At 51.6% G+C, this 144,179-nt stretch overlaps 1 protein-coding gene across 1 annotated transcript; it reads right to left on the bottom strand.

Annotated features, from left to right (window-relative positions):
• Window positions 1-44,532: 44,532 nt before the first annotated feature.
• LOC140385544 (tyrosine-protein kinase Src42A-like) lies at window positions 44,533-117,782 on the bottom strand. Its single transcript, XM_072467796.1, has 8 exons — window positions 117,293-117,782; window positions 78,600-78,721; window positions 76,812-76,975; window positions 70,958-71,123; window positions 67,656-67,814; window positions 67,172-67,350; window positions 45,488-45,644; window positions 44,533-45,402 (listed from the first exon to the last, which is right to left on the bottom strand). Exons 1-8 carry the CDS (start codon window positions 117,766-117,768, stop codon window positions 45,209-45,211), a joined length of 1,617 nt encoding a protein of 538 aa, XP_072323897.1. The 5' UTR covers window positions 117,769-117,782; the 3' UTR covers window positions 44,533-45,208.
• Window positions 117,783-144,179: the final 26,397 nt, after the last annotated feature.

Raw genomic sequence — 144,179 nt, 5'->3', positions numbered from 1 at the left:
CGTGACTGGCACACAGCCGCGAAATGGCCCTTTTTCCCGCAGCTCTTACAAGTCGCTGCGCGGGCCGGGCAGCGCTGCCGGGGGTGTTTCGCCTGGCCGCAGAAATAGCAGCGGGCTCCCCCGGGACGACTTGGCGTCTGAACCGCGCAAGCCTGTGGGGTGGGGGGGGGGTTTGTCGCGACGGGGGTCCACGGAGCCCAGGAGGCTGCCAGACGGTCGGGGCCGTAGGCGCGGGCGTTTCGCGCGGCCACATCTAGTGAGGCTGCAAGGGCTCGTGCCTCTGAGAGTCCTAGCGACTCTTTTTCTAAAAGTCTTTGGCGGATTTGGGAAGAGTTCATACCAGCCACAAAAGCATCACGCATCAACATGTCCGTGTGTTCCATCGCGTTTACCGGCGGGCAGCTGCAGGCCCGTCCCAAAATTAGTAGCGCGGCGTAGAAATCATCTATTGATTCTCCGGGACTTTGCCGTCTCGTTGCGAGTTGGTAGCGTGCGTAGATCTGGTTCACTGGGCGAACATAGATGCTTTTTAGTGCTGCGAACGCCGTCTGGTAATCCTCTGCGTCTTCGATGAGAGGGAAAATTTCCGGGCTTACCCTCGAGTGCAGGACCTGTAGTTTCTGGTCTTCTGTGACCCGGCCGGGGGCCGTTCTGAGGTAGGCCTCGAAACAAGTCTGCCAGTGTTTGAAAACTGCTGCTGAGTTCACTGCGTTGGGGCTGATCCTCAGGCATTCCGGGATGATCCTGAGCTCCATAGTTCTTTTAAGCACGCTTAATAAATTGTAGCGCGCAAAGACTCACGAGAGACGAATAGAGATGAAGTCGATGAGGCTTTATTAAGCGTGACTTGTTCCCCGCAGTTCAGTAACAGACTGGCCTGCGGGGGAGAACTCCAGGTTCTTATACTCCGCCTTCAGGGCGGAGCTAGAGGTCAACAGCCAACCAGGACCTGGGATCTGTCAGCCAATGACATCACGGCTTCACAGTCCCACATGGCCCCTAATGCATACTACCGCACTCCCTAGATTGGTATGTAGACAGGGTCCCTGTCAAATTAAGGGCAATGGATGAGGGGCAATGTGGAAGAGGCCCAATCAGAGGTCTTCCAGATTACGGAAACAGCCGGTTCTATTCGATGATGAAGATGCCTTCTCACCAACTTTTCTAAACTTAACAAATGGTTCTTGCAGCCAGGCCACCACTGTGGTAGGAGAAGGGGCACTTGGCAGTGCCCTTTACAGAGCTTCAGAGCAATTTTCAGGTAGTTATGCAAGCAAGGGAGGCCTAGACAGGGATTCCTGGAGTGAAGTTCCTCCAGATACTGCTAGATGCCCACCTCCTGGCACCAGAACTGCCTCCAGTGGCAGGGTGAGCAACTCTTATGAAATACAATAAGAGACGCTGACAATGGGACTGGTGGGCTTGATTGGGGTGTTGGTGACCATGGGAGTGGGAGTGGATGATCACCATCCTCATAGCTGACAGCCCCAGTACATGTGCTCACAAAAAAACAAGCAGAGGCAAGAGGACTCCTATGCTGAGGACAGTTTGTATCCTTCCCATTGCTGGTGAAGAAAACTTTAATTGCTGATAAGAAGGCATCTTAATGAAGCAAATAGCTTCCTGCCACTGGAGGTGAGGAGCACTGCAGGTCCCGATACTGCCTCTTCCTGATGTTGGGAATGGTGTCGAGAATCGAGCACATGGTCCATCGCATGTTGTGCAACATACTTGGTCCTATACTTGGCTCACTGTTTGTGTGGAGTTTGCACGTTCTCCCCGTGTCTGCGTGGGTTTCCTCCGGGTACTCCGGTTTCCTCCCACAGTCCAAAGATGTGCAGGTTAGGTGGATTGGACATGCTAAATTGCCCTTAGTGTCCAAAAACGTTAGATGGGGTTATTGGGATAGGGTGGAGGTGAGGGCTTAAATAGGGTGCTCTTTCCAAGGGCTGGTGTAGCCACGTAAAATGGCTGCGTTCCGATTAATCTGGCCAAAACCCAGTTTAAAATGGCTAACCCGAAAGACTGCTGGGAAAAGCAGCTAAGAAGACACAAGCAGGCAGCTGCAGACAGTATCGCATATTTGGCTCTGGGAAGTTAGCCCAGATCGATACTCAGGGCTATCAACAGCCCATCAACCCAAGTATTTGCAGTTGCATTCAGAACTGTTTGCAGCCCATCTATTCAGACATCCACAGTTAAATCGGCTATCCCCGGGAACAATTGCAACATATTAGCAATTGAATACCGGGCCAGACCTGTCGGCGCCTGCAGTGGCCGAAACAAAGACAGGTGAGCGACCACCCCCCGATCGAGGAATCGCCTCACCATTTGACACATCGACCCCAGAGATTGGGAGCAAATCCAATCACTTGGGACTCAGGGTCAAGGGCCGCCCCGGGAGGCGGGAAGCCCCTGGGCCCTATAAAAGTGAGGGTCCAAGTTCAGATCTCTCTCTCTCTCCTCTTCGCCTGCTCGAGACCTTCGCAAGACCAGCCACCGGCAATAGTAAGTTTGAATCCAGCGATCGCTATCCGGTAGAGACATCTAGCCACCGACCTGTAGCAGCCTTTTGAATCCCGCGGGCCAGATTTGATTGGACAAGCCATTTGTTTCCCTGACCTGGTGGGCTCTTCCTAAGTTAAGTATTGGCCAGTAGTGATAGGTTTATTATTTAGAAAGTAGTATTAGGGTATTAATATTGCTTGTTGTATATAATAAATGACCGTTGTTTTAATCCTTACTAAGCGGTGTGCTGTATTATTAATCATAACCTGAACTTGAACCACGTGGCTGTATCATAAAGTTACCTGGCGACTCATGAGCAAAGGTGACGTAAACAGAGCAAATAGATTAAGGTTAAAAAGAGCAACACTGGTGCAGACTCATGGGCCAAATGGCCTCTTTCTGCACTGTAAATTCTATGTCTATGGTTATGTCTACACCACAAATTTATTGCTCCTTGCTCTGAATTCTGTCCACAGTATTGATTGAGTAAATTTCAGCGCATCAGAAGTCGATGGATATTACACATCTGTAGTCTCAAAATCATATTCTGGTCTGCAAGTATGTCACAGCTGCAAATTTGTTCATCCGTATGATTTGCAGATTAATTTTCTGGAAGGAAAGTGGCCTATTTGAAAGAACACACACATTAAGACACTGCAGCAAATTTACAACTCCCCACATGAATCGTGCAGTCTCTTTGTACAATAAATGATATGAGCACCCACTTCAAGCAAGTCAATGCTTTGGTTCCAGAGACTTGGGTCAGTTGCACACAATTACTGCCATTTGGATGTGGAGAAAATTCAAAGGGCAGGATTCTCCATCCAGCGACAGCGGAATCACGAAATGCAATTGGGCAGAGAATTGCGGATGATCCGAAAACCATGGCTGGTGCCAGGCGCGAGACAAAATGCTCCAGTGCCTTCTACTCCGCATGTACAGTAAACGCCTTTGGCATATCATTAACGGGGCCATCCCGGTATTCTCCGGGGTTCCCGCGATGCTCCACCTCTGCAAGAGGAATTATTGATGGCGAGGCTCACTTATGGTTTTAAAAATCAGGAGCAGGCGCCATGGCTGCTGAGGGAGATAGGAGGTAGGTCACGTCACATTCACAGAGGCACGACTTTGGGCTGCCGGTCCCAGGCCTGGCTGAGGGGGAGGGGGGCATCGACCAGGGCCCTGTTGGGGGTGGGGAGAAGGAGTGGGGCAACCAGGGTGTGGGCCGTGGGGTTGGGGTGACCACCCCCTGTCCCTGGGGCATTTGGTGGGCAGCGGGCAGAACAAGGTGGCACCACGTGACCGGGCCCATCCTGGCTGGGTTGCCCAAGGAGGCGCACGCCAAAGGGGACCCTTGTCGCAGGGCAGGAGTCACAGCAAGCTGCCTCCACTCCTGCTCTACCGTCTGGGGAATCACCTAGGCTTAGTGTTCGGGCCTGTAAGGCCAGAAAGGTAGACACCAGTAAAGTTGGCACGGGTGTAGAGCACAGCTTAGTTACAGGGGCTAGGGCACAGACTGTATGTATTCGTTCAAAATAAACACCTGCCACCATCGTTACAACCTTCATCAGTGCTCTGTAGGGCTGGGCTGGGCTGGATTGGCTGGGGGGGGTGACTGGTGCAGACCATGTGGGTGGACCATGCTCACCATCCTCCTTCTTCCCTGCTGCACCCCGACCATCCTCAGCACCCCCACCCCAGGGATTTGGTGCGACCTTGAGATGCAATGGTGCTACCATGGGTATGAATCAGACATTGTCATACGACGCACCAGAGCTCATCGCAGAGGGGGTTGTCATCATCCTCCATCCCATTGACCAGGCCCACTGTTACTGCCAACCCAGGGCCCCCACCTCGTAGAGCTGCAGGTATGTATAATGGGTGTGCAAGCGTGTGGTTTGGCGGGGTGGGAAGTGAGGGTCTGTGGGTTTGAGATGTGTTGTCGTGCCCCTGACCAGCGCCCCGCCCCCCCCCCCTTCTACCCCCCCCCCCTCCCCCCCCCTCCATGTCGGTGAACCTGGTGGCGATCAGAGCGTCCCATGCATGTTGGCCCTGACGCACATGTCATGCGGCCTCCCATCCTTCCCGGGCCTCATGTCATGCCCATGCTCGCCCTCCCCCGCATCCTCCTCATCGGACGAGGCCTGCCCTTCCTCCTCATCCTCCTCCACCAGCACATCGCCCCTCTGCTGCGCGATGTTGTGAAGAATGCAGAAGGCCACGACGGTGCGGGCGACCCTCTCAGCCTCGTAGTGGAGGGCCCCTCCAGAACGGTCCAGGCACCTGAACCGCTCAAACGTGTCAGGGATCGGTGAATGTGCCAGGAATCGTGCACATTGCCCAGAGAATACCGGGACGAACGTTCATTGAGTGGTACCCCTTTCGGTTTGTGCCCGTAAGGCGACATGTTTCCCGTCTATCTTCCTCTGGACCCGGTGGCATCCTGGCAATGGCAACGAACATCCTGGTGGGCTCGGTCCACATCGAAATGGATGTATTGATCCGTCTGGGTATATAGGACCTCCGTGACGGCACAAGTGCACCTGTGCACCGAAGTCTGTGAGATCCCGGACAGGTCCCCAATCGGTGACTGGAAGGACCCCGTCGCATAGATGTTCAGGGCGACTGTCACCTTGACGGTCAACGGGAGCGGGTGTCCTCCCCATACCCCCGTGATGCCAGGTGTGCCCCCTGATGCCAGGTGTGCCCCGTGATGCCAGGTGTGCCATCATATGGCAGATATGTCACACTGTCTCCCTGCTCAGCTGGGATCTCGGACGGCATGCACGAGGCATCATGCGGCGCCTCCTTGGTACCTCCTCGGCCTGTTGGGCGGCTGGTCCTCCAGCCTGTGCGGCTGCCATCTGCCCCCCTGCAGACTGTACCACTGCTGGCCGCTCTGCTGCTGCCCGCTCCACTTCTGCAGGGCATCTCGCAGAGCTGGGACGACCACCATGGCAGCCACCATTGTTGGTCGAACTCCAAACTCCATTGTCTGAAGGGCGTGAAAGGCCAACATGTTAGCATGGTGCATACTCCCGTGCCCAACCAGATTCCATAGGCTACACGGTGGCCGCGGTTGGTACATAAGAACTAGGAGCAGGAGTAGGCCATCTGGCCCCTCGAGCCTGCTCCGCCATTCAATGAGATCATGGCTGATCTTTTGTGGACTCAGCTCCACTTTCCGGCCCGAACACCATAACCCTTAATCCCTTTATTCTTCAAAAAACTATCTATCTTTATCTTAAAAACATTTTATGAAGGAGCCTCAACTGCTTCACTGGGCAAGGAATTCCATAGATTCACAACCCTTTGGGTGAAGAAGTTCCTCCTAAACGCAGCCCTAAATCTACTTCCCCTTATTTTGAGGCTATGCCCCCTAATTCTGATTTCACCTGTCAGTGGAAACAACCTGCCCGCATCTATCCTATCTATTCCCTTCATAATTTTATATGTTTCTACAAGATCCCCCCTCATCCTTCTAAATTCCAACGAGTACAGTCCCAGTCTACTCAACCTGTCCTTGTAATCCAACCCCTTCAGCTCTGGGATTAACCTAGTGAATCTCCTCTGCACACCCTCCAATGCCAGTACGTCCTTTCTCAGGTAAGGAAACCAAAACTGAACACAATACTCCAGGTGTGGCCTCACTAACACCTTATACAGTTGCAGCAATACCACCCTAGTCTTAAACTCCATCCCTCTAGCAATGAAGGACAAAATGCCATTCGCCTTCTTAATCACCTGTTGCACCTGTAAACCACCTTTTTGAAACTCGTGCACTAGCACACCCAGGTCTCTCTGCACAGCAGCATGTTTTAATATTTTATCATTTAAATAATAATCCCTTTTGCTGTTATTCCTACCAAAATGGATAACCTCACATTTGTCAACATTGTATTCCATCTGCCAGACCCTAGCCCATTCACTTAACCTATCCAAATCCCTTTGCAGACTTCCAGTATCCTCTGCACTTTTTGCTTTACCACTCATCTTAGTGTCGTCTGCAAACTTGGACACATTGCCCTTGGTCCCCAACTCCAAATCACCTATGTAAATTGTGAACAATTGTGGGCCCAACACTGATCCCTGAGGGACACCACTAGCTACTGATTGCCAACCAGAGAAACACCCATTAATCCCCACTCTTTGCTTTATATTAATTAACCAATCCTCTATCCTTGCTACTACTTTACCCTTAATGCCATGCATCTTTATCTTATGCAGCAACCTTTTGTGTGGCACCTTGTCAAAGGCTTTCTGGAAATCCAGGTATACCACATCCATTGGCTCCCCGTTATCTACCGCACTGGTAATGCCCTCAAATAATTCCACTAAATTAGTTCGGCACGACCTGCCCTTTATTAACCCATGCTGCGTCTGCCCAATGGGACAATTTCCATCCAGATGCCTCGCTATTTCTTCCTTGATGATAGATTCCAGCACCTTCCCTGCTACCGAAGTTAAGCTCACTGGCCTATAATTACCCGCTTTCTGCCTACCTCCTTTTTTAAACAGTGGTGTCACGTTTGCTAATTTCCAATCCGCCGAGACCACCCCAGAGTCTAGTGAATTTTGGTAAATTATCACTAGTGCATTTGCAATTTCCCTAGCCATCTCTTTCGCACTCTGGGATGCATTCCATCAGGGCCAGGAGACTTGTCTACCTTTAGCCCCATTAGCTTGCCCATCACTACCTCCTTAGTGATAACAATCATCTCAAGGTCCTCACCTGTCATAGCCTCATATCTATCAGTCACTGGCATGTTATTTGTGTCTTCCATTGTGAAGACCGACCCAAAAAACCTGTTCATTTCCTCAGCCATTTCCTCATCTCCCATTATTAAATCTCCCTTCTCATCCTCTAAACGACCAATATTTACCTTAGCCACTCTTTTTTGTTTTAGATATTTGTAGAAACTTTTACTATCTGTTTTTATATTCTGAGCAGGTTTACTCTCATAATCTATCTTACTCTTTTTTATAGCTTTTTTAGTAGCTTTCTGTTGCCCCCTAAAGATTTCCCAGTCCTCTAGTCTCCCACTAATCTTTGCCACTTTGTATGCTTTTTCCTTCAATTTGATACTCTCCCTTATTTCCTTAGATATCCACGGTCGATTTTCCCTCTTTCTACCGCCCTTCCTTTTTGTTGGTATAAACTTTTGCTGGGCACTGTGAAAAATCGCTTGGAAGGTTCTCCACTGTTCCTCAACTGTTTCACCATAAAGTCTTTGCTCCCAGTCTACCTTAGCTAGCTCTTCTCTCATCCCATTGTAATCTCCTTTGTTTAAGCACAAAACACTGGTGTTTGATTTTATCTTCTCACCCTCCATCTGTATTTTAAATTCCACCATATTGTGATCGCTCCTTCCGAGAGGATCCCTAACTATGAGATCATTAATCAATCCTGTCTCATTACACACGACCAGATCTAGTGCCGCTTGTTCCCTCGTAGGTTCCATTACATACTGTTCTAGGAAACCTTCGCGGATACATTCTATAAACTCCTCCTCAAGGCTGCCTTGACTGACCTGGTTAAACCAATCGACATGTAGATTAAAATCCCCCATGATAACTGCTGTACCATTTCTACATGCAGCAGTTATTTCTTTGTTTATTGCCTGCCCCACCATAATGTTACTATTTGGTGGCCTATAGACTACTCCTATCAGTGACTTTTTTGCCTTACTATTCCTGATTTCGACCCAAATGGATTCAACCTTATCCTCCACAGCACCGATGTCATCCCTTACTATTGCCCGGATGTCATCCTTAAATAACAGAGCTACACCACCTCCTTTACCATCCACTCTGTCCTTCCGAATAGTTTGATACCCTCGGATATTTAACTCCCAGTTGTGACCATCCTTTAACCATGTTTCAGTAATGGCCACTAAATCATAGTCATTCACGATGATTTGCGCCATCAACTCATTTACCTTATTCCGAATACTACGAGCATTCAGGTAAAGTACACTTATGTTGGCTTTTATACCTCTATTTTGAATCTTAACACCTCGATCAGTAACCTCTCCTAAGTTGTATTTCCTCTTAACTTTTCAACTAATTTTTCTTGTCGTTGAACCCATATCTTCATGTAACAACCTGCCACATCGCTTACCATTTACCATGTACTGAGGACTCTGGCCCCAAAATCCCCCCCCCCCCCCCCCTCCATCCCCTCACCCCTGCCCTGTCGTTTGCCAGCACCATGGGGGCCCCTGATCCTAGCGCCCGTCCCTGATGCCAGGGGTACTGTTGGCTGGCACGGTCCTCACTGGGGGCTGCTGTGGGTGTGGCCTTGGGTGGTCTGCCGGTGGGTGGCGGGCGGTTGGGCGGGGTGTTTGGGGCCGGGGGGACGACAGAGAATCAGCCCTGTGATTTCATGCTGGCATGAAACCAATTTCTGGGCCTCCGTTCGGATCACGCGGGGAGAAGATTCCAATCAGGCCTTCACCTGCATCTCATTAGTGGCTTGCAAAGTGGTTTCATGTCAGCCTCCAGTGGGATCCCCGATCTGTCCCCCCGCCCAAAGTCTTTCAGGCAAAGAAAAGAGGTGAGTAGGTGTTACATATGTTGGAAGAGTTTGATAAAGGACTAAAAATCTCCTAATAAGTAATAATGTTGTGGCGGATTTGGTTAAACTGTTATATTATTAAACAGAAATGTGTTTTCAGTTAAATCAGAATCTATAGTGTTTCCAGAAGTTTTAGCCCATTGAAAAAGAAAGCCCACACAAATTTACTCCGCAGGCTATTTTTAACACTATCTTCAGTAGATGAACACTTTTGGATATGAACTTTGCCCACAATATGATCAGTTAACAACAAGCTCTTGGCTTCAAAAGAGGATTCATTATTTGAACTCACTTTAAACATAGCAAGATACACAAAACAAGTGTATGTTAGGGTGAGTAAATAGTCCAAAAATAGTGGCTTTGTGGATCTAGTGCAAACTTAGAGAAGTTCACAAAACCCAAGCCTGACCTCATCTGATTATTGTTGCTTTGTATTCAATGCAGGCTGGCAGTTAGTTTCTTACTTAGTTTCTAGCAGTAACCACATTTAACATTTTGATTTGCAATTAGCACTGGGAAGCTGAAACAGTTGGAAAGTAAAGGAACAGTTATCAAAGACTGCAGCGCCAACGACCCAGGACAGCACATGGGGACAAAAAAGGCACAAACCAGACAAAGCAGCAGCTCGTAAAAGATTGCTATCATGCAGGAGTCCAAAGGCGCAATAGGTGAATGCAGTCTGGACAGTGTTTTGAAAATGTGCGCAATCATAGCTGTGATAAGGTACTTGTTAAATACAAAGGGCAGAATTCTTCCATGCCCCAGGGGTGGGAGCAATGGCAGGTGGAGGTGGGGAGGGGGTGGGGTGGGTGCAGAAATCAGTGGGAGGCCCATACGTTGGTTTCATGCCAGCATGAAATCACAGGGCAGATCGGGGATCCCACTGGAGGCTGACGGGAAACCACTTTGCAAGCCACTAATGAGATGCAGATGAAGGCCTGAATGGAATCTTCTTCCCACGTCTGATTTTCTGTGACATGTCTGGACCAACACGGTGTGCAGAGGTTGGGACTTACCTGAAGGCAGCCTCGGGCTGCCTTCGAAGTTTAGGATAGAAACCACTGGCGACCCTGGAAAACCGCAGCTGTGTGAGGGGCAGCAACTATCAGGTGGATCTTCCAGCTTCACTGTCATTGAGAAGGTCCGTTTTCCAGCCTTAGAGTGTGCCTAGAGGTCCATCGTCTTTCTTCAGGAGGTCCAACTTCTTTCTTTAATGGTGGGTCAGTGATGTCGGGTGCCTTTGAAATATGGCACCCATAGTGGGACGGCACCACTAATCGGGCTCCATGCCTGGTGCGAAACCTTGCTCAAGTCATCAGACTCATTCCGTCAACGCGATCTGGATCTCACCCTCACTGGGTAAGATCCAGATCTGAATATTTTAATGTTTCTTGTGGTTCATTATTATTATTGAAATATCCGGACTCCGGATTCACCTGGCATCCGTCACTCACCGGCCATGCCTGGGAGACCTCGCCAAAGTGCCATTTCGTACTGATCCACACAAACGTGACCAGTCGTAATGGTACCCGGGGGGGGGGCTCCCCGGCCATTGGAGACCCCCTGGCACCTGGGTAGCGGACTGTTTCTTGGGGCCATGGCTGTTGAGAAACTCCCTGCTAAACGTGCCGTTCAGCAGACACTGAATCACGCCCATGCATTGGCTTCTGCGGTGGGAAATTCTCCCTGTCCTCATCCCCACCACAGGTAGTAGTCAGATGAGAGAATTCCCCCCAGTGTAGCAAAGTAGGGTTTTGCTCCTTGAGCCTATCAGCCTCAGAGGTCGTGGCTGCAGGGCGGAGGTCATAAAGGAATCAGGTTGTACATTGACAGAAAACCGGATTACCTTTGCTGGTATCAGCAGAAGTGTCAAGTGACATGTGTACATGTACTCTTTCTCCATGGATGATGTAGCATCTATGTTAATATCTCTTCTCTGGAAGACAACAAGTAGAGATTATTTAACATTTGTTTCAACACAATAGCAGTCTGGCACAATAATACATAAGTGCATAAAAGTTAGAACAAGATCTGCTTTGATAAATGCAACAATTTTTCAAGAAGTGACCAATAAAAGAGGGTAAAATGAGTGCAGTAGATGTCATATTATATTGATTTTGGAAGGTGTTTGGTTAAGTAATTGATGTGGGCTTTGTTGGAAATAAAAGGTGCTTCACACAAGAGGAAATGTAGTAGCATGAATTAAAGGTTGGCTAGTAGACAGGAAGTAGATTTAGAGTGAATGGGTGTTGTTTAGACTGGAAAAGTGTTTTGGAATTTGAACCATGATGCACCGTTAACGCCGGGGGAAGTGGGCACCACTTCTGCTCTCTTATTTTTTTGCCAGTTCCCATGTGATTCCAATCAAAATTTAAAGTGCCAGCAGCAAGCACAGGGGTCACATGTGGCTACCAGGTGGGAGAAAGTTTTCATTGGTGAAATCCACCATCGGTGGACAATGTAGCTGGTACAGTCAGGCTGTCAAAGAGCCTGGATGAACAGGGAGGCTTCTCATCATGGCCACAACTTTGCTGCCAACTCTAATGCCGTTAAAATAAGACTTATCGACAACACAAAGGTGGCACAAGTGCTTTTCAAACTTATATTTCACTTGTAAACTTCACGTTACATTTGTTTCACTTTATTCATTATTTAACTTAGTCAGAGAGCTAAGTGTGCTGGTACACTTCATGGTTGGCACACATTGATAGTTACAAGGGAGGTAGGGGTCAATAACGACGCTTGAAGAGTAAAACGGTAAAGAAGGCTTTAATAAGCTAAGAACTAGCCTGGTGCCGAGACGGGTGCTTATTGGGTGCCGCCCACAAGGCGGCCCCTTATATACGGCTACCAGGTGGGCGGTGCCGGAGGCAGAGTCCCCCAGGGTTCCAAGCCCGGTCTTGAAAGGGACATCATTTTACATGATGATAAGGGTACAGTAATACAGTAACCGTTCATCACATTCATCCCCTGTTTTAAAAAAAAGTCCGGCGGGGGGTGAAGTGCCATCATAAGTCCATTCGTTTCGGCGGCCTGATTGTCCTCATCGACCTCCTCAGTTCGGGCAGTGGTGCGGCGGACACAGACGTCTTAGTTGAGGGTACGTCCAGGAGCAAGATGGTCGGAGCCTTGGTCCGGGTCGGGGTAGGGGATTGGGGTGCAGGGGAAATAGCTGGGGCTGGGGATAGCGGTGCCGGCGCCGGCGGGGTGTGTAGAGAGGGGGGGCGCTAGGGGGCGCGCGTGGTCTGTGTCCACCGACGGGGAGTGGGACCGGAGGGGGAGGAGGGGGGTGTTGTGGGTGCCGGGTCCTGCAGGGGAGCTGTGAGGGAAGAGGTGACTGTAGTGGGTGAACCAGCGGGTGCCAGATCCCGGAGGGAAACCGTATCTTGACCACCGTCGGGGTACTTGACGTAGGCGTAACGGGTTCGCGGGTAGTAACCAGACCCTCTCGACCAGGGGGTCCGTTTTATGGCTCCTCACGTGCCTCCGGAGAAGAACAGGTCCCGGAGCCGTCAGCCAAGGTGGAAGCGAGACCCCGGAGGTGGACTTCCTGGGGAAGACAAACAATCGGTTGTGAGGGGTCTCATTCGTGGCCGTGCAGAGGAGCAACCTAATGGAGTGTAGGGCGTCGTGTAGGACCTCCTGCCAGCGGGTGGTTGGGAGACTTCTCGACCGCAGGGCCAGAAGGACAGTATTCCAAACTGTTGCGTTCTCCCTCTCCACCTGCCCGTTTCCCCGCGGGTTATAACTGGTCGTTCTGCTCGAGGCGATGCCTTTGCTGAGCAGATACTGACGCAGTTCATCGCTCATGAACGATTTACCCCGGTTGCTGTGGATATAAGCGGGGAAACCAAACAGGGTGAAGATGCTGTGCAGTGCCTTAATCACAGTGGCTGAGGTCAAGTCGGGGCAGGGGATGGCGTATGGGAAGCGGGAGAACTCGTCGATAACGGTGAGGAAATAGGCATTGCGGTTGGTGGACGGGAGGGGGCCCTTGAAGTCCACACTTAGTCGCTCAAAGGGCCCCGAGGCCTTCACGAGCCGAACCTTGTCTGGCCGGTAGGAGTGCTGTTTGCACTCCGCGCAGATCTGGCAGGCCCTGCTCATGGCCTTGATCTCCTTGGTTGAGTAAGGTAGGTTACGGGACTTGATAAAGTGGATGAGCCGGGTAACCCCCGGGTGACAGAGGTCATTGTGGATGGCTTGCAGGCGGTCCTCCTGCGCATTGGCGCACGTACAGCGGGACAGGGCATCTGGGGGCTCGTTGAGCTCCCCTGGACGATACTTGATATCGTACGTGTCGGTGGAGAGTTCAATCCTCCACCTCAAAATTTTATCGTTTTTTATTTTGCCCCTGGTGCGCAATCAATTACACTCAAGACAAAGTGATTTCATAACTGAAGGCTTTAATCGACTAGAACTTGTTCCCTAGCAGCTTCGGTACAGAAAGTGAAGGCTGCTGGGACGGCACCGTTTCTGGGACGGCTACATACAACAGCCAATGGTAGACTCCTTGGTCTAACCAATGGTCATCAGCCTCTTAGGTACCGCAATACCTGGTACTACCACATTCACCCCCTGTTAAAAAAGAGTCCGGCAGGGGTGGTGGCCAGTAGTAACAGTCGCCTTTAGCATGGTATGATCAGGTATGGAGGTACCGTGGTGTTGAGGATATTTACAAGGTGTTCACAGTGAAGCAATCAGTCGATCGGGTGGCCTGGTCGTCCTTCTGGAGTGTCTGGGCTTCGGTGGTGATTCTGGTGGGGGTCCCGGTGGTTACGACTCCGGGAGCGTGGTTTCGGCCTCCATGGCAGCTTCGTCACCCCTAGGCGGTGCTGTTGGGGCAAACGGTTGACAAGGGGGGGGGCGCCTGTAGGGGGCGCGGTGGGTGGGCGGGCCTAGACAGGAGCGGTGGGAGTACTGACCCCTCCCACTGCTGTGGGGGGGGGGGGGGGTGGGGGTAATGGTTCGGGTGCGCGTGGGGTTCCGGCGGGCGCCAGGTCCCGAAGGGGGACTGTATCTTGCCGGCCGTCAGGGAACGCCACATAGGCGTACTGGGGGTTAGCGTGCAGCAGGTGGACCCTCTCGACCAATGGGTCCAACTTGTGCGCCCGCACATGCTTCCGAAGCAGGATGGGTCCGGGTGTCGCTAGCCAGGTTGGGAGCGAGGTCCCGGAGGAGGACTTCCTGGGGAAGACAAGGAGACGTTCATGAGGTGTCTGATTTGTGGTTGTACAGAGCAGTGACCGGATGGCGTGGAGGGCAATCGGGAGGACTTCTTGCCAGCGGGAGACTGGCAGATTTCTGGACCGTAGGGCCAGTAGGACAGTCTTCCAGACCGTTCTGTTCGCCCTCTCTACCTGTCCGTTTCCCCGGGGGTTGTAACTGGTCGTCCTGCTCGAGGCGATGTCGTTGTTGAGCTGGAATTGACGCAGTTCATCACTCATAAAGGAGGACCCCCTATCGCTGTGTATGTACGCGGGGAAACCGAACAGAGTAAAAATACCCTGGAGGGCCTTGATGATGGTGGTTGTGGTCATGTCTGGGCAGGGGATGGCGAAGGGAACCGGGAGTACTCGTCAATCACGTTCAGGAAATACGTGTTGCGGTCGGTGGAGGGGAGGGGGCCTTTGAAATCCATGGTTCAAAGGGACGGGAAGCCTTTATCAGGTGCACCCTCTCTGGCCGGTAGAAGTGCGGCTTGCACTCTGCACAGATTTGGCAGTCCCTGGTGATGGACCTGACCTCCTCGATGTAGTAGGGCAGGTTGCGGGTCTTGAGAAAATGGAAAACGCGAGTGACACCCGGGTGGCAGAGGTCCTTCTGGAGGGCTCGGAGGCGGTCCACTTGTGCGGTGGCACAAGTGCCGCGGGACAGGGCATCAGGAGGCTCATTTAGCTTCCCCGGACGGTACAAGATCTCATAGTTGAAGGTGGAGAGTTCTATCCTCCACCGCAAGATCTTGTCGTTTTTAATCTTGCCCTGCTGTGCATTATCGAACTTGAAGGCAACCGACCGTTGGTCCGTGAGGTGAGTGAATCTCCTGCCGGCCAGGTAATGCCTCCAATGTCTCACAGCTTCTACTATGGCTTGTGCCTCTTTTTCGACCGAGGAATGGCGAATTTCGGAAGCATGGAGGGTACGGGAGACGAAGGCCACGGGCCTGCCCGCTTGGTTGCGGGTGGCCGCCAGAGCTACGTCGGACATATCGCTCTCGACCTGGAAGGGGAGGGACCCGTCGATGGCGCGCAACGTGGCCTTTGCAATGTCTGCTTTGAAGCGGCAGAAGGCCTGGCGGGCCTCCGTCAACAGGGGGAAGGCTGTGGACTGGATTAGGGATTGGGCTTTGTCTGCGTAGTTGGGGACCCACTGTGCATAATAGCTGAAAAACCCGAGGCAGCCCTTCAGGGCCTTGGGGCAGTGAGGGAGGGGGAACTCCATAAGGGGGCGCATGCGTTCAGGGTCGGGGCCTATAACTCCATTTCGCACTACGTAGCCTAGAATAGCTAGACGGTCGGTGCTAAGCACGCATTTATCCTTATTATATGTCAGGTTAAGGATTTTCGCGGTCTGGAGAAATTTGCGGAGGTTGGTGTCGTGGTCCTGCTGGTCATGGCCTCAGATGGTGACGTTATCTAGATACAGGAACGTTTCGCGTAAGCCATACCGGTCAACCATTCGGTCCATCTCTTGCTGGAAGACCGCGACCCCATTAGTGACACCAAAGGGAACTCTTAAAAATTGATAGAGCCGCCCATCTGCTTCGAAGGCAGTGTACTTGCGGTCACTATTACAGAGGGGTAGCTGGTGGTAGGCGGACTTGAGATCCACTGTGGAGAAAATCTTGTATTGTGCGATCCTGTTTACCAGGTCGGCTATACGGGGGAGAGGGTACGCGTCCAGCTGCGTAAACCTGTTGATGGTCTGGCTGTAGTCAATGACCATCCTATGCTTCTCCCCGGTTTTTACCACCACTACTTGAGCTCTCCAGGGACTGTTGCTCGCTTCGCTGACCCTTTCCCCCAGCAGCCTTTGGACATCTGACCTGATGAAGGTCCGGTCCTGGGCACTGTACCGCCTGCTTCTGGTGGCGACAGATTTGCAAACCGGGGTGAGATTCGCAAACAGGGAAGGCGGGTCAACCTTAAGGGTCGCGAGGCCGCAGACAGTAAGGGGAGGTATAGGGCCGCCGAATTTAAAGGTCAGGCTTTGCAAATGGCATTGGAAGTCCAGCCCCAGGAGGGTAGCCGCACAGAGGTGCGGCAGGACATACAGGCGGGAATGGTCGAATTTCCAGCCTTGGACAGTGAGGTTCGCTAATCAGATCCCCTTTATCTCCATTGAGTGTGACCCAGAGGCCAGGGAGATCATTTAGTTTACCGGGTGGGTTACAAGTGAACAGCGCCTTACCGTGTCGGGGTGAACAAAGCTTTCCGTGCTCCCAGAGTCAATCAGGCAGGACGTCTCGTGGCCGTTGATGAAGACCGTTGTTGTAGCTGTTGCGAGTGTCCGGGGTCGACTTTGGTCCAGTATCACCGAGGCCAGATGAAGCAGTTGCGAGTTCTGATTGGGCAGCGTGTAGTCGGCCGTGCATCGCGGCGGTCTTTCGGTCAGGATGAATAAAGCTCTCCGTGCTCCCGGAGTTGAAAAGGCATGGAGTGTCGCGCCCGTTGACCTGGACCTTCATCATCGTGTTCTGCAGATGTTTTGGCCGCGTTTGATCGAGGGTAATCGCTCCCAGTTGTGGGTAGTCTGAGTCCTCAGCCGAGTCGGATTCGTAAAATGGCTGCCGCCGTCGGTCGCACGTGTCGGGTCGAGAAGATGGCCGCCGACAAGATGGCCGCCCCCATGATTTGCAAAAGTCGGATGACGTGTCAGAAGGGGGGGTGTCGGGTCGATGCGCAGCCGCATTGCAAGGCCCGCAGGCCTGTGAGCCTGATTTTTGGGCCTGCTGTTCTTTGTGTTTCTGGCCCTTGGGCCTGGCCAGGCAGACCCTCGCAAAATGCCACTTTTTCCCACAGCCGCTGCAGATGGCGGAGCGGGCTGGGCAGTGTGAGCATGGATGCTGGCCCTGCCCGCAGAAGTAGCATGGTGTACCCCCGGTCTGGGCGGGTCGCCGCGCGGCGCAGACCCGTAACGTGGCCGAGTCTGGGGAAGTCCAAGGAGGGCTCGCAGGTTCCGTGGGGTATGTGCCCAAATTATGTCGTGCCACTTCCAGCGAGGAGGCGAGCATTAGCGTTGCCTGGAGGTCTTTTGCCCCGTTTTCGAGTAGCCACTGCTGGATGTAGGTCAAGCGGATGCCGGACACGAAAGCGTCTCTGATGTGCAGGTTCGTATGGACTTCCCCTGTCACATTCTGATGGTAACAGTCTCTGGCGAGCGCGGTGAGTTTTTCTACAAATTCGTCTAGCGATTCCCCCGAGCGCTGCCGGCAGCGAGAGAGCAGATGCCGGGCATGTACCTCATTGATGGGTTTGACAAACCGCTTACGTAGTAACCCGACCGCCTCTTCGTAGTTGGTCACCTTTACGAGCGGGGCAGAGATTCTGTGACTCACCCGGGCGTGGAGTAGGTGCAGCATGCGTGGCCCCATGATGGGAGTCTCGGAGGAGTCCAGGTCAGCCTCGAAGCATCGGAGCCAGTATTTAAAATTTTATTTTGCCTCCGGTGTCCGTGCTTCCAGATTGATCTCTTCTGGTTTTAGGCCTGCGTCCATCCTGATGTAGTTTAGCTTATTAAATTGTTATACCCTCAATAACGACGCTTAGAGAGTAAAACGGTAAAGAAGGCTTTAATAAGCTAAGAACTAGCCTGGTGCCGAGACGGGTGATTACTGGGTGCCGCCCATAAGACGGCCCCTTAGATACGGCTCCCAGGTGGGCGGAGCCGGAGGCAGAGTCCCCCAGGGTTCCAAGCCCGGTCTTAAAGGGGACATCACCTTACATGATGATAAGATGACAGTAATACTGTAACCGTTCATCACATAGTGACATTTCCTTTATTGTGGAAGAATCAATGTTGTGTTTTTATGCTTACTCTTTATTCAATCTTCATGTTTTGTACCGCCACTCTGGGAGGAATAGCTGAGCTTACAGGCTTGACTGGCTTTCTTTTCTATCCATAGTCAAGGTTATTATCCAAGATCACTCTCAGTGGGGATAATTGAAATGTTTCAGATGAACTCAAAGTCCTGTGAAGGCTCTGCCAGTGAGCATTCTGAGATGGACAGTACTGACAACATCCTTTAAGGAAGGCCTCTTCCCCCATTAACTTCTGTGATAGTTCCTTCCAGGAACAATTATTCAGGGTAGATTTAGTAGTCTCTGAATTCTGACTTCTAGTTAAATGTATAGGGGTACAGATGAGAACACTTTCACTTTATTATGAGAAAACTTTATTTTTACATACTGACGAACAGTTTAATTGGTTTAAATGCTGCAGGTGGGGAGAGCAGCCAAATGAACCCCTAGGGAAGACCCCTGACCTGAACCCCTTCAACCCAGCATAAGCCTTCCTGATCCCCATCTCCCATGATGGACCCCCCTCTGCACCCTGGCAGCAATTGTTTTGAGGGTACTTGCCACCTTGCCACCCCTCGGACTGCAAGACACCTGGTCCAAGTTCCTCAATGCTTGTACCAATTGACGCCAGCAGGACCCTCGGCTGGGGGGGTGGGGGTGTGTGGTGGGGGGGGGCGGTGCTGGGCGGAGGTGGTGCAGAGCATCCTAGCTAGCTCGTGGACACTGCGTCCATCAATTAGATCTAAGATAGCTCTAATGAGCTATTTGCATGGTCCTGCCGAGTGAGGGCAGGAAGCCCGGCTGGGACATCAGGAAACCCATTACAGCTGGTGAGGTGGGCACGGAGGCCGCCGACGGGTCTGCTGCCTGGCACGAATCCCGATTTTGGCCCAACGTGCTATTCTGCGGCCGACCACGAAGCCCGCTTCTAGCGGGTGGACCCAGAGTGTCGAAGCCATTGGGTTTCATATAAAAAGAGAAAATAAACAAATCAAGCAGGCTAAAAACCTGCTTCAATTACATTTATGAGGCAATTTAGTAATGAAACTTCAAAATGAGTGCTTTGAATGTTGCATTTTTCTTTCTTAAATGCGGCTATTTCCTGTCTTCTTCGACATGGTATTCTGGATGATTTTAACATTCTGCCAAACTTGTGGAAAATCATGAGTATTTTTGGAACTTTATTTATTTTTCAAGAGCTTGCGATCGAACAAGTCCAAAGTTGTTACAAAGTTAGTAGTTGGTGTTTTATTTGTGGCACCTGCAGCTGGGGTACAGTGTCAGACCATTTATCTTTTTGTAAATAATCTACAGTGAAAAACAAGTGGTGGAAAGCAGCATAGTTTAAAAAAATGTGAACAATTACAAGCCCAATCAAATTTCTCGTCCAGTCTCTCTCCCTCCAGTCTCATTTATTCATGCACCTTTCAAAGTTTGTGATCACAGAACATGTGCATAATAGATCATGGAGAAAATGTCCATGAAAACCCCTGAATGTTGAAGACGTACATTTATAAATATTCTGTTTGGCCCTAATCGGACCATCTCTCCTCTGTCTAAGTGGCATGGTGCTGCCCCTGTGGGCGGCCATTAGGGTGGTCCTCACTAATGCCAAGTGACTGATGCCCATGTGCAAATGCCCCTTGGCCCTGTAATTTGGGATTGAGCCTGGATTTTCCACAAAGGCACATTCAGGTTCCATCATTCTCCCCCGGCAGTGCAATCCTACCAGAATTTCAGGGCAACAACTCATTTCTTTCTTGCATTGTTTACCACCTGCCGAACCTAATTAATCCATCCTGTCTTTTGTGAAACATTTCGACCCATTCATCTGACCACCACTAAACTCTCCCTTGTTTACCTTTTTGACATTCCTCAATTCCTGAGGTTCATTAGAGTTCTATAACTGGAAGTGGTAACAGCAAACATTGTGACATGTGTCCAGTTATAGCTTGAGATAGTGCAACTAGCTTCATCTTTGATCTCACGTATCTGTCCCTGCCTTTTAGATGAGGTGCCTTAGACAGGTGTAGCTCTGTAGACAAGTGCGATATGCAAGACTTCATTCTGTAGATGGTGCAGTATCAACTTATACCGTTAGTCTATTGTCCCTCAACCCATCAATACTGATCAGGTGATGTAGCAGTAGACAGTATTTGTATTTTTTCAAACCTTGCACGACAAGCAGTATAAATGGAGTGGATTTTACAGAAGGAGAAGCTGCAACGGAAGCTGTGGAACGGCCCCATGACAAGAGAGTGCATGAACAAAGAACAATATAGCACAGGAACAGGCCCTGCGACCCTCTAAGACTGTAACGGTCATGATACCACCTTTGGCTCAAACCCTAAAGAACAAAGAACAATACTGCACAGGAACAGGGAAGTTGGGAAAATACAGATAGTAGTAAAGTATGTGTGAAGATGAAAACATTAGGAATGCCTTTAGCTGATGGGAAAGCATGCATGGAAAAAAATGCAATTTTGCATAGAAAAAAAGTCCCCAGCTTTATTTCTGTTTTGCTTAAGGTAAAGGATGTCAACACAGGAAAATGGTCATATCTGGCAGCACTGTGAAATCATTCAGGGAAACACTCAAAATTTTCCCATTTCTCACTACAGCCAGTCTGATCCTTCTGGGGTAGAATTTACCATCAGCACACAGAAGCAGTGAAAAAGTAATGTTACCGATTCTACTGCCTCATTGCCTTGAGTTACGTTTGGCTTAAACATTACACACACAGCTATTTCTAGGTTCAAATGCTGAGCTATTTACATGGTCCCGCGGAGTTGCAAAATATTTGCAATTCATTTATACAAGCAAAAATCAATTGTGTAGATAAAAGACAAGGACAAGATTTCAGAACTTTGACCCAACATAGTCAGATTTTGTAAACAAGGCATTTTTGAGCACTGATTCCAAAGTCTGTGAGCTGATGATATAGTTGGACTTTTCCTGAGGGCATACCCATTTGCAAATATTAAGGACTCAAAATTCTAGGGGCCATTTACACTGCAAGGGCAGCGCTTCCACCTGCAGATCCACTCCAGTGTTAGGAGCCACATCCTTTGCAACTGGCTGATGTAACTCCTGTGTAACAGGGAGGTACTATGTAGGGTGGGGCGGCTAGAAATTTCAGGTAAAGCCAAAAACGGCTCAAGGTTTCAAAAGGAAAAGAGCAGAGAAGCAGATATGTAACCAACTTTTTGAAAGACTCAGTTGATTGGCATGTAGTTACAATGATGGGTCATAAAATCAAAGCGGGAATTATCCCAGGCCAGTGAAAGTGGGTTTGGAAGTGGAGGAGGTGGGAATTTTTAAAAAAAACAGTCAGGCCAGTATCCTGATATGTTCTTGCCTCCTTCAATCTTTCTCAGGGGTAGTTAGTGGAGAGGTTGAGAACTTCTATGCTGAAGTTACTAAGGAAGCAATTGCAAAGAATTTTCCACATAAATTCCCTTTCCCAACAGGCAAAGCCCTATTCCCAGTGGATCAGGCAGTTATGTGTTCTCAGTAGCTGACAAAGTGCCTGTCACTGGATGTCCACCATTCCTGCCACACCCACAATCTCACATCTCTGAATCTCACCAATTTTGTGCTCTCTTCTCTTGCAAGGGGAGAGAGAGAGAAAGCTATAAATGTTCAGGTTGGTGAGAGTGAAGGATAACATTTGTGTATTGTGACTGTGAGGCACGGGGGTGAGGGGACAATATTCTGAGGGTAAGTGTAAGTGTTGGCTGCTCAGATGGGGATGGAAGATGTCTGCGGAGAGAGGAATGAGTAGAACTGAAAAGTGTGTTGTGTTGTGCAGGAGTGTGCTGTGCAAGTCAGTAGGTGGAAATTAGCACCAGAAGGTGCTGTGCCATTAACAGTGAATTTGAGATGAAAATAAAATAAAAGACAAGTAACAAGACTAGCAGCCATCTAGAGGAATAATTATATGCAATTTGCCCTAACAGAATTTAAATGATTAAAACATTTTAAAAGGAGTCTCAAGACATTGAGGTGCAAATGGCCATATCATACATTTTTTTTTTACCAGAGATCAACGGGGCTATACAAATGGTAACTTCTAAAGGCAAGGAGTTTGAGAAAAGTAGACAGCAGAAGCCACAGGGGAGAATATTAGAAAGACAAAATAGTATAACTGCTAGAACCCTCACTGGGGAAGCTGACTAGTTCTCCACCCAACAGTCAGAGAGGCAGTTCTATCTATGATCCGAGTCACAGAGGCTTGTTTAATGTAACATTTAGGGCCACGGCAGATTGCAGATATTTTCCTCTAAAAGACACAGTTTTGTGCCTTTGCTAAACCAGGAAGAGACGTATGTCCAGATAAGGTTACCTAATGGGTATTGTGTGATACCTATTAACTGGATTTGACCTATAGAGTTACTGAAATTGGATGTTGCTTGGGAAAAAGGGTGTCTCAATGAGTTCAGGCAATGTGGACATATTTTCAAAACAAGAGATAATTCAGATAAAACAGTCTGTTTAGTTATTCGTATACGTAAGTGTGACAGTGTATTAGTCTTTTGTCATGTGTTTTTTTCTTTTCTTTTACTTTAATGAATATTCTTTATCAATTGTTTGCACAACAACTGGACTGGTTTCTCACTGGGTTGTACTTGGTTCCTCACATTATTCTAACCAAAAATACACCACTAATATATTAATATTAATCTTTATTGTCACAAGTAGGCTTACATTAACACTGCAATGAAGTTACTGTGAGAAGCCCCTAGTTGCCACATTCTGGCACCTGTTGGGTGTTTCAGGTTATCCTGCAGGGTTTTGAGACACTTGCAGGTAACATCAGCGGGGTTCTGAACACATCAGGGGCGAGATTCTCCGACCCCCCGCCAGGTCGGAGAATCGCCGCGGGCTGGCATGAATCCCGCCCCCGCCGGTTGCTGAAGTCTCCGGCACCGGAGATTCGGCGGGGGCGGGAATCGCGCAGTGCTGGTTGGCGGGCCCCCCCGCGCGTTTCTCCGGACCGGATGGGCCGAAGTCCCGCCGCTAAAATGCCTGTTCGCCGGCGTAAATTAAACCACCTACCTTACCGGCGGGACAAGGCGGCGCGGGCGGGCTCTGGGGTCCTGGGGGGGGGGGGGCGCGGGGCGATCTGGCCCTGGGGGGTGCCCCCATGGTGGCCTGGCCCGCGATCGGGGCCCACTGATCCGCGGGCGGGCCTGTGCCGTGGGGGCACTCTTTCCCTTCCGCCTCCGCCACGGTCTCCACCATGGCGGATTCAGAAGAGACTCCCTCCACTGCGCATGCGTGGGAAGCTGTCAGCGGCCGCTGACGCTCCCGCGCATGCGCCGCCCGGAGATGTCATTTCCACGCCATCTGGCGGGACACCAAAGGCCTTTTCCGCCAGCTGGCGGGGCGGAAATTCGTCCGGCGCCAACCTAGCCCCTCAAGGTTGGGGCTCGGCCCCCAAAGCATTCCGCACCTTTGGGGCGGCGCGATGCCCGTCTGATTTGCGCCGTTTTGGGCGCCAGTCGGCGGACATCGCTCCGTTTCCTGAGAATTTCACCCCAGATTACAGGAGCATCCTTGAATAATTTTGAGACCTTTATTTTTAGATGGGAATTTACTGCTATCTCGGAATGCAAGGTCAGAAAACTAAAATTAAATGATGTCATCCCAGTGATTGGTGCCTGATGTGCTGGATGTCATGATATTCAAACACACACATCATGATAGACACACCAACAGACAAATCAGATCACACAACACCACAACCAATCACAGACAAGGACAGGGACAGTATAAAAGGACAAACATGACACCTGGTGGCCAGTATAGCTGGAGACCAGGAGAAGGACAGATCTGTTATACTACACACTCAGGGAGACACCACGTGCAGAGTATCCAGAACGAATTGTATATAGAAGTTGAAATAAAATAGAGTTGTACCAAATACAACTGTGTTGGTTCATCTGTGCATCAGAGCACCCAACACCACATGGTACAGGAGTGGATCGATACCTGCCGGCATACCTCAGTGTACAGAGACAACCAGCAGTACCCAGGCAAGATGTATTGGCTCCCGGTTCCGCAGCCGTTCCAGTGCCACGGCGATCTCCGTGAAAACTGGCGGCGATTCCGGCAAGCCGTTTGAATTGTTCCTGGTGGCAGCTGAACTCAAAGACCTGGATGATAATGAAAAAATTGAATTTCTCCTCACCATCGCCGGTGCAAGAGCAAAAGAAATCTTCACAAGGTTCAGGTTCTTCAGGAGGCAACAAAGGTACGATTACCAGGCAGTCCTGGACAAATTCGCCAAGTACTGTGAGGAAAACGCACTCCAATCAGCAAGTAAAGGTAAGAAAAGCGGCAGTACTCACCTCGTGGCCGGGATCCCGGAGGCCGAATTCCCAGAGGCTGAAATCCCGGGCCTGAGAGAGAGTTGGGTCGAGGTCGGCGGCCATCTTGCTAAAGGTATCACACTAGCACAGTTGCGCGAGCAGTGCGCAGAACCGGAAGTTTCGTTTGTGCATGCGCGAGACGCTGTGCATGCGCAGTCAAGAAAACGGCCATCGGGAAATGAACAGCGATCTGCGCATGCGCAGTCGCTTCCTACGTGCTACACACCGAGCGTCAGGATGTCAGAGGCCCCAGACCGCACCAATTTAAAGGGGAAACGTCCCAAATCCAATTTAAAAGGGAAACATCTCAAATCAAAAAAACAAAAATCTGTTAAAGCTGTAAAACAACCTTCCCTCACCTGGAATTGACAGCACATTGCCGCAAATTGACCCAGGGGATGAATTTGACCTCCGAAGAACCCTCCAACAAGCAGTTACCTACGCACAAGCCGATGATTCCGACCTCGAATACTTCGATACCGATCTTTACATTTTTTCTGGACCTCGCGAGCCCAATGACAGCTCCATGGTCCTATGGTTCATTTTTATGGTCCTATGGTCCCATGGTTCATTTTTCGGATTTGAAGATCTTCAACCCAGCAGATATGACGTCCCAACTTATCAGTGCAGGATGATGCCGCAGCCTGAAATTAACAGACAGGGAGCGGTGCAAGCCCATAGAGAGCGGCCTGCTGCCACACAGAGCGTGGTCCACGTCCCGCTCAGCATTCCCGACTCTATGAAAGAAGACATGCAAGACTCCAGAGCGCAGTCCTTGCATGAACAAGAAGTGACTCCAGAGTCACAAGCCTCCACAGCGAGCTCGTGGACAGACTCCACGATAAAAGGAACACAAGACTCCAGAGCGCAGTCCTTGCGCGAACAAGAAGTGACTCCAGAGTCACAAGCCTCCACAGCAAGCTCGTGGACAGACTCCACAATTGCAGAAACGCAAGACTCCAGAGCGCAGTCCTTGCGCGAACAAGAAGTGACTCCAGTGTCACAAGCCTCCACAGCAAGCTCATGGACAGACTCCACAATTGCAGAAACGCAAGACTCCAGAGCGCAGTCCTTGCACGAACAAGAAGTGACTCCAGTGTCACAAGCCTCCACAGCAAGCTCATGGACAGACTCCACAATTGCAGAAACGCAAGACTCCAGAGCGCAGTCCTTGCAGGAACAAGAACATGAGGGTCTAGCAACCTCTCCTGACCAACCAGCGGCAGACGATGCAAGTCTGCCATGCTCACGTGAACAGCAAGAAGGCTACAACAGCCTACCATGCTCCACTGCACAGCAGCATGACCATGACGGTCCCTCATGCTACAATGAAGGGCACAGCGCTGATGACTGTTCAAGCCCAACTGAAGACAAGCCAAAGGAATCTCCTCTTCCAAGCCCGAAGGAAAAAGGTTTATGCGCTGACCTTCAGGATCATTATAGCCGAACAGAGATTAATAATGCTGCACGGTCACAGAAGGATGCTGAGGATTTGCTAAAGAAATTACTTGTATGTTTAACTTGCAAGGAGCAGACTGAGAATTGCCAGTGTTTTAGTACGGAAAAAAAAATGGACAAGACATTGATCCTCAGTTAATGAAAATAACACAACCTGAATCATACCTACAGCAGGGACAAATGTCTCCCTTCAACACAACACCGCGAAGTCCCAACTTCGGAGACCAGCAGTTAGTCAGTAATGACTCTTCAAACCTTGAGGGGAACATTAACTGCATTGAATCTATACACACTCCACTGATAAATGAGCAGAACATTGGAGCAAGAATCCTGAGGACACCAACATCAAGTAGCCAGATAAAGAACTTAAAACCCGCAGCAGTTTCAAGTGAACCAAGTGTGCTTTCCACTAATGGTGAAGATGCAGATAAGGTCGACCCGATTATCCATTGTACCACACTAACCACAGAGATTAAGCAGTTATGTCTGGGGAGTATAATGTGGGCAATTGAGAACAGTAAAAGAGAGACTGTGACTATGCCAGTCCCAGCAAAATCAGACCCAGAGACTATGAAGGCATGTACATTAGACAAAGATACATATGAGGTAACTGAGAAGACAATTGAAACGGAATGTTCTTTGGAAAATAGTACAATGTCGAAAGAAACATTGGATCCTACATTCATACATGTGGGAGAATTTGAGGGTAATAAGCAAGGTTCTGCAATGTCTGGGGGAAGATTTAAAATTCCAAAGAAGAAAAGCCCAAATGAAGGACAACGGCAAGACAATGACAGTCCACCGACATGGTTTGCACCACCAGATGAAAACTCTGACAATTTACCCAACCCTAGTGAACAGCAAGCTGCTAATGAGGATCTATCCACGGGATGTGAGACGAGTGACGACAGCATCCCACTTCCCATGCAAAAGGTGCAAGGTGACAGACCTCGCCTAGTGCGTACAGAGGCACGCGACGATCACGGTGGGACCACTGACGACTGCGGTGGCTCCGCACCGCTTCCACCCTCGATGGCTCGAGCCTCTCCACTGGTCGGTGCATTCCTGCATGTTCCAACTCCAGAAGTGCAGCTTCAGGGAATCTCGGCTGCCTCCAGTGAACCTGTTGGGACTCCAGATGGGGAGCATCCAAGCGCCGACTCTGATTCGCGTACGCCAGACTTTGCTCCGGACGGGCAGTGTCGCGGCCTCGGTGATGGCACGCTCAGGGTGACGGCGGATGCCACGGCGACAGGGAATGGATCGCGTGGCAGTCACACTGGGTCGGCAGTGGCGACCAGCACCGGCGGTCCAAGACGGATACACCAATTCGCGCCATCGCCAGACGTTGATGCGAGCAACAATTCTCTCTCCAAGGCGACATGCTTCGACGTTTCTCTGCGGAGTCGCCCTTCCAGCACAGCATGTGGCCGGAACCAACGTGCACGGTCTCGGCCGACTTCAACATCTGGCACATTCATCGCCTTGTATGATATTAGTGATGGTGCCTTTTCAATGGCAACGACCCATCGGCTACAAGATGCCGTCCAGCGGCACCACCACAAACATAAAAAGAAAAAAGTCTCCACCTCGTTCCTGGTATGCATGGCGGATGGATTGGTGCGTAGGCGCAATCGGTGAGCCTTTCGCCGCCTTCCACGCTCGCAACTGAACCGTGCACACACGCCGGATCCTCCACTGGTCCCAAGGATGACTTCGTGGAGCTGCCACGGATCATGCCCCTTCCATCGCCACCCGTGGCCAGGCTTGCACATCAACCGATGGTTCTTGACCCACTCTTGAGGCGGTCAACCCGAATTCGTCGCACACCTAATAGACTGGACTTAAAACACTGCTCATACGTTTAAACGTTAAACACTGCTGTATTATAACCTGTTGTTGTTTTATCGTTCCAGATATCGTTTGACCGGACCACTAGTCAAGTTGTTTTGCATTCATGTTTTGTTACGGTACAACCTCATTAGCATGACGCACCCGACATCGCCCCATGTATATAGTTACGTCATATGCACATGCTGTAAATAACACACACACACACACTCTTAGATGCACACACGACACGATTATATTTATAACCAAGTAGGCACATATGTTTGTAAAAAGGGGGGATGTCATGATATTCAAACACACACATCATGATAGACACACCAACAGACAAATCAGAACACAGAACACCACAACCAATCACAGACAAGGGCAGGGACAGTATAAAAGGACAAACACGACACCTGGTGGCCAGTATAGCTGGAGACCAGGAGAAGGACAGACCTGTTATACTACACACTCAGGGAGACACCACGTGCAGAGTATCCAGAACGAATTGTATATAGAAGTTGAAATAAACTAGAGTTGTACCAAATACAACTGTGTTGGTTCATCTGTGCATCAAAGCACCCAACACCACACTGGAGACACGAGGAAAGATGTTTAGGTATGACACAACTGTGCCAGTTTGTGGGGTATAGTTGCTTGGAGTAAGATGATCTCACACAGCCAAAGTGGAATCAGCAATGACAAGTCACTCTCTGAGATGGAACAGGCTATCAGGAGGAAAGGGTAATATTTTCAGACTGACCTTTTTTGAATCACTTGCTGGAAATGGGAACTAAACATTGTGAACACTTATCAGATTCCTCAGTCATGTTATTGGGCTGTGCCCTTAAGTGGAATAAAATCTGAAGTGATCATGCGATGCATTCACAGTTAACGCACAGGCTCAACATGTGACAGTGCATGGGCCATGCTTTATTCCATGCTGTGCACATTGATTGCTGAATTAGTCTCAGGTCCAGCATTCATAATCATATGTGACAACTGTCAACTTTTGGATCTATTGGGGGGGGGATATTAACTCCCAAAACAAGCAGGTTTGGGTTGGATAGTGGTGGGATTAAAGTGTGAGAAATCTGAACCTTACCCCAAACCATCCACCCCTGGTGGTGGGACAGGGGAGCCCAGGTTGAATGAAACAACCCACTCCAGGTGGTGCATTGGCACTTTCATATGATAATGAGACTGTGCACCTCATTTATATTCACCGTTTGAAATATGGGGCGGGATTCTCTGATCCTGAGGCTAAGTGTTGACCCCCTCTTAAACGCCGTTGCGTTTCACGACGGCGTCAACATGCCCGCAGGAGCAGCGATTCTGACCTGAGGGGTCTGGCATGGCATTGGAGCAACCTACGCCGCTCCAGCTGCCGATACCGGCGTCAAATGGCCGCCGCGGGTCTGCGCATGCGCAGTGTAACCGGTGCCAATGCGCGCATGCGGAGTGCAACCGGCGCGATTGTGCGCATGCACGGTGGCTCCCTTCTCCGTGCCAGCCCCGACGCAACACGGCGTAGGGCTACAGGGGCTGGCGCGGAGCAAAGGAGGCCCCCAGCCCAAGAGGCCGGCCCGCCGATTGGTAGGCCCCGATCGCGGGCCAGGTCACAGTGGAGGCCACCCGCCCCCCCCAGGGTCGGACCCCCACTTCCCCCCGACCAGGCTGCCCCCGGATGGATGCACGCCGAGGTCCCGCTGGGTAAGACCCAGCTCGGATTATTTTTGCAGCCACTCGGCCCATCCTGGGCAGAGAATTGCCGGGGGGGGGGCCCGTAGAGTGGCCCCCAACCAGCGCCGCGCCGACCACACTGGTGCCAATGGCGCCTTCTCCGCTCTCCGGAGAATCGGCAGACCGGCATTGCGCGATTCTCCAGCCTGGCTTGGGTTGAGAAAATCCCGCCCACAATCTCCCTGATCAGGGAAAAGAGTCAGAGGACTGTTGGATCAGCAAGAAAGTATCTTTACACCTACCTGTTGGATCCAGTGAACCTGCCTGTCCAACACCCCTGATATCCTCTGCAACCTCTCTCTGATTTCCTCCCCCTGTGGACCTAACATCCCTGCTAGGCCTCTGATTTCTCTTTACAAAACCTCCAATCTAACACCCACTGACCTGACACCTGCAATTATCCCATCCTCTATTTCCCCTCATTGAAGCATCTGATCATGCTCCACATCCATCATGAAGTTCTCAAACTCTCCAATCAGACCTCAAAGCCCCCTTATCACAGCATCTGAGCACCCCCCTCATGTCTCCAACACCGCTCTCCTCCCCCTGAGATCTCCACTCCCTCCCACACCATGCAGTCTCTGATTTCCCCTCCCTATGGTTTCATCTACTCCCACATGCCAGGGATTAGATGCCCCTCCCAAGCTACAACCCCATGACTGGAACCTCACCCCTCTCCCCTCTCCATGACACTGAAAATGGACCACAAGCTGCATCCCAGGATCAGATCTGGGCACCCTCAATCTTCTTTCACCTACCCTCACCTTCTATTAACTCCAACAATTATATCTGGTGAAGGAATCACAGAATTTTTCATAGAATGTACAGTGCAGAAGGAGGCCATTCAGCCCATCGAGTCTGCACCGGCTCTTGGAAAGTGCACCCTACCCAAGGTCAACACCTCCACCCTATCCCCATAACCCAGTAACCACCCCACCCAACACTAAGGGCAATTTTGGACACTAAGGGCAATTTATCATGGCCAATCCACCTAACCTGCACATCTTTGGACTGTGGGAGGAAACCGGAGCACCCGGCGGAAACCCACGCACACACGGGGAGGATGTACAGACTCCGCACAGACAGTGACCCAAGTTGGAATCGAACCTGGGACCCTGGAGCTGTGAAGCAATTGTGCTATCCACAATGCTACCGTGCTGCCCCGGTCTGAAATCGGTCTGAAGCTAATCTTTTACCTTAAGAAAGTTTATTCTCATAACAGCTCAGCAAAACAGCAGCCTCTTCCTGCTTCCCCACATTCAACAGTTGCAGCTGCCTTTATTTATGTTCCTGATCCAATGCTCATTACCTGCCTTTAGCAAAGCAATCGGCATAACAATGCATTTGCTGCTGGCTGGAGGTTTTGTTTCTCTAAGCTCCTGCTGTTTCTGGCTGTTGCCGTTTCTAGACCTGGGGCGGGATTCTGCGACCCCCCCCGCCGGGTCGGAGTATCGCCGGGGGGGCGGCGTGAATCCCACTCCGCCACTCCGACGCTGGCTGCCGAATTCTCCGGTGCTGGATTTCGGGCGGGGGTGCGGATCACGTCGCACCGGTTTTGGGCCATTGGCAGTGGCCCCCCCCCGGCAATTCTCTGGGTCCCGATGGGCCGAGCGGCCGCCAGTTTTCGGCCAGTTCCGCCGGCGTGAAATGGACATGGTCCCACACGGCGGTACTTGGCTGGTAGGCCATCTACTGGAGTCCTCGGGGGGCGCGGGAGGTTCCGGCCTCGGGGGGGGGGGGGGGGCCCACCGTGGCCTGCCCCAAGATCGGGGCCCACCGATCTGCGGGCGGGCCTGTGCCATGGGGGGCACCCCTTCCTTCTGCGCCAGCCATTGTAGGGCTCTGCCATGGCCGGTGCGGCAAAGTACCAGCTGCGCATGCGCAGGAACAACGCTGGCCGGTTTGCGCATGCGTGGAACCATGCCAGCTTGCGCGGCGCCAACCCCTCCGCCGCCGGCCTAGCCCCTGGAAGTGGGGAGGATTCCGCAACTTCCAGTTGGCCCGACGCCGGAGTGGTACGCGCCGTTCTTGGCGCCGGGCCACCCCGCCGCTTGCGGGAGAATCCCGCCCCTGGTGTTTTATTTTGTATGCTGGCTGGCTTTTTTGGACTTTGAAGCCTGGACTGAGGCAAGGGAGAACAATGCTACCACCGGTTGGATGGAGGGGAAGAGGAGCCTGCTGCTGCAATTTTCTAGCGGGGGAGTGAAAGGAGACAACCTGCCTGCCTGTAGCTGTCATGTCTGGGACTGTGTATCTGTGAATGGCTGCCTTTCTGCTTGTTGGCTTGGAGTGAAGCAAGGCACATATTTTGGTTGGCCTGAAGGTGGAAGAGAAAGGACTCACTTTTGCAGTCTTTGGACTGGATAATGTCCGAAGGTACTGTGGTAGTGGCAGGGCGGCGGCATGATTGAGTGTGGGATTCTTTGCAATGATGTTGGTTTTTGACTTACTGTTGGGGGGTTGTATGTTTTCTATTGAATTCTTATTGTTTATTGTTTTTGTGCTGAGTGGCTGGGTGCTCGCCAGTTGTAGCCCCTCATGCTTCTGTGCACTGGGGGTTCAGGGATGCTCTCTCTCTCTCTCTGTCTCTCTCTCCTCAGCTGTGCTCTGCCCATCCTTTTCCAGTGGACTGTGTTACTTTTGGGCACCTTTCCACTGATGTGGGCTGTTGCTGGAGCCAGGGTGGGGGGAGGGGGGGATGTGTGCGCTGGCTTGAGCGCTGGTGGCTTTGTCATATTCTTGATTGTTTGTTGGGTTTTGTTTATTGGCTTTTTTGTGGTGACCCTGTATTTTGTCTTGATTTCTTGTGTGAAGGAGCTGTTTTCTTTTGGGTTGAACTGTGCTCACTTTTGGTATGGGAAGGGTGTTCTCTCTCTCTCTCTCTCGATTCCTCCACTGTGTCCCGCAGCTGTGAGTCCATTTCTGGTGGTTTGTGCTGATTGTTTGGGTGCCTTTCCACCAATGTGGGGCTAAGGTTGGGGTGGGTGGGAGATGGGCAGGAGGCTTTTTGTTTTGTTTAATGGAACTGTTTTTAGTTGAACTGTGCCCTCTCTTGGGAAGGGAGGGGTGTTCTCCCTCCATCTCTTCCGCCATGCCCCACATGGGTGTGTCCTTTTCCTGTGGTCTGTGCTGCTCATTTGGGCGCCTTTCCACTGATGTGGGCTACCGTTGGGGTGGGGTAGGGGTAGTGGGGGTGGGCCTGTGCTGGCTTGACAGCTGGTGGTTTTGTTTTCTTGTAGATCCATTGGTTTCTGTTTTATGTATATTGTGGATGTTTTTGCTGATTGTTTTCTATTCGGCTGAGTTCTTTAGTATTGTGGAGTTGCTAATTAAAAACTATCTGCAATTGCTAAGAAGTTGACACCCTTGAGCGATCGGAACACAAACTATCTCATCCTGCGGCCTCCTATGGACTGCTCTCCTCTCGACATGAAGCAAAGCTTGTCAATCAGGCTTGATCAATCTGGCTTCCTTTCGTTGACATGTCCACAAACCCCACATTGTGCAGGGGAATCCCAACTTCTGGATTCACTGCAGTCGAACGGTCCCATAATGTCCAGTAGATCAGGTAATTTGAACCCCCATCCCCAAGTGTCTGCTTGACAATGCTTTACAAGAAAAATCAGGTCCTTTTTTTTGGTAGGCATTGATAATTGCCAGCTTAAATAGTAAGATAATTGGACAGGTGGCACTGAGACCAATTAGGGGCTAATTGATTGAAAGATGGCACATGAACAATCAGACTTTAGGCAGAATAATTTCAATGAACTGATGGCCAGCTACAGTTGTGGTGATGTGCATCAATGTAAATGCATGTAGGCTAGCTAGACACTAGAGGGAGAACCAGTGACATCACACACACACTCAACCAATAGATCAGTTAGATAGGATACGACCAATGGACATTCACGATACACACAGAGGTGACACCACCACAGGAGGGCATTACACCAACCCATATGTAAAGGACACCACACACATGATCTGCCCCTTTCCAGTGGAGACAGTCAGTGAGTACAGACACAGGGTTGATTCAATATTACACCCACCACGTGGATTGCAGCAACTGGTTAGTCAGTCTAGGTAGCTATAGTAGGATTAGCAGTAGTGTCGAACCCGAGTAATGGAAGTGTAAATAGTTTTATAAATGCGTTGAAGTTATCTCCATGTCTGAACCTTCCTTTGTCAAGTGCACCACAAGGAAGCCGCTTATGTTACACCTACAACATAACAAATCAACAGTTATGGATATATATGCATTGTTTATCTCAACAACAAGTTATCAAAAGAAAAGCTGCTTAAAAATATGTAATTTTCCGCAAGAAGCACAAACAAATGAATTGGGAGCAGGAATAGACCACAGGGCCCCTTTGGCCTGCTCCGTCATTCAATAGGGTCATGGCTGATCTGATATTAATTTGAACCCCGCATTCCTGCCTTCCCCTGATAACCTTTCAAGCCTTTGTGAATAAAGAATCTATCTAGCTCTGCCTTAAAGATGCTCAAAGGCTAATTTTTGAGGGACAGAATTCCAGAGACCCACGACCGCTGAGAGAAGATTTCTCCGCATCTCTGTTTTAAATGGGTGACCCCTCATTTTAAAAAAATGATCTCCTGTTCTAGATTCTCCCACAAGAGAATCGTCTTCACATCCACCCTATCAATGGTTGGGATTGTCTGTCCTGTGACCCTCGGATTGCGTTCCCCAATGGAATAGAGAATCGGGCGTGGGGGTAAAATCAGGATCGATGCCAGGTGCTGACCCAATCGTGATGCTCCAACCCCCCCCCTCCCCCACTGGTGGCAGGATCAAAGGTCTATGACCAAGGGCGGAATTCTCCGTTATCGGCGCAAAGTCCGCCGATCGGCGCAAAAATCGGCGCAAATCCGACTTGCGTCACGTCGGAAAAATGGGTCGAAAGTCTCCGGCCCGAAATGGGCTAGCAGCGACGTAACGGGATCCGCGCTTGCGCACGTGGTTCACGCCGTGCAGCGTCATACGCGCCGCACGGCGTGACGGCTCATAAGGCCGCGCTGCTGCCCCCACCCGACCGGAACACCCGACCGGAACACCCGACTGGATGGCTGGCCGCCGCTCAGCCCCGAGGTTCGAGTCACGGGTTGTGGAGGCGCTCCTGGACGCAGTGGAGCAGAGGAGGGACGCCCTGTATCCCGGGCACGGACGCAGAGTTGCCCCACGCCACAGCCGGCGTCTGTGGAGGGAAGTGGCAGAGGCCGTCACCGCTGTGGCCCTGACACCACGGACAGGCACCCAGTGCCACAAGAAGGTAAACAACCTCGTCAGAGCAGGCAGGGTGAGCCTCCCCATATCCCCCCCTCCCCAATATCCCCCCTCCCCAATATCCCCCCTCCCCCATATCCCCCCTCCCCATATCCCCCTCCCCCATATCCACCATATCCCCCTCCCGATATCCCCCCTCCCCCATATCCCCCTCCCCATATCCCCCCCTCCCCCATATCCCCCCTCCCCCATATCCCCCTCCCCATATCCCCCTCCCCCATATCCCCCATATCCCCCTCCCCCATATCCCCCCTCTCCATATCCCCCTCCCCATAGCCCTCCTCCCCAATATCCCCTCTCCCCATGTCCCCCCTCCCCCATATCCCCCCCATATCCCCCCTCCCCCATATCCCCCCTCCCCCATATCCCCCCTCCCCATATCCCCCCTCCCCATATCCCCCCTCCCCCATATCCCCCATATCCCTCCTCCCCATATCCCCCCCTCCCCCATATCCCCCTCCCCATATCCCCTCTCCCCCATATCCCCCATATCCCCCCTCCCCAATATTCCCCTCCCCCATATCCCCCATAACCCCCTCCCCCATATCCCCCATATCCCCCCTCCCCCATATCCCCCCTCCCCCATATCTCCCATATCCCCCCTCCCCAATAGCCCCCTCCCCATATCCCCCCTCCCCATATCCCCCCTCCCCATATCCCCCCTCCCCCATATCCCCCTCCCCCATATCCCCCATATCCCCCTCCCCATATCCGCCCTCTCCCATATCCCCCCTCCCCCATATCCCCCTCCCCAATATCCCCCCTCCCCCATATCCCCATATCCCCCCCTCCCCCTTATCCCCCCTCCCCCATATCCCCCATATCCCCAAGTGAATCCAGCCCTAACCTTAACCTCTGCAATACACGCGCAACCGATGGCGTGCATTCATATACCTGCCTAACAGTGTTGACTTTTACCCCTGCCACCACGGCCCCCCCTCCCCCACAGGAGAAGCATGCACACAACAATAGGGAGCATGTGAGGACTGGAGGAGGCCCCGCTGATGAGAGGCCACTGACCGTACACGAGGAAAGGGCCCTGGAACTGGCTGGCGGACCTGACGACCGGGAGGTTGCTGATGCAGATCTCGGGGGCGTACTAGCAAGTGAGCCACCGACAGCCCGTCCCCATATCCCCTCTCCCCTATATCCCCCTCCCCCATATCACCTGATCACTGCCTGCGTGTCTAACCATGCTTGCTTCATTGTGTATCGCAGGACCAAACATCCAGGCACCCATCCCCGCAGATGCAGACCGCCCGCAGGATGCCCATCGGAGGCCACGGGAGACGGAGAGACCCGGACCCTCCAGCATGTGACACCCGCAGGATGCCCCTCGGAGGCCACGGGAGACAGAGAGACCTGGAGCCTCCAGCATGCGACACCCGCAGGATGCCCCTCGCACACCACGGGAGACGGAGAGACCTGGAGCAACAGGGAGACGACACCCCCGTCACATCCGAGCCAGGACACCACTACCCAGGACACCCCTACCCGGGACAGCACTACCCAGGACACCTCTACCCAGGACACCCCTACCCGGGACAGCACTACCCAGGAAGACGAAATACCGGACAGTGACTCAGAGTGGATGGATGGAGACGAACCCCCACCCCAAAGTGCCATGGACTCAGAGTGGGACGAAGAGCACGACACAACGCCACTGCTGTCACCAACACCCTCCACCATCGCAGAAACACTCACCTCGGTTGGGCACTTGAGTGATGAGGCGTCTGGTACACTCACTGGTGCGCATAACACAGCCGTCCCGGTACAGCAGGTGGAGGTAGGAACAGCAGAGGGGTCGGGCGGTTGGAGGGCAGCCCAGCCCAAGCGAACATCTGCCGCCCAGATGGATCCCGGGTTCCTGGAGTTACCACACCCACACATAGATCCGATGCAACCACCGACCCGGAGACGAGCGAAGAGGGTGACGGCCGGCTTGCGGCGGCTGCAGTCGCAGGTGGAGGAGTCCACCCGCGTCCAGGAGCTGGAAGTGGTGCCGGTCATACGTGCCACCCAGGCCGCCACCGCACGGGTGGCGTCCGCGGTGGAGGCAATGGGTGCGACGGTGTCAGACATGGGGAACGGTTTGCGAGGCCTGGGGCTTTCCATGCAGGCGGCGTCTGTGGCCCAGGACATGGCTGCCCTCTCACAGGAGGCCATGAGCCAGTGCCAGCGCCAGATGGCAGAGGCGCTCAACACCATAGCCCAGTCTCAGCAGGCCATAGGCCAGTCTCAGCAGGCCATGGCCCAGTCTCTGCAGGCCATGGCCCAGTCTCTGCAGACCATCGCTGAGGGCATCGGCGTCAGTGGCCATGTGCGAGCCGGCGTCGCACTGTCACAGACAGGGTTTGCCAACCCCCTGGACTCCATGGCTGCAAACCTGCAGACCGCTGTCGATACCAGCACGGGCCTCCAGGACTGGCAGCGCCAGATGTCGGGGGGGCGTCGGATGGCCAGTCCGTTCGCATCCCCCACCCATGTAGAGGCCTGGGGGCCATCGGGCACCCCGAGGGAGGAGGAGGTGGTGTGGTCCGTCCCGGCTCCCCCTGTAGTGGAGGTCCCGGAACACCGCGACACCTCGGACTCCCCCCCTTCCGTCCCAGGTGCATCGGGTGGGCAATGGGCAGGACAGGCTGGCAGCTCGCCATCCCAGTTGCCCGGGCCGCAGCCTGGCCCATCTAGGCCAGGACGCCCCAGGAAACGGCCGCCAAAGGGATCCAGTGTCAGAGGGCAGGAATCACAGGAATCCACCTCCAGTTCTGCTGTACCGTCTGGGGAAGCACGTAGACGTAGTCAAAGGGCCCATAAGGCCAAACAATTAGACACTGAGTTTTAGGGGCTAGGGCACGTGCATGAACTCCTTTGGTTATTAAAGTCAATGTTACACCTACAGAAGCTGCCTTTGTGCTCTGTCCAAAGCGTGCGGGGGCGTCATGTACGTTGAGCGCAAGTGTGTGTGTGAGGGGTGGTCTTACCTCAGCCCCAGGTGAGTCTGCCCCGTTCCCCCTGGGCCGCCATCAACATCCCCCCGGGCAGAGGACGGGACCGTGCGCTGCAGTGTCACAGCCGCATGCAGGGATGGTCCGGGTGGATGGTGGTACTGTGGCCATGGGTCAGACATAGTCCAACGATGTGGAGCCAGGAGCTCACCGCAGGGCGGGTTGTCATCATCCTCCATGGCCTGCAATAGATACGCATCCACCCGCAACTGTGTGAGCCCGGCCCGTTGTGCCGCAGGTGGATCGGCAATGGGGGGGGGTGGTGTGCATGCGGGTGGGGCGGGCGGGGTTGGGGAGGGGGGTGAGGGTGCTGGGAAGGTGGATGGGTGGGGGATGTGGGTGGTCGGCTGTTGCCATGGTGTGCGGTCTGTGGCCATACTACCCGATTCCCACGCCCATCTAGTCAGTGAAGCGGGCGGCTATCAGTCTGTCCCGTGCCTGCTGGGCCAGCCGGTAACGGTGGACAGCCACCCGCCTATGTCTACCCCATCTGCCCTGACCATTACCCCCATCCCCCTCATCTGGGGAGGACTACGCCTCTTCCTGCTGCTCCTCCACTCCGCCCTCCTCTGCCTGCGGCACATCGCCCCTCTGCTGGGCTATGTTGTGCAGGACGCAGCACACCACAATGATGCGGCCGACCCTATCTGATCGATACTGGAGGCATCCAGAGAGGTCCAGGCACCTGAAACGCATCTTCAGCACGCCAAAGCACCTCTCTATCACTCCCCTTGTCGCTACATGGGCATCATTGTAGCGGTTCTCCGCCTCATTGCGTGGCCTCCGTATAGGCGTCATCAGCCACGATCGCAATGGGTAGCCCCTGTCGCCCAGCAACCAGCCCCTCAGCCGGGGATGGCGTCCCTCGTACATGCCGGGGATGGATGACCGCGACAACACGTATGAGTCGTGTACACTGCCTGGGTAACGGGCGCAGACGTGCAGGATCATCATGCGGTGGTCGCAGACCACCTGTATGTTCATCGAATAGGTCCCCTTCCTATTGGTGAACACGGCCCTGTTATCTGCAGGTGGCCGCATGGCGACGTGCATCCCATCAATCGCGCCCTGGACCATGGGGAACCCGGCCACGGCAGAGAAGCCCATGGCCCGGGCATCTTGGCTGGCCCGGTCCACAGGGAAGCAGATGTAGCGGTGCGCCATGGCATATAGGGCATCTGTCACTGCCCAGATGCACCGATGCACCGATGTCTGCGATATGCCGGACATATCGATGTGCCTGGAATGACCCCGTTGCAGAAATGTTCAGGGCCACCGTAACCTTGACGGACACGGGGAGAGGGTGTCCCCCGCCAGTGCCACGCGGTGACAGCTGTGCCAGCAGGTGGCAGATGTGTGCCACGGTTTCCCGCCTCATCCGGAGTCTCCTCCTGCATTCCCGGTCCGTGAGGTCCTGGTATGACTGCCGGGGCCGGTACACACGGGGCGCCCTCGGGTGCCTCCATTGCCGTGGGGCCGCGACGGCCTCCTCCCCCTCCTCGTCCTGTCGGTCAGGTTCGGCGGCTGCCGCCTGCCCCTCCACGGCAGCCTGCGCCGCCTCTCTGGCACGCTCCTCCTCCTCCTCCTCCTCCTCCTCCTCCTCCTCATCCAGGGCAACATAGACATTAGTGGCTGCCGCCACGGCGGCCAACATCGCTGGATGATCGGAAAACATGACGGCCTGGTGGGGGGGGAGGGGAATGACGACATGTCATCATTGCCCATATCCCCTCCTCCCCCCAGCCACGTGGCATGGACCGCATGGGTCCAACTGTTGGAGGCTGGCACCTGGCCAGGTGGACCAACTCACTTGTCCTCGCATCCCCCTCCCCGGCAGGGACCCCCCATCCCCCTCCCCGGCACGCACCCCCCCCCCACACTCCTCCCCGCCACGGACACCCCATCCCCCTTCCCGGCACGGACCCCCCCAACCTCCTCCCCGGCACGGACCCCCCCAACCTCCTCCCCGGCACGGAACCCCCATCCCCTTCGCCGGCACGGACCTCCCCCAACCTCCTCCCCGGCACGGACCCCCCCAACCTCCTCCCCGGCACGGACCCCCCCAACCTCCTCCCCGGCAGGGACCCCAACCTCCTCCCCGGCACGGACCCCCCCAACCTCCTCCCCGGCACGGACCCCCCATCCCCCTCCCCGGCACGGACTCCCCCAACCCCCTCCCCGGCACGGACCCCCCCAACCTCCTCCCCGGCACGGACCCCCCCCAACCTCCTCCCCGGCACGGACCCCCACAGCCTCCTCCCCGGCACGGACCCCCCCAACCTCCTCCCCGGCACGGACCCCAACCTCCTCCCCGGCACGGACCCCCCATCCCCCTCCCGGCACGGACCCCCCCCAACCTCCTCCCCGGCATGGACCCCCCCAACCTCCTCCCCGGCACAGACCCCCCCAACCTCCTCCCCGGCACGGACCCCAACCTCCTCCCCGGCACCGATCCCCCCAACCTCCTCCCCGGAAGGGACTCCCCATCCCCCTCCCCGGCACGGACCCCCCCCAACCTCCGCCCCGGCACGGACCCCCCATCCCCCTCCCTGGCACGGATGCCCCCCAACCTCCTCCCCGGCACGGACCCCCCCCAACCTCCTCCCCGGCACGGACCCCCCATCCCCCTCCCCGGCACGACCCCCCCCCCAACCTCCTCCCCGGCACAGACCCCCCCAACCTCCTCCCCGGCACGGACCCCCCCAACCTCCTCCCCGGCACGGACCCCCCATCCCCGTCCCCGGCATGGACCCCCCCCATCCTCCTCCCCGTCACGGACCCCCCCCAAACTCCTCCCCGGCACGGAACCCCCCCAACCTCCTCCCTGGCACGGACCCCCCCAACCTCCTCCCCGGCACGAACCCCCCCAACCTCCTCCCCGGCTCGGACCCCCCCAACCTCCTCCCCGGCACGGACCCCAACCTCCTCCCCGGCACGGACCCCCCCAACCTCCTCCCCGGCACGGACCCCCATCACCCTCCCCGGCACAGACCCCCCCCAACCTCCTCCCCGGCACGGACCCCCCCAACCTTCTCCCCGGCACGGACCCCCCCCCCCCAACCTCCTCCCCGGCACGGACCCCCCCAACCTCCTCCCCGGCACAGACCCGCCCAACCTCCTCCCCGGCACGGACCCCAACCTCCTCCCCGGCACGGACCCCCCCAACCTCCTCCCCGCCACGGACCCCCCATCCCCCTCCCCGGCACGGACACCCCCAACCTCCTCCCCGGCACGGACCCCCCCAACCTCCTCACCGGCACGGACCCCCCCAACCTCCTCCCCGGCACGGACCCCCCCCCCAACCTCGTCCCCGACACGGACCCCCCCAACCTCCTCCCCGGCACGGACCCCCCCAACCTCCTCCCCGACACGGACCCCCCAACCTCCTCCCCGGCACGGACCCCGCCAACCTCCTCCCCGGCACGGACCCCCCATCCCCCTCCCCGGCACGGACCCCCCCCAACCTCCTCCCCGGCACGGACCCCCACAACCTCCTCCCCGGCACGGACCCCCCCAACCTCCTCCCCGGCACGGACGCCCCGTCCCCCTCCCCGGCACGGACCCCCCCAAACCTCCTCCCCGGCACGGACCCCCCCAACCTCCTCCCCGCCACGGACCCCCCCAACCTCCTCCCCGGCACGGACCCCAACCTCCTCCCCGGCACGGACCCCAACCTCCTCCCCGGCACGGACCCCCCCAACCTCCTCCCCGGCACGGACCCCCCCATCCCCCTCCCCGGCACGGACCCCCCCCCACCTCCTCCCCGGCACGGACCCCCCCAACCTCCTCCCCGGCACGGACCCCCCCAACCTCCTCCCCGGCACGGACCCCCCCAACCTCCTCCCCGGCACGGACCCCCACAACCTCCTCCCCGGCATGGACCCCAACCTCCTCCCGGGCACGGACCCCCCATCCCTCTCCCCGGCACGGACCCCCCCCCCAACCTCCTCCCCGGCACGGACCCCCCTCCCGGCACTCCCCCGGAGCCCAGCCCACTCTAACCACCCCCCCCCGCCGCACACACACACAACCCTAGACACACCTCTCCCCACGCATTCAGACTGCGGCCACGCCATCGCCTGCCCAGAGCCAACCCCCCAGGCCGTCACTCACGTCCACGCTGGTCGGCGTGACCCTGGAGCACAGGGTCACGCCGATGAAAAGGAGGTTTGATTTACGTCGACGTGAACGGTCATCACGTCGACGGGACTTCGGCCCATCCGGAAGGGAGAATATTGGCAGGCCGAAAATCGGCTGCCTTGCGCAGACCCGTGCCATTCTCCGACGGCAGCAGCGCCATTTACGCCCCGCCGACTTTTCTTCCTTCGGAGACTTCGGCAACCGGCGGGGGCGGGATTCACGGCGGCCAACGGCCATTCTCCGACCCTCTGGGGGGTCGGAGAATGACGCCCCAGGTGTCAGATGGAGGAGGTAAATGATTGCAAGTTGTTCTTAATGACGCATTTGCATCAATTTAGCGGGACTGGTAACCTATGCTCCGACTGTCCGCGATTCTCCGGTCCCCATGGCTGGGAATCACGTGGCATGGAGTCTCTGGCTCAGTGAATAATTTTACAAAAAGGTTCACAAAATTATGAGTGGCACGGACAGAGTGGATAATCGGATGCTTTTTCCCAGGGTGGAAAAGTCAATTACAAGTGGACATAGGTTTATGGTGCGAGGGACAAAGTTTAGGGGAGATATTTGAGGCAATGTTTTTACACAGAGGGTGGTGAGTGCCTGGAACATGCTGCCAGGGGAGGTGGCGGAAGCAGGTACAATAGCGATCTTTACGAGGCATCTTTACAAGTACATGAATAGGATGGGAATAGAGAGATACGACCCCAGAAGTGCAGAAGGTTTAAGTTTAGCCAGGGATCATGATCTGCGCAGGCTTGGAGGGCCGAAGGGTCTGTTCCTGTCCTTTACTGTTCTTTGTATCTTTGTCTTTATTTTCTAGCCACCTTTCATACTCTAATTTTTCTCTCTTTATTCATCATTTTTGTCATTCTTTGCTCTCTAATCGTCTGTGTAATCTTCTGATCAACCACTTGACTTTGAGCAATTATCTGCATGTTCTTTAAGAGTGATGCTGTCTTTAACTATTTTAGTTAACCATGAATAGTGGGTCACCCCTTGGATTTTTTCTTTCTTATTGCAATGTGTCTACTCTGTATATTCAGAAATAGCCTTTAAATGCCTGCCACTGCATCTCTATTGATGTATTCCTTAAGCACATTTGCCAGTTCACTTTAGCTATCTGGAATATGGCTGTATTTATTTTTTCCAATGATGCAAGGGGAATATTCTCCAAATGTGGTCCATGCATTAATTCTTATTATTGTTCCTGTGGAAACGATGACACTTGAATTTGAACATGCATTTCGCTAACTTCAAACATTATGCTGTGATTCGCACACACAATAATTTCCAAAATGCTAACAAATACACCGGACGGGATTCTCTCAGCCTGGGGCTGGGCCGGAGAATCCCCGCGACCAATGCGAATTGCGCCACGCCACCCCGACGCGATCCTAAGCAGAGTTGAGAATCGGCGCCATTGGTGCCAGCGTGGTTGGCGCGGTGCCAGTCGGGGGCCGCTCTACGCGGCCCCTCTGCCGCTTCTCGACCCGGGATGGGCTAAGTGGCCATCGCAAAAAACCCGAGTCTCGCCGGCACCATTCTAACCTGCTCTCAGCCGGTGGGACCTCGGCATGGAAGGGTCGGGGGGCACCTGTGGGGGGGGGGGGGGGAAGGGGGCAATAATCCCAGGGAGGGGCCTCCGTTGTGGCTTGGCCCTTGATCGGGGCCCACCGATCGGCGGGCCGGCCTCTCGGGCTGGGGGCCTCCTTTCTTCCGCGCTGACCCCTTTAGCCCTACGCCATGCTGCGTCGGGGCTGGCGCGGAGAAGGGAGCCACTGTGCATATGCGCGAAGGCGCCGGTGCCACTGCGCATGCGCGGACCCCACGGCACCCAGTTGACGCCAGGATCAGCAGCTGGAGTGGCGTGGGTCACTCCAGTGTCGTGCAGGCCCCCTGTAGGGGCCAGGATTGCTGATCCTGAGGCCATGTTGACGCCGTCGAGAAACGACGGCGTTTCCGACGGCGGCAACACTTAGCCTCAGGATCAGAGAATCCCGCCCACCAAGTCAGGTGCCAAATATCAAAGTACACTGAGGGATTCTTCACCACTCACAGCTCTCTTCACTCATTTCTAAATCGCCACAGCTGCTGACAATGTTCTGCTGAACTGCAATAAAAATGGCAGAATGTTGGATGTCCCTGAATGCCATCCCATGTCATGGTGCAATTTCAGTCAAACTGCTTATGTTTATGTATATAATTGGATTGCTTTTCAAACATCAGAGTTTTGGGGTTGGTGCCAGCCTTTTTGATGCTTTTGTCATCTCTCCCTTGTTATTCTTTATGCCACAGGACCTGGAGTCCTGCTGCTGCAGTGCAAGTGCACTTGAACACTTCTGTTTATTTCCTCATTTGAAAGCTGACACAAATCTAATAAGGAGAAATAAGTACTCAAAACACAAAATTATAAAGCTGCATCAATGGCCTGGATTATGCTGTTCATGTGCTATTAGATGCAAAAGTGAAAGCATTGAAAAATATGCATTTGTAATGCCATGACTTTGAAAATACATCAAAAAGACAATTTTTTAAAATGGACATTGCACAGCCACTATCAGGCTTACCGGCAAACATTTTGACACTTCCTTTAACTGTACAATTAGCAACACAGCCAGACTAAATAAAATCATTAGTTTTGATCCAAATATGCTGCACAGCTGTACAAACCTTGTTGCATTTATTCACTTATTTTGTGGCATGTGACAGAATTTTGGTTGTCACATCAAAAGTGACAGTATCGTGGTTTTGTACAATATTTATGCAAAGCCCGTGTCATCGTGAAATAATTTGAATGTGCATTGTTAAAACACAACAGTAGGTCAGATTTTGCAGTCAGCAGTGTGTCATTCATCAGGCGTATACCTTCCCATGGATTTCCTATGGGTTTGGCCCTTGGAAATTCCTGTCAGCCAATAATCTGGTGAGTTTAGTTCATATATTACCTGGAAGGACTGTAGCTTCTTGCAGTTCAAATTATTTGATTGATGAGTCTCTCTGTGAGAGAGAGAGAGTGCAACTTTTGAAGGGATAAAATACCTCAGACAGAAATTTACTGACTTTCATGTTTAACTGCACATATGCAGTTAGCAGAAGCTGTCGTCCAATTTCCATGTATGGAAATGGTGCTCATCAGTGCCATTAGCCTCACTGCTCGTCCTACTGCAAAATCAAGTACGATATTCATTTTGAAGCCTCTTTTGTTTTGTTGGTAACTTTAAATACATTTTCCCTAATTTCAAAAATGGTTAATACAGAGGACTGTAATTGGTTATGATGAAGTCTTCCAGTTGTAGCTTTAACGTGCTAAATGATGGCCTTTGAGATGGAATATCATTCCAGCATTCTCTCATAATGTTGTAGATGGGTTGTGGACAGCCAGTAGGACATGGCATCCTGTAGCCTTGGAGCAGTTCGGATAAGACCAATCTATTTGGCATTCCTGCAATTTCAGAAAATTTCATTCACAGCTGAAGTAAAAAATATGAAGCAGTAAAGTGATATATATAGATATAAATAAATATTACCAGAATATGGTACCATCCCATGTGTAGTGATCTCAAACAGAACAATGCCAAAGGACCACACATCAGACTTCATTGAAACCTGATTCATTAATGCCACTTCTGGAGCAGTCCATTTAATGGGAAGTTGACAATCAGGTATGTTGGCAGTGCTGACATCCTGTTGTGAGAAGCATGCAACTATAATACATTAATTACATAACCACATTTTAATATTTTTATAACTTATCTAAGATCAAAATATTAACTTAAAATGACTTTTGATTATAACAGTGAAGAAATGCTTACCATATCTGTAACATATCCATTATTTTAATGTAGCTTACATAGAAATATATGTAGAACATAGAAGCAGAGGAGGGCATTTGGCCCTTTGAACCTGCACCGCCATTCATTATGATCATGGCTGATCATCAGTTCAATACCCTGATCCAGCCTTCCCCCCTCATATCCCTTTATCTCTTTAGCCCCAAGATGCTATATTTAACTGATTTTTGAAATTACACAATGTTTTAGCATCAACTATTTTCTGTGGTAGTGAATTTCACAGATTCACCACTCTCTGGGTGAATAAATTTCCCCTCACCTTAGTCCTGAAAGGTTTACCCTTTATCCTCAATCTATTACCCCTAGTCTTGGACTTGCACACCATCAGGAACATTCTTTCTGAATCTACCCTTTCTAATCCTGCTAGAATTTTCTACGTTTCTATGAGGTTCCCCCTCACTCTTCTAAACTCCAATGAACATAATCCTAACCAATTTAGTCTCTCCTAATAAGACAATCCCGCCATCCCAGGAATCAGCCTGGTAAACCTTTGCTGCACTCACTCCATAGCAAGAACATCCTTCCTCAGATAAGGACACCAAAACTGCACGCAATACTCCAGGCCTCACTAATACCCTGTTTAATTGCAGTAAAACATCCCTATTCCTGTATTCATATCCTCTCGTTATGAAGGCCAAGATACCGTTTGCCTTCTTTACTGCCTGCTGTACCTGCGCCCTTACTTACGATGACTGATGCACAAGGACACCAAAGTCTTGCTGGGTATCTACCTCTCTAAATTTACACCCATTGAAATAATAATCTGCTTTCCTATTTCTGCTACCGAAGCAGATAACCTCTCATTTATCCACATTATACTGCATCTGCCATGCATATATCCACTCACTCAGCCTGTCCAAATCCCGCTGAAGCAACTCTGCATCCTCCTCACAGCTCACCCTCCCACCCAATTTTGCATCATCTACAAATTTGGAGATAATACATTTAGTTCCCTTGTCCAAATCATTAATATACAATGTGAACAGTTGGGGTCATAGCACAGATCACTGTGGTACCCCACTAGTCACTGCCTACCAATTGGAAAAAGACTCATTTATTCCAAACTTTTACTTTCTGTCTGCCAACCAGCTTTTTATCCATCTCAAGACACTACCCGCAATCTCATGCATTTTAATTGTACAAAGTAATCTGCTGTGAGAGACCTCGTCGAAAGTTTTCTGAAAGTGTTAATAAACTACATCCACTGGTTCTCCCTGGTCAACTCTACTAGTTCCATCTTCAATGAATTCGAGTAGATTTGTCAAGCATGATTTCCCTTTCATAAATCCATGCTGACTTTGTCTGATTATGCCACAGCTTTCCAAATGCTGTGCTATGAAATCCTTGAAAATGGATTCCAGACTTCCGGGTGTGGCTATGCAGAGCTAGGTCGCATATTCGGTAGCTCCCGCTTGGAACGGACTTTTGGGCTCTTTTACAGGGCCCCCACGGCATTTGTTTGACATTTCCCGGTGTGGGAAGAAGACTGCAGCATTCCCCTGACAGTGTCCCCCAGGAATGTTATGTCTTTTGGCTACCAGACCCAGCAGATACAGTAAAAGATTTGGCTTGAGCTGCAGGAATAGACAAAAGCCTCTTCCAGCATGCATGCGGGGGAAGGGCAAGCTTAAAGCTGCAATCTGACTTGAGGGCCTCTATCAAAGGTGAATTCTAGCAGCAGAGGGAACAACTGTGAAAAGATCTGCCAAGGCCATTGAAGAAGCAGGGAAGAGGCTTCCGGTGGCGGCCATGGAGGAGTAGGTCGCGCATTCGGCAGCTCCCGTCTGGAAACGACTCTCAGACCTTTTTCAGGAGTTTCCATAGACTTTTTGGGGCAGACTGGTGAAGCGAACACTGCCAAAAGGATTCCCTCTCGACTTCCGGTTGCGGCTATGCGGAGCTAAGCCGCACGATTCGGCAGCTCCCGCTACCACGGACTTTCGGGCTCGTTAGAGGAACCCCAACGGAACTTTTTTTTTTTTGATGCAACCCGTGGGGAAGGGAAGAGCAAGGTCCCCCTCCAACTTCTATGAAATGGACCAGAAGTGTAACAGCCAAAGGAGCGGCACTGGAGCAACGGGAGAAGCGAGGGAAAGAAAACAAAATGGCGACGGCCAGGGACAAAGGGGAGCTGCAGGAGTTCATCAAGTGCTGCTTCGAGGAGCAGCGCGAGGAGATGGCAAGGAGATGTTGGCGCCTATGCTTTCGGCAATTGAAGGACTCGGGATCTCCCAGAAGGCCCACAAAGCTAAGATCCAGGAGGTACAGAAAAGAGTCAGTCAGAACGAGGACGAGCTCGTGGGCCTGGCGGTGAGAGTGGAGCAGAATGAGGTGGGCGGGAAGACTTGAAGACCTGGAGAACAGGTCGAGGAGAAAGAATCTGCGAATCCTGGGTCTCCCTGAGGGAGTGGAGGGGGCTGATGCCGGGGCATACGCGAGCACGATGCTCGAGGCGATGATGGGCATGAAGGCCCCTTCGAGGCCGCTGGAGTTGGACGGGGCACATCGGGTGCTGGCGAAGAAGCCCCAGGCAAATGAGCCACCAAGGGCGATGGTGGTGAGGTTCCACCGGTTCACGGACAGAGAGTGGGTCCTGAGATGGGCCAAGAAGGAGCGGAGCAGTAAGTGGGACAATGCAGAGATCCGAATATACCCGGACTGGAACACGGAGGTTGCAAAGCGGAGAGCGGCTTTCAACCGGGCCAAAGCGGCGTTGTACCGGAAAGAAGTGAAATCCGGAATGCTGCAGCCAGCGCGACTGTGGGTCACATACAAGGGCCAACACTATTACTTTGAAACGCCTGAAGAGGCGTGGACCTTTGTACAAGCCGAAAAGTTGGACTCTAACTGAGGGTTTGTGAGGGTGGGGGGGGGATGTTTTGGGGTTTGATGTGTGATGGTTGTTGTATATAGGGGGTCAATCACGCGCAGGAAATGTTACATCGGCTGGGGGAGAGAGACAAGGCCGTGACAGGAGCTGCGCCAGAGGGGGCGGAGCGGGCTTTGGAAAGCGAGGTGTGCTTTCCCGCGCGCGGGAAGAAAGGCGGGAAGGGAAACGAAGGAATGCATATGGATTGCGAGACTTCCATGCGGTGAGGTCAATGGGATGGCGGGGGAAGCCGGGGTCAGCAGGCGTCAGCTGATTTACGGGAGTGACATGGGGGGAGCAAAAAAGCTAGACAGGGGTCTAGTGGGGGGGAGGGGAGGGGGGGAAGGGGGGGAAAAAGGGTTGCTGCTGCACTGGCCGAAAGGGAATGGGACACAGAAGAGGTGGTCGGGACGGGGGTCCCCCCTCTGGGGGACTGGAGGGTGAGGGAGGCGTGGACACGGGACTGGCCCAGAAAAGGAGATGGCTAGTCGGCGGGGGGGGGGGGGGGGGGGGTGCCTTCCAGTCCGGCTGATAACGTGGAATGTGAGGGGCCTGAATGGGCCGGTGAAGAGGGCTCGAGTGTTCGCGCACTTAAAGGGACTGAAGGCGGACGTGGCCATGCTCCAAGAGACACACCTGAAGGTGGCGGACCAGGTCAGGTTAAGAAAGGGATGGGGAGGACAGGTATTCCACTCGGGACTGGACGCGAAGAATAGAGGGGTGGCAATATTGGTGGGAAAGCGGGTGTCATTTGAGGCCAAGACTATTGGAGCGGACAATGGAGGGCGATATGTAATGGTGAGCGGTAGGCTGCAAGGGACGTGGGTGGTGTTGGTAAACGTGTACACCCCGAACTGGGATGATGCAGGATTAATGAAGCGCATGTTGGGGCGCATTCCGGACCTGGACATAGGAGGCCCGATAATGGGAGGGGACTTCAATACAGTGTTGGATCCAGCACTGGACCGCTCCAAATCAAGGACTGGAAAGAGGCCGGCGGCGGCCAAGGTACTTAGGGGGTTTATGGATCAGATGGGGGGAGTGGACCCATGGCAGTTTGCAAGGCCGCATGCCAGGGAATTTTCTTTCTTCTCCCATGTACACAAAGCCTACTCCCGGATAGATTTCTTTGTTCTGGGTAGGGCGCTCATCCCGAGGGTGGAGGGGACGGAGTATTCGGCTATAGCCGTTTCGGACCATGCCCCGCACTGGGTGGAACTGGAGCTGGGAGAGGAGAGGGACCAATGCCCGTTGTGGCGGCTGGATGTGGGACTGCTGGCGGATGAGGTGGTGTGTGGGAAGGTGAGGGGGTGTATCAAAAGGTACTTGGAGGCCAACGACAACGGGGAGGTGCGGGTGGGGGTGGTATGGGAGGCGTTGAAGGCGCTGATCAGGGGAGAGCTAATCTCCATTAGGGCTCATAGGGAGAAGACAGAGGGTATGGAAAGGGAGATGTTAGTGGGGGAGATTTTGAGAGTGGACAGGAGATACGCAGAGGCCCCGGAGGAAAGATTACTTGGGGAAAGACAACGTCTCCAGACGGAGTTTGACCTGTTGACCACAGGGAAGGCGGAGGCACAGTGGAGGAAAGCGCAGGGGGCGACCTACGAGTATGGGGAAAAGGCTAGTCGTATGCTGGCACACCAGCTCCGTAAGAGGGTGGCAGCGAGGGAAATCGGGGGAGTCAAAGATGGAAGGGGAGCCACGGTTTGGAGTGCGACGAAAATAAACAAGGTATTTAAGACCTTTTATGAAGAGCTGTACAGATCCCAGCCCCCAGCGGGGGAAGAGGGGAAGAGACGATTCCTAGATCAGCTGAGATTCCCGAGGGTGGAGGAGCAAGAGGTGGCTGGTTTGGGGGCACCAATTGGGTTGGAGGAGCTGAGCAAGGGTTTGGGGAGCATGCAGGCGGGGAAGGCCCCGGGACCGGACGGATTCCCGGTGGAGTTCTACAGGAAGTACGCAGACCTGTAGTACTGGTGAGGATCTTTAATGAGGCAAGAGAGGAGGGGACCCTGCCCCCGACAATGTTGGAAGCGACAATTTCTTTGATCCTAAAGCGGGACAAGGACCCACTGCAATGTGGATCGTACAGGCCGATCTCGCTCCTCAGTGTGGATGCAAAGTTGCTGGCAAAAGTGCTGGCCACGAGGATCGAGGACCGTGTCCTGGGGGAAATCCATGAGGACCAGACGGGATTTGTAAAGGGCAGGCAACTAAACATCAATGTGCGGCGGCTCTTAAACGTGATAATGATGCCATCGGAGGAGGGAGAAGCGGAGATAGTGGCAGCTCTGGACGCGGAGAAGGCCTTTGACCGAGTAGAGTGGGAGTACCTCTGGGAGGTGCTGCGTAGGTTTGGGTTCGGGATAGGGTTTATCAATTGGGTTAAGTTCCTTTGCAGAGCCCCGATGGCGAGTGTAGTGACGAACCGGCGGAGGTCGGAGTACTTTCGACTGTACCGAGGGACGAGGCAGGGGTGCCCCTGTGGTAGTATGCATTAGGGGTCATGTGGGACTGTGAAGCCATGATGTCATTGGCTGACAGATCCCGGGTCCTGGTTGGCTGTTGACCTCTAGCTCCACCCTGAAGGCGGAGTATAAGAACCAGGAGTTCTCCCCCGCAGGCCAGTCTGTTACTGAACTGCGGGGAACAAGTCACACTTAATAAAGCCTCATCGACTTCATCTCTATTCGTCTCTCATGAGTCTTTGTGCGCTACAATTTATTAAGCGTGCTTAAAGGACTATGGAGCTCAGGATCATCCCGGAATGCCTGAGGATCAGCCCCCACGCAGTGAACTCATCAGCAGTTTTCAAACACTGGCAGACTTGTTTCGAGGCCTACCTCAGAACGGCCCCCGGCCGGGTCACAGAAGACCAGAAACTACAGGTCCTGCACTCGAGGGTAAGCCCGGAAATTTTCCCTCTCATCGAAGACGCAGAGGATTTCCAGACGGCGTTCGCAGCACTAAAAAGCATCTATGTTCGCCCAGTGAACCAGATCTACGCACGCTACCAACTCGCAACGAGACGGCAAAGTCCCGGAGAATCGCTAGACGAATTCTACGCCGCGCTGCTAATTTTGGTACGGGCCTGCAGCTGCCCGCCGGTAAACGCGATCGAACACACGGACATGTTAATGCGCGATGCGTTTGTGGCTGGTATGAACTCTCCCCAAATCCGCCAAAGACTTTTAGAAAAAGAGTCGCTAGGACTCTCAGAGGCACGGGCCCTTGCAGCCTCACTAGATGTGGCCGCGCGAAACGCCCGCGCCTACGGCCCCGACCGCGCGGCAGCCCCTTGGGCTCCGTGGACCCCTGTCGCGACAAACCCCCCCCACCCCCCCCCCACCCCACAGGCTTGCGCGGTTCAGACGCCAAGTCGTCCCGGGGGAGCCCGCTGCTATTTCTGCGGCCAGGCGAAACACCCCCGGCAGCGCTGCCCGGCCCGCGCAGCGATTTGTAAGAGCTGCGGGAAAAAGGGCCATTTCGCGGCTGTGTGCCGGTCCCGGGAGGTCGCCGCTGTCCCCGGAGAACAAGGAGTCCTGCGCGTTTCTAACGCTCCCCAACCCCCCCCAGCGCCCCATGTACGACCCGCAGGCGCAACCATTTTGGGTCCCGGCCACCGCTGTCCCCGGAGAACAAGGTGTCCTGCGCGTTTCTAATGCTCCCCAACCCCCCCAGCGCCCCATGTGCGACCCGCAGGCGCCGCCATTTTGGGTCCCGGCCACCACGAGGGGAGGAGGGGCGCCGCCATCTTGGGACCCCCCAGACCTGTGCGACGCATGGGAGCGGCCATTTTGTCCACCCCCGCCGCCATCTTGTGACCCCCCAGCCATGTGCGATGCATGGGGCGGCCATTTTGTTCACCCCCGCCGCCATCTTGGACGGCAACAACGGACCCCAGTGTCGACGGCTCCACGGGGTTCGAGGAAGACGCTCAAGCACTACGATCACGTCTGGCCTCAATGACGCTGGACCAAGCATGGCCCCGGATGCTCCAGACGACGACAACAACGGTGCTGATAAAGGGGCACGAAACACCATGCCTGGTCGACTCCGGGAGCACAGAAAGCTTCATCCACCCCGACACGGTAAGACACTGTTTTTTGACCATCCGTCCCAGTGGGCAAAAGATTTCCCTAGCTGCAGGATCCCACTCCGTACAGATTAAAGGCTTCTGCATAGTGACCCTAACGGTGCAAGGGAAGGAGTGTAAAAACTACAGGCTTTACGTCCTTCCCCAACTCTGCGCGCCCACAGGAATTACTGGAATTAGACTTCCAGTGCAATCTGCAGAGCCTAACCTTCCAATTCGGCGGCCCAATACCCCCACTCACTATCTGCGGCCTCGCAACCCTCAAGGTTGAGCCCCCATCCTTGTTTGCAAACCTCACCCCGGATTGCAAACCCGTCGCCACTAGGAGCAGACGGTACAGCGCCCAGGACCGGACATTCATTCCTTCCGAAGTCCAGCGGCTACTGAAGGAAGGCATAATCCAGGCCAGCAACAGTCCCTGGAGAGCACAGGTGGTAGTAGTAAAGACAGGGGAGAAGCAAAGGATGGTCATAGACTATAGCCAGACCATCAACAGGTACACACAACTAGATGCGTACCATCTCCCCGCATATCCGACATGGTCAATCGGATTGCCCAATATAAGGTCTTCTCCACCGTGGACCTCAAGTCCGCCTACCATCAGCTCCCCATCCGCCCAAGTGACCGCAAGTACACAGCCTTCGAGGCAGACGGGCGATTATACCACTTCCTAAGGGTCCCATTTGGCGTCACAAACAGGGTCTCGGTCTTCCAACGAGAGATGGACCGAATGGTTGATCAACACGGGTTGCAAGCCACGTTCCCGTATCTCGACAACGTAACCATCTGCGGCCACGATCAGCAGGACCACGACGCCAACCTCCAAAAATTCCTCCAGACCGCTAAAGCCTTGAACCTCACATACAACGAGGACAAGTGCGTGTTTAGCACAAACCGGCTAGCCATCTTGGGATATGTAGTGCGCAATGGGATAATAGGCCCCGGCCCCGAACGTATGGGCCCCCTCATGGAATTTCCCCTCCCTCACTGCTCAAAAGCCCTAAAACGCTGCCTGGGATTCTTTTCATATTACGCCCAGTGGGTCCCCCAGTACGCAGACAAGGCCCGCCCCCTAATACAAACCACGACCTTCCCTCTGTCGACAGAGGCTTGCCAGGCCTTCAGCCGCATCAAAGCAGATATCGCAAAGGCCACGATGCGCGCCGTCGACGAGTCCCTCCCGTTCCAGGTCGAGAGCGACGCCTCCGATGTAGCTCTAGCGGCCACCCTTAACCAAGCGGGCAGACCCGTGGCCTTTTTCTCCCGAACCCTCCACGCTTCAGAAATCCGCCACTCCTCAGTGGAAAAGGAAGCCCAAGCCATAGTGGAAGCTGTGCGACATTGGAGGCATTACCTGGCCGGCAGGAGATTCACTCTCCTCACGGACCAACGGTCGGTAGCCTTCATGTTCGATAATGCACAGCGGGGCAAAATTAAAAACGACAAGATCTTAAGGTGGAGGATCGAGCTCTCCACGTTCAACTATGAGATCCTGTACCATCCCGGAAAGCTGAACGAGCCGTCCGATGCCCTATCCCGCGGCACATGTGCCAACGCACAAATTAACTGCCTCCAAACCCTCCACGAGGACCTCTGCCACCCGGGGGTCACTCGGTTCTACCACTTTATCAAGTCCCGCAACCTCCCCTACTCTGTGGAGGAGGTCCGTACAGTCACGAGGAACTGCCACATCTGCGCAGAGTGCAAACCGCACTTTTTCAGGCCGGATGGTGCGCACCTGATCAAGGCTTCCCGTCCCTTTGAACGCCTTAGTCTGGATTTCAAAGGGCCCCTCCCCTCCACCGACCGCAACACATACTTCCTGAATGTGGTGGACGAGTACTCCCGTTTCCCCTTTGCCATCCCCTGCCCTGACATGACAGCGGCCACAGTCATTAAAGCCCTTAACACCATATTCACACTGTTCGGTTGCCCCGCATACGTCCACAGCGACAGGGGGTCCTCCTTCATGAGTGACGAGCTGCGCCAGTTCCTGCTCAGCAAGGGTATCGCCTCGAGCAGGACGACCAGCTACAACCCCCGGGGGAACGGGCAAGTAGAGAGGGAGAACGACACGGTCTAGAAGCCCGTCCTACTGGCCCTACGGTCCAGGGACCTCCCAGTTTCACGGTGGCAGGAGGTCCTCCCGGACGCTCTCCACTCCATCCGTTCGCTACTGTGTACTAGCACTAACCAAACGCCTCATGAGCGCCTCCTTGTCTTCCCCAGGAAGTCCTCCTCTGGAACGTCGCTGCCGACCTGGCTGGCGGCCCCAGGACCCATCTTGCTCCGAAAACATGTGCGGGCGCACAAGTCAGACCCGTTGGTCGAGAGGGTTCACCTCCTCCACGCGAACCCGCAGTACGCTTACGTGGAGTACCCCGACGGCCGACAGGACACGGTCTCCCTGCGAGATCTGGCGCCCGCCGGCAACACCCACACCCCCCCGACACCAATCACCCCCTCCCTGCCACCGGCGCACCCCGAGACCACCTCCTTCCCGGGAGGATCGGTCCTCCTCCCAGGTCCGACCAGAAGTGAAGCTGAAGCAGAAACCGTAAGGCTCCCGGAGACGACAACACTGGAACAAGCACCACCACCACCGGGGCCGAGGCGATCGACAAGGACGACCAGACCGTCCGACCGACTCGTGGCATCGGTGTAACACTACAATGTTGTGGACTTTAACGAGAACTCTTTTCTTTTTCCCCCTTACGAATACTGTAAATAGTTCAAAACAAAAAAAAAACCCTGTACATACTGTGATGACATGCAAAAGTTTTCCTCCCAGGACCAGCCTTGTAAACCCCTCCCACCATGCGAAGCACCACCCCGCCGGGTTCATTTTTAACAAGGGGTGAATGTGGTAGTATGCATTAGGGTCATGTGGGACTGTGAAGCCGTGATGTCATTGGCTGACAGATCCCGGGTCCTGGTTGGCTGTTGACCTCTAGCTCCGCCCTGAAGGCGGAGTATAAGAACCAGGAGTTCTCCCCCGCAGGCCAGTCTGTTACTGAACTGCGGGGAACAAGTCGCGCTTAATAAAGCCTCATCGACTTCATCTCTATTCGTCTCTCGTGAGTCTTTGTGCTCTACAGCCCCCTGTCCCCCCTGTTGTTCGCATTGGTGATCGAACCATTGGCCATGTCATTGAGGGAGTCTAATAAATGGAGGGGGTGTCCGAGGGGGAGAAGAGCATCGGGTGTCGCTATATGCGGATGACCTGTTGTTGTACGTGGCGGATCCAATGGAGGGGATGGTGGAGGTCATGCAGACTCTAAGGGAGTTTGGGGAGTTTTCGGGCTATGATCTCAATGTAGGGAAGAGTGAGCTCTTTGTATTACAGGCGGGGGACCAAGAAAGAGGGATAGGGGACCTACCGCTGAGGAGGGCGGAGGGGAGCTTTCGGTATCTGGGGATCCAGATAGCCAGGAGTTGGGGGACCCTACATAAACTGAATCTGACGATGTTGGTGGAGCAAATGGAGGAGGATTTCAAAAGATGGGACATGTTACCGCTCTCGCTGGCGGGTAGAGTGCAGTCGGTCAAAATGGTGGTCCTTCCGAGGTTTCTGTTTGTGTTTCAGTGCCTTCCCATCGTGATCGCTAAGGCCTTTTTTAAGAGAGTAGGCAGGAGTATTATGGGGTTTGTGTGGGCGAATAAGACCCCGAGAGTAAGGAGAGGGTTCCTGGAACGCAGTAGGGACCGAGGAGGGTTGGCGCTGCCAAACCTGGGGAGCTACTACTGGGCAGCAAATGTGGCGATGATCCTCATGTGGGTTATGGAGGGAGAGGGGGTGGCATGGAAGAGGATGGAGATGGCGTCCTGTAAAGGAACGAGCCTGGGGGCGTTGGTGACGGCACCGCTGCCGCTCTCGCCGACAAAGTATACCACGAGCCCGGTGGTGGCAGCAACGCTAAGGATCTGGGGCCAGTGGAGACGGCACCGGGGTGCAATGGGAGCATCAGTCTGGTCCCCGATCAGGGGTAACCACCGGTTTGTCCCGGGGAAGATGGACGGGGGGTTCCAGAGCTGGCATCAGGCGGGGATTGGAAGAATGGAGGGACCTGTTCATCGACGGGACGTTTGCGAGCCTAGGGGCACTGGAGGAGAAGTTTGAGTTACCCCCGGGAAATGCCTTTAGATATATGCAGGTGAGGGCTTTTGTGAGGCGACAGGTGAGGGAATTCCCGTTGCTCCCGGCACAAGAAGTTCAAGATAGGGTGATCTCGGGTGTATGGGTCGGGGAGGGCAAGGTGTCGGAAATACACCAGGAGTTGAAAGAAGAGGGGGAAGCGCTGGTGGAAGAGTTGAAGGGTAAATGGGAGGAGGAGCTGGGGGAGGAGATTGAGGAAGGTCTGTGGGCTGATGCCCTAGGTAGGGTTAATTCCTCCTCCTCGTGTGCCAGGCTCAGCCTGCTACAATTTAAGGTGGTCCACAGAGCGCACTTGACGCGGGCGAGGTTGAGTAGGTTCTTTGGGGTAGAGGACAGATGTGGAAGGTGCTCAGGGAGCCCGGCGAACCATGTCCATATGTTTTGGTCATGCCCGGCACTGGAGGGGTTCTGGAGAGGAGTGGCGGGAGCAATATCTCAGGTGGTGAAAGTCCGGGTCAAGCCAAGCTGGGGGCTAGCAATATTTGGAGTAGTGGACGAACTGGGAGTGCAGGAGGCGAAAGAGGCTGGCATTCTGGCCTTTGCGTCCCTAGTAGCCCGGTGAAGGATCTTGCTAATGTGGAAGGAGGCGAAGCCCCCCAGCCTGGACGCCTGGATAAATGATATGGCTGGGTTCATAAAGTTGGAGAGGATTAAGTTCACCTTGAGAGGGTCTGCGCAGGGGTTCTACAGGCGGTGGCAACCGTTCCTAGACTATCTTGTGGAGCGTTAGAGGAAGGTCAGTCAGCAGCAGCAGCAACCTGGGGTGGTGGGGGGCGGGGGCTGGGTGGGGGACGTCCTGGGAGGGGGGGGGAGGGGGTGGGAAAGGGGGACTGCCTGGGAGGGTGGATGAGTGTGATGAACGGTTACTGCCTTATCATCATGTAAGGTAATGTACCCTTTAAGACCGGGCTTGGAACCCTGGGGACTCCGCCTCTGGCTCCACCCATCTGGGAGCCATACATAAAGGACTGCCTCATGGTCTGTATAGCAGTCAGCTCTTGTCTCTAGCTGTAGCATAGTTATTAGTCTAATAAAGCCTTCTTTACAGTTTAATCTCTAAGCATCATTATTGAGGGTATCTCAATGAGCAAGAGATAACATGAAGGGTTGGGGAAACTGGCATGTACGGGTGAGGGCCAGTGTACAAAGCTGTGTAAATATATCATTTTGCCATGTATATATCTTGTTCTGCGCGATTTCTCTTTTTTTTTTGTTACGAGGCGGTGGGGGGGGGGGGGGGGGGGGGGCGGTTATTGTTTGTAAGGGAGTAAAATTGTGTTGAAAAACTTTAATAAATATATTTAAAAAAACAAAATGGATTCCAGGAATTTCCTTTCCACCAACGTTAGGCTCACTGGCTTATAGTCCCTGTTTCCTCTCTGCTTCCTTATCGTCCCTGTTTCCTCTCTGCTTCCTTATAGTCCCTGTTTCCTCTCTGCTTCCCGATAGTCCCTGTTTCCTCTCTGCTTCCTTATCGTCCCTGTTTCCTCTCTGCTTCCTTATAGTCCCTGTTTCCTCTCTGCTTCTTTATAGTCCCTGTTTTCTCTCTGCTTCCTTATAGTCCCTGTTTTCTCTCTACTTCCTTATAGTCCCTGTTTTCTCTCTACTTCCTTATAGTCCCTGTTTTCTCTCTACTTCCTTATTGTCCCTGTTTTCTCTCTGCTTCCTTATAGTCCCTGTTTTCTCTCTGCTTCCTTATAGTCCCTGTTTTCTCACTACTTCCTTATAGTCCCTGTTTTCTCTCTACTTCCTTATTGTCCCTGTTTTCTCTCTGCTTCCTTATAGTCCCTGTTTTCTCTCTACTTCCTTATTGTCCCTGTTTTCTCTCTACTTCCTTATTGTCCCTGTTTTCTCTCTGCTTCCTTATAGTCCCTGTTTTCTCTCTACTTCCTGATAGTCCCTGTTTGCTCTCTACTTCCTTATAGTCCCTGTTTTCTCTCTGCTTCTTTATAGTCCCTGTTTTCTCTCTGCTTCCTTATAGTCCCTGTTTTCTCTCTGCTTCCTTATAGTCCCTGTTTTCTCTCTACTTCCTTTTTGAATAACAGGGTTATATTAGCTACCCTCCAATCTGTAGGAACCATTCCAAAGTCCAAAGAATTTTGGAAAATTACCTCCAATGCATCTGCTGTTTCTAAGGCCAGTTCCTTAAGCACTCTGGGATAAAGGCCCTGGAGATGTATCTGCCTTCCAACCCATTGATTCCCCCCAAACCATTTCTCTACTAATACTAATTTCCTTCAGCTCCTCACTAAAACTTGTGTTACTCAGAATTTCTGGTACATTATTCATGCCTCCATTTATGAAGACAGAAGCAAAAGGGCAGTACGGTGGCGCGGTGGTTAGCACTGCTGCCTCACGGCACCGATGTCCCAGGTTCGATCCCGGCTCTGGATCACTGTCTGTGTGGAGTTGACACATTCTCCCCGTGTTTATGTGGGTTTCGCCCCCACAACCCAAAGATGTGCAGGGTAGGTGGATTGGCCACGCTAAATTGCCCCTTAATTGGAAAAAATGTATTGGGTACTCTAAATTTAATTTTTTAAAATGAAGACAGAAGCAAAGTACGAATTTAGTTCCTCATCCATTTCATTGTTCCTCGCTATGAATTCCCCCATTTCTGACTGTAAGGGCCTACATTCATTTTTATCAATCTTTTTCTCTTTACATCCCTTCAGAAACTTTTACAGTCAGTTTTTATGTCCCCCACTAGCTTACTTTCATATTGTATTTTTCCCCTTTTTAATCAATCCCTTGGTCTGCCTTTGCTGAATTTTAAACTGTTCCCGATCCTCGGGTGAAATTCTCCGACCCCCCGCCGGGTCGGAGAATCGCCGGGGGCTGGCGTGAATCCCGTTCCTGCCGGTTGCCAAAGTGTCCGGCACCGGAGATTCGGCGGGGGCGGGAATCGCGCCACGCCGGTTGGCGGGCTCCCCCCCCCCCGCTTGATTCTCCGGCCCGAATGGGCCGAAGTCCCGCCGGCGTAAATTGAACCACCTACCTTTCCGGCGGGACAAGGCAGTGTGGGCGGGCTCCGGGGTCCTGGGGGGGGCGCGGGGTGATCTCACCACGGGGGGGTGCCCCCACGGTGGCCTGGCCCGCGATCGGGGCCCCCTGATCCGCGGGCGGGCCTGTGCCGTGGGGGCACTCTTTCCCTTCCGCCTCCGCCACGGTCTCCACCATGGCGGAGGCGGAAGAGACTACCTCCATTGCGCATGCGTGGGAAACTGTCAGCGGCCGCTGACGCTCCCCCGCATGCGCCGCACGGGGATGTAATTTCCGCGCCAGCTGGCGGAGCAACAAAGGCATTTTCCGCCAGCTGGCGGGGCGGAAATTCCTCCGGCATCGGACTAGCCCCTCAATGTTGGGGCTCGGCCCCCAAAGATGCGGAGCATTGCGCACCTTTGGGGTGGCGCGATGCCCGTCTGATTGGCGCCATTTTGGGCGGCAGTCGGCGGACATCGCGCCGTTTCCGGAGAATTTCGCCTCTCATGTCTATTGCTTTTTCTTGCTAATTTGAATGCCTCTTCTTTGAATCTAATACGACTTTTAATTTCCCTTATAATCATGGTTTGGCTCCAGTTCCCTTTCTACACTTGCGCCAAATAGGGATAAACAACTTTTGGAGTTCAGTTGGGTGGGGTTACTGGGTTATGGGGATGGGGTGGAGGCTTGGGTAGGGTGCTCTTTCAAAGAGCCGGTGCAGACTCGATGGGCCGAATGGCCTCCTTCTGCACTGTAAATTCTATGATTCTATGATCTATTTGTTCCTTGAATGCCTGCATTGCCTGTGCACTGTCCTTCCTTTCAGTAATGTTTCCCGGTCCACCACAGCCAACTCATGCCTCATACTATCACAGTTACCTTTATTGAGATTCAGCACCCTGGTCTGAGAATCAACTAACTCACTATCCACCTTGATAAAGAAGTCTGTCATATTATGGTCACTTATCACCTAATCTGTTTGTTTTAAGTAGTTGGAAACCTATATGCCTTGTGCACTCAAAGTTCTAATAAACACTGGCAAGAGGTGAGGTTCAATGTGGAAGTGTAAAGTTGGGTTTGCATCTTAAAAATTATCCTTCATTTGACACAATTGCAATTCATAGATTATCATAGAATTTACAGTGCAGAAGGAGGCCATTTGGCCCATCGAGTCTGCACCGGCTCTTGGAAAGAGCACCCTACCCAAGGTCAACACCTCCACCCTATTCCCATAATCCAGTAACCTCACCCAACACTAAGGGCAATTTTGGACACTAAGGGCAATTTATCATGGCCAATCCACCTAACCTGCACATTTTTGGACTATGGGAGGAAACCGGAGCACCCGGAGGAAACCCACGCACGGGGAGGATGTGCAGACTCCGCACAAACAGTGACCCAAGCCGGAATCGAACCTGGGATCTTGGAGCTGTGAAGCAATTGTGCTATCCACAATGCTACCGTGCTGCCTTCAATTGCAGATCTCATTCCAAGAGCACACACAAATGTAAACAAACGGCAGCAGGAGCATGCTTAGTGGCCTTTTGTGCTTGTTCTGTCATTTAATAAGATCATGGCTGAATTTCCAACTCAAATCAATTTTCCAGCCCTATTTCCATGTCGCTTAATTCTCTTAAAGTCTACAAATCTACAGATTTCAGTCTTGAATATCTCTGTGATAGAACATCCACAACCCTCTTGGGCAGAGAGTTTCAAGCCCACTAAATGAAGGAATTTCTCTCACCTGTATCCTAAACATCTAACTGTTTATCATGAGATTATGATCCCGAGTTCTAGGCTCTCCAGCCCGGGGGAACAACCTCTCAGCATAGAGGTCATAATGTCAGCTATTGTAAAGGGAGGAAATTCACACAGACGTTGTTGAACATAGAACATAGAACATAGAAAATACAGCACAGAACAGGCCCTTCGGCCCACGATGTTGTGCCGAACCTTTGTCCTAGATTAATCATAGATTACGTTGTTGAGGGTGCACACCTGAGGGTGGGTGTGATACAAATTCCCTTTAGGAAGCTGCAATGTGCTTCTGTACTTGCCTCTCCCATTGAGGTAACTCAAGGAATGAGAACCTTTAGGGCAAAGATAACTCACCAACTAATAATAATAATCACAGGCGAGATTCTCCGACTCCCCGCCGGGTCGGAGAATCGCCGGGGGATGGCATGAATCCCGCCCCCGCCGGTTGCCGAATTCTCCGGCACCGGAGATTCGGCGGGGGCGGGAATCGCGCCGCACCGGTTGGTGGCCCCCCCCCCCCCCCCGCAATTCTCCGGCCCGGATGGGCCGAAGTCCCGCCGCTAAAATGCCTGTCCCGCCGGCGTAGATTAAACCACCTACATTACCAGTGGGACAAGACGGGGCGGGCGGGCTCCAGGCTCCTGGGCGGGGGGCGCGGGCGATCTGGCCCCGGGGGGCCCACCGATCCGCGGGTGGGCCTGTGCTGTGGGGGCACTCTTTCCCTTCTGCCTACGCCACGGTCTCCACCATGGCGGAGGCGGAAGAGTCTCCCTCCACTGCGCATGCGCGGGAATGCCGTCAGCGGTCGCTAACGTTCCCACGCAAGCGCTGCCCGGAGATGTCATTTCCGCGCCAGCTGGCGGGGCACCAAAGGCCTTTCCCGCCAGCTGGCGGGGCGGAAATTCGTCCGGCGCGGGCCTAGCCCCTTAAGGTTGGGGCTCGGCCCCCCAAGGGGCGGAGCATTCCGCACCTTTGGGGCGGCGCGGTGCCCGACTGATTTGCGCCGTTTTGGGCGCCTGTCGGCGGACATCGCGCCGATACCGGAGAATTTCGCCCGACTTCTTGTTACAAGTAGACTTCAATTAAGTACTTGGAAGTTGGGGCTAAAGATGTGAAAAATGCTCCATTCTCTAGCTTATGAATACACAAATAAAAATTAAGGAAGGATAAATTATAAACCAGATACTGAAGCAAAAATATCAGCGAATTTATAATTCAGCCACCACCAATTGAAATATAATATTGTACTGATTTATAATGTTCAAATGCAGTTTTAAATATGAGTTAAATTGAACACTAGCAGCCGACACACATGATGCAACCCCAGGGACAATCCCAAACTACTCCAGAACTGTGAACAAGTAGTTCCATTCAACCCTATTGAATACCTTTTCGATGTCCAGAGACATTGTAATCTCTAGTTCTTGTCCTACTTCCACTGTAAGAACTACATTTTGGGAGTAGTGACCACAATTCCGTATGTTTTAGGGTACTTTTGGATAGGGATTGTGGTAGCCCTTGTGTTAAGGTGCTAAACTGCGGAAAGGCAAATTATGATAACATTAGACAGGAATTGAAGAATTTGGATTGGGTGCGACTGTTGGATAATAAATCAACATCAGAAAAAAGAGACTTTTGTATGGTCTAGAAGGGTGGGAACAGTCAAAACCCTTGAGGAGTATAAAGAAAGTCGGAAAGTACTGAAGTGGGATATTAGGATGGCTAGGGGAGGTCATGAAAAGTCCTTGGCAAGTAGGATTAAGGTCAATCCCAAAGCTTTTTATTTATATGTAGAAAGCAAAAGGGTGGCCAGGGAAAGGATTGGATCACTAAAGGACAGTGGGGGAATCTATGTGTTGAGCCAGAGGAAATGGGCGAGGTACTAAATTCTGGTCACCACACTACCAGAAGGATGTGGAGGCTTTGGAGAGGGTAGAGAGGAGGTTTACCAGGATGTTGCCTGGTCTGAAGGGTGTTAGCTATGTGGAGAGGCTGAATAGACTCGGACTGTTTTCATTAGAAAGACGGAGGTTGAGGGGTGACCTGATAGAGATCTACAAGATTATGAGGGGCATGGATAGAGTGGATAGGCAGGCACTCTTTCCCAGGGTGGAGGGGTCAGTCACCAGGGGGCACAGGTTTAAGGTCCGTGGGTTCAAAGTTTAGAGGAGATGTGCGAGGCAGGTTTTTTTACACAGAGGGTGATGAGTGCCTGGAACGCGTTGCAAGGGGAGGTTGTGGAAACAGATACATTAACGGAGTTCAAAAGGCATCTTGACAAACACATGGCTAGGATGAGTATAGGGAAAACAGCACAAGGAAGAGCTGAGGGTTTTGACGAAGGTTGGTATCATGACCGGTCCAGGCTTGGAGGGCCGGAAGGCCTGTTCCTGTGCTGTATTGTTCTTTGTTCTTTGTATATTAACTATCTGCCACACCTTGGACGACAGTTTTCTGCCCATCAGTAACCCCATCAGGTCTTTCCACATACCCTCCGGGAGGCTCCAGCCTCAAGGCTAGGATTTTAGCAAAACTTTTACATCCACAATGAGCAGAGAGATTGGTGGTACGACCCACACTCTGTGGGGTCCTTGTCCTTCTTCTTCAGAAGGGAGATGGACGTCTGCCTCAATGTCTCCTGAAGGGAACTCTGCACCAATGAGTCATTAAAGATCACCAGCATTAATGGAGCCAGCTGGTCTGTGAACATCTTGTAAAATTCTACTGGGAACCCATCAAGTCCTGCTCCTTCCCCACCTGCATCTTACCCAGAACCCTGCAGACCTCATCCAGCCCCACCGGTGTCTCCAATGCCTCCTACAACTCATCCCCCAACTGAGGAAACTCCAAGCCTTCCAAAAACTCAAGCATCTCTTCTCATCCTCTGCTGGCTCTGACCTGTAAAGTCTCTCATAGAAGGAACAAAACATAACATTAATATCCTCTGGGGTGGAGACCAACCTACCTCCAGGTTCCCGCACCTGCGCAATCTCCTTGGCAGCCTCTTGCTGCCTTAACTGATGTGCAAACAATCGGCTAACCTTCTCCCCAAACTCATATACCATCCCCTTTAAGCGCTGCAGCTGTCGCACCACCCTGCCGGTGGACAATAGGTCAAACTGCATTTGCAGCTTCTTCCTGCGCGCCAAGAGATCTGGTGTTGGGTCACTCGCGTACTCCAACTTGCAGAGGTGTGACAGCCTTCCACAGTCGCTGGCGGGCAGAGCTCAATCTGTGGAGATTAAAATTTTGCCACCATTTCTGTTCTTATTTCAATGCCTCCCAGTCTTTCTGCCAAAGTCATTTTTCGGGAGATAGTGTTACATAGAACATACAGTGCAGAAGGAGGCCATTCGGCCAATCGAGTCTGCACCGGCCCACTTAAGCCCTCACTTCCACCCTATCCCGTCACCCAATAATCCCTCCTAACCTTTTTGGACACTAAGGGCAATTTATCATGACCAATCCACCTAACCTGCACATCTTTGGACTGTGGGAGGAAACCGGAGCACTTGGAGGAAACCCACGCACACACGGGGAGGATGTGCAGACTCCGCACAGACAGTGACCCAGCGGGGAATCGAACCTGGGACCCTGGCGCTGTGAAGCCACAATGCTATCCACTTGTGCTACCGTGCTGCCCTGTGCTACCGTGCTGCCCAGATGGAGCAGCTCACAATGGGTTTCATATGGCGTGGAGAAAATCTCAGATTTGGAGAGGGATCCTACAGTGGGAGAGGCAGGTAGAGGCTGCCAAACTTGATGTATTATTACTGGGCGCCCAACATGGAGAAGGTGTTGGGGTGGTTTGGGGATCAGGAAGTTGGGTACAGATGGAGTCGGGGTCATGTAGAGAGGTGGGCCTGGAGGCCCTGCCAATCTCGCCAAGAAAATATTCTGTGAATCCGGTGGTAGACCACGCTAAAAATAATTCAGCAACTCCGTCAGCATTTTAGGCTGAGGGCGGTGTCAAGATGGGCCCCAACCTGCAGGAGCCTCTTGTTTAAGCCACAATATTGGATGTTACGTTCAGGGATGGAAAGGAAAGAGACTGATAAGGATGAGGGATTTGTTTCTGGAGGGGTGCTTTGCGAGTTGGGAGGAGTTGAAGGAGAAAGCGGAGCTTGGGGGATTCGATAGGTTCAGATATTCCCAGGTTCGAGACTTTGTTCGGCGGACATTTCCGACTTTCCTGGAGGCACCGCTGTCTACCTTGTGGAAGGGATACTCTCTTGTGGGGTCGGAGGACAGCAGCATGTCTGGGATATATGGGCGGATCATGGGTGAAGAGCAGTTTTCGGTGGAGGAGGTGAAAGCCAGGTGGGAGGAGGAGTTAGGACGCATTAGAACGCAAAGATCCCTCCCACCCGGCTTACTCACTCTTCCAACTTCTTCCATCGGGCAGGAGATACAGAAGTCTGAGAACACGCACGAACAGACTCAAACACAGCTTCTTCCCCACTGTCACCAGTCTCCTAAATGACCCTCTTATGGACTGATTTCATTAACACTACACCCTGTATGGTTCATCCGATGCCAGTGCTTATGTAGTTACATTGTATATGTTGTGTTACCCTATTATGTATTTTCTTTTATTCCCTTTTCTTCTCATGTACTTAATGATCTGTTGAGCTGCTCGCAGAAAAATACTTTTCACTGTACCTCGGTACACGTGACAATAAACAAATCCAATCCAATCCAATCCAATCCATTTTGGAGGAACAGATGTGGAGTGAGTCCCTGGGTAGGTGAATGCTACGTCATCCTGCACAAGGTTGAGCTTGATACAGCTGAAGGTGGTGTTTCGGGCACACCACACCAGGGCAAGGATGAGTCGAGTTTTTGAAGGGGTTGAGGATAAGTGTGAGCAGTGCTCGAGAGAGCCTGCTCACCATATGCACATGTTCTGGCCCTGTCCCAAGCTGGTGGGTTTTGGGGGTTCTTTTTCCGTACCATATCAGCGATCCTGAATGTTGACTTAGAGCCCTGTCCATTAGTCGCTGTATTTGGGGTTTCGGACCAAACGGAATTGAGGACAGGGCAGGGATGAATATTGCTGGCTGGAGGCAGGCGACGCCACCCAATGCTGAAGCATAGTTGGGTGATTTGATGGAATTCTTGTATCTCGAGAAGGTCAAGTTCACAGTGAGGATCGATCGGTGGGTTCTATCATAGTTGGCGGCTGTTTATTTTGGTCACTGTTAGTTGTTAGTGGAGGTAAATGGGGTACGGCTGGGGGGAGGGGTTGTTCTGAGTTGCATATCTGTTATTGGGGTTCTTGTTACCGTTGCTGCTTGAACTTTCTGATATATGTGTTGGTTCTGTTGCGTCTTGTAAACCTTTTTATATAAAATGTTAAAAGTTCAATAAAAATATTGTTAAAAAAATGACAAGTCATTCATGCTACAATATTAAAGGAAGCTGATAGTGAGCAAATGAGCTTAAAGCATCAAGTTCTTCCAAATTCTTTTATCATCAAATATATTCTGTGCCTACCTTTAACAATTTAGTCAGTCCAAAGTCTGAAATTTTGCAAATCATATTGTCTCCGACAAGAATATTTCGTGCTGCTAAATCCAGATGAACGTAATAGTTGGATTCAAGGTATGACATTCCAGTAGCAATCTGGGCTGAAATGTCTATTAATTGTGCAATTGTAAAACAGCCTTCTGATCCTAAAAAAAGATACAATAATTGTTAATCTTACCACACCAAGCTTTTGGATGTGTTCTCGTAACACTGGATTCTCCGCTTCCCAGTCGCGTGTTTCTCGGCGGTGCGCCATTCGCGGCGGCAGGATTCTATGTTCCCGCCGCTTGTCAATGGGATTTCCCGTTAAAATCACCGCACGCCGCTGGGAAATCCGTGGATGAGGGTGCGCTGCCGACTGGAAAAGTGAATCGCAACAGCCGGAGAATTCTGGCCATTAGTTCCTGGTCAGAATGATCTGAAAATCTGTTTAGCTTGCAAATATTCTCACTCCTTAAATATTTCAAGAGATCTCCATGTTTCATCAATTCAGTGACAATGAAGAAAGGTTGCTTTTTAATGCATACGGCATACAGAGGGATCAGGTTCTCGTGGTGGAAGTGCTTCATAATTTGTGCTTCTTTCAGAAAATTGCTCGAATCTGTAATATCTGTAAATACATAAATTACAATTTGATTCAGCAGCAGCATTTGCAAATACAAGTGACACACTGCTGCTCAAGGTGATGAGCTATCGACCCAACTGAGTAGGCCTCCTTAGAAAACTCTAGGAACAACCAGTTAACATGGAACAACAAGTACTAACAATGGTAACAGGGGCATTTCATGGCCTAGCAAGAAGTGGGTGGTATTGGGATTGAGAGGGTAATTCCAACAGGTGTGGTACAAAATCCCTTTAGGAAGCAGTAATGTACCACTATACTTGCTTTTCCCATTGAGATAACCCAAGGAATGAGCACCAGATTAGGGAAAAGATGGCTCAATGGGGAATGGCACAGAACGCAAGTAGGGAAATAAACCGGTTCCATCATCATTGGTATATATATATGTATATATATATTGAGTATATTTATTATCAGACAGGATTTATGAGCACTGTGGATGATGGGATACAAATTATCATGTTAATATATCAGGGTAGGGTGGGAGAATTAAGTACGGTGCTCCTGGGCTTAGAACACCAATGACCTTGAATTAGCAATCCAATGGAAACTGGTCAAATTTGTAGATGATACTAAATTGGGGGAGGCAATGGAATGAGGGAAGTAGCTTAGAAATTATAAGCAGTGAAATTCTGCTCTGTAGTTTACAGAATTTCAGGGCTACAAGTGCAGTTTTACCTGCAGACACCATTTTGATGATGGTATTAGCATGTGTGCAGTGGGTATCTGCTAGAGTTATGCAATGCAAGAAGATTGTGAAGATTCAACACCAGCAGACCCATTTTGAAACTCAGCGCTCCAGCCAACTTCCTTCCTTAACCTTGAACAGCCGAACATGCACTTGGTCACAGAAAGCAATCACTCTCCCCTTCATCCACCCACTCCAGTGCTGTTTAAAGAATGCTCAGTTACTTTCAGGTTAGTTACTGATCAATTTTCCTGTGACTATAGAAGCTTTTCATAATTTCTAGAATTGGTTAAAGTTGCTACAGTCTACATGGAGTGATGTGTCACATACTGTGGAACTTTATTCAAACTTTAGATTTCTCCACAAAGTTGTTCCCAGATATTGGTGCGGTGGTATGCATCACTCTTAGCCTTTAGAGTGACAAGAATAATGAATAGATATGACAAAGAGTAGGACAAGCTGCTTGAAGAATGAAGAGGAAGGGAAGATGGACTCTCAGCTCGTGACCATATCTGTCCACATGTTCAAAGAGCAATTCTTCAAACTCAACCGCATTGAGAAAAATAAATGGAGATATATTTGTTGCACTTACTATATCCTCACTGAAATCTACCACCTTCTGCAGCCACAACTAGTCTCAGAGGATGACATTGTCATTGGTAGTAAAGACGACCATAGCAATAAACTTTTATTCGTCTAGATCCATCCAGGTTGGAGCTGGCAATATTTGCAACATCTCCTAGTTTGCCATCCACTGTTGCTTAAGGCAGTGGTTCTCAACTACTTGTGATCTATGTCAATGACTTGGATGAAGGAACCAACTGTATTGTAGACAAATTTGCTGATGATACAAAGATAGGTAGGAAAGCAAATTGTGAAGAGGATACAAAAGTCTGCAACGGTATATAGATGTGTTAAATGAGTGGGCAATTTGGAAGGTGGTGCACAATGTGGGAAAATGCGAGTTTCTCCACTTTGGCAGGAAGAATGGAAAAATAGAGTATTGTTTAAATAGAGAGGGATTGAAGAATGCTATGGTATGTGTGTGTCATTGTACCTGATAGCAAGTAACTAAGAAGGCAAATTAATATTGGTCTTTATTGTAAGGGAGAGGGAGTATAAAAGTAGGGAAGTCGTTCTACAACTGTGCAAGGCATTGCTGAGAGCACACCTGGAGTGTTGGTCACCTTACTTAAGGAGGAATATACTTGCATTGGAGCAATTCAGAGAAGATTCAGTAGGGTGATTCCTGGGATGAAACGGTTGACTTATGAGGAAACGTTGATCAGATTGGGCCAATACACATTGTAGTTTAGAAGAATAAGAGGTGATGTTAATATAATCTTAACAGAGAAGAATCTGAGGGGACTTGACAAGGTAGATGCAGCGAGGATGTTTCCCCTCCAGGGGGTCTCCCATTGACGATGGAGGTTCGGAGAATTTTGTTCTCTCAGAGAATTATTAGTGTTTGCAATTCTCGTTCTCAGAGAGTGGTGGGGGTCGGGTCATTGAAGATACTGAAGCCTAAGTTATACAGATATTTGACTGAAAAGGGAGTCAAGAGCTTGAAAGTGGAGTTGAGGCCTCATCAGATCAACGCTGATCTTATCGACTTGCCGAGCAGGCTTAAGGGGCCAAATGGCCTACTCCTGCTCCTGTTTATTGTGTACTTATTTCCTCCAATTATTACGCAAGAGCCCACCACCATCTGCTGCACTTCCCAACTCCTGTGGACAATTTATTTCTCTAGCATTGTGGATTATTGTGTGAAGGATGAAGTGGAATATTCTGAAAAGCACTTCCAGCAACTTTTCGTGTGTCAACCATTGTACTGAGGCCAAGAACACACATGTCTCCATATGGAAGGTAGGTGCCACAGTATGGGTGGAATTCGATGGCCAAGTCAGTAGGCTCTTCTACTGGCTGGAGAGCCAGTTACCACACTGCCTTGGGCATTTCTGGGAGCACCTTTGGTATTAAGTTCTCTGGAGGATACACCCTGTCCAATTCAGTGCCTGATTGGCACTTTATATAGTGGACCTTTCCATAAAGAGCCAACGTAGGGCTCTCATCTGCTGTCCAGCAGCATGCGAGACTCCCATGGCCTATATTATATTTCACCTGATGGGTGAGATTTTCCAGCCCTTTCCTCCAGCGGGATCTTCCGATCCTGCCAAAAATGACCCCTATGGTGGGTTCCCAACAGCACGGCCAGCAAGCAACTCTGGTGCTGGATTACCTCTTTGTACTTACCCATACTTCCATTCAGAGAAGTGAATACTTGCGGTACTGATTTAGCCTTGGAAATTTGGATATTGGTCGCACACCACCAATTTGCCAAGATTCACACCAGTTCTTAACCACTTTGAACATAAGACCACCCACTTTTAATTCATTATAATTTAAATTAACTCCAATAAATGCATTTTTAAAATATAGTTACCTTTTTTCAACATTTTAATCGCAACAGGTACATTGTCATTCCAGATTGCTTTCCACACTTCTCCATAATGACCAGATCCTATGCACTTTACTAAAGTGAATTCTTCTTTTGGTCTTTCCCATTTGTCCACTGTTTTATATGATAAGTGACGAAAAGATGTTTTTTTCTGTTGATGAACAATTACTGACTTAGGAAGAACATGTAACTTTAGGCAGACACTAGTCAGAATGAGATAAAGGATATAAGGGCAATATTGGGCAGGTAAAGATTCCTGTGATCCACACAATTGCAATATCTCGTGCATCCATCCAAACCAAGTGATCTCTTGAGGTGGATAGCAATACAGGTAACGGTCCTGGCCAATTTGGGGAAACAAACCTAGGAAATTCCTCTCCGATCCATTTAGGCGATCACAACTTACCTTCAACATGTAAAAGCAGGAAAAGACCATTCAAGCCTGCACCCCACATTGAATAAGATGGCTAATCAGAGAGCTGACTTCACATCCCTGCCTTTTCCTATATTCCTCAACACCTTTGATTCACAAAAAATAATTTCAATTTTATAATTAATAATTGATCTAGCATCAATTGCTATTTGCTGAAGAGAATTCCAAACTTCTCACACCCTTTGTGTGTAGAAGTGTTTCCTAATTTCATTTCTGCAAAATCTAACTCAAATGTTTAGACCCCCTCACCCATCAGAGATAATGGGCTGGATTCTCCAGTCTGCCAGCTGTCAGTTTTTCGGCTGCACGCCGTTCACTGGTGGCAGGATTCTATCTTCCTGCCGCTTGACTCCCCCATTGTAACCACCCCACGCCACCAGGAAACCCGCCAGCTACTGCTGGTGGGAAAAGAGAATCGCAATGACCAGAGAATCCGGCCAATTGCTCTCAATTTACCCTGGGTGGGATTCTCCGTTTGCCAAAATCGTGAAATACTATTGGGTGGAGAATAGCCTCCCACTCCAAAATCGGGGTAGGTGCCGGTTTGACGCCAAATCTGGATTCTCCGGCACCCGAAAATGGCATAAAGACGTTGGTCGCCGCGTGGCGTTTAAGTACCGTTGGCACATCATTAGCGGGCCTGACCCCCTATTCTCTGGAGCCTCTGTGATTCACCGGCTCCGATTCCCGAAGGCGTGGTTCACTTGTTGTCTCATAAATCGTGGTCCTGACTGCTGAGCGAGAGAGAGAGGAGGTAGGACTCGAAGTGGAGTGAATGCGGGCTGCCGGCCTGGACACTGGCCATACTGGCTGGGGTGGGGGGGCCCCCTGCCAGGGCAGGGGGATGGGAGACTGCCATTACGCCGGCCACCTTGCTGCGCACCAACCAACTGACCAACCACCTCGGCCCCTGGTTCTACACAGTGACATTGGCTATATGGGTGCACCCACCCTCACGCCCCACCTCCCCACCACAGCGTGCCCCACCCGTCCCCAAACACCCCGCCCAACCGCCCAGCACCCAACCGGATGTCACTCACCGGGGAACCACCAAGGACCACACCCACAGCATCCCCCAGTGAGGCAGTGCCAGTCAACAGTTCCTCTGGCAGCAGTGACGGGCGCTAGGACCATGGGCCCCCATGGTGCTGGACACTAACAGGGCAGGGGTGAGTGGGTGGGGAGGGACATGTGGGAGCGGAGCCCGCACTGCCAACCAGGGCCACCGTGTAACCATCGAACCTGGTAGGGCACAGGAGTATGCACCACGCTAACATGTTGGCCTTTAACCCCTTGCAGACAATGGCATTTGGAGTTCGACCAGCAACGGTGGCCGCCCTAGTGATGGTCACAGCTCTGTGAGCATGTGAGCGGGAGCCGCTCGAAGAGGAGGGGGAAGCTGCAGCAGTGGGAGCGAGAAGCAGTAGAGCGGCAAGCAGTGGAATGGGCTGATGAGGAACGGGCTGCAGAGGTACGGGTTGCACAGGGGCAGGTGGCAGCTGGACATGCTGGAGTGCCGTCCGTCCAACAGGCCGAGGAGGAGGAGATGCCAAGGAGGTGCCGCATGAGGCCTCATGTGTACCGGCTGCACCTGTCATTCGAGGATCTGCCGGACCGGGCATGCCATCGGAGACTCCGGCTGAGCAGAGAGACAGTGCGGCACATCTGCCATATGATGGCACACCTGGCACCATGGGGGCATGGGGGAGGACACCCATCCCCAGGGACCCCAAGGTGTCGGTCGCCCTGAGCTTCTATGCGATGGGATCCTTCTAGTCGTCGAGTGGGTCCTGTCCGGGATCTCACAGACCACAGTGCATAGGTGCATCTGTGCCACCACGGAGGTCCTGTATGCCCAGGCGGATCAATACATCCATTTCAATGTGGACCGAGCCCACCAGCATGCTGGAGCACCGGGGATCGCTGCCATCCCCAGGATGCCCCGGGTCCAGGGGGCGATAGACGGGATGCATGTTGCTCTATGGGCACCTCCTGCAGATAACAGCGTGCTGTACACTAACCGAAAGGGGTACCACTCAATGAATGTTCAGCTGGTCTGTGACCATCAGCTGCGCATCGTACACCTCTGCGCTCGATATCTAGGCAGTGTGCACGATTCCTTCATCCTGGCACACTCGGCACCCCGCCCCAGGCTGAGGGGTTAACTCCTGGGTGCGGCCGTGGCTGATGACACCTATCCGGAGGCCACAGACCGACGAGGACACCAGCTACAATGATGCCCATGCAGCCACCAGGAGTGTGGCTGAGTGGAGCTGTGGCCTCCTGAAGATGCGGTTCAGGTGCCTGGACTGCTCTGGAGGGAGCCTCTAGTATGATGGTGAGAGAGGCGCCCGCATCGTGGCGGACTGCTGCATTCTTCACAACATCGCGCAGCAGATGGGCGGCGTGCTGGAGGAGGAGGAAGGGCAGGCCTCGTCCGACGAGAAGGATGCGGTGAGGGGGGGGATCAGCAGGACATGGGCCCAGGCAGCAGTGGGGAACACATATGTGGATTTCTCAAGCAGTTGAGGAAAAGGAGCATGATCGGCCGCTCCATCTGAAAAATGAATTTGAACACAGATGCAACATATTAAGGTGTGTAACGAAATCCTTACATGTGGCTGCAGATCAAACATATCAGCCAGAATTCTCCATTTGGAAGACGAAGGCCTGGATTCTACGCTGCCTGCCGCCGGTAGCGGGTCCCAGATGCAGTGGAGAATCAAAAAAAAACAGGATTGACGCCGGGCGTCTGTGGGCGCAAATCTGAATGCGATGCACGATCCACCTGCTGGCAGAGGGATTGGGGTGCGCGCCTGCGTGCCAGCGGGCGGAAATAGATGAATGCAAATGGGTCTTAATAACAGGCCCTATTCTCCAGCCCTCCATGATTCTCTGGTCCCCTGGGCTGCATATCACATAGGCAGTGATTACTGCAGGTCTCACCAAATGTGAGAAAAGAGACCCCTGTCTGGAAGCTACAGAACAGCCTAGACAGGGACAGTGAAATAAATTACACCTGTAACATTCACCCGGAAGCTCCACTTGCCCATTCCCAGGAAGAGAACAGCTGTGACATGTGTTTATCCCCTTAGATCCACTAGCTGCAAGCCATTCGTCCACTTCCAATAGTGGGCTGTGATTGACAGCTTCCACAAAACAGCTGCAGCCTTGATTCATTAATCTCTCTTTCTGGATGAGTGACTCGAAGTGCTGAAACCCCAATGTTTACAAACATCAACCACATCAAAAGATATAAGTGCATTCCAATCACTAAGTGCATTCCAATCACTCAGGTAGGGACCCTGGTGCTGTGAAGGAACTGTGCTAACCACTGTGCGACTATGCTGCCCTTGACAACTACTGGGAGTAGGTGTCCTTCTCCAAACCCTCACTGTGCCAGGTAGCTCATGGGCTCACTGGTAAGCTAAAGCTTTTGGTGACACAGGCGGTCTGGCAGCTCCTCGAAGGGCAGGCACCGACGATATAAATGCGGGTGATGTGGTGCCCCCTACGCACCTCCTCGTCGACCTGTTGAGCCTCACCAGTTGGCCCCTGCTCTTCTGGGCAGGTTCCTCTTGTGCAGGGTCCTCACTGAGCTGGCCCTGCTTCTCCAGCCCCAATGCATCTGCAGTAGTAGCTGCAACCAGGTAAATAGCAAGAATAGCTGTCTGGACTCCGAAATTCATCCGATGCAGGGGGAATAAGAGACAGAAGTTTTAGCAAGATGGGTATTCCTTTGCCCATCTAAAGCTATCAGGTTACATGGTCACCCTGAGTTGTACTGCTGCGCCACTATCATCATGGCCCCTCCACCCCACCCCCATCCAGTCCCTTCGATGTGTTGCATCCCTGTCACCATAAGTGAGTGGCCTGGGCCTTCGATATGGGTAGCCTCTATCCTTGCCACCCGTCCCTGTCAACAGGGGTACCGGTGGCTGCCGCAACCCATGTCACCGATAGGCTCTATGGCCCCTGTCCTGTTTCCCCCCAGTGGGGTCTACTGTGGGTCTCATCATTGGGTGGGCCACGTGTTACCCTGACAGCAGGGTGACAACTGGTTGTGCGGTGGAGAAGGTCACCGTGTGCCATCAATCAGATCCATACAGAGGCTTGTGTGCGGGCTGGTCCTACCGATGGGGGTGAGTGAGGGAAGTGTGCATCAGCAGGGAGCTTAGCTGCAGTGTGATATGGGCCCTGGGTGTGACACACAGGTTGTGTCAACCTGTCCAGGAGCAAGATTGGTGAGAGCAAGGGAGCGGTGGACAGACACCCCTCCTGAGGGGTGGGCTAGCTGGTAGTGTCACTAGTGAGGCCTCTGCCCTGTTGGGGCAGTGTGCCAAAGGCCATGGTGTATGTATCCTTTGGGGTGAGCTCTGCTGTCCCCCTGCTTTCCCTGCATTGGGGCTGCGCTTCTGATGAGTTCACTGAGGTTTGGCAGCACCTGGTGGGCCACTGATTGAGCTTGGCCACGCCCATCCCATTGGTAATCTAGCTGGGGTCTGAGGGTTTCCAGCGGGGCAGTCTGGGTAGGATCCCAGATGACCAGAGGCTCTCTGAATATTTACAGGATACAGTGAGCAGCCAGCTGTGTGAACAGCCAGGGGCCTGTAAGTAGCACCATAGGGGTGAGTTTAAAACATACTGCAGCAAAGGCAATCTAAGTCAGACCACCCCGATCCTGAGTGGGACTGGATTCTCCACCGGCGGGGTGCTCCGTTTTGCCTCGGGGGTTTCCCGACGGCGTGGAGCTGCCCCACAATGGGAACCCCATTGACCAGCCGGCGAAACCGAGCATCCTGCCGGTGTGCTGAGCCAGAAGTCTGGCACGGCGGGATGGAGAATCCAGCCCCCTGAGTGCATGGACTTGGCACTGAATTGTTCCCCGCTACTCCTTCGGTGCAGTCAGCCACCCCACAGCAAACCTGACAATTTCGGAGAGTTTTTGAGGGTTCCTTGCCTTCATGCTGCCCTAAACAGCCATGATACCCAGTTCCCGCTTGTAAATACTTGCACCAATTCAGGCCTATGGGTGGGATTCTCTGTTCCACGATGCCGATTTCGGAATTGGCGATCGGACGAAGAATCCCTTTTTACGATGGAATCGGAGGCGGCGTCTGTTTTCGGATGCTCCGCCCCCTCCAAAGCGGCGTCATCGAGGAGCGTGCCACCTGAGGCCCTCCCCCGATTTAAAAATAAATAAATTTAGAGTTCCCAATTCATTTTTTTCAATAAGGGGCAATTTGGCACCTACCCTGCCCATCTTTTGGGTTGTGGGGGCGAAACCAACGCAAACATGGAGAGAATGTGCAAACTCTTATTTCTTCATTGTCCTGAGAGAATTGAAAGAATAGCATTTTAAGCTTCTGTACAAATCATTTGAATATATTCAGCTTTTGAACTTACCTTTCGGCTTGGCCTATTTAATTTAATACCATAATGGATTGCATTATACTTATAATGTTCAATCAGTTCAGCAATAGTGTCGAAATCCGGATGTTCCGTTATGTGAAATCGACCATTTTCTTTTTCTGAAATCCTGATATGAATGACCAAATCTCCATCTTTAGCTGAAACAAAAATCCTATCAATAATCAATCACCACGTTTCATATTTCATATTTATATTGATTACTGTGAATTTTACATTTCTTATTATGAAGAATATTAGTGCTGGAGAAACACTGCAAATTTTCACTTTTATTGCCCGACAATAATGACACAGTAATAGCATTAAACAAGCAGGCTTACCATTCACCAACACCAAGAAAGGAGCCTGCACCTTTTTGAAAATGTGTGGATGAACATTCAAAAGTCAAAAATCACCCCTGGTTTTACATAATTTCCACTTCAAAGAACAAACAAAGAACAAAGAAATGTACAGCCCAGGAACAGGCCCTTCGGCCCTCCAAGCCCGTGCCGACCATGCTGCCCGACTAAACTACAATCTTCTACACTTCCTGGGTCCGTATCCCTCTATTCCCATCCTATTCATGTATTTGTCAAGATGCCCCTTAAATGTCACTATCGTCCCTGCTTCCATCACCTCCTCCGGTAGCGAGTTCCAGGCACCCACTACCCTCTGCGAAAAAAACTTGCCTCGTACATCTCCTCTAAACCTTGCCCCTCTCACCTTAAACCTATGCCCCCTAGTAATTGACCCCTCTACCCTGGGGAAAAGCCTCTGACTATCCACTCTGTCTATGCCCCTCATAATTTTTCCAGTGGGTGAAATGCAAAGTAAAGCTCCCTTTTCAATATTGACCAAGAATTTTCTTGAAGCTGCTTCTTTCAAACCATTGTAACGCCATTGGAAATGGGGTGGAAATCCCAACCAGCCATTGATTTAGTAATTGGATTGTGCTTTGCCGATGGTACTGGCATAAAATTGGGCACCTAAGAGTCCATACTTTTCACTGTACCTCGGTACACGTGACAATAAACAAATCCAATCCAATCCATATAGAAGCCAATGTGTTTGCCATCTGTCATTTTGATAGCTCTGTAAGCATCCAGGCCACACAACTGAAATAGGCCATTTGCCTGTGTGCTCATGCTTATATGAGGCCCACTTTACAAAACTTCTGAAGACTACAATTTGGTTTGGGGCCTGTGGTTAGTTCAGTTGGCTAGATGGCTAGGCTATAATTCAGAATTCTGCCAACAATGTAGATTTGATCCCTGCTCAAGTTGAGGTAGACTTTGGACCTACCTCCTTGCTCTGTCCCTGAGAGTAGAAGCCAAGAGCAAACCACCATTCAAAAAACAGCTCAGGACAAAGCATCAACAGACAATGAACCAATGACCTGACTTCGGGCAGAGCACACATACCATGCCATTCAATTTGCCTAAAGACGTATATTAAAACATTTTTAACAAGCAATCAGAGATAAACAATTTTGGATATAGGACATTAAAAATAGATGGGAAATATAAAATGAACAGGAGAAAAAATAGCACCCAGCCATATAATAAACACTACCATGTTGGTAATGAATTTAAGTCTTTAATGGAATCAAGAGATTCAAATGATGAACATAATTACTTGGAGTTTGTTTTCACATCTTACGATGCTGTAGTAAACTCACTGATTGTGTTACTGCCTTTTAAGTTGCCGGGAGAAGTCCAGTGTCTCTGTTTTAATTATACATCGCTCATTTTTACTCCATTTTATACTTTGTTGTAGATTTCTTACCTGATAATACGTATGTATCCTGTAACGTTTCACTTTTGCGGACAAGAAACAAGCTAACATTCTGACTTGAAGAAAGGAGAAGGTTTTCTGTCTCAAATCGGGTCATTTTTCCACAATACCATCTATAATTGAAATGAGTATGATATTGGATAAGGTGTACGAGAGATGACTTGCTACTTTGCAATGCAATGGTTTACTATGTACATAATAATAATCTTTATTAGTGTCACAAGTAGGCTTACATTAACACTGTAATGAAGTCGGTTTCGCCCCCACAATCTAAAGATGTGCAGGGTAGGTGGATTGGCCACGCTAAATTGCCCCTTAATTGAAAAAAATGAATTGGGTAATCTAAATTTATTTTAAAAATTTTAAAAATTTAAAAAACACTGCAATGAAGTTACTGTGAGAATCCCCTAGTCGCCACACTATGGCGCCTGTTCGGGTACTGAGGGAGAATTCAGAATGTCCAAGTCACCTAACAAGCACGTCTTTCAGGACTTGTGTGAGGAAACTCATGCAGACATGGGGAAAACTTGCAGACTCCGCACAAACAGTGACCCAAGCCGGGAATTGAACCGGGTCCCTGGTGCTGTGAAGCAACAGTGCTAACCACTGTCACACCGTTCAAATGGATTATTCATTGATGTTTTGGCCCTTTGCATAATTTGCACATTTTCAATACGCTAATGAAATCTACAACAAATTACATCTTGCAAAGTAAAATGAGAGGTGTCCAGAAGATGTGACGCTTTTGCAATTTTATTAATATAGATATTTCAGTTCATTTACACAACATAAGAACATAAAAACTAGGACCAGGAATAGGCAATTCACTCCGCCATTCAATATGATCATGGCTGATCTCAAATTGGCCTCAGTTCCACTTTCCTGTCCATACTCCATAACCCTTCAACACATAACTAATTAAAAATTTGTCCATCTCCTTAAATTTACCAAATTTACCAGCATGCACTGCACTCTCGGGTAGTGAATTCCACAGATTCATGACCTTTTGAGAGAAGGAATTTCTCCTCATATCTGTTTTAAATCTGCTATCCTTATCCTGAAACTATGGCGTCTCGTTCTAGATTGCCCTACTAGAGGAAGCATTGGTGCTGCGTCAATGCCTCTTATCATCTTATATACCTCATGTAAACCTCCTCTTGTTCTTCTAAACCTGAGAGAGTCTTGGCCTAAACTGCTCAATCTCTCTTCACAAAACAAACCCCTCGGGCGGGATTCTCTGTTGGCTGACGCCAAAAATGCGAAACGCGATTTGGTGGAGAATAGTTACTGACGCCAAAATCACAGCGGATGCCGATTTGACAAGAGCGTCAATGTGTACCAGAACACACATACAGTGGACACTGTTTGCATACCATTAGCGGGCCTGACCCTGTATTCTCTGGGACCTCCACCTCCGATGGGCCGAGTTTCCGATGGTGCTCTTCACTTGTGCTTTTACAAATCGTTAAACTGGCGTGGTGGCTGCTGAGGGAGAGAGAGGGGGTACGGAAAGTGTCCAACATCGCCATACTTTGTTGACAGTTGTGCTGCTGGCTGGGGGCTTCTGCCAGTGCTGGGGGGAGTAGCAGGAGGTGGCCAGGAGGTGGGCTGTGGGGTCGGGGTGGACGGGCACGGAACACCATTGCAGCAGCCGGCAAGGCAGCCATGCAGCTGTGCACAGTACTGAACTTCGGGCCACAGGTCTTATAGATGTCCCCTCAGGCCACCCCCCTGGGTGCCCTTTGGCCTCAACCGACCATCAGCTATGGGCGTGCTCCAGCACAACCAGTGCCATCCTGTTGGCTGGGATGAGTGTGTGTCGCCATCAGTAATTCCTCCTAGCAGATGGGATTGTAATGTGTCAGCCTCCCGAGTGTCAATCATGGACCCGGCGAATCCTGCATCATTTTCCATTGGAATCGATTGTGTTCCACGTGTTAACAGTGCTAGCCCCTTAACAGTAGCCAAATCGGTTCAGGTGTGGTGCCAGTTTTGCTGTCATGAAAGTCCACAAATTCTGCATTGGCATCAACAAAAAGTCTCAGGAACAGAGAATCCCGCCCCTCATCTCTGGAATCTATCTCGTGAACCTCCTCTGAATGACCTCTAATGTGATTCTATTCCTCCTCAAGTAAGGAGACCTAAACGGTACACAGTACTCCAGGCACGACCTTACCAATGCTTTGTAGTTTCAGCAACAAAGAATAGAACAATAAATAAATAAATAATCTTTATTGTCACAAGTAGGCTTACATTAACACTGCAATGAAGTTACTGTGAAAAGCCCCTAGTTGCCACATTCCGGCGCCTGTTCGGGTACACGGAGGGAGAATTCAGAATTCTCAGCTCGTACGGGAATTGAACCTGCGCTGCTGGCTTTGTTCCACATCACAAACCAGCTGTCTAGCCCACTGAGCTAAACCAGTCCTGCTTTTTTGCCATTGGACAGAAAAAAATTAACATCCTGGGAAATTTGAAAATTAACTAGTCAGATATTTATTTTCAAAACAGTTGCCCCCTCTCGAACAGGTATACCCCTTTAGATACTGTCAGGGGGAATAGCCTATCAGGGGAGGAAAACATCAGCAGCCAAAGCAGTGGCACCACGGCTGGCTCTGATGTTCAGTAGGGAGGGTTAAAGCGCAGAAGAGCAATAGTAATAGGGGACTCTATAGTCAGGGCACAGATAGGCGCCTCTGTGGATGTGAAAGAGACTCCAGGATAGTATGTTGCCTCCCTGGTGCCAGGGTCCAGGATGTCTCAGAACGAGTAGCGGGGAGGGCAAGCAGGCAGAGGTCATTGTAAGTATTGGTACTAATGACATAGGCAGGAAGGGGGATGAGGTCCTGCAGCAGGAGTTCAGGGAGCTAGGCAGAAAGTTAAAAGACAGGACCTCAAGGGTTGTAATCTTGGGATTACTCCCTGTGCCACGTGCCAGTTAGGCTAGAAATAGGAAGATAGAGCAGCTAAACACGTGGCTATACAGCTGGTGTAGGAAGGTGGGTTTCAGTTATCTGGACCACTGAGAGCTCTTCCGGGGCAGGTGTGACCTGAATAAGAAGGACGGAGAGGCATAAATATCCTGGCTGCGAGGTCTGCTAGTGTCACACAGGAGGGTTTAAACTAGTATGGCAGAGGGGTGGGTACCGGAGCAATAGGTCAGAAGGTAAGAAAATTGAGGGAGAACTAGGAAATAGGGCCACTATGGCTCTGAAGAAGAGCAGACAGGGAGATGTTGCTGAAAACAGCAGGACTGGTGGCCTGAAGTGCATATGTTTTAATGCAAGAAGTAAAACAGGTAAGGCGGATGAACTTAGAGCTTGGATTAGTACTTGGAACTATGATGTTGTTGCCATTACAGAGACCTGGTTGAGGGAAGGACAGGATTGGCAGTTAAACATTCCAGGATTTAGATGTTTCAGGCAGAAGAGAGGGGGGTGTATAAGGGGTGGAGGAGTTGCGCTACTGGTGAGGGAGAATATCACAGCTGTACTGCGGGAGGACACCTCAGAGGGCAGTGAGGCAAGATGGATGGAGATCAGGAATAAGAAGGGTGCAGTCACAATGTTGGGGGTTTACTATAGGCCTCCCAACAGCCAGCAGGACATAGAGGAGCAGATAGGTAGACAGATTTTGGAAAGGATTAAAAGCAACAAGGTTGTTGTGATGGGAGACTTTAACTTCCCCAACATTGACTGGGACTCAGTTAGTACTAGGGGCTTGGATGGGGCAGAGTTTATAAGGAGAATCCAGGAGGGCTTCTTAAAACAATATATAGATCGTCCAACTAGGCAAGGGGCTGTACTGGACCTGGTATTGGGGAATGAGCCCGGCCAGGTGGTAGAAGTTTAAGTAGGGGAGCATATCGGGAACAGTGAGCACAATTCAGTAAGTTTTAAAGTCCTGGTGGACAATGATAAGAGTGGTCCTAGGGTGAATGTGCTAAATTGGGGGAAGCCTAATTATAACAATATTAGGCAGGAACTGAAGAACATAGATTGGGGGCGGATGTTTGAGGGTAAATCAACATCTGACATGTGGGAAGCTTTCAAATGTCAGTTGAAAGGAATTCAGGACCGGCATGTTACTGTGAGGAAGAAGGATAAATATGGCAAATTTCAGGAACCTTGGATAACGAGAGATATTGTAGGCCTCGTCAAAAAGAAAAAGGAGGCATTTGTCAGGGCTAGAAGGCTGGGAACAGACGAAGCCTGTGTGGAATATAAGGAAATTAGGAAGGAACTTCAGCAACGAGTCAGGAGAGCTAAAAGGGGTCACAAAAAGTCATTGGCAAATAGTGTTAATGAAAATCCCAAGCCTTTTTACACGTACATAAATAGCAAGAGGGTGGCCAGGGAAAGGGTTGGCCCACTGAAGGACAGGGGAGGGAATCTATGTGTGGAGCCAGAGGAAATGGGCAAGGTTCGAAATGAATACTTTGCATCAGTACTCACCAAAGAGAAGGAATTGGTGGATGTTGAGTCTGGAGAAGGGTGTGTCGATAGCCTGGGTCACATTGAGATCCAAAAGACGAGGATTGGGCGTCTTGAAAATTATTACGGTGGATAAGTCCCCAGGGCCTGATGGGATCTACCCCAGAATACCGAAGGAGACAAGAGAGGAAATTGCTGAAACATTGACAGAAATCTTTGGATCCTCACTGTCTTCAGGTGATGTCCCGGAGGACTGGAGAATAGCCAATGTTGTTCCTTTGTTTAAGAAGGGTAGCAAGGATAATCCAGGGAACTACAGGCCGGTGAGCCTTACGTGAGTGGTAGGGAAATTATTGGAGAGAATTCTTCGAGACAGGATCTATTCCCATTTGGAAGCATGTGGTCGTATTAGCGAGAGGCAGCACATTTTTGTGAAAGGGAGGTTGTGTATCACTAACTTGATAGAGTTTTTTGAGGAGGTCACAAAAATGATTGATGCAGGTAGGGCAGTGGATGTTGTCTCTGGACTTCAACTAGGTCTTTGACAAGGTCCCTCATGGCAGACTGGTACAAAAGGTGAAGTTACACGGGATCAGAGGTGAGCTGGCAAGATGGATACAGAACTGGCTAGGTCATAGAAGGCAGAGAGTAGCAATGGAAGGGTGCTTTTCTAATTGGAGGGCTGTGACTAGTGGTGTTCCGCAGGGATCAGTGCTGCGACCTTTGCTGTTCGTAGTTTAGATATATGATTTGGAGGAAAATGTAACTAGTCTGATTAGTAAGTTTGCGGACGACACAAAGGTTGGTGGAATTGAGGATAGCGATGAGGACTGTCAGAGAATACAGCAGGATTAGAGCATTTGGAGACTTGGGCGGCAAGATGGCAGATGGAGTTTAATCCGGACAAATGTGAGGTGATGCATTTTGGAAGGTCTAATACAGGTAGGGAATATACAGTGAGTGGTAGAACCCTCAAGAGTATTGACAGTCAGAGAGATCTTGGTGTACAGGTCCACAGGTCACTGAAAGGGTCAACACTGGTGGAGAAGATAGCCAAGAAGGTATACGGCATGCTTGCCTTCATTGGCCGGGGCATTGAGTATAAAAATTGACAAGTTATGTTGCAGCTGTATAGAACCTTCAGTTAAGCCACACTTGAAGTTAGTGTTCAATTCTGGTCGCCACACTACCAGAAGGATGTGGAGGCTTTAGAGAGGGTGCAGGAGAGATTCACCAGGATGTTGCCTGGTATGGAGGGCATGAGCTATGAGGAGAGGTTGAATAAACTTGGTTTGTTCTCACTGGAACAAAGGAGGTTGAGAGGTGACCTGACAGAGCTCTACCAAATTAAGAGGAGCATAGACAGAGTGGATGGTCAGAGACTTTTTCCCAGGGCAGAGGGGTCAATTACTAAGGGGCATAGGTTTAAGGTGCGAGGGGCAAAGTTTAGAGGAGATGTACGAGGTAAGTTTTTTACACAGAGGGTAGTGGGTGCCTGGAAGTCGCTACCGGAGGAGGTGGTGGAAGCAGGGACAATCGTGACGTTTAAGGGGCATCTTGACAAATACATGAATAGGATGGGAATAGAGGGATACGGACCCCCGAAATGTAGACAATTTTAGTTTAGACGGGCAGCATGGTCGGCGCAGGCTTGGAGGGCCGAAGGGCCTGTTTCTGTGCTGTACTTTTCTTTGTTCTTTGTCAGTGCTACTCATTGGAGAAGATGCGTGGGGAGATCAGTTCAGTCCATAAGAGGGTCTTTCAGGAGTCTGGGAATAGCGGGGAGGAAGCTGTTTTTCAATCTGTTCGTGCATGTTCTTAGACTTTTGTATCTCCTGCACGTTGGGAGAGATTGGAAGAGAGAATAACCCGGATGGGAGGAGTTTTTGATAATGCAGCCCGCTTTCCCATGGCAGGGGGAGGTGTAGATAGAATCAATGGATGGGAGGCGGGTTTGCGTGATGGACTGGGCTGTGTTCTCTGTCATTTTTTACTGTCTTGGGCCGAGCAGTTGCCATACCAATCTGTGATGCAGCCAGATAGGATGCTTCCTATGGTGTATCTGTAAAAATTGGTAAGAGCCAATGTGGACCTAGACAGATTGTTGGTGATGTGCACACCTAGGAATTTGAAGCTGTCAATCATCTTCACCTTGGCACCATTGATGTAGACATGATGTACGATACTTTGCTTCCTGAAGTTAATGACCAGCTCTTTAGTTTGGCTGATGTTGTGGGAGAGATTGTTGTGTTACACTACGCCACTGGCTTCTCTATCTCCCTCATGTACTCAGCCTCATTGTTGTTTGAGATCCGACCCACTACGGTCGTGTCATCAGCAAACCTGCAGATTGAATTGGAGCCAAATTTTACCACGCAGTCTTGTGTGTATAAGGATAATAGTAGGGGATTAAGTATGCAGCTTTGCGGGGCCCCAGTGTTGAGGACATTCGTGAAGGAGGTGCCATTGTTTATCCTTACTGATTGTGGTCTGTGGGTCAGGAAGTCGAGGATCCAGTTGCAGAGGGAGGAGCCAAGTCCTAGGTTTTGGTGTTGAATGCGGATCTGTAGTCAATGAATTGGAGTCTGATGTAGGAGTCCTTGTTATCGAGATGCTCCAGGGATGAGTGTAGGGCCAGGGAGCTAGCGTCTGCTGTGGTCTGGTTGTGGCAGTATGTGAATTGCAGTGGATCAAGACATTCTGGAAGTATGAAGTTGACGTACTCATGCCCAACCTCTCGAAGCACTTCGTAATGCTAGATGTCAAGGTCACCGGACAGTAATCGTTGAGGCACATTGCCTGGTTCTTCTTTGCACTAGTATGATGGCGGTCTTCTTGAAGCAGGCGAGTACTTTGGAACGGAATATGGAGAGGTTGAAGATGTCTGGGAACACACCCGCCAGTTGGTCCAGGCAGGATCTGAGTGCACGACCAGGGACTCCATCAAAACTCATTGCTTTCCGAGGCTTAACTTTCAAGAAGGCTGATCTGAGGGGTGGCATATGGTGCAGTGGTTAGCGCTGGGACTGCGGCGCTGAGGACCCAGGTTCGAATCCCGGCCCTGGGTCACTGTCCGTGTGAAGTTTGCACATTCTCCCCGTGCCTGCGTGGGTTTCACCCCTACAACCCAAAGATTTGCAGGCTAGGTGGATTGGCCACGCTAAATCTCCCCTTAGTTGGAGAAAAAAATAATTGGGTATTCTAAATTCATTAAAAAAAAGAAGGCCGATCTGTCTTTGGAGGCTGTGATATAGGTATGGGTGTGTCCAAGGCTGCTGGGGCAGTCGACGGCGGTTTGTTGGTTTCCGGCTTGAACCGAGCATAGAATGCATTGAGTTCTTGGGGGAGGGGTGCGCTGTTGCCGAAGATTCTACTCGGCATTGTTTTCAAAGCCCGTTAAGTTGTTTAAGCCTTGCTATAGCCGACAAGATTCCATGTTGTTAGTCTGTGACTCTAGCTTAGTTTGTCTCTTGGCATCCCTATGGCTTTGTGGAGGGCGTACCTAGATTTCTTGTATAGGTCAGAGTCACCTGTCTTGAACGCCTCAGACCCAGCCTTCAGTAGGGAGTGATTCTCCCGGTTAAACCATGGGGCGAAATTCTCGCCAACCACGGCGCCAATCAGACGGGCATCGCGCCGGCCCAAAGGTGCGGAATGCTCCGCATCTTTGGCGGCCTAGCCCCAACATTGAGGGGCTAGGCCGACGCCGGAGGGATTTCCGCCCCACCAGCTGGCGGAAATGGCGTTTGTTGCCCCGCCAGCTGGCGCGGAAATGCGGCGCATGCGCGGGAGCGTCAGCGGCCGCTGTCAGTTTCCCGCGCATGCGCAGTGGGGAGAGTCTCTTCCGCCTCCGCCATGGTGGAGGCCGTAGCGGAGGCGGAAGGGAAAGAGTGCCCCCACGGCACAGGCCCGCCCGCGGATCGGTGGGCCCCGATCGCAGGCCAGGCCACCGTGGGGGCACCCCCCGGGGTCAGATTGCTCCGCGCGCCCCCCCAGGACCCCGGAGCCCGCCCACGCCGCCTGGTCCCGCCGGTAAATACCAGCTTTGATTTACGCCGGCGGGACAGGCAATTTCTGGGCGGGACTTCGGCCCATCCGGGCCGGAGAATCCAGCGGGGGGGTCCCGCCAACCGGCGCGGCCCGATTCCCGCCCCTGCCCAATCTCCGGTACCGGAGACTTCGGCGGGGGCGGGGGCGGGATTCACGGCGGCCTACGGCCATTCTCCGACCCGGCGGGGGGTCGGAGAATGACGCCCATGGTTTCCGGTTGGGGAACGAACGTTTTACCTTCTGACATGCAATCTTCTACACACTTGCTGATGAAGTCTGTGATGTGGTGGCATACTTGTTTAGGTTGGCCACTGAGTTCTTGAACATGGACCAGTCCACTGACTCTGAGCAGTCATGTAATAGATCTTCTGTTGCCTCGAACCAGTATTGCACGACCTTCTTAACTGGATTTTCACACTTAGGTTTCTGCTTGTATGCGAGGAAAAGCAGCACCATCTTGTGGTCGGTGGATGGATCGGTAGGCACCCTTGATGTTTGTGCAACAGTGATCAAGGATGTTTGGCCCCTGATGGGATAGGAGATGTGTTGCTGGAATTTTGGCAGTACACTCTCGAGGTTGGCCTGGTTGAAGTCCCCGGCCACGATGAACAAGGCCTTCCGGGTGTTCTGTTTTACTGTTATTTATAGCGGTGTACAATTCATCAAGTGCCTTCTTCATTTCTGCCTGGGGTGGGATGTAGACCGCCGTGATGATGGCAGAAGTGAACTCCCGCAGAATGTAGTATGGGCGGCACTTCACAGTCAGGTATTCCAGGTCCGGGGAACAGTAGTTCGCTAGGGTTGCCACATCCGTCCGAGCACCAGGAGGGGTCGATGGGGGGACAAAACCCTCCAACCTTCGCTTTGCTCGTTGACACTGTGCAGTCCATCCCGTGTATTAAGAAGCCGTCAGGCTGTGTGGCCCAGACTAGTGAGGCAGGGATGAGACACGTCTCTGTGAAACAAAGCATACAGCAGTCTCTTACTTTCCTCTGAGAGTTAGTCTAGCGTTAAGCTCATCCAGCTTGTTTTCGATCGTTTGGACATTTGCCAGCAGTATGCTGGGGAGAGGAGACTTGAAACCCTGTTGGTTTAGGACGGCATTCTCCAGGCGCGTCAGCCCGGTGAACGGAGAATCCCACCCAAGGTCAATGGACTTCTCCATTTTCCGCGTCTCGCCCATGGCGTTCTCGTGGCGGGCGAGGCGGAAGAAACCAGCCCTTAGTCTTACCTGCAGACCACCGCATTTCACTCGCTTCCTCGGTCAGTGGCTGCTTCTCGATGGTCCCGGGATCTGATGGGAGAAGTCTGGCCTTGTGGAACGTAGGTAGTTGCGTCTGGCAGGATCCCGGGTGGTGTTTGCAATTTTGGGGTCGCCTGGGGGGCATGTTTATGATCCAGTCAGGCCCTGGGGTTCCACAGGGATAAGTCTAGCTTTCGGCGTATTTGGGTCCTCTAATGGTGGCCTTGGGCCTGAGGCTGTACGAGAAGGACCGGCTGGGGGAGTGTCCTGCAACAGTGGAGACTGCCCTAGAGGAACAGGAGCCAGCCAGTGAGGATGGAGATCTGGCTGCCCAACAGCCGAGGAGGGGGTCGGAAGGTGGCGCTGTATCGGGCCTTATGTGTACCTGTCCTTCGAGGACCTGCTGGACCGGGCATGCCACCAAAGACTCCGGCTGAGCAGGGGGACCATATGGCATATCTGCTGGTTCATGGCACACCTGGCACTGCGGGCTTATGGAAGAGGACACCCGCTCCCAGTGGCCATCAAGGTGACAGTCGCCATGACCTTTTATGGCACGGGATTCTTCTAGGCACCGAGTGGGGACCTATCTGAAATCTCACAGACCTTGGTGCACAGGTGCATCCAAGTTGTCATGGAGACCCTATATGCCCACTGGGCACAATATACCAAATTCCATGTGGACTGAGCCCACCAGGATGCCCAGGCAGCGGGGTTTGCCACCATCGTCGGGATGCCCCAGGTCCAGGGCTGAGACTTGTAATGCAGAATAAGGCCAGCAGCGCGGGTTCAACAGGCGCTGGAATGTGGTGACTAGGGGCTTTTCACAGTAACTTCTTTGAAGCCTGCTTGTGACAATAAGTGATTATTATTATTATTATTATTATTAACGGTTCATGACACCTTTGAGGCGCACCCCCGGCTGTGGGCTGGGCTCCTGGCCAACAGGGGTTGTCTGCTGCAGTCATGGTTGATGACGCTGTAATCACCTCCAGGTTTACCGTCTGGGGGCCTGACCAACGGCACGAACATTCCACCCCGGCCGACCACACCCTCCCATGAACCACCATCCCTGCACCATCAAACCCCCCCCCTCACCCCCCTCATCCGCAGCAAGCCCAGCCCAGCCCATCCCTCACACACTTCTGAAAGAGCACCGAGGCAGTTTGGAACTTTTGTGCACAGGCGTTTATGTTGAACAAAACAGCTGAACATGTCTATAATGGTTTGTGCCCTAGCCCCTAACGCTATCCTGTGTCCTGCACCATGCCAAATTAACTGGTGTCTACCTTTCTGTCCTTCTGGGCACTAATGTTATGTCGAGCTGGATCCCCAGGCTGTACATCAGGAGTGGAGGTGGCCTGTTGTGATTCCCACCTGGGTGTGACCTGGGTCTCCTTTGGTAGCCATCCTCTGGAGCGTCCTGGCCTGGAGGGGACTGGCAGTTGCTTGGGTGTCTCAGATGACATGGTGCCATCCTGTTGTGCCCGCTGCCTATTAGATGCACCAGCGACAGGGTGGTTGGGGTGGAGTTTGAGAGGGTGTGGTGTTCCAGCACCTCCCCTGTGGGAGTCACCAGCAGGGCCCCATCATCTCCTCCTCCCTCAGGGTGCTACTGGCCCCAGGGCGACTCCTTGGGATGGGGGTGCGACCGGAGCAAATTCCTGGGGCTCCCCCATCACCTGGCGCAGCCAGTACTGGAGGCCCACTCTCTGCTCGACCAGGGTCTCGTGCTCTTGGCCATGGAGCACAGGGACTGGGCCACCTCCTTCTGGGATTGTGGAACATCACTCAGTGACTGTGCCAGCTCCTTCTGGGACTGTCTCTGGTCAGCCAGTGTCCTGGCAATGTCGTCAACGTCCTCAGCTATGACCCGTTGTGACTGGGCCAAGCTCTGTAGTGCTGCTGCAATGTCCAGGTGGCTCTATGGCTGTGCCTGTGGCAGACAACCCTGTCCTGTGCCTTGGCCACCGTCCGCACAGAGTACCCCAGGCCTTGGAAATCCTGACCCATGGCTATTACCTTCTGCCTCAAGGTCTCTGGCACAGACGCTCATCGTGTGGTGTTGGCCTAGGTGGCATGCATGGTCGGTCCGCCTCCTTCCCCGCCAGGCGATTGGACTCTTCCAAGTGCACCTGCAGACGCTGGATGGCTGCTGATAGCCCCTCATGTAGTCCACGGTTCTGTGTATGCACCACCTTTTCCAGAAGACCAAGATCTGTCTGGACGTCAGCTAGTTCCGGGAGTCGGGCTGTCTTCCGGCCATTCCCACCCCACCCACGGGACTTCATACCGTCACCGGTGCACTTCTGTAACAACTAAATTGACACCGGTCCCGGAGCAAATCACAATCCGTTAATGGGCTAGCACTGGTGCCACATGGATCTCCATCGCTTCCAATGAAAAACGGTGTCTGATTTGCCGGGGTCGGGATAGCCACTCAAGAGACTGACAAGCTGCAGCCGCATATTGGCACTCCACTCCCCGCATACATTCAGCCCAGCCAACAAGATGGCAGGGGGCACCTGAAAACGGATGCGAAGGGCAGAGAATCCCACCCCCTGTTTCTGAAACGGAGAATCCTGCCCCTGGTTGTGGTGTTCTTGTGTTGCTTATTTCAGGATGGTTGGCGTAGAGTTCACAAAGACCACAAAATAGCTTTAACTTAAACAAAACGTTACATTTATTAACACTACTAACTTGGATTCAACACATATTCCTTAAGAATTCACAGTTGATTGATAATATATACACTCATCTATAGTTAATCTCACTGTTGGTTTAAACTATGATTTGCACTCACTTACACTATCTTCTCGTCTGACCGTCACTAGCTAACTCCTACATACACTCCTCCCCTAAGGTCTAGCATCACTGCCTTATATAGTTGTAACTGTAGCTCCCTCTAGTGGCTACTCTCAACACTACATTAACCCTTGCAATGCTGATAGTTATGATAGTACCACACTGACCTTTTAAACACTTCCCAATTCTAGTCCATGATTCATGCCTCCATGTGGCTGGGGTACAGATTGACAATTACAGAAGCCTCCGTGAAAATTTAAAAACACTTATGTGAGATGGGCTGTCACTGAGACTACAGCAAAGTCAGTTTCATCAGTCATAGAAACAGGGCGGTTCAGGGGTCTTCTGCTGCCCTTCTGAACATGGCCAAAGGCAGCCACAGAGGTGGAACTTTGGCCATTCTGCTCATCAGCTAATTTTTTTCAGGTCTCACATCAACTTGATCCCAATGGGGCTTTGAAAATCTAGCCTAATATATTAATTGAACTTGACACCTAACTCCACAATTCATCCTTAATGCTAACTCCTGCGGTCAAATGATGAATACAAATCAGAAAGACCGTTCAATTGATATTTAACACATTCATTCAGAAAGAATTACAGTTTCCCCTGTAATTGCATATGTGACTTAAACTACTGCAGGATTTTAAATTCCACTATCTACTTAGAAGTCCAAGCCATGTTGGAGGTAGATTGTAACTTTATGTGACAGTGGGAATGGGTGGTAGCAAGTTGGCAGTTCATTTTATATAGTCCTTGATTTTTATTTCCATTGATGCAATGACTCTGCCTCAATTCATCTGCTGCTGAAACTCTAATTCATGCCTTTGTCACCTCAAGACGTGACTATTCTAATGCTCTCCTGGCCAGCTTCACAAGTTCTTCCCCTTGAAACTCTGAAGTCTTCCAAAACCCTGCCTGTTGTGACATAGTGCTTTCCCAGTCCCATCACCCGTGTTTGCACTGATCTACGTTGTCTCCCTGTGAAGAAATGCCTTTCAAATCCCTCAGTGAGCTCTCTCTTCACCCTACCTGCTAATCTCCTCCTTCCCTGCACCTTGTGAGACATCTGAACTCCTCTAATTCTGGCCTCTTTCAGCATCACTAATTTTAATTGCACTATCTCAAGAAGCCATGAATTCATCTGCCAAAGCTCTAGAATTCCCTCACGAAATCACTCTGTGTCTATACCACTCTTTCCTCCTTTAAGACATGCCTTAATAGTTAATGGTCAAGTTTTGGACCATCTGTTCTATTATTTACTTATCTGTCTTCGAGCTGAATTCTATGGCCTCTCGGCTGCAATCTCAGGTGGTGAGGAGTAAAAATGGGTGCCATGTCATTGGTGTCATCCAACCGCCTACCCGTCTGTCCCCACAGCAATATTCCCAGTTGCAGTGGAGGCATTGAGCAGTGTTGTGATCCCAGTTGATGTTATAACAGGAAAGATCCCAGAATGGAACCCTGGCTCAAAAGACAATGGGTGGGCTTCTCTGCCCGCCAGTCCCGTTTTCCTGCGCAGCGCACCCTCGCCGGCAGCGGGATTCTCTGTTCCCACAGCCGGCCAATGGAGTTTCCCATTGTGGGCCACCCCACATCGTCGGGTAACGTGGGGGTGTGGGGGTGCTGTCGGCGGGATGGAGGATCCTGCAAACGGAGAATCCCTCAGAATAACTTTGACTTTCCTTTCTGAAACATGGAGGAAGAGTGACAGGACCGCTAATTAAATTTGATACAAAAAAACGTTGATTAAACATAAAAAGTTGGATCATTGTACAATACTCCTTTAACCCCACCCCCTTACCTTAACAAATAAACACAAATTTTAAGATTAAGACAGATTACAAAATACATCTTAAGCTACAATGGTCATTGTCATGGATCTGCCCAGCAACAGGTAGAAATTTGCTTAGCAACAGCAGTAATCAGCATTCAAAAGAAATAATGAGCTGCAATTTTAAAAGTAACAAGTTGCAGGTCTCCAGAAAAATAATATATAGTTGCCAGCACATTCAAAGACAGAGAGGCAATTTATAGCAAACAGCCAGGGGAGAGTTTGGAATCTAACAGCCAGGAGCCTCGATGAGGAACATAGGAATTAGGAGCAGAAGTGGGCAATTCAGTCCTTCACGCCTGCTCCGTCATTCAATCAGATCATGGCTGATCTCTTCCTGGTCTCAAATCCTCCTCCCTGTTCCCTATGTCCCTTTAATCCATTTTTAAAATCAGAAATCGATCCATCCCCTCCTTGAAATTATTTGATAATTCAAACTCCCCTACTCCTCTCTATTTTTATATTCCAGTCCTTTTGCAATAAATGCTAAAATTCAATTTACCTTTTTTTATTACATTCTGTACCTGCACACCGACTTTCTGCAATTTCATGAACAAAGATACCCAGATCCCTCTGCCCAGAACATTTTGAATTTGCTTTTCATTGAGATATTCATTTCCCTTTCTATTTTTGGGGTCAAAATAGATTACGTCACTTTTAGCTACATTAAATTTCATCGGTCAAATTTTGGCTCTTTCTCCTAGTCTATCAATATCTGCCTGTAAAAGCTTTATCACCTCTTCAATGCTTGCTTTCCCACTATCTTAGCATCATCTGCAAATTTTGCTATATAACACTTTGTCCCTGCTTGAAGATCATTTAGATAGATTGTAAATAGTTGAGGTCTGACTCCTGTGGCACCCCGTTAGTTACAGCTCACCAGCCAGAGAAAGATACCTTTATCCCGACCCTCTGTTTTCTGGTGAAACTAACATTTATGTCTTAGAGCCAAGGTCATGCAGAAACCTTCATAAAGCAAACTTAAATACCTTTACTGTACCAGGAAAATATATTTCTCAGACTTGACTATCAGTCCTGTATTGTGTGGCAACCAAAAGGTGGATTTGACTTCGAGATTTACTTAATTTGAATGTTGTATGGGGAAAGGTGACGTCTTAAGGAGTTCAGGGATCATAGTTTTAGTTTGGAACAATGGGTACATTCTACATAAACTGTGTGTATGTTTAGTGTAAGGGTCATTCCTGTTTTTTCCCTTATTTCTCTTTTCTTTTATTTTTGCCATTACATTTTTGATCTATGGTTGCTTAATGGACCTGTGACTTGAAGGCAAATCTGTAGCCTGCACCTTTAATTCAAACTGAAAGATCCAGAAGGCTATGCTATCTTAGACTGACATCAGTGGTGGCCCGGAATGATTGATGTGGCTGGTGGCCAATGAAATAGCTTAAAAGGTGGTGCTCTGCCCGGCAACAGATGGTGATTTGTTCTGTATCCAATACAATGCGTTTTCTGTTTCGCTTTTGGTGGCTGTGAGAGAAAAGCTCTCTTCTTCCCGCTCTGTTTTCTCCAGAAATAATTAGTGAATTCTCACCAAAAGGTCATTGCGGGAAGCAATTCTCTCTGCAGAAAAGAGATGATGCACTCAGAGACCAGAGTCTGATAACTCTCTGTAGAACAGGCTGATATGAAACCAGATGCCTCACCTGGAAACGCTGTGAGTAAGATATTGCTAATTGCAAAGAAGATGATTATGGGCTGTGAACCAGAGACCTTAAACCATGGTCATACTGTGCAGAAAATGCACCGAAGAACTTATCATCTGAAGCAAGGATTCATATCTTTTTACTTTAATCCTTATTATTTTTCCCCTTTCCACCCACCATGCTTGCCTGTCTTGTGTGTGTGGGTGGAGGATGGGGAACTTAAAGCGGGAATCATGTATTAGCTTGACGTTAAGCAGATGTATTCATTACATATTTCATATTTGTTCCATTATAAATACATAGTAATTGTGTTTCAACGCACAAAGCTGGTGACTGTAATTATTGGAGAACCAAGGGCCAAAGATCTTAGTATTTTTACCAGAATTATAAGTTAATTCACTTGTGTTGTGACTCCAGGGCCTGTGAGGTTTGAATTGACTGTGCACTAGCCCAGGGTATCGTAACATTGGTGATTCATATTCTTAATTGTCCTAGAGTATTGTAGATCTGTCCGTTTATATTTGTCTTTTCTTTAATTTAATAAATAATCTTTAATAATTGTTACATGACAACTGGGCTGGTTATTCTCACTTGATTTCACTTGACTCATCACACCATTCCAAAAACAAAACTATACACCCCTATCAACTGATGTTTCAAGTTCGGATATCCTTGTAGATACCATCAGCATGGTTGGTGACATTCCCATTAACACCAAGTCTGCCTTAAGCACACAAGATGACTGTGGCCAAATTTGCGCACTCCGCTCTGAACATAAGTTAGTGTCTGTGGATTTAAGCACAGAATCCCCGCAGATGATTGTTACATGTCAGTCTCCAAAATCCACTCCAAAAAAACACACTTTAAAATCTTCTCTCGTAATAATGCTTTCCCTCCGCTGCTTCCATCAAGGCTTTACTTTCTGGTTTTAAACCTCTCTCTTCAGGCTCACTTTGTCTTAAAGGCTGTTACACAAACTCTGAGGTCCAGCCAGCAATATCCACACTTATTTCAAATAATGTCTCTCAGACTGCAGTAATTCCACACAAACTTTAGTACAGCTGCGGATATCTTACTGACCTGTCACGATCCAATGCCTGTTCTGGTTCCCAGTTTGCTCTGTTCCGTTAACTCCAGACCTCTCTTCAATTCTCTAGTTTCCTTAACTAGCTGGACTTTAGGGGCGGGATTCTCCGACTCCCCGCCAGGTCGGAGAATCCCCGGTGGGGGCGGCATGAATCCCACTCCGACACCGGCTGCCGTATTCTCCGGTGCTGTTTTTTGGGCGGGATTTCCGCCACGCCCGTCAGGGACCGCTGGCAGCGGGCCCCCGGCGATTCTCCGGGTCCCAATGGGCCGAGCAGCCGTCCATTTTTGGCCAGTCCCGCCGGCGTGAATCACTCACCTCATGTACCGGTGGGACCTGGCAGGCAAGTCATCGGGGGCGGTCCTCGGTGGGGCGCAGGGCGATCCGACCTTGGGGGGGCCCCTATGGTGGCCAGGCCCACGATCGGTGCCCACTGATCTGTGGGCGGACTTGTTCCATGGGGGCACTTCTCCCTTCCGCGCCGGCCCCTGTAGGGGTCCGCCATGGCCAGCGCGGAGAAGCGAACCCCCTGCGCATGCGCCAAAATACGCCGGCCGGTCTGCGCATGCACGAGATTCCGCCGGCCCTTCGGCACTGGCTGGAGTGGCGCCAACTCCTCCGGCATCCACATAGCCCCCTAGACAGGTGAGAATTCCTCACCTTGGGGGGCCGTTGACGCCGGAGTCGTTGGCACTGGTTTTCCCGCCGGAAAGAGAGAATCCCGGCCTAGATTTCAGGCATCTGTTCTCTTAACCATTACTCCATAGTGAAGTTTTTCTTCTCGCAAGCCGGAGAGAGGTATTTCCTTTTTTGCCTTTTAAAACTATTCTTCAGAACTTCTTGCAGAACTGTGAGAGTTGCTTTCTCTCTCACTACCTGTCTTCAATTGCAATTAAATTAACTGAACTAAAACTTAAAAGTTTCTCTACCTTCCAAAGCCTCAATTGCTAATTAATCACAGCTGGCTTATATACTCTTCACACCACAGCCCTCTCTAAGCAAAATAGAATCACAATTGAAATTAAAACTAGCTTCCCACCTTTGTCCAATAAGAACTTAACTTTAGGTTTTACCCTTCCAGGCACAGAAACATTAAATTAATCACACTTAAAAAAGGATACCTTATTTCTAATGTTTCTAATATTTACCAATACCTTTTTTTGCCTCGCAACAGCTCGCTTGCCCAGGGGCAAATAGAGGCCTTTAATGGTCAATTTAATGGCATCTTAAGTGGCTCTCCCTAGTGCTACTGGAATTTTACATGGTGCCAGCATCTGACAGAGAGAGATAACAGATAGTCATGGTTCACCATGCGGGAATGCAAGTGCAAAATGAAAAGATAATTTTCATGAGGGTTTAAAACAAGGCTGGAAGATTCACCTAGCTTGAACTAGAGGGAGAATCTCTAGAAAAACCCTCTGGGGTTAAAAGCTAGCAGAGTGAGAAAGGAAGTAAACCCTTAGGAATTAAGAATAACTTTGGACTGGTTCCAGACGAATTGAATACTTACTTAAGGGTCTGAGTAAAGTATAACTATGGAACAGGTGATTTTTGGTCATTTTAAACATTAAAAGGTGAACATTTTATTCTGAAGTTTAAAGCATAAGTTGTCTATGAAAATTATGTTTAATCAATGTTGCCTTTAGTTTATGTATTTCAGTAAAAGTTTCAAAACATAAAGTCTTGTCATGCGATCCTTTAAATTGATCACTGGGAATTCAAATTTATTTTGAAAAGTTATTGGTCCCTATGGAGTTGTAACAAATTGGGTGCTATTGCGGGATTTTAAATGAAATGAAAATTGCTTATTGTCACAAGTAGGCTTCAAATGAAGTTACTGTGAAAAGCCCCTAGTCGCCACATTCTGGCACCTGTTCAGGGAGGCTGGTACAGGAATTGAACCTTGCTACTGGTCTTCCTTGGTCTGTTTTCAAAGCCAGCGATTTAGCCCTGTGCTATCCACAGACTGCGATGAGTATATTGGAATTTGCTATAGAAAAAGGAAAGGGAAATGCAACAACTTGAATTAGAATTTTAAAGAGCGAGGGAAGCCAGAAATTTTGAAATAGATAGAGAAAAGCTTTGATTATGTGAACAGGCAATGGGACAGATTTAACTACGGGTTTTGATTTGGCAAGGAATATTTGCCTCGTGTCTATATGCAGCCAGGAAGGAGTTGAAACATACTTTGTATCATTTGAGAAAATTGCTACAAAGTTAGAATGATAAGCAAAAGGAATTGACAATTCTATTATAAAGGCTGATATTCTCCATGTTGGAATCTAAGTGCTCCTGCCAGCGGATTATCGGGATTAGTCGCCTCTGGTGCTCGGAGCGCCCCCGACATTCCATTCCATGACACTTGGAAAACAACTTTTTGCATATCGAGTTTTCCGTGCCATTCCATGGCATACCCGGATTTGCACTGCAACTGCAAATTGTGAGACAGGTCTCTCAGACAGCTGTTACAAGTGTCAAAAGCGTCCTAGAAATCCCACAACACACTTGAATGCATCTCAAGTACCATGCTTTGATACTAACTACACTGTTTATAAACACTCATGCTATGATTGACAACTCTCACCACATCAAAGCGGTTAGGTGGTTTAACTTCCTTTTTTTTAACAAACAATTTTATTGAGGTATTTTTTGGCATTGTAAACAGTTACAGATAACAGAAATGTGTAAACGTCAATATAAAACCAATACTTCAATCAAACCACACTGCACATGCCCGCTCCTCTCCCAGAGACACTACCCACCTACTAATCCCTCCTACTCTACTCTAAGCTCCCCCCTCCCCCCCCCTCTTCAGCCCACAGCCCGTCCTCCATCTCCCCGCCAAGCTCCTCCTCCCATTTGAGTTTCAGTTCCTCCGCTTAGGACTCTTCCCCCTTCATGAGCACCTTGTAGATATCCGAGACTCTACCCTCTCCTCCTTCTCCTCTAGAGACTATTCTGTCCTGGATCCCTATTGGCGGGAGGCGTGGGAAGGATGGGACCTGTCTGCGTACAAAGTCCCACATCTGTAAGTACCTAAAGCCATTTCCCCTTACCAGCCCAAATTTCTCCTCCAAGCCCCTCAAACTCGCAAAGCTCCCCTCCAGGAACATATCGCCCACCCTCCCCACCCTCGCCCGCCGCCATGTTCGAAACCCTCCATCCATGTTCCCGGGGGCGACTCGATGGTTATCACATATTGGAGCCCAGGCAGATGCACCCACCTCCCCTACATGCCTCCTCCACTGGCCCCATATCCGCAGGGCCGCCCCCACTACCGGGCTGGTGGAGTACCTGGCCGGCGACAGCGGTTGGGGAGCCGTGACCAGAGCTGCCAAACTGGTGCCCCTGCATGAAGCCGCCTCCACTCGCTCCCAGATAGACCCCGTACCCACCATTCACTTCCTTGTCATGGTTATGTTAGCAGCCCAGTAGTAGTTGATCAGACCCGGCACTGCCAGTCCCCCCTCTCTGCGGCTCCTTTCAAGTATCGCCTTCTTCTCCCACGGGGATTTTCCCGCCCAGACAAAGCTCATGATGATTTTGCCAGCCCTTTTGAAGAAGAACCGTGGGATAAAGATCGGGAGGCACTGGAGGATGAACAGAAATCTAGGGAGGATTGTCATCTTTACAGTCTGCACCCTCCCCGCCAGTGGCAGCGGGAGTGCATCCCATCTCCAAAATTCCCTCTTCATTTGTTCCACCACCCTAGTCAAATTTAACTTATGCAACCTGCCCCAGTCTTGTGCCACCTGTATCCCCAAGTACTGGAAACTTTCCTCCACCAGCCTAAATGCAGCTCCTTCAGTCTATTCTCCTGGCCCCTTGCCTGCACCATAAACATCTCACTCTTGGCCATATTTAATTTGTACCCAGAAAACCAGCCAAACTTCCTCAATGTTTCCAGTATATTTTTCATCCCGGCCAGTGGGTCCGACACGTACAGGAGCAGGTTGTCCGCATAGAGAGAGAGACCCTATGTTCCACCCCCCTAGTCATTCCCTTCCACCCCCCTAGTCATTCCCTTCCACCCCTTCGCAGCTCTCAACGCAATCGCCAACGGCCAGCGCGAACAGCAACGGGGAGTGTGGGCACCCCTGTCTGGTCCCGCGATGTAGTCTGAAATAATCTGACATTATCCTGTTCGTCCTAACGCTAACTTTTGGGGCCTGGTACAATAGTCTGACCCAATTAACCTGTCCCTCCCCAAACCCAAACCATCCAAGCACCTCCCACAAATAGCCCCACTCCACCCGGTCGAAGACCTTCTCAGCGTCCATTGCCACCACTACCTCCACCTCCTTGCCCGTCGGGGGCATCATGATCACATTAAGCAATCTTCTCAAGTTAGCTATCAGCTGCCTGCCTTTCAGAAACCCTGTCTGATCGTCCCCAATCACCTCCGGTACGCAGTCCTCAATTTTAATCGCCAGGACCTTGGCCAGGAGCTTGGCATCCACATTGATAAGGGAGATTGGCCTGTATGAAAATGAAATGAAATGAAAATCGCTTATTGTCACAAGTAGGCTTCAAATGAAGTTACTGTGAAAAGCCCCTAGTCGCCACATTCCAGCGCCTGTTCGGGGAATCGAACCGTGCTGCTGGCTTGCCTTGGTCTGCTTTCAAAGCCAGCGATTTAGCCCTGTGCTAAACAGACCCTTATAACCCGCAGGATTCCGGGTCCTTGTCCCGCTTCAATATCAGCAAGATGGTGGTTTGCGACATCGGCGGCGGCAGGGTCCCTCTGTCCCTTGCCTCATTGAAAACCCTTGTCAGGACCGGTCCGAGAACTTCTTGTAAAACTCTACTGGGTATCCATCCGGCCCTGGGGCTTTCCTCCTCCTCCGCTCTAATCGGGGCCCCCAACCCGTCCACTAGTCCCCCGCCTACTTTTGGGAAGGTTAGTCCATCCAGGAACCTTTTCATCTCCTCCGGCTCTTCCGGGGGTTCTGAAGTGTACAGCTTACTATAGAATTCCGAAATACCTTATTCAGTCCTGCCGGGTCCTCCACTCTGCTCCCCTCCCCATCAACCACTCTACTTATTTCCCTGGCCGCCTTCCTCTTCCTCAGTTGCTGCGCTAGCAATCTGCTGGCCTTCTCCCCATGCTCATACACCACTCCCCTCGCCTTCCTAAGTTGTTCCACGGCCCTACTCGTGGATAGCACCCCCAGTTCCGCCTGCAATCTCCGTCTCTCCCTGAGTAGGTCCTCCCCCGGGACCCCGCATGCTCCTCGTCTATCCGGTGAATTTCCCGAACCAATCTGTCCATTTCTGCTCTGTCCGCCCTGACCCTGTGAGCCCGAATTGAGATCAGCTCCCCCCTCACTACTGCCTTCAGCGCCTCCCACAGGGTCGCTGCTGAGACCTCCCCCGTATCTATCACCTGCAAGTAATTTTGCATACACTTCCGAAGTCTCTCACATATCCCCTCCTCCGACAACAGTCCTACGTCTAACCTCCATTGCGGGCGTTGGTAATTCGCCCCCCCGACCTGCAGGTCCACCCAGTGCGGGGCATGGTCCGAGATAGTGATTGCCGAGTATTCCGTATTCTTTACCTCCACTACACAGTCCCTGCTCACGATAAAAAAATCAATCCGAGAATATACTTTATGAACATGCGAATAAAACGAGTCGCCCCTTCCCGTCGGCTGTCTGGCTCTCCATGGGTCCACAGCCCACATTTGCTCCATGAACCCTTTCAGCTCCCTTGCCATTGCGGGAGTCTACCCGTTATGGGACATGACCGGTCCAGCCCCGGGTCAAGGACCGTATTAAAGTCCCCCCGCCCCCCCATTATCAACTTACGTGAGTCTAGGTCCGCGATCTTCCCCAGCACTCTTTTGATAAAGTCAACGTCGTCCCAGTTCGGCGCATATATGTTCACCAGCACCACTCTTCTCCCCTCCAGCTTGCCCCTTCCCTAAGGAATCTGCCCCCGCCATCTGCAACTACGCCCTCCGCCTCAAATTGAACCCGCTTATTGATCATAATTGCTACCCCCCTGGACTTAGAATCCAAGTCCGAGTGGAAGACCTGGCTGATCCAGCCCTTCCTTAGCCTAGTCTGTTCAGACACTTTCAGATGTGTCTCCTGCAACATAATTACGTCCGCCTTTAGAGCCTGCAAATGCGCGAACACACGTGCCCTTTTAACTGGCCCATTTAGTCCCCCGACATTCCAGGTGATCAGGCTGATTGGGGGGCACAACCCCCCCCCCCGCCCCCCCACCTGCCGGTCTGCCATAACCTTTCTTGGGCCCGCCCCCGGCCCATGCCCCGTGCCATTCTTGGCTCGCCTCTTGGCCGCCTCCACCCCGACCTCCTTTCCATTACCTACTTCAGATCCCCCCCACGTAAGCAAAATAATTCCCCCCCCCCCTGCCCCAGCAACATCCCCCGATAACCCCACCCCTGCCATTCACTGGCTGTACTCTCCCCCCCCCCCCACCTGACTCCCTTGACTAGCCAATCTGCTAGCCCGGTGACTCATTGCTCTGGCGCCCCCTTGTCTCACTCCCATTGTTTCCCCAACCTCATCTCCCCACTCCCCAGCATACCATCCCCCACTCCGACCCACTGGAGCAATCTCACTAAGATGGGAAAGATCAAACAAGGTGTAAACATCAAACAGCACCGCGAGGCTGCTCCAGGTACAACACAGTTCCAGCTGTGTACACAGAAAAGTGTTAGCCCACGTCCCTTTCTGAGCACCAAAAAATATATATAACACCGCAATAACCCAGTACCTGTACATCCCCCATCCAAAACAAACATAAAAACCATAGACATAAATGAAATAAAAGCCCCCAACCAACATTTTTAATCCCCATTGCTGACCGGCCACCCTTTTGTTACCATACAGGCTCCAGCGCACTCAGAGAGCCCAACAAAAGGTACCCACCACAACAGAAGAAAAAAAGCGAGAAAAAAAGCAACAGAAAAAAGGAAAAAGACCATACGAGAGGACATCTCCCACAGGCAAAAACCGCCCACAAAAAATACACCAGAAGGCACCTATAAAGCAGTAAACAGTCGACTTGCAGTCCAGGCACAGTAGGCATCCCCACAAACGGTAACTCTCGGACCCTAGCTTGCGTCCGTGGGTCCTTTTTTCGAGACCAGCCCCTGATCCCTCACAAAGTCCATCGCTTCTTCGGGCTCGGAGAAGTAGTGGTGTTGGCCCTGATGTGTAACCCAAAGACGGGCCGGGAAGAGCAGACCAAACTTCACGTGCTTTTAGAACAACATCCCCTTAACTTGTTTAACGGCTGCTCACCGCCTAGCCACCTCCTGGCTTAGGTCCTGGTAAATGCGAAGGACACTGTTATTCCACGTGCTGCGCTTAGCGCTCTTTGCCCATTGCAGCACCCGCTCCTTCTCCACAAACCTGTGGAACCTAACCACCATCGGACAGGGGGGGTGGGGGGGGGCCACCCGGATGAATCTGCCTCGCCTGTACTCTGTGTGCCCCCTCCAGCTCCGGCGGTCGCGGACAGGCTTCAGCCTCCATCAGCTGCATCAACAGGTCCGCCACGAACGCTGTGGCATCAGCTCCCTCCGCCCCCTCCGGGAGGCCGATGATCCTCAGATTTTGTCTACGGGCTCTATTTTCCAGCTCCTCTACTCTGTCCAGCAGTCTTCTCTGTCTTTCCTTCAACCCGTCAACTTCTAGCGCAACAATCGTCTGCGCGTCCGCCTGCTCCTCCACCACCTCTCCCAGCTCCTTTTTCGTCCTGGCCATGCAGTCTCTGGTTCAGCTGATCCACTGCCTTCTGAAGTGGGTCCAAGTTATCCCGCTTCAATGTCACAAAACTGCTCTTTATCACCTGCAGCATGTTTTCCAGGGCCTGCTGGATCGCCAGGTCTGAGGTCCACGTGTCCGCCATCTTTGCTCCCGGGGCAGCTTCCCCTGCACCTTGCCTTTGTCCCTTCCTCTCCCGTTTGCGCTGCTTTCTGCTCGCCCGCAGTTCCATGCAGCTCTGCCCGTTCCTCAGCACCTCCGTGGCCGTCTTTCCAGCGCTGCGCAGTCCCGCAAAGCCGGGGAACCAGGTCCTCAAATCCCACCGGAGTGAGAGCCCCCGAATGTGCGGCTCACTCACTCATTGCCGCCACCGGAAGGGCCAGTGGTTTAACTTCCTTTGTGATGGATATCACACTGTCCGCAGAATTAGGTTTAGAATAAGGACATTTATAAGCAGTAGAAATTAATACACAAAGTGTTTTGATTCAAAGTGGAATAAAACCACTTTGGAAGAAAGGTCTTTCAAAAGTCAGTGCCAACTGCAAAAACTTTGGCTGACCCCCAGGATTTTCAAATCACTTCAGATAAGAGAAGGGTTTAAGGAAGATCCTTAAGATTGCCAGCCCATAAATTCTTCAAATTACCGCCCTGTAATTATAACCACAAGCCAGAGCACGGGGAGGAATATAGAGATAGCAAGTAGAATAAATTTAGCGAACTTCCTTCTTAGCTGTATAACTTTTGACACTTGAGATAATGGCATTCGTAATAGTGTCCATCTGAACATCTATATTTCATAATATACACCAGTATATCATGATGCAGATACACACACACTGTTGGACACACAGCTCGACCAATCAACACACACAACACCGCAGCCAATCACCAGTTAGAGCACACTCACTATAAAGACAGGGGGCATCAGAGTTCCCGCTCATTCGGGATGCAGCCTCCTAGAAGGACAGAGCTTACAGCTTACAGCACAGATCTTCACTATGTGCTGAGTGCATCGACTGGTTAGGACAGGCATAGGTCTTTAGTTTAATCGAACATCGTGTTAGCCCACAGTGAAAGTATGTTCAACAGTTTCTAACTTAATAAAATAGTGTTGCACTATTTTAAGTGTTGGTGGCCTGTATGTGTTGCACGGATCCAGAGCACCCAACACATCATGATACCAGTAGTTGAGGGATATTAGAACTTCTTTGACCTACCTGCAAGTGATCTGCCTTCCACCAGCATACAGTCATCCTGCAAAATGGAGAGCGTCCGCCCGCCGCCGCCGCTCTGCATCACCGGTAACCCAGGGACCAACTGGAAGATATTCAAACAACGCTTCCAGCTCGACCTGGAGGCCACAGACCGGGAAGCTGCCTCAGACACCAGGAAGATCGTTCTCTTCCTATCCACGGCCGGGGAACATGCCATCCACATTTTCAATTCTCTCACCTTTGCTGAAGATGAAGATAAATCAAAATTCAAGACGGTCCTCCTCAAGTTTGACACTCACTGCAGCACAGAGGTGAATGAAGGTTTTGAGCGCTATGTATTCCAACAGCGTTTGCAGGGTAAGGATGAACCTTTCCAGTCCTTTCTCACCCACCTTCGCATCCTTGCGCAGTCCTGTAATTACGGGCCCAGCTCCGACTCCATGATACACGACCAGATCATTTTCAGTGTTCAGTCGGACCCCCTGCGCCAGCAGCTCCTCAGGGTAAAGCAGCTTACCGTAGCGACCGCCATCGAGACCTGCGTGCTACAGGAACACGCCTCTAGTTGGCATTCCCACATCCAAGCGGCTGAGACGGCGCGGCCAGGTCCCCACGAGGCAGAATGGGTCCAAGCAATCGAGCAACTCCAGGGCCTCAGCCTGGATGAGGGCGGCCATTTTGTGCGCTTTTTGCGGACTCCCGTGCTTGTGCGCACCGAATGAGGGGACGGCGACGTCGACAAACGTACTGTGCATGCGCGCACCACGTATGACTGCACCGCGCATACGCGGTGGCGCAGAGAACATACTGACGCTACAATGTGCGGCAACTATGGCTCCGCCCACTTAAAGCGGCAATGCCCTGCCAGATCCCGACGATGCCTGAGATGTGGTAAACTTGGCCACTATGCTGCTTTATGCAGATCAGCTCAGCCTGCCATCTCATATCGCTCCAGCCAGCCTCGCAGGAATGTCCGGGCCATTCAACCCACAGTCACCAAGTCCGATGGGGATCTACTACCCGATATTAACACCGAGGACCCGAAGGCGCCTTTTCAAGTCGGTATCGTTACAAAAAACAGGGTGTCCCCAAAGCAAAGAATCCTGCCTCTATCGGGATACAGCATCGATCCAGACGATGAGTGGTGTGCCACCCTGATGGTCAACCGGTCCCAAATACGATTCCGCCTGGACACTGGTGCCTCCGCCAATCTCATTGCGCGGTCTGACCTCCAAAGCCTTTGTGTCAAACCAGCCATGCTCCCATCAGCCTGCCAGCTATTAGATTATAATGGCAATGCCATTGCTGCCAGCGGCTCATGCCAACTTGAAGTGATGCACAGGTCACGCAAAGCCATCCTTCTCTTTGAAATCGTGGGCTCCTCGAAAGCCTCCCTGCTTGGCGTGCAGGCATGCAAGCTGTTGAACCTAGTTCCGAGAGTTCACTCTCTCTCTCCTGCTGACACGTCTGCCTTTCAGGACACCGACTTCAGGGCGCAGCTCGACACCATTATCAATCAGTACCACGACATCTTCGAGGGCATGGGCACGCTCCCGTACACCGACAAGATTTTATTAAAACCGAATGCCACGCCTGTGGTGCATGCACCTTGCAGGGTCCCAGCACCCCTTAAGGACCGCCTCAAGCAGCAGCTGCAGGACCTCCAGAACCAAGGAGTGATTTCCAAAGTCACGTAACCAACCGATTGGGTCAGTTCCATGGTATGTGTAAAAAAGCCTTCCGGCGAATTGAGAATTTGCATTGATCCCAAGGATCTAAATCGCAATATCATGAGGGAGCATTATCCAATTCCCAAGCACGAAGAGCTCACATGTGAGATGGCTCGCGCCAAGCTCTTCACCAAACCCGACGCCTCAAAAGGATTCTGGCAAATCCAGCTCGATAAATCCAGCAGGAAGCTTTGCACATTTAATACCCCCTTTGGCAGATATTGTTACAACAGGATGCCGTTTGGGATCATATCTGCATCAGAGGTGTTCCATAGGATTATGGAACAAATGATGGAAGGTATTGAAGGTGTTTGCGTCTATGTCGATGACGTAATCATTTGGTCCACCACACCGCAGGAGCATGTTAGACGCCTCCAGCACGTATTCAGACGTATATATGAGCATGGCCTCCGCCTCAACAGGGCCAAATGCTCTTTTGGTCAGATGGAACTCAAGTTCCTCGGGGCCACATCTCCCAATTGGGTGTGCAGCCGGATGCGGACAAGGTAGCTGCCATCACAGCTATGAAAGCACCAGAGGACAAGAAGGCGGTCCAACGATTTCTGGGCATGGTCAATTTTTTAGGGAAATTTATCCCTCACCTCGCCTCTCATACCACGGCTCTCAGGAACCTGGTCAGGAAGACGACAGACTTCCAATGGCTCCCTGTCCACGAGCGCGAATGGAGAGAACTCAAAACAAAACTGACCACGGCCCCGGTCTTAGCTTTCTTTGATCCAGCAAAGGAGACCAAAATTTCGACCGATGCCAGTCAATCAAGCATTGGGGCAGTGCTCCTTCAAGGTGATGAGGCCTCATCATGGGCCCCCATTGCATATGCGTCACGTGCGATAACCCCCATGGAGCAGCGCTATGCGCAGATAGAAAAGGAGTGCCTGGGCCTTCTGACCGGTGTGGTTAAGTTTCACGATTATGTCTACGGACCTCCTCAATTCACCGTCGAGACCGACCATCGCCCGCTGGTCAATATAATACAGAAAGACTTGAACGACATGACGCCTCGCCTCCAGCGTATTCTTCTCAAGCTCCGGCGATACGACTTCCAGCTGGTATACACCCCAGGCAAAGACCTCATCATTGCTGATGCTCTCTCCAGGGCAGTCAACACTCCATGTGACCCAGTGGGATTTGTCTGCCAGGTTGACGCCCATGTGGCATTCGCAGCCTCCAATCTACCTGCCACGGATGAACGCCTCGTCTAAATTTGCTGCGAGACGGCGGCTGACCCCTTGCTACAGTCTGTCATGCGCCACCTAACGGACGGGTGGCTCAAGGGCCAATGCCCTCGGTTCTATAATGTCAGAGATGATCTGGCGGTAGTAGACGGGGTTCTTCTAAAACTGGACCGCATTGTCATCCCGCATGGCATGCGCCAGCTTGTCCTGGAACAACTATACGAGGGCCACCTTGGCGTGGAAATGTGCCGCCGACGGGCCCGAGAGGCAGTGTACTGGCCCGGCATTAATGAGGACATAGCCAACACAGTGCTCAACTGCCCCATTTGTCAGCGCTTCCAGCCGGCCCAACTACGTGAGACCCTGCAGCCCCATGAGTTGGTCACGCCACCATGGACCAAGGTGGGCATCGACCTGTTCCATGTGCTGGGTAGAGACTATGTCCTGATCATGGACTACTTTTTGAATTACCCGGAGGTGATACGGTTGTACAACCTCACCTCATCTGCAGTCATTCGTGCATGTAAAGAAACCTTTGCTCTACACGGCATCCCGCTCACGGTTATGTCGGACAATGGCCCCTGCTTCGCCAGCCAGGAATGGTCCAACTTTGCCAGGCGGTACAACTTTGCCCATGTGACATCCAGTCCCCTCTACCCCCAATCCAAAGGCAAAGCGGAGAAGAGAGTACATATAGTCAAACGGCTCCTATGCAAGGCTGCCGATGCTGGGTCCGATTTCTACCTTGCCTTGCTGGCCTATCGCTCTGCCCCACTGTCCACTGGCCTGTCGCCAGCCCAGTTACTCATGGGTCCTACCTGAGGACAACGGTGTCGTCTATCCAAGTCCCAGACCTCGACCACGTTCCGGTCCTTCGCCGGATGCAGCTGTTTCATGCACAGCACAAGGCGGCTCATGTCTCCTGTGCAGCTGATCTCCCTGCTCTGGCTCCAGGTGACAACGTCCGCGTCCATCTTCCGGATGGTGGCCGGTCTGCAACAGCTGTTGCACTTTGACAGGTGGCCCCCCGCTCGTTCCTGGTTCGTCTACCAGATGGCTCTATTCTGCGCCGCAATCGACGCGTCCTTCGTCTCGTTCCACGTGATCCTCCACTGTTGCCTCACCCTCCTGCTGACCCTGCCACGCACTATGCAGAGCTCCCTGTCACTCTGCATCCCCCTGACTCTGACGCAGTCCAGCCCGCTCCTGAACCGGCGGCTCTCGGCCCACCCTTGAGGCGGTCAACCAGAATTCATCGTCCACCTCAGAGACTTATGAACTTTGCGGACTTATAGACTCTCTGATTTGTTTTGTTGTTTTGTTTGATCGTTTCCCTAGTTTGTACATAGTGTTGATCTCGTTATTCTTGTTGTATACTGCTTCTCTGTACCAGGCATCTTCCCATGTAAATAGCTTAGTTCTCATGTACGTAGTCCTGTAAATATGTCTTCGCACCCCACACGTAGTTAGGAACATTCTCATCATACATTATTTATTGCCACACACATACATTCTTTTACAAAAGGGGGGATGTCATAATATACACCAGTATATCATGGTGCAGATACACACACACTGATGGACACACTGCGGGACCAATCAACACACACAACACCGCAGCCAATCACCTGCTCAGACAGGGGGCATCAGAGTTCCCGCTCATTCGGGATGCAGCCTCCTAGAAGGACAGAGCTTACAGCTTACAGCACAGGTCTTCTCCATGTGCTGAGTGCATGGACTGGTTGGGACAGGCATAGGTCTTTAGTTTAATCGAACATCGTGTTAACCCACAGTGAAAGTATGTTCAACAGTTTCTAACTTAATAAAATAGAGTTGCACTATTTTAAGTGTTGGTGGCCTGTATGTGTTGCACGGATCCAGAGCACCCAACACATCACTATATGTTTAAGAAAGTTGACACATTAGAAATAGACAAAACTAGAGATGTATCTCGAACAACTCCCTCTCCAAGCATATATCTTGAACACCTGACATTCAAGCTAACACGAAGAAATTCAATCACATATTGTTGATGAACCACATACGTGGCCATTTCGCTTTAGGAAATTGCCCATTTGGGGAGATAAGACTCAGGAAAGGCATTTAACTAAATAGGAAGAAATGTATATAAAAACAGGCAAGGTTCACAGAATCGGTACTCACTCTTTCTCCTGCTAATAGTGCAGCCAAAGTTTTGTTCCTCAACCTGCTTAGTCAACGAAAGGCCATGGCGGTTTTTGTAAGCATGTTTCTATTCAACTTCTCAGGAATGTATTCAAAATTGAAATGAGATACTTTAGGATTTTCCATGTTTAGATGTATCCTTCTCTTCGAGAAGTTAGTTTGTTAGCAGATAACAAAGGACTGTTAACTGATTTATATTTTTAACAGATAACAAACACTGTTAATCAATTTATATTTTTAACTCTGCAATTCTGTATGTATATATTGAGAGTATTTTAGAGTAAAATATGACTAGAAATTAACTGTGCTGTCGTACTCTCAATAAGTTTTAGATCCTAGACACTCATTTAGGAAGTCTTAAATGACATGGATCCACGATCGATAGAGGTAGGAGGTTTAATCATGAGTGACGTATCCGAATATCACTCATTAGAACGTAACTGAAATCCTGTTTAAACTGTTTAAGACACAGAAAAGTAACCTCCCCTATTCAGCGTCTTAACAGAGAAACAGCTTTCCCTCTTCCGGTGGCTTCGCCTGATATGGGCTTGTAAGATACTCCCTTCAGGTCCGGAATACCTGAACCGCTAACACCTCTTTTCTCATAGCAGAAAGCATTTAGCTGCGTTTGATGTGGTGAGTTGCTGTCAATCATAGCAAATGTGGTTATAAATAATAATAGTAATAATATCGTGGTAGGCATCAAAGCAGGATACCTAAGATGCATTCAAGTGTGTTGTGCGCTATCCAGGCAGCCTTTGACACTTGTAACAGCTGTCTGAGAGATTAGGGGCACGATTTGCTGACCTCTTTACGCTCTTGCTCAAGTGAAATGAGGCCGGTGAATAGTGGGAGAATTGCGCCAGGCGGCAAACAGTTTGTGATACAACCGGCCCATTCCCGCGGTGAAATTGGGATCTCGCCGTAGCGGGCGAGAAACCAATTATCACCAGTTAAGCCCAATTTCCATACAATTAACGGGAGTCACCCCTTATCCAATGGCCTCCTGTCATTCCCTAACAACTGGTCACGCTGGCACCGGTCAGTACTCCCTTTGAAAAATGTGAACCTGGCAGAAAGGCTACTGTGGGAAACTGAGGAGATGAGTAGTCATTTTTATTTACAGGCAAGGAGCCTGCGGGTGCTGAGATTGCCACCCCTGTGCTCAGTGGGAGGTGGGGCGCTCTCAGCTGGGGGTGGGGGACCCTCCTCAGGGGTTGGCCGCCATGGAAGGAGGGAGGGGAGGTGCTGGGGGGGCAACCGGCGTGGCCTGCGCGGCACCACCATTCCAACCCCCTGGATCATTTACCCATTCCTGGGCCAACAATTGTCCCTGCCCGTCTGCCCCACCGACCACCCATAACCCACACCGACTGCTGAGGCCTCTGGCAGTGCAGCTGAAGGCTATCACTAATGGGGAAGTGGCAATTGTGGTTAAGTGAGCACTTCACACATCCCAAGTGGATTTACGTGGCTGGGCGGGCCATGTAGCATGTGGGAGTCAGTGCCTAGCATCACAATCACACCTTGATGCCTGGATACTGTGCTTGAACACTGCGAGAGGAAACACCGCACACGCAGCAGCCAAAGTCCGAACACCCATTCTCCTGACGCTGCTGCCCCCCCACTCCTTAACCTCCACCCCCACCCCCTACATAACCGCCCACTCCCCTGGTGGCCTGAGTGATCCTCAACGTGCTTTGCCCTCCCAGCTCTACCATTATGTCTGAGTGTTTCCCCAGGAATCTCGTACCATGGCCTTCAATGCCCCTGGCGGGCATCCTCGGGGGGCTCTGAGGCTGGAGGGCCCTGTCGACGGCGTTTGCACAGCCGTGCCGCCCTGTCCTGTGTGCTGATTTTAAGACACGGCCTCATCAGATGGGTGGAACCTTGGGTAGCTGGAAGCCACCATCCCATTCTACGGGACGGGTCTGGGTTGGCACCAAGTGCCCCCTCCTTCCGATCGGGGCGTTTCACCTTGGGTTGGGGGTGCAGCTGGTTTGAGTCCCGGCTGCCCCTGCACCATCTGGCTCTGCCTGCCCTGGCAGCTCCCCAATGTTTGCACCATCATGAGGTCCAGGGTTAAGGAATGGGAAGTGAGCCAATCAGGATGTATGGCCAGGTCAGGAGGGGTATAGGATGACCTATGGGAATCTTGTATGTGAAACTTGATGACATTTGAATGTATTTGCAGCGATCTCTTTGTCTCCGACCTCACTCGGTTCTCGGGTTCCAGGAGACAGCTTCTGTGTTCTGAATCTCTGTGGAGCGAGTCAGTCTTGCAAGTTGGTTAAAATAAATAATACTATATCTACAAATCCATCTCGAGTTTTATTGAGGCCAGACTGACGGGTTAAGAATTCAATATTGTCACTTCCACAACCTCCCCTGGCACCATGTTCCAGGCACTTACCATCCTCTGTGCAAAAGACCTGTCTCGCACATCTCCTCTAAACTTTTCCCCATGGCCCTTTTGTGATTCATGCACTAGGATACCCAGCTCTCTCTGCACCTCAAAGCTTTGCAATCTCTCACTATTTAGATAGTATGCTTCTTTGTTCTTCGTCCTGCCAAAAAGGACAATTTCACATTTTCCCACATTATACTCAATTTACCAGATGTTTGCTCCCTACCTTAACCTATCTATATCTTTTTTAGCCTCCTTATGTCCTCTTTGCAACTTACTTTCCAATCTACCTTTGTGTCAGTCGCAAATTTGGCAACCATCTCTTCAACCCCTTTATACAAGGTACATGTGATTCACATTGCCATGGAATTGGGGTTTGAGAGGGGAAGAGTGCATGGGAAGCCAAGAGAGGATTGAATTACTAATTTCTTTTGAAAGATATCCCTGAATTTCAGTGACAGGTCCGTTTTCCAGGATCCTACAAGAGAGCGGGAGGTCCTGGACTCAATTTTAGGTAACAAAGCCAGGCAAGTGGTTGAAGTATCAGTGTAGGAGTATTTTGAAGACAGTTACCATAACTCTGATTGTTATGGAAAAGGACAAGGATGTGCCTGAGATCAAAGTTCTAAACTGGGGGAAAGCCGATTTCAAGAAGATCAGGTATGAATTTGGCCAGAGTGGACTGGGAGCAGACACTTTTCGGTAAATCTGTGACAGTACAATGGGACATATTCAAGAATGAAATGGGGAGAGTACAGGGCCAACATGTTCCAATCAAGACAATGGGTGTGACCATGATATCAAGGGCTATACAGCATTGGATAAGGAGAAAAAGGGAGGCTTCGGGCAGATATCAAGGCCGCAAAACAGCAGAAGCTCTAGAGGTGTATAGAATGTGCAAAAGGGAACATAAAAAGAAAATTAGGAGAGCAAAACAGGGACATGAAAGGTTACTGGCAGGTAAAATAAAGGAAAATCATAAATTGTGTGCAGTATTCCAAGTGCGGCCTTAACAAGGTTCTATACAACTGTAGCATGACTTGCTAGTTTTTATACACAATGCCCTGTCCAACAGAATGCTTGCCTTCACTGGACGGGGCATCGAGTATGAAAACTGGCAAGTCATGCTACAGTTATATAGAATCTTGGTAAGGCTGCACTTTGAATATTGCACACAATTCTGGTTGCCACACTACCAGAAGGAGTGAAGGCTTTGGAGAGGGTGCAGAGGAGGTTTATCAGGATGTTATCTGGTCTGGAGGGTGTTAGCTATGCGGAGAGGCTGAATAGACTTGGACTGTTTTCATTAGATCGACGGATGTTGAGGGGTGACCTGATAGAGGTCTACAAAATTATGGGGGCATGGATAGAGTGGATGGGCAGGCACTCTTTCTTTTATAATAATCCTAATTGTCACAAGTAGGCTTACATTAACACTACAATGAAGTTACTGTGAAAAGCGAGTCGCCACATTCCGGCACCTGTTCGGGTACACAGAGGGAGAATTCAGAATGTCCAAATTACCTAACAGCACGTCTTTTGGGACTTGTGGGAGGGAACCAGAGCACCCGGAGGAAACCCACGCAGACACAGGGAGAACGTGCAGACAGCACACAGACAGTGACCCAAGCCGGGAATCGAGCCTGGGATCCTGGAACTGTGAAGGAACTGTGCTAACCACTGTGCTACTGTGCCAACAATGAGGTGGAGGGATGGAGGGGTTAGTCACCAGGGGCATAAGTTTAAGGTCCATGGGGAAACGTTTAGAGGAGATGTGCGAGGCAGGTTTTTTGCACAGAGGATGGTGAATGCCTGGAACATGTTGCCAGGGGAGGTTGTGGAAGCATATACATTAACGGCATTCAAAAAGCATCTCGACAAATACATAGATAGGATGGGTATAGAGGAATACGGCACGAGGAAGTGCAGGGGGTTTTGGCCAAGGATGGTATCATGACCGGTACAGACGAAGAGGGCCGAAGGCCTGTTCCTGTGCTGTCTTGTTCTTTGTTTTACAGCTACATTAAGTGTAAAATGATAACTAGGGAAAGAGTTCAGCCCATTAAGGACCACAGTGGTAATTTGTGTGTGGAACCAGAGGATGTAGGTCGGGTTCTAAATGAATATTTTGTGCCAGTGTTCACCCATGAGAGGGAGAGTGTGGGTATAGACATCAGGGAGAAGGATGGTAATACAATTAAAGAGATTAACATAGACAGAGAGGAGGTTCTGAGTCATCTGTCAGGCTTAAAAGTAGACAAATCTCTGAGGCCAGATGAAATATATCCCAAGCTCTTGAGTGAGGCAGGCGAGGAAATAGCAGGGACACTGGCAATAATTTTCTATTTTCTCTGGCTGCAGGAGAGATGGCGGAGGACTGGAGGATAGTCAATGTCGTACCACTATTCAGGAAGGTAGGAAGGGATAAAATAGGAAAGTACAGGCCTGTCAGTCTAATTTCAGTGATGGGGAAGCTATTGGAAGCAATTCTGAGAGACAGAATTAATCTGCATTTGGAGAGACCGGGGTTAATGAAGAACAGTCAGTATAGTTTTGTCAAGGGGAGGTCATATCTGACCAACTTGATTGAATTTTTTGCAGAGGTGACCAGGTGTGTGGATAAGGGAATTGCTTTTGACGTAGTCGACTTGGACTTCAACCAGGCTTTTGATTAGGTCCCACGTGGAAGACTGATAACAAAGGTAAGAGCCCATAGGAACCAAGGAAATTTGGCAAATTGGATCCAGAATTGGCTGAGTGGCAAGAAGACGAGGGTGATGGCCGAGGCGTGTTTTTCCAAATGGAAGTGGGGTCCCGCAGAGATCAGTGTTGGGACCCGTGGGGATCAGTGTTGGGGCCTTGCTATTTATGTTTTATATAAATAATTTAGACATGAATGTTGGAGGGTTGATCAGTAAATTTGCAGATGATATAGAAATTGGTGGAGTGGTAAATAGTGAGGAGGATAGCCTTTGATTACAGGAGGATATTATGGGCTGGTCAGATGGACTGATCAGTGACAAATGGAATTTGATCTGGATAAGTGTGAGGCGATGCCCTTGGGCAGGGAAAAGAAGACAAGGGAATACATGATAACTGGCAGGACCTGGGAAGCACCGAGGATCAGAGGGACTTTGGTGTGCATATACACCGGTCCCTTAAGGTAACAGAGCAGGTGGATACAGTGATTAAGAAGTCATATGGTTGGGTGGCACGGTGACGCACTGCTGCTTCATGGTGCCAAGGACCTGTGTTCGATCCTGGCCCCGGGTCACTGACCATGTGGAGTTTGGACATTCTCCTCATGTCTGCATGAGTTTCACCCCCATAACCCAAAGATGTGCAGGGTAGGTGGATAGGCCATGCTAAACTGATTCTTAGGTGGAAAAAAAAGAATTGGGTACTCTAAATTTTAAAAAAGTTAAAAAAAAATTTAAAAAAAGAAGGCATATGGTATATTTGCCTTTATTAGCCAGGGCATAGAGTTCAAGAGCAGGGAGATTATACTGAACTTGTTCCCACCATCCTCTGGGTGAAAAGCTTTTTCCTCACGTTCACTCTAAGCCCCTTACCTTAAATCTATGCTCCCTGGTCTTTGATCCCTCCACCAAGGGGAAAAATATCTTCCTGTCTACTCTATCTATGCCCCTCATAATTGTGGGGGCAGAGACCTTCATAACATTTAGATGTGCACTTGCAATGCCAAAGCATACAAGGTTATGGGCCAAGTGCTGGAAAAAGGGATTAGAATAGTTAGGTGGTTGTATTCGAATGGTGCAGAAGTGATGGACCGAAGGGCTTTTTCTGTGCTGTAGACCTCTATGATTTTATGACTCTATGATCCGAAATCGAGAGAGGGAGGTAAAGGCAGCAAGGATCTGTGGTTCATCCTAGCAGGAATGTGGGTGAGTGTTCACGCTCGGATTGAAAAAACTAAATTCCTGAGGATTTAAAATGAGACTGGATGATTCACTTAGTTTGAAATAAAGGAAGGATCTTCAGGAATACCTTTGCCATGAAAGACAGTTCTGGGGTCAAACGGTACCAGAGTGGGGAAAGTAAAAGTAAACCCTGAAACGTTAAGAATAATTTTGGACTGGTGCCAGGAGAAATGAATGCCTACTTAAGAGACAGTGTAAAGTCCGACCATGGGAGACTCTTTCGGTCATGCTAAATGTTAAAAGGGAATGAATGTTCTGCTCTGTAGTTCAAAATTTAAGTTGCCTACCAAAAGAATATTCAGTCATTGTTGCATTAGTTTATTTATCGCAATAAAAGTTGTAAAAGAAGAAATCTTTTTATGTGATAGGTTGGTCACTGGTAATTCAAATTGCTTTTAAAAGCCAAACCTTTTATTCTTGTACTCAATTAATACCAATTCATACTTCAAATGCAGCAGATATTGACTAGAATTTAATAAGGGCGATGGGGGTCTTACACACTAGTTTGAGTAATGGTGGCGCAGCTCCATGTCACTTTTGTCTGGGAGGCCACACTAATATTTAATTCCAATCAGACACTTATCTGGGCTGCATCATGCCTCATGTCCAATTAAGTCCCCTGTAGATTGAAAATTCTGCCCCTAAGAACTGCTGATAGCTCTACAGTAGCCTTCAGGAGTGGTGGCTGTTGCCGGTGCTCTGGTGGGGTTTGCAGGAGGGAATGGTGATGGATCCCTAGATGCAGGTGAGCAGGGTTGGCCTGGAGGTCATGCAGAGGGGTCACCAGCAGGAGGGTGGGAAGCAAGGGCATGGGAGTGTAGCTTCCTGCAGAGCTCCCTTCCCCATGCCAGAACCCTCAATTGTGAATGAGGGATGGTTGGCCACTGGTAAACCCTTCAGGGTCTGCTGGATAAATGGGAGTCTTTTCCCCACTGCTGGTTGAATACCAGTGGTGGTGGACTGTGGTCCTTAAGTGGTCCTCAAGGGCTTCAATTGACATCTGGGCAGGAAGGTCACCGAGCAGTCGTCCAATCCTGGACATAATTGGAAGGAGGCAGGAAGGCAGCGAGATCTCCGTCTGTACCCTTCCGCTTGATCACATGATCCCACCCAATCTCCAACTATCTTTTTTCATGTGGTTTAGTACTCACGGTTCTCCTTCCAAACTCTTCTCTTTTGCTAGTATTTCGACAGGCACAAACCCAGAGCAATATTTCCTGTGCTTGTATGATCCTTCGCAAGATTTCTGAGCAAGCCACCAATCCCCTTCTTTGCTGAGGATTTCCAGATGCTCTCCTTTTCCCACGCTCAGCTCCTCTTGGGTCCTGGCTGTATAATCAAACTGAACTACATAGATCTCTGAAGAATGCGGTACTTCACTCTTGCACATTTCTTTCTCTTCCCTGTTCATGTTTGGCTTTGCAGAAACACAACTTGAGCTTTGTGCACTCTGTTGAACAGTGTCATGCAGTGGTCTTGTTGCTTCGTGGGTAAGCACTGCAATTCCAGAGCATTCACTCGTGGCCTGGCTCATCAAACCTTCTGGTCTTACACTCATCTCATCCTCCAAGGTGGAATTAGGATTTGCAGGATTGCTGAAAGTGCAACAGCAACATAGGACTGCCATCGCGCTAATGTGTGTGAGTCTATACAATTGCCTGCTTTCAGGAACTGTTTTTACACCAATATAAAGAGTATACAAGTGGAAGTTTAAAGTTGGATGTGAGGAAGTGCTCTTTACTCAAAAGGGGAAATCATTTGTTGGTTTGAAAATATTCAGGATGTTGTAGTTTTCTCTGAAAAGTATTTTGTGTGCACAGACAGATTGAAAAAATAAACTAGGAACCCCAGCATGCATTTGACATTGCAGTCAAAAAAGGTGGAAGAACAAGTGGATAAAATTATAATGGAAATGGGAAGGGGAGTTGGGAGGGAAGATCACTTGAGGAGCATGGAGTGAGGCATTGCGTCGGGTAATCAGACCTCCTCCTGCGCAAGGATGAGTCTGATACAGTTTAAGGTGGTGCACAGGGTGCATATGACTCGGGCAAGAATGAGTGGGTTCTTCCAGGGGGTAGCAGATGAGTGTGAGAGGTGTGGGCGGGGGCCAGCGAATCACATGCATATGTTTTGGAGTTGCGAAAAATTGGGAAGATTCTGGGCGGGAGTGTTCGCGGCCTTAGCCAGGATAGTGGAGGAGGAGGTGGACCCGGATCATTTGCTGGTGATATTTGGGGTATCAGAGAAGCCGGAGCTCATGGAGAGGAGGAAGGCCGATGTCATGGCCTTCGCCCCTCTGATTGCATGGCAGCAAATTTTGCTTGAGTGGCGGTCGGCATCGCTACCGGGGGTAGCGGCTTGGATGGGTGACCTATACAACACCCTATGGTTGGAGAAGATAAAGTATGAGTAAAGGGGCTCTGCAGAGGGGTTTTGAGAAAAGGCGGGCAGTGTTTATGCCTGTGTTTGAGGAGCTGTTCGTTGCGGGGGGGGGGGGGGGGGGGGGGGGAGGGGGGGGGGCGGTGGGGGGGGGGGGGGCAGTCGGTGGGGGGTGAAAAAGGGGAAAAATGATGTACAGGCTGTATCAGTTGATTGCCGGTAAGTATGTTTCCCGGGGTGTTCATTTGTTGTAACCTGCTTTGATACATGTTTGTGATAAATTACATTTAAAGAAAACTGTAATGGAAGATATATTGGTTTAATTTTCAACTGCACACTGCTTTGTTCATTTTTTAACAATATTTTTTCAGTTAAGGAAGGAGCAATTTAGCATGGCCAATCCACCTACCCTGTCCATCTTTGGATTGTGGGGGTGAGATCCACACAGACATGGGGAGAATGTGCAAACTCCACACCGACAGCGACCCGGGCTGGGATCGAACCTGGGACCTTGTTGTGAGGCAGCAGTGCTAAGCACTGCGCCACTATGCTGCCTACACTGTTTTGTTCATGGTAATAACTGGAGCGATAGGCAAAGGAGATTTATTAAACAATGCTTCTGCCCATTGCCTAATTGATCCAATTTGCATCCTGGCCTTGAAATTGCTAGCTAGTATTCCCACCTGAACAGAAAAGAGCCTGATTTACATAATTAAATTTTAGTCATAAGATGGCTGTCAGAGCCTGAAGCAAATTTCAGGTGGATTGTGTGTTGCAGAAGTTTAAGCCTGTTATTGGGTACAGAACCACATAACCAGGAGTTGTTAAACAGGCAGCTACAGGCTACTCCACAAATTCCTGTGCGCCAAGAGCAAGAATGTTCTCCATTGGCCCACAAAAAACTTACTGCCTGTTGCTAGCTGCATGTGGCAGTTGCCGACATGCCTGGCATTCATATGCAGGATTTCCGTTTGGCTTCACAGTGAATGGGAACCTGTCCTGTTTCTGTATGTTAGTAGCTATTCTGCTGGCACCTTCAAGGGATGTGTGTCACATGTGTTACTCCGTACCCTGGGAATCCCGGAATGTGGTTAAACTCCATGGCTTTTTCCCTCTGTAGCCTGAGTATGATGCCAATGTTAACAATGTCTGAATGCTCTACTGAAGAGTATGTCCTCAACCTATCAAAGGGCAGCCCTGACTGCTCCCAGGCTGATGTTCCTCTGACAGGTCCAAGAAGGACCTGTGCTGCCTATGAACATGTTGTGGAGGATTACACCTGATGAACCAGTCAGTGATTTGATTAGATTTAGATTTATTGTCATGTATACCGAGGTACAGTGAAAAGTATTGTTCTTCCTACATTCCAGACAGATCGTTCCATGCATGAAATAACATAGGACATACGATAAATTCACAATGTAAATATATAGACCCCACATTGGGTTAAGCATATGGAGTGTAGTGCTACTCAATAGAGAAGATACATGGAGAGATCAGTGCAGTCCATAAGAGGGCCATTCAGGAGTCTGGTAACAGCGGGGAAGAAGCTATTTTTGAATCTGTTGGTGCGTGTTCTTAGACTTTTGTATCTCCTGTCCGATGGAAGAGATTGGATGAGAGAAGAACCCGGGTGGGAGTGGCCTTCGATTATGCTGCCCACTTTCCCCAGGCAGCGGGAGGTGTAGACAGAGTCAATGGATGGGAGGTGGGTTCGCGTGATGGACTGGTCTGTATTCACGACTCTCTGTAGTTTCTTACGGTCTTGGGCCGAGCAGCTGCCATACCAGGCTGTGATGCAGGCAGATAGGATGCTTTCTATGGTGCATCTGTAAAAATTGCTCACAGTCAATGTGGACATGCCGAATTTCCTCAGTTTCCTGAGAAAGTATAGATGCCGTTGTGCTTTCTTGGTCGTGGTGCCGACGTGGGTGAACCAGGACAGATTGTTGGTGATGTACACACCTAGGAATTTGAAGCTGTCAACCATCTCCACCTCAGCCCTGTTGATGCTGATGGGGATGTATACCAGACTTTGCTTCCTGAAGTCAATGACCAGCTCCTTAGTTTTGCTGACATTGCGGGAGAGGTTGTTGTTGTTACACCACCTCACGAGGTTCTCTAACTCCCTGCTGTACTCTGACTGATCGTTATTTGAAATCCGACCCACTCCGGTCGTGTCATCAGCAAACTTGCAGATGGAGTTGGAGCCAAATTTTGCCACGCAGTCGTGTGTGTACAGTGAGTATAGTAGTAGACTAATTATGCAGCCTTGCGGGGTTCCGGTATTGAGGAGTATTATGCAGGAGGTGTCGTTGTTTATCCTTACTGACAGTGGTCTATGAGTCAGGAAGTCGAGGATCCAGTTGCAGAGGGAGGAACCAAGTCCTACGTTTTGGAGTTTTGATATGAGCTTGGCTGGGATTATGGTGTTGAAGGTGGAGCTGCAGTCAATAAATAGGAGTCTGATGTAGGAATCCTTGTTGTCGAGATGCTCCAGGAATGAGTGTCTGCTGTGGACCGGTCGCAGCGCTATGTGGTGTATTCTGCTGCACTGCTTTAGTCAATTCCCTTCCAAGTTAAGCTATTGCTGCTTTTCCTCCATAATGATGATAGGCGTTGTAAAGTCTCAGGCAAGCGACCACTCGGAAGCGATGACTGTAGAAAGTTTTTGATTTATTCTCCTTACTATTTACACCTTTTTAAAAAATTCATTCTTGGAGTGTGGGTGTTGCTGGCTATGCCAGCATTAGTTACCCCTCTCTAATTGCCCTTGAACTGAGTGGCTTACTCGGCCATTTCAGAGGGGGACAGTTAAGAATCAACCTCATCGCTGTGTAGGTCTGGCGTCATATGTAGGCCAGACTGGGTAAGGACGGCAGATTTCCTTCCCTGAAGGACATTAATGAACAGGTGGGTTTTTACGACAATCGGCAATGTTTCATGTTATCATGAGACTTTTTATTCCAAATTTGTTATTGAATTCAAATTTCAGCATCTGCGATGACAGGATTCAAACCCAGGACCACAGATTATTACCCAGGATCTCTGGATTACTAGTCTAGTGACAATACCACTATGCCACTGCCTCCCTCCTACTCCCAGAAGGGTCTCCTGTGCCCAGCCCACACCTGGGCCGGGGTGTTTATGTGCCAGCAGTCCTAGGAAAAAGGGGGTTGCCCCGCCCCCCCTCATCTGGATAAATCATACACAGGTGAGGCCACAGGCACTCTGAGGTTGCAGATCCCTGTGCCTCCTGTAGGGTAATAACAAGTGCAACCTAACGGCTGCGCCAAGCCCAACTGGTGAGATTTACCTGCCCCGCTATCCAGCCTAGCACCACTGCTAAGATGCGCAGGTGGCATTGCCAGCCAGGCACAGGTGGTGCCAGGTTGTTAGTGCCAAGGTATCTGGGTAGCATTTTATCTGCATCCGGGATCGGGCCCGGGGTTGCCCTGCCCTTACAAGGTGGGGTGTGGGGGGCACGATGATCCCCTTATAGGTGAGTTGGGGGTGGGGGGGGGGGGTGAGGATCCGGAAGCCGTGGTGGGGGGGTCTTGAGATCGGGGCGGCATTCAAAAATGGTGAATGGGACTAAGTGCAGCCTCGGCAGTAATGAGCTCTTTGCCAGGGGTGTACACAAGCTCAAAGTCATACCGTCTGAGTCTGAGGAGGATGCGCTGCAGCCGGGGCGTCATGTCGTTCAGGTCCTTGTGGATAATGTGGACCAGAGGCCTGTGGTCCGTCTCGACGGTGAACGTCGGCAGGCCGTAGACATAATCGTGGAACTTGAGAATTCCAATAAGAAGGCCCAGGCATTCCTTTTCAATTTGGGCGTACCGCTGCTCGGTGGGTGTCATCGCCCGTGATGCGTAGGCAACCGGTGCCCAGGATGAGGTGTCATCGCGCTGGAGCAACACCGCGCCGATGCCATCCTGGCTCGCATCTGTCGAGATTTTTGTTCCCCTGTCAGGGTCAAAAAATGCCAATACAGGTGCAGTGGTGAGCTTGGCTTTCAGCTCCAACCACTCTGCTTGATGAGCTGCCTGCCACTCAAAGGCAGTAGACTTTTTCACCAGGTGTCTGAGGGCCGTGGTGTGTGAGGCCATGTTTGGGATAAACTTGCCCAAGAAGTTCACCATTCCGAGGAAGCGCAGCACCGCCTTCTTGTCTTCAGGGGTCTTCATGGCTTTGATGGCCTTGACCTTGTCTGTGTCCGGGCGCATGCCCTGCTGAGATATCTGGTCACCCAAGAACTTCAGTGTCGACATGCCAAAGCAACACTTTGCCCTGTTCAGCTTGAGGCCATTGGCATGGACACGGCGGAATACCTGCTGGAGACGAGAGATGTGCTCTTCGGGGGTTGTGGACCAAATTATAACATCGTCCACATACACACAAACCCCTTTAATGCCCTCCAGCATCTGCTCCATGATTCTATGGAAGATCTCCGAGGCCAAGACAATGCCGAACGGCATACGATTATAGCAGTACCTGCCAAAATGTGTGTTAAAGGTGCAGAGCCTTCTGCTGGCCTCATTCAGCTGGATTTGCCAAAATCCATGTGACGCATCTAACTTTGTGAAAAACCGGGCGTGTGCCATCTCACCTGTTAGTTCCTCCCGCTTCGGGATGGGGTAGTGTTCCCGCATTATATTCTGGTTGAGATCCTTGGGATCAATACAGATGCGCAGCTCCCCCGAACGCTTTTTTACACAGATCATCGAGCTGACCCAGTCAGTCGGTTCTGTGACTTTGGAGATGATGCCCTGGTCCTGAAGATCCTTTAACTGCGCCTTCAGGCGCTCCTTCAGTGGAGCAGGAACCCGGCATGGAGCATGGACCACAGGCGTGGCATCAGGCCGCAGAGGGATTTTGTACCGATATGGCAGAGCGCCCATCCCGTCAAACACATCCGGATACTGAGCGAGGATGTCGTCAATGCCGGCTTGAAGATCCACATTGGGGGAGGTCATTGTGTAGACCCGCTGCACAAGGTTTAGCTGCTTGCATGGATGTGCACCGAGCAGGGAGGCCCTGTCTGGCTTGACGACTTCAAACCCGAGCCTTGCGTGAATGCTCCTGTTGGAGACAAACAGATGGCAGGATCGCAGTGCTGTGATGGCATTGCCGTTATAGTCCAGGAGCTGGCAGGCTGCTGGAAGGAGCTTGGGTGGCTTCTTGATGCAGTTGAAATCTGCCTGTGAAAGGAGATTGGCAGAAGCACCTGTGTCCAGCTTGAACTGGATAGAGCATTGACTTACTTGCAGCACTGCACGTCATTCGTCCGCAGAATCCACAGTGAGGATGGGCAGGCTCCGTGATGATGTCGGTGAGGCATGTTCACGTGTGGTGATGATGCCCACATGGTAGGGGGACTCCAGGCAATCATCCTCTGGATCCGTAATGCTGCCAGGATCAGAATCCTGTAAACCTTGCTGGACACTCTGAACGCGCCGTCGTCGGAATTGGGAGCGCTGGCCCTTGACTGGTGGTGCAGACCTGCACAAGGCTGCATAATGTCCAGGCTTCCCGCAATTTAAACATCGCCTGCCTCTTGCAGGGCAGTGTTTCTTTAAGTGAGCAGTGCCACAGTTCGGGCACGTCATGACATCGTTACGCTCCGTGCATCGTCACACATACGCAGTGCAGTCGGCTGACGTTCGCATCTGCACAGTGTGGTGATCGGCCGGTTCGTTATCCCATTCGCATCGCGCTTGCGTGGGGCTCCGGGAAGAGCGCGCCAAATGGCCGCTTTCATCAAGGCTGAGGCGCTGCATTCAGGCGATGGCCTGCACACTCTCTGCCTCGTGGGAGGCAAGTTTCTCAGTTTCAGCCGATTTGTATTGGGAATACCGATTTTTGGCGTGCTCATGCACTGTACATGTTTCAATCGCGACTGGCAGGGTCATATGCTTGATTTTTAACAGCTGCTCTCTCAGAGGATCAGAGTGAACTCCAAAAACGATTTGGTCTCTGATCATGGAGTCAGCAATATCACCAAAGTTGCAGGACAGTGCTAGCAGGCGGAGATTAGTTAGGAAGGAGTTGAAAGATTCGTCTTTACCTTGTAGGTGTTGTTTAAATATATAGCGCTCGAAGATTTCATTGGTGTCCACTTCACAATGACTATCAAACTTGTCCAGGATGGTCTGAAACTTTGTCTTGTCCTGGCCTTCGGTGAAGTTAAACGAGTTGAAGAGTTCGATGGCTTGATCCCCCGCAGTTAAGAGGAGAAGCGCGATCTTTCTTGCATCAGACGCACCCTCGAGGTCTGTGGCTTCGATGTACAGCAGAAACCTTTGCTTGAAAGCCCGCCAGTTGGCACAGAGATTGCCGGAGGTCCACAGCAGTTGAGGAGGCTGGATCTTCTCCATGGTGCCGGGATGCATTTGCTGGTTGTCACGGAACAGATTGTGGGAAACCACCTTAGGATAGCAGTCTACTGGTACCATGTCGTGTTAAGCACACTGAGATAACACGGACTGCAACTGGATGTAGCTGTGACTGAAATGGACTTCAGACCTTGAAGTTAGTTCAATTTGATTTATTGAACCTGTCACACAGTTAGTACAGTTCTCTATGAGTTCGACTCTCTGCTAACCTAAGTGTGATCTCCCTGTCTGACTGAACCAGACTAGCTCTTAGCCACGTGCTGGATACATTACGTGATATATACACCGGACTCACTCTGTAGATGTCCCTAGTGGAAAGAGGCAGAGTGAGGAGTGCTTCATGCCTTTTATAGTGGGAAATCACCCCCAAGTGTTCTGCCTGCTGATTGGTTATGTCCTGTTTTCTGTGTTCATTAGCTGCCTGCCTGTATCTCATTATGTGCATGTCTGCATATCATGACAATGGGAACATATGGATAATTGGACAGTGGGGGCTGTTAAAGGAGTAACTTTGTTTAGTTTGCGGTAGTCAGTGGTGAGTCGCCATGAACCGTCTGGTTTCTTTATGGGCTAAATCAGGGCATTATTAGTGGAACTACGGGTCAAGTCACTCCTTGTTTTAACAGACTGTTAATTACCTTTAAAATTTCGCCCTTAGCCTGCTGTGGAAATCCGTACTGTTTTTGTGGTTTGGGGTCGGGACCTGAGATCATAATTGTACCTGGAATGTGCCCGCATCGTGCTTGTGTTGGGCAAACGCACCTTTGTGTGTGGCTAATACCCGTCTAATGGTGTCGTCTGTGCTAATTGCCGAAGGGTTAAACCAATAGTCCCCTACTGAGCAAATCCTGTTTTCGTAATCTCCTACTGAGAGTGTGGCGGGGGCTCTAGCTGTCTTGGTAATTCGCCCGACACACTTGTTTCCGGGGTCGAAGGAGAGGTTATGGAGTTCATAAAGTCTATGCTTAGGATGTGATCTACAGTCGGGGGTAGGTCTACTAGAACAACGGGGTGGGTAGTGGCTACGTTTCCTATTTGGATGGGTATAGGGCTGTGATGTGTCCCTCTTGCATGTAGCCTGTGAATCCACTGAGTGTGATGGTATCAGTGGTTGGCCAGGGTGTTTTTTGGAATAGGTTTGAGGAGTTTAGTGTGGTTTGAGATCCTCCTGAGTCCCAAAGAAAATCAACTGCTTGTCCCCGGACTGTGCCTGTGACTACCGGACTTCTGACGTTATCCCAGCGCGAGTCACAGACCCATGTTGGAGACTCTGGACACCGCCAATCTCGGGAGTTATAAGCAAGGTTATCTGATCGGGCGTTTATGCATGGGGCGAACGTTGCCTTCTAGCTGTCGCAGCTGGCGATCGTGATCTGGCCTATTGTTTCTAGGTGGGGGGTTGGGCTGTTGGTGTCGTTGATTGTGTGGGGGGTTTTGTCTGTAATCGCAGACATAATGTCCTACTTGTCCACAATTGTAACATGAACCTCGTGGTGCGTGGGCTGGGCCTTGTGCTCTGGGCTGCTGTTCACGGGGGTAATGTTCCTCTCTTCTGCCCTCATTTATCCATGCGGGTTCCTGGCTAGTTCTAGCTGGGTACATTGTGGCTTCTAATCCATTCTGGTCCATCTGATCCTGAAGTGACTGTTCCCATGCCCTGGATAGGCGTCTAAGTACCCAAATCTCATTGTGTGTGGTATCTGCCGGATCATAATTTGTGCAAGTCCTTTTACCTGCTTCCCTGGCATGCAAAACTAAAGTACAGGACCATTTAGTGGTTTCGTCCTCATCTAGGTGAGCGCGGTTTAAGTTTCCGTATACCGCCTTGAAATGTATCCAGCGGCGACCGGCATAGGCGGTCGGGTCTTCCCCTTTCTTTAGCCTGCATTTGTTCAAACCCTCTCCCGGACCCCCTTTGTTGTATCCGATAGCATCTAATATTGCGGCCTTCATTTCCTCTAGGTTTCCTCCTCCTACGATTTGGGGTTCTGGCAAAGCTGACCATACCGACTGGCTGAGACTCATCGCAATCAATTTGACTTCCTCCCTCTCATCTAACCCGTACATAACCTTTTGCTGGCGCACCTCCTCGAAGAAGCTATGCGGGTCTGCGGTCGGCTGAAATGGAATAATTTTACTGCAAGCGTCCCTTAACTGGGTTACCGAAAGTGGGGTGGTGTAGGTGATATCTGGACCTGCCTGATCCTTTATCTTTCTTTCCGTGGTGACCGGATTCATGGGTGTCGGGGCAGCTGTGGGGATTGGTGAGAAATGTGCAGCTGGTGCTGCCGGTGCATTTCTTTCTTGGGATGCATGGTGGCTGCTTTTGACTTTCCTTTCATTTAACATACATTTGCACGCTTTCAGTTAACTCGTCCCAATCTGCCATCTCTTCCTCATCTGTCTCATTTGTCCCGAAGGCACACATAAAACCATTCCGAATGGAAAGTAACGACTGGAGCTTATCTATCTACCGCTGGCATTTAGAGTGGCCAACGGTGCTCTACCTTTGTTCTTTAGCGGACTGGTGGAGCGCTCTTACAGCTGCCTGTAAATCGGCGCATTTCTTTGTTAATTGGGTGACCTGGTGTTCAGTCTCCTCTCTTATCAAGACTGTGCGCTGTGTATCTTGATAGGCCTTGTTGTACTGGGTCTGGAAGCTGCTAAGGTGTACTATGCAAGTCTGGTGGGTGCGTTTAACATCGGCGATTTCCCTGTCTTCAGTGGCTAACTTCTCCCGGAGTGCCTCAATAATGTTCTCACTTTCTTTACTGTCTCTCATTCTCTTCCTCCTACTCTACTGTCTTCAGAGCGTCTCAACGACCTCCTCGGGCCTCGCAACTGTGCCAAGCAGCACACTATTGTCATTGGTTTTCTAAACTTTACTGCATTTTTCTTATATATCTTACATAAATCCTCCCACCAAGTTTGTCCTATCTTTCCTGGACCTGTCTCGGTGTTTGCACAAAAATTCGACCAAAGAGGAAATCCTTTCCCCTTTAAATACTTTCTCAATACATCCTCCCATACGGGGCACTGCTCTGACTTATCAACCGCTGTAACCTCGGGTTGCTGCTGCGGATTCATCATTCTCTCTATCATCTGCGCTGCCATCTCTTCTCTACTTAAAATTTGGAATGGGGGGGAAATAATGAGTCGATCGAACAATGTGTACAGCTTGCGGCTATATTCCGGTTCACAATCCCTCTAGATTTCCATGCAAATCTGACGAGTTTACCTTACCCTTCCCTGTTAGTTACGCATGCGGTTAGTGCACACTTCCGAAATTCGGTTGTTTGGTCAATATGAAGCCTACTCTTTTTTATTAAATTTAGAGAACCCAATTAATTATTTTTCCAATTAAGGGACAATTTAGCGTGTTCAATCCACCTACCTTGCACATCTTTGGGTTGTGGGGGAGAAACCCACGCAAACACGGGGAGAATGTGCAAACTCCACACAGACAGTGACCCAGAGCCGGGATCGAACCTGGGACCCCGACGCCATGAGGCAGCAGAGCTAACATACTGCACCACCGTGCTGCCCATGAAACTTACTCTTGTGATTCATTTTTCTTTTCTCCAATTTAGTTCAAAGTTGTAGGATCTCGGAGTAACAGAGTCGCTTCTAATCGAGGTCCCACCAGAGTCACCAATAAATGTTGCCTTTTTACCCTTTATGTGAACCAGAAGCCGTTTCTTATATTGGCCAAATGACCACACAACCAGTATGTTAATTCAAAAACACAGTTTATTAATAGCACAAGACTTGTAATACACGCGGCTACATACTAAACTACACCTAACAACTAAGATGATCTTTACTTAACTTTGAGTGACCGGCACTGTGCGAGATAAGGCCTTTATCTGTGTCCACGTGGGTCATTTGGAAGTCTTCAGGTTCGTCTCGGCTGGGCTCATCCTTCAGGTAGCGATCACAAATCCTTGAACTTGGCTAGTTGATATGCTGCAATTGGTCGCACACAGGCTGGTCCAAAAGAGACCGATCTCTCGTGCGCAGGGCTTTTTATCCTTTGTCTCTTTCACGCCCTTTTGGGCAGTCCTTACTCCAGGTCCAATGGATCAATAGGGTTTTGATCACCCTCATCGATTTTAGCTAATTAGGGGGCGGATACCTCGATGGCTGGGCGAGTCCTAGCTATCATTGGCCCAGGCACGTAGGCCTTTCCAAATAAGTGGGGTGGCGCCGGTTAGTCTGCTATCGTTGATGGTCCTTAATGCGAATGCTATTGTCTTGGGGAAAATGGTAATTGATTCTCAATGGATGCAAGTTTCGGCCAAGTCTGGTTTCTTTGCAGACTGTGTACCTGTCTGTGTCCCAAATTGACCACAATTCCTATGGTCCTTTGCAGGTGGCCATTTTACATGGCTACAGGGGATTTACATTATATTCGTTAGTGCTTATTGTTTATTGTTGGTGGGTGCAAATTTGGGAGAAAATGTGAAAAAGGAGGAGAATAAAAATATTTGAAACAAAAAAAAAGAAAATACTGGAAAGACTCCCGCAGGTATGACAGCATCTGTGGAGCGAGAAAAGCAGAATTAATGTTTTGAGTTTGTATGATTCTTCTCCATCTTACCATCCCTTCCTGAATGATAACTCCCCACCTGCTTACAGGACCACCTCCCCCAGGACATGAGGCCCTTCCCGCCTCTGAAGTTCCCAGCATTCTCACACATCTTACCGCACCTCCCCCCATTTATCCATTTAGCTTGGGCACAACTGCACCAAAGCTACTGGTGCACTCCACCTTTCAGCGACCATGAACTCTGGGCGGGATTCTCCACTCCCACGCTGAAGTGGCCGCGCCGTCGTGAATGCCGTCGAGGTTCACGACGGCGCGGAACGGCCCCGGTCCCGACCGATTCAGGCCCTGACAATGGGCCAGTATCGGGGCCGCGTCATCTACCCGCGCCAGGCCTTGTCGCCCGCGTAAAAGCGGCGCCGCATAGATGACGCGGCCGGCGTCGCATAACGGACGTCATCCGCGCATGCGCGGGTTGGCGGGCGCCAACCCGTGCATGCGTGGTTGACGTCCTGCCCAAAGCCGCCCTGCAAGAAGATGGGGGACGGATCTTGCGGGGCCGCGGAAGGAAGGAGGTCCTCCTTCAGAGAGGATGGCCCGACGATCGGAGGGCACCGATCGCGGGCCACCCCACATTCAAGGTGAAGCCCGGTGCAGGATCCCCCCTCACCCCTCCACAGGCCGCCCCCCCAGCATTCACGCACCGCCCACGACTGCAGCGACCAGGTGTGGACGGCTCCGGGGGGAACCCGCCGTTTGTGCCTGGCCGCTCGGCCCATCCGGGCCTCAGAATAGCGGGGGTGCCGGAGAATCGCCATTTTGGGTGTCTCCGGCGATTCTCCGGCCTGCGGCCCGCGAAACTCGACCGGGCCGTTCTCGTCGCTTGGGAGAATCGCGGGAGGGCGTCGGACCGGCGTCCCCGGAAATTTTGGCGGCCCAGGCGATTCTCCCAACTGGCGCGGGAGTGGAGAATCGCGCCCCTGGTGCCAAAAGATTCTTGTGCGGCCCTAACTTTATCCCTTGGGCAAGGGCTATTAAAACCTGTTTCACACAAATGAGCATTCAGGGCATGCAAATATTGAAAAGTGGAAACCTGCCACAGGTTGATGTCATCATAGAATCCTTACAGTGCAGAAGGAAGCCATTTGGCACATCGAGTCTGCACCGACTATTGGAAAGAGCACCCTAACCAGGTCCACAATGCCGCCCTATCTCTGTAACCCAGTAAACCCATCTGACCTTTTGGACAATCGGGGCAATTTAGCATGGCCAATCCACCTAACCTGCAAACCTTTGAACTGTGAGAGAAACCGGAGCACCTGGAGGAAACCCACCAGACATGGGGAGAATGTACAAACTACAACACACAGCCACCCAAGGCCGGAATTAAACCAAGAGTACTGGCTCTGTGAGGTAACAGTGCTAACCACTGTGCCACTGTGTCGCAAAGTGTCCTCTGGCTGAGTTGACACACCAGTGTGCCTGTTCACCAATACCTGTCCTGGAGGTCTATGTGTGGACTAGGCTCCCCCTCTGGTGTTGTTGTTGTCCCTGTGGTCTCTGTTGTTGAACAGCAAGAGCTCTCCTTCACAATCCCTCCGCCTATTCCCTAGGCTACAGCAATATGGGGTGAATGTGACCCATGGTTATGGCAGTAATTATACTGTGTGAAGAGAGCAGATATACATGTGAGAACATGATCGTCCATGGATATCATTTATTTAACTAATTATTGGAGAGGTCCTTTAATCGGTAAATTGCGTTCAACTTGAATTCCACCCAAAATAATTCTCCTTCCACTTCAATCAAGGTAATATTCAGAGACGCTGCGGGACACAAACTATGATGCATGTGATCATTCAAAATGTTTCTGACCTTCCAACCTCCTCCTGTCATCCTCATCTTTGTCACTATCATCCTTGACCCACACACCATAACCTTTCACCTCCCCTCTGTGACCCTTGAACCTCTGCCACTACCTTGGATCCTATTACCTTTCCCATGTACCTTCCACCATTCTCTCTGTGCTTACAGCCTTACCCATCCCAATGTCCACTCTGACCCATAAACCCTCTTGTTTTACCCCTCAATGCTTTCTTCTGCTCCTGTGACCCACTTCATGACACCTTACCAAGCTCTGACATTGGACCTGCTCTGGTATCTAATCCCACCCTCTCCTCTGACTGTAGCGCTTTCCTCACTGTCCAGCGCCCGTAATTCGACCCACAAGATCCAAATATTAGCAGCACCAACTCTTCCTTTTTGGCCTATCCTCCATCTTACCTAAATAAAAACAGAAAATATTGGAAATACTCAGCAGGAATTACAGCATCTGTGGATAGAGAAAAGCAGAGCTAGGGAGCGATTTTCCAGCCTCATGACGCTCGCAGTGAATAGCGGGAGTGGCCAAAAACGGGAACCGTGCCAGGTGCCAAACAATTTGCAATGCAGCTGGCCCGCTACTGTAGGCGAATTCGGAATCATGCCGTAGCGTGGCGAGAAACCAATTATCACCACTTAAGGCCATTTCCATACAATTAACGAGAGCCACCCGTCATCCAACGGCCTCCTGTCACTCACTGGCCTCCCCGTCAAGTGATCACACTGGTGCCAATTGGTACGCCTTTTTAAAAACATGAACCTGACGGAAGAGCTTCTGTGGCAAGCTGAGGAGGGGAGTAGCCATCTCTGCTCACAGGCAAAGAGAACGAGAGTGCTGGCCTTGCCACCCAGTGCCCGGCGGAAGGGGTAGCAGACCCTCGCTTGGGGTGGGCAACTGGGAGGAGCAGGCAAATGCTCATGGCAACACCATGCCAACCCTTGGATACCAGGCCCATGCCGGAGGCAACCCCTGTCCCTGTCTGTCTGCCCCACTGATCACCCATAACCCACACCGACTGCTGAGGTCTCTGGCTGCCCGGCTGCAGGCTATCGCTAATAGGGAACTGGCAATTGTGATTAGGTGAGCATTTGACACATGTCAAATGGGTTCCCATGGGTAGGCTGGCCATGCAGCCTGTGGGAGTCATTGCCTCGCATTCCAATCGCACATTGATGTCTGGACACTGTCTAAGAGTCAACACCACACACGCAGCAGCCAACATTCAAACGCCCAAGGGATGAGGTACAGTTCCCGGGACATGACCACGGCCGGAGGGTGGGTTAGAGCCGCGAAGAGCAGGGGTTGCCGGGAGAGACAGGCAAAGGGTCTGGGGTTCATCCTGCATCGTGGAAGAAAGTGGCAGATGTATCATAGTTTTTGTGAAAGAATTGTTTAATGTGCTGTACAATACCCCATTTCTGATAGTGCCACCTCCCCCCCCCCAACCCCGGCCCCCAACCCCACCCCCTACCTAACCCCTATCTCGGTGCCCTCAGTGACGCTCAACGTGCTTGGACCTCCTAACTCTACCACCACGTCTAGGTGTTTCCACAGAATGCACATCTAAGGTGGGGGCAGCCAGCTGCTTACCTTGTCCCGTGGCCTTTGATGCCCCTAATGGGCGTCCTCTGGGGCCGGAGGGCCCCGGCTCTCTTGTCAACAGCACATGCACAGCTGTGCCGCCCTGTGCCATGTGCTGACCCCGAGACATGGCCTCATCAGAGGGGTAGAACTCCGGAATGCTGGTGGCCATCCTCGCCGCCCCATGTGGTGGGCCCGGTCGGAGCCCTTAGAGCCCTTGGGATGCAGGGGCAGCTGATTTGTGCCCACGCTGCCCATGCATCATCTGGCTTTGCCAGCCCTGGTGGTTCCCCATAGTCTGCACCATCGCCACGCCCTCAGTGACTGGGACACATCCCCTAGTGACCGGGCCATGCTCTGCAATGCCTCAACCATGCCCACCTGCGACCGGGACAAGCAGGGACAGGGAGAACGTGCAGACTCCGCACAGACAGTGACCCAGCGGGGAATTGAACCTGGGACCCTGGTGCTGTGAAGCCACAGTGCTATCCACTTGTGCTACCATGCTGCCCCTCAGGTGAAGGTGTTAGACTGGGCGAAGGCTAATTACAACAGCATTAGGCAGGATCTGGAAACTGTTGACTAGGCGAGGTTGTTTGAGGGAAAATCAACATCAAGCATGTGGGAGACTTTCAAATGTCAGTTGATTGGAATTATAAGGCCGGATTCTCCGTTTTTGGGACTAAGTCCCCACGCTGTTGTGAAAACTGAGGCCTTTCACAACAGATAAACTGGCGTGAAAGGGCCACATATTCACAACCCTGCAGGGGGCTAGCAGTGACCTGTCGGGAAGCTTGCAGCTTTTGCTGCAGATACGGGCAATAATGGCCTGGATACCCGGTGCGGTGTACTCCACGAGTACGGCGATTTTCGGAGAATTGAAGAAACAGCGCCACTCCAAATTTCGTGCGCCAAAAGGGATTCTCTGCCCCATCGCCGAATGCGATTTTGGTGTCGGGGTGCAGAGAATCCAGCCCCTGGACGAAAGATAAGGGTAGCAAGTATAGGAAACCCTGGATAACGAGGGATATTATGAACATTGCCAAAAAGAAAAAGGAAGCATTCAAGGTCTACAAGGCTTAGGACAGATGAAGTCGGTGAAGAATGTAAAGCACGTACGAAGTTTGGAAGTCTAATGGGGGTCATGAAATGTCATTGGCAAACAGGATTAAGGAAAATCCTAAGGCATTTTATACATATGTAAAAAGCAAGAGGATAGCCAGTGAAAGGGTTGGCCCATTCAAGGATATTGGAGGAAATCTATGTATGGAACCAGAGGAAATGGGAGAGATACTAAATGAATACTTTGCTTCAGTATTCACCAAAGAGAAGGACTTGGTTAATGAGCAGTATAGGGTAGAGTGTGTAGGTATTCTGAGTCATGTTAATATTATTAAGAGGAAGTGTTGGGCATCTTAAAAAACATTAAAGTCGGAAAGTCCCCAGGGCCTGATGGGATCTACCCCAGAATACTGAGTGAGGCAAAGGAGGAAATTGCTGGGGCCTTGACAGTAATCTTTGTATCCTCATTGGCTACAGGTGAAATTCCAGAGGACTGGAGAGTAGCCAATGTTGTTCCATTGTTTCAGAAGGGCACAGTAATCTTTGTATCCTCATTGGCTGCAGGTGAAGTTCCGGAGGACTGAAAAGTAGCCAATGTTGTTCCATTGTTTAAGAAGGGCAGCAGGGATAATCCAGGGAACTACAGGCCGGTGAGCCTCACGTCAGTGGTAGGGAAATTATTGGAAAAGATTCTTAGAGATAGGATTTACTCACATTTAGAAACAAATGGACTCATTAGTGATGGACAGCATGGTTTTGTGAAGGGGAGCTCGTTTCTCACTAATTTGATCGAGTTTTTCGAGGAAGTGACAAAGGTGATAGATGAGGGAAAGGCTGTGGATGTTGTATACATGGACTTCCGTAAAGCCTTTGACAAGGTACCTCATGGTAGGCTGGTACAAAAGGTGAAGTCACATGGGATCAGAAGAGAGCTGGCAAGTTGGATACAGAACTGGCTTGGGCGCAGAAGGCAGAGAGTACCAGTAGAAGGGTGCTTTTCTGAATGGAAGGCTGTGACTCGCGGCATTCACCGAGATCAGTTCTGGGGCCTCTGTTGTTTGTGGTGTATATAAATGATTTGGAAGAAAATGTAGCTGGTCTGATTAGTAAGTTTGCATGCAACACAAAAATTGGTGGAGTTGCGGATAGTGAAGAGGATTGTCAGAGGATACAGCAGGTTATATACTGGTTGGAGATTGGGCGGAGAAATGGCAGATGGAGTTTAATCCGGACAAGAGTGAGGTAATGCACTTTGGACGGTCCACTGCAAATAGGAATTACACAATAAATGGTGGAACTCTTGCGAGTACTGACAGGCAGAGAGTTCTGGGCGTGCATGTCCACCGATCACTGAAAGTCGCAACGCATGTAGATAAGGTGGTCAAGAAGGCATGCGGCATGCTGGCCTTCATCGGTCGGGGCATTGAATATAAAAATTGGCAAGTCATGTTGCAGCTGTACAGGACCTTAGTTAGGCCTTATTTGGAATATTGTGTACAATTCTGGTCGCCACACTACCAGAAGGATGTGGATGCTTTGGAGAGGGTACAGAAGCGGCTTAGTTGGATGTTGCCTGGTATGAAGGGCATTAGCTATGAGGAGAGGTTAGATAAACTCGGTCTGTTCTCACTGGAACGACGGACGCTGAGAGGTGACCTGATAAAGGTCTGCAGGATTATGAGTGACCTGGACAGAGTGGATATTCAGATGCTCTTTCCAAGTGTAGGAGAGTAAAGTACTGGGGGACATAGGTTTGAAGTGCATGGGGAAAATTTTAGAATTGATGTGCGAGGCAAGTTTTTTACACAGAGGGTGGTAAATATATGGAACATGCTGCCTGGGGAGGTGGTGGGAGCAGGTACGATAGCAGAATTTAAGGGTCATCGAGACAAATATATGAATAGGGTGGGAATGGAAGGATACAGACTCCGTAAGTGCATACGGTTTTAGTTTAGGCAGGTGCCAAGGTCGGTGCAGGCCTGGAGTGCCGAAGGGCCCGTTCCTGTGCTGTTTTGTTCTTTGTCAATCAGCAGCAGTGTGGTGCTCACAAGATTGTGCCCCAGAGGCCTGACCATTAACATATCCCACCGAGGTGAGTGTATCTGCGCTGGCAGAGGGTAAAGATGACTATCACAGTTGCATCCTCGGAGCTCTCCTCCAAGGTGTTCTCCTCGGGGTAAGGGGAGTGAGCTGCCTGGGATGGGCTGGCGCCGTTGGCTGGAGGACCTGCGGGAGAATGGATATGTGGTCAGTGGGAGGGATGGGTGAGTCAGTGAGGCAATCAGTACTCACGTTTAACAGATCCGCCGGGTGGAGCCTGGTGGTTCCTCACCTCTGTGGCGTTCGCCAGCCTTCGCGTGGGTGACCACCCTGTCCTCACCCACATTGGACACTCCAGGCTCCGCGAAGGAGGTGAGGATTCTCAAGTCCGCCACCCCACCTCCAGTCTGGGCCCTCTCCTGCCGATTATGGGAGAGCTTTTCCTGAGGGGAAACACAGAGGGCATCGTTAGCCACATGTGTGGTTCACAGTTGTGGTGGGGGGTTTGTGAAGGGAGGGTTGGGGTGGGTGGAGGGAGTGCAGAAGGGGAGGGGGGTGTGGGAGGGTTGGGGGTTGCTTGGGAGGATGTTCCCTTGGGGGGAGATGTGTCGGAGGGACGTTGGTGTCTACTCACTCTGGCTGCCCGGTGTAGTCGTTGACCTTCTTCCGGCACTGGAGGCCAGTCCTCTTGGTCACACTGCCCGAGCTGACAGCTGCTGCCACCTTGTGCCAGGCAGCACGAACTGCCTTGTGGCTCACCATCCGGGACCCTCGGGGAAACAGCACATCCCTCCTGGCCTCCACCGTGTCCAGGAGCTTCCCCAGGTCAGCATCCTTCAATCTTGGGGCCGGTCTCCTGGGCGGCATTGTTGCGAGCTGGCTGGGGCTGGCTGAGCAAGTGCAGCCTAAGTGCTGCTCGAACTTGTTAGTGGGAGCTGGCGAGCGCAGTCCCGGTGAATCAGCTGGCGAGCTGGCATTTGGGGCGGGAAACCTGTGAGGTCTCGTTAAGTGGATCAATTAACATTGAATAGTGTTGCCGGCAATTCCCGCTTGCTCCGGCACTTGGAAACTATTCTGGAGATTCGTGCCATGAATGTTTTCAGTTTGTATGATTCTTCTCCATCTTACCATTCCTGACTGAATGACAACTCCCCACCTGCTTACAGGACCACCACCCCCAGGACGTTAAGCCCTTCCTGCCTCAAAACTTCCCAGCATTCTCACTCATCTTACTACACCTCTCCCCACTCCCATACCAGCCTCCCCGAACAGGCGCCGAAATGTGGCGACTAGGGGCTTTTCACAGTAACTTCATTGAAGCCTACTTGTGACAATAAGTGATTTTCATTTCATTTCATTTTCATTTCACTTGTACCACAGAGTTCAATGTGATAACCATTTATCCATTTAACCCAGACACAACTGCACCAGAGCTACTGGTGCATTCCGTCTTCCAGCGACCATGAACCTGGTGTCACTAGATTCTTGTGTGGCACTAACTTTATCCCTTGAGTAAAATATTTGTTAAAAACCTGGGGCGAAATTCTCCGTTATCGGCGGAAAGTCCGCCGATCGGCGCAAAAAACGGCGCAAATCCGACTTGCGTCACCTCGGAGAAATGGGTCGATAGTCTCCGGCACGAAATGGGCAAGCAGCGACGTAACGGGATCCGCACTTGCGCAGTGGTTCACGCCGTGCAGCGTCATACGCGCTGCACGGCGTGACGGCTCATAAGGCCGCGCTGCTCCCCCCCACCCGACCGGAACACCCGACCGCAACACCCGACTGGATGGCTGGCCGTCGCTCAGCCCCGAGGTTCGAGTCACGCGATGTGGAGGCGCTCCTGGACGCGGTGGAGCAGAGGAGGGACGCCCTGTATCCCGGGCACGGGCGCAGAGTTGCCCCACGCCACAGCCGGCGTCTGTGGAGGGAAGTGGCAGAGGCCGTCACCGCTGTGGCCCTGACACCACGGACAGGCACCCAGTGCCACAAGAAGGTGAACGACCTCGTCAGAGCAGGCAGGGTGAGCCACCCCATACCCCCCCTCCCCCATATCCCCCCTCTCCCATATCGTCCATATCCCCCTCCCCATATCCCCCATATCCCCCTCCCCAATATCCCGCCTTCCCCATATCCCCCCTCCCCCATATCCCCATATCCCCCTCCCCCATATCCCCCCTCCCCCATATCCCCCATACCCCCCTCCTCCATATCCCCCCTCCCCATATCCCCCCTCCCCATATCCCCCATATCCCCCTCCCCCATATCCCCCCTCTCCCATATCCCCCATATCCTCCCTCCCCCATATCCCCCATATCCCCTCTCCCCCATATCCCCTCTCCCCCATATCCTTCCTCCCCCATATCCCCCCTCCCCCATATCCCCCTCCCCCATATCCCCCATATCCCCCCTCCCCATATCCCCCATATCCCCCCTCCCCCATATCCCCCTCCCTATTATCCCCCATATTCCCCCTCCCCATATCCCCCCTCCCCCATATCCCCCATATCCTCCCTCCCCCATATCCCCCCTCTCCCATATCCCCCATATCCCCCTCCCCCATATCCCCCCTCCCCCATATCCCCCTCCCCATATCCCCCCTCCCCCATATCCCCTATATCCCCCCTCCCCCATATCCCCCATATCCCCCTCCCCCATATCCCCCTCCCCCATATCCCCCCTCCCCATATCCCCCCTCCCCCATATCCCCCCTCCCCCATATCCCCCCTCCCCATATCCCCCATGTCCCCCTCCCCCATATCCCCCCTCCCCATATCCCCCCTGCCCCATATCCCCCATATCCCCCTCCCCATATCCCCCCTCCCCCATATCCCCCCTCCCCCATATCCCCCCTCCCCCATATCCCCCTCCCCCATACCCCCCATATACCCCCCTCCCCATATCCCCCTCCCCCATATCCCCCCTCCCCCATATCCCCCATATCCCCCCTCCCCCATATCCCCCTCCCCCATATCCCCCCTCCCCCATATCCCCCCTCCCCCATATCCCCCATCCCCCATATCCCCCCTCCCCCATATCCCCCCTCCCCCATATCCCCCTCCCCATATCCCCCATATCCCCCCTCCCCCATATCCCCCCTCCCCATATCCCCCTCCCCCATATCCCCCATATCCCCCTCCCCCATATCCCCCCTCCCCATATCCCCCCTCCCCCATATCCCCCATATCCCCCCTCCCCCATATCCCCCCTCCGCCATATCCCCCCCTCCCCATATCCACCCCTCCCCCATATCCCCCACTCCCCCATATCCCCCCTCCCCCATATCCCCCCTCCCCCATATCCCCCTCCCCCATATCCCCCCTGGCCCATATCCCCCCTCCACCATATCCCCCCTCCCCCATATCCCCCATATCCCCAAGTGAATCCAGCCCTAACCTTAACCTCTGCAATGCACGCGCAACCGATGGCGTGCATTCATATACCTGCCTAACACTGTTGCCTTTCACCCCTGCCCCCCACCCGCCACAGGAGAAGCGCGCACACAACAATAGGGAGCATGTGAGGACTGGAGGAGGGCCCGCTGATGAGAGGCCACTGACCGTACACGAGGAAAGGGCCCTGGAACTGGCTGGCGGACCTGAGGACCGGGAGGTTGCTGATGCAGAGGTCGGGAGCGTACTAGCGAGTGAGCCACCGACAGCCCGTCCCCATATCCCCCCTCCCCTATATCCCCCTCCCCCGTATCACCTGATCACTGCCTGATGTCTAACCATGCATGCTTCATGGACCCTCCAGCATGCGACGCCCGCAGGATGCCCATCGGAGACCACGGGAGACGGAGAGACCCGGACCCTCCAGCATGCGACGCCCGCAGGATGCCCCTCGGAGACCACGGGAGACGGAGAGACCCGGACCCTCCAGCATGCGACGCCCACAGGATGCCCCTCGGAGACCACGGGAGACGGAAAGACCCGGACCCTCCAGCATGCGACGCCCGCAGGATGCCCCTCGGAGACCATGGGAGACGGAGAGACCCGGACCCTCCAGCATGCGACGCCCGCAGGATGCCCCTCGCACACCACGGGAGACGGAGAGACCTGGAGCAACAGGGAGACGACACCCCCGTCACGTGCGGGAGCGACCACCCAGCGACGAGGGGGGCAGCCACAGGCCCCCGTCACATCCGAGCCAGGACACCACTACCCAGGACACCACTACCCAGGACACCACTACCCAGGACATCCCTACCCGGAACAGCACTACCCAGGAAGACGAAATACCAGACAGTGACTCAGAGTGGATGGGTGGAGACGAACCCCCACCCCAAAGTGCCATGGACTCAGAGTGGGACGAAAAGCACGACACAACGCCACTGCTGTCACCAACACCATCGCAGAAACACTCACCACGGTTGGGCACTTTAGTGATGAGGCGTCTGGTACAATCACTGGTGCGCACAACACAGCCGTCCCGGTACAGCAGGTGGAGGTAGGAGCAGCAGAGGGACCGGTCGGTCGGAGGGCAGCCCAGCCCAAGCGAACATCTGCCGCCCAGATGGATCCCGGGTTCCTGCAGTTACCACACCCACACATAGATCCGATGCAACCACCGACCCGGAGACGAGCGAAGAGGGTGACGGGCGGCTTGCGGCGGCTGCGGTCGCAGGTGGAGGAGTCCACCCGCGTCCAGGAGCTGGGAGTGGTGCCGGTCATGCGTGCCACCCAGGCCGACACCGCACGGGTGGCGTCCGCGGTGGAGGCAATGGGTGCGACGGTGTCAGACATGGGGAACGGTTTGCGAGGCCTGGGGCCTTCCGTGCAGGCGGCGTCTGTGGCCCAGGAAATGGCTGCCCTCTCACAGGAGGCCATGAGCCAGTGCCAGCGCCAGATGGCAGAGGCGCTCAACGCCATAGCCCAGTCTCTGCAGGCCATGGCCCAGTCTCAGCAGGCCATGGCCCAGTCTCAGCAGGCCATCGCTGAGGGCATCGGCGCCAGTGGCCATGTGCGAGCCGGCGTCGCACTGTCACAGACAGGGTTTGCCAACCCCCTGGGCTCCATGGCTGAAAACCTGCAGACCCCTGTCGATACCAGCACGGGCCTCCAGGACTGGCAGCGCCAGATGTCGGGGGGGTGTCGGATGGCCAGTCCGTTCGCATCCCCCACCCATGTAGAGGCCTGGGGGCCATCGGGCACCCCGAGGGAGGAGGAGGTGGTGTGGTTCCTCCCGGCTCCCTCTGTAGGGGAGGTCCCGGTACACCGCGACACCTCGGACTCCCCCCCTTCCGTCCCAGGTGCATCGGGTGGGCAACGGGCAGGACAGGCTGGCAGCTCACCATCCCAGTCGCCCGGGCCGCAGCCTGGCCCATCTAGGCCAGGACGCCCCAGGAAACGGCCGCCAAAGGGATCCAGTGTCAGAGGGCAGGAATCACAGGAGTCCACCTCCAGTTCTGCTGTACCGTCTGGGGAACCACGTAGACGTAGTCAAAGGGCCCGTAAGGCCAAACAATTAGACACTGAGTAAGTTGGCACGGGTGCAGGGCACAGATGAGTTTTAGGGGCTATTGCACGTGCATGAACTCCTTTGGTTATTAAAGTCAATGTTACACCTACCGAAGCTGCCTTTGTGCTCTGTCCAAAGTGTGCGGGGGTGTCATGTACGTTGAGCGCAAGTGTGTGTGTGAGGGGTGGTCTTACCTCAGCCCCAGGTGAGTCTGCCCCCTTCCCCCTGGGCCGCCATCAACATCCCCCGGGCAGAGGACGGGACCGTGCGCTGCAGTGTCACAGCCGCATGCAGGGATGGTCCGGGTGGATGGTGGTACTGTGGCCATGGGTCAGACATAGTCCAACGATGTAGAGCCAGGAGCTCATCGCAGAGCGGGTTGTCATCATCCTCCATGGCCTGCGATAGACACGCATCCACCCGCAACTGTGTGAGCCCGGCCCGTTGTGCCGCAGGTGGGTCGGCAATGGGGGGGGGGTGGTGTGCATGCGGGTGGGGTGGGTGGATGGGTGGGGGGTGTGGGTGGTCGGCTGTTGCCATGGTGTGCGGTCTGTGGCCATACTACCCGATTCCCAAGCCCATCTATTCAGTGAAGTGGGCGTCTATCAGTCTGTCCCGTGCCCGCTGGGCCAGCCGGTAACGGTGGACAGCCACCCGCCTGTGTCTACCCCGTCTGCCCTTACCATTGCCCCCATCCCCCTCATCTGGGGAGGACTGGGCCTCTTCCTGCTGCTCCTCCACTCCGCCCTCCTCTGCCTGCGGCACATCGCCCCTCTGCTGGGCTATGTTGTGCAGGACGCAGCACACCACAATGATGCGCCGACCCTATCTGACCGATACTGGAGGGCGCCCCCAGAGAGGTCCAGGCACCTGAAACGCATCTTCAGCACGCCAAAGCACCTCTCGATCACTCCCCTTGTCGCTACATGGGCATCATTGTAGCGGTTCTCCGCCTCATTGCGTGGCCTCCGTATAGGCGTCATCAGCCACGATCGCAATGGGTAGCCCCTGTCGCCCAGCAACCAGCCCCTCACCCGGGGATGGCGTCCCTCGTACATGCCGGGGATGGATGACCGCGACAACACGAATGAGTCGTGTACACTGCCTGGGTGACGGGCGCAGACGTGCAGGATCATCATGCGGTGGTCGCAGACCACCTGTACGTTCATCGAATAGGTCCCCTTCCTATTAGTGAACACGGCCCTGTTATCTGCAGGTGGCCGCACGGCAACGTGCATCCCATCGATCGCGCCCTGGACCATGGGGAACCCGGCCACGGCAGAGAAGCCCACGGCCCGGGCATCTTGGCTGGCCCGGTCCACGGGGAAGCGGATGTAGCGGTGCGCCATGGCATATAGGGCATCTGTCACTGCCCGGATGCACCGGTGCACCGAAGTCTGCGATATGCCGGACAGGTCCCCACTCGGTGCCTGGAATGACCCCGTTGCATAAAAGTGCAGGGCCACCGTAACCTTGACGGACACGGGGAGAGGGTGTCCCCCGCCAGTGCCACGCGGTGACAGGTGTGCCAGCAGGTGGCAGATGTGTGCCACGGTTTCCCGGCTCATCCGGAGTCTCCTTCTGCATTCCCGGTCCGTGAGGTCCTGGTATGACTGCCGGGGCCGGTACACACGGGGCGCCCTCGGGTGCCTCCGTTGCCGTGGGGCCGCGACGTCCTCCTCCCCCTCCTCGTCCTGTCGGTCAGGTGTCCCTCCAGCCTGGGCGGTTGCCGCCTGCCCCTCTGCGGCAGCCTGCGCCGCCTCTCTGGCACGCTCCTCCTCCTCCTCCTCATCCAGGGCAACATAGACATGAGCGGCTGCCACCACGGCGGCCAACATCGCTGGATGATCTGAAAACATGACAGCCTGGTGGGGGGGAGGGGAACGATGACATGTCATCATTGCCCATATCCCCTCCTCCCCCCAGCCAGGTCGCATGGACCGCATGGGTCCAACTGTTGGAGGCTGGCAGCTGGCCAGGTGGACCAACTCACTTGCCCTCCCATCCCCCTCCTCGGCATGGACCCCCCCCCCAACCTCCACCCCGGCACGGACCACCCCCCCAACCTCCACCCCGGCACGGACCCCCCCCCAACCTCCACCCCAGCACGGACCCCCCCCCAACCTCCACCCCGGTACGGCACGGACCCCCCCAACCTCCACCCCAGCACGGACCCCCCCCCCAACCTCCATCCCGGCACGGACCCCCCGCCCCAACCTCCACCCCGGCACGGACCCCCCCCCCAACTTCCACCCCGGCACGGCACGGACCCCCCCCCAACCTCCACCCCAGCACGGACCACCCCCCAACCTCCACCCCGGCACGGACCCCCCCCCCCCAACCTCCACCCCGGCAAGGACCCCCCCAACCTCCACCCCGGCACGGACCCCCCGCCCCCAACCTCCATCCCAGCACGGTTCCCCCCCCCAACCTCCACCCCGGCACGGACCCCCCGCCCCCCAACCTCCACCCCGGCATGGACCCCCCCCCAACCTCCACCCAGGCACGGCACGGACCCCCCCCCCAAACCTCCACCCCAGCACGGAACCCCCCCAACCTCCACCCCGGCACGGACCCCCCCCAACCTCCACCCCGGCACGGACCCCCCCCCCCCCCCCAACCTCCACCCCAGCACGGACCCCCCCCCAACCTCCACCCCAGCACGGACCCCCCCCCCAACCTCCATCCCGGCA

Source organism: Scyliorhinus torazame, chromosome 11 (genome assembly GCF_047496885.1).
Source record: "Scyliorhinus torazame isolate Kashiwa2021f chromosome 11, sScyTor2.1, whole genome shotgun sequence".
NCBI classification, from domain to species: Eukaryota; Metazoa; Chordata; class Chondrichthyes; order Carcharhiniformes; family Scyliorhinidae; genus Scyliorhinus; species Scyliorhinus torazame.
Note: the sequence above shows the minus strand (reverse complement) of the source record. Positions and strands in the feature narration are given on the sequence as shown.

Coding starts and splice junctions, on each gene's coding strand:
- LOC140385544 (XM_072467796.1), bottom strand. CDS start 117,768: ATGGCAGTCCTATGTTGCTGTTGCACTTTCAGCAATCCTGCAAATCCT. Junction 71,124..76,811: donor TAAATAGGCCAAGCCGAAAG/GTAAGTTCAAAA, acceptor GTTCATCAACAG/AAAAAAACATCTTTTCGTCA. Junction 45,403..45,487: donor TGGGATGGTACCATATTCTG/GTAATATTTATT, acceptor CTGAAATTGCAG/GAATGCCAAATAGATTGGTC.